The 144,179-nt window shown below is 40.4% G+C and overlaps 4 protein-coding genes and 2 long non-coding RNA genes across 40 annotated transcripts; 1 reads left to right on the forward strand and 5 right to left on the reverse strand.

Moving 5' to 3' along the window:
- Window positions 1-10,550: 10,550 nt before the first annotated feature.
- Window positions 10,551-15,179, reverse strand: LOC133782261 (uncharacterized). 29 transcript variants are annotated; one of them, XR_009870437.1, is made up of 9 exons: window positions 14,932-15,179; window positions 14,743-14,819; window positions 14,293-14,417; window positions 13,790-13,876; window positions 13,085-13,160; window positions 12,516-12,620; window positions 11,765-12,082; window positions 11,062-11,515; window positions 10,551-10,994 (listed from the first exon to the last, which is right to left on the reverse strand). It is a non-coding gene; the product is annotated as an uncharacterized LOC133782261 (long non-coding RNA). The 29 variants fall into 29 exon arrangements; XR_009870431.1 differs by having other exon boundaries at window positions 12,516-12,743; XR_009870440.1 differs by adding an exon at window positions 12,692-12,743 and having other exon boundaries at window positions 12,516-12,590; window positions 13,085-13,876.
- A 12,115-nt stretch (window positions 15,180-27,294) lies between these two features.
- Window positions 27,295-105,591, reverse strand: LOC133782263 (beta-glucosidase 17-like). Of its 7 annotated transcripts, none has more exons than XM_062221503.1 (13): window positions 105,303-105,591; window positions 105,149-105,218; window positions 86,772-86,830; window positions 86,571-86,646; window positions 54,198-54,275; window positions 53,848-53,935; window positions 52,199-52,451; window positions 51,918-52,033; window positions 29,243-29,463; window positions 29,124-29,155; window positions 28,089-28,158; window positions 27,772-27,880; window positions 27,295-27,667 (listed from the first exon to the last, which is right to left on the reverse strand). In XM_062221503.1, exons 1-13 carry the CDS (start codon window positions 105,438-105,440, stop codon window positions 27,481-27,483), a joined length of 1,497 nt encoding a protein of 498 aa, XP_062077487.1. In that variant the 5' UTR covers window positions 105,441-105,591; the 3' UTR covers window positions 27,295-27,480. The 7 variants fall into 7 exon arrangements, with proteins under 7 accessions (XP_062077487.1, XP_062077490.1, XP_062077486.1 ...); XM_062221506.1 differs by having other exon boundaries at window positions 28,089-28,191; window positions 52,199-52,289; window positions 105,303-105,590; XM_062221502.1 differs by having other exon boundaries at window positions 28,089-28,191; window positions 105,303-105,589.
- LOC133782264 (uncharacterized) lies at window positions 43,753-51,906 on the reverse strand. Its single transcript, XR_009870443.1, has 3 exons — window positions 45,085-51,906; window positions 44,515-44,986; window positions 43,753-44,439 (listed from the first exon to the last, which is right to left on the reverse strand). It is a non-coding gene; the product is annotated as an uncharacterized LOC133782264 (long non-coding RNA).
- A 5,408-nt stretch (window positions 105,592-110,999) lies between the features above and the next one.
- On the forward strand, window positions 111,000-113,595 carry LOC133785196 (uncharacterized). The gene is made up of 5 exons (XM_062224450.1): window positions 111,000-111,162; window positions 111,357-111,722; window positions 112,069-112,448; window positions 112,903-113,289; window positions 113,566-113,595. The coding sequence occupies exons 1-5, from the start codon at window positions 111,000-111,002 to the stop codon at window positions 113,593-113,595; spliced, it is 1,326 nt and encodes a 441-aa protein (XP_062080434.1).
- Window positions 113,596-135,233: 21,638 nt separating this feature from the next.
- Window positions 135,234-136,046, reverse strand: LOC133785197 (uncharacterized). The gene has a single exon (XM_062224451.1). The coding sequence runs from the start codon at window positions 136,044-136,046 to the stop codon at window positions 135,234-135,236; it is 813 nt and encodes a 270-aa protein (XP_062080435.1).
- Window positions 136,047-136,069: 23 nt separating this feature from the next.
- On the reverse strand, window positions 136,070-137,056 carry LOC133785198 (uncharacterized). Its single transcript, XM_062224452.1, has one exon. The coding sequence runs from the start codon at window positions 137,054-137,056 to the stop codon at window positions 136,070-136,072; it is 987 nt and encodes a 328-aa protein (XP_062080436.1).
- Window positions 137,057-144,179: the final 7,123 nt, after the last annotated feature.

The following is a 144,179-nucleotide window of genomic DNA, read 5'->3' on the forward strand; positions in this document are numbered from 1 at the left end:
CGTTTGAACATAAATGTGTTTCTAAAGTCAACTGACAGGTTAGGGTTAAAATATTTTGATCATAAAATGGTTGACTTTCATTAAAATAAGAGGTTGATACATGGGATCCCACAAAATAATGTTTACAAGGCAGAGACAACCCTCAAAAGTTAATATAATTACAACTGGCCTAAATTGAAAAATACAAATTTTGGCTCTAGTCCCTATAAATCCCTCGGCCGTGGCGGTCGAGCAGCTGCAAATATACACACTGCCCCCCAAAGCTCTCCAACTCATGGCTGGTCCAGCTTTCCCTTGCATTTACCTGCACTACATAGTACCCGTGAACCAAGGCTCAACAAGAAAACTAAATTCAACAAGCATAGATAACAACAGAGTGCATAGTACACTTTAGATCCACCAGTTCAATTAACAACAGAAAACAAGACCTAAACTAGTCAACAATAATAATTTAACCCATACATATAAATCAATCATAATACAATTAATTAGAGGTCGACGCCCTTAGGCCGAGACCTCTAGTTATTTAGCTAACCCCAACTCGCTTAGGCCAAGCTGCGTTCAGTACGCATAACATCAGCTCCGGCTCCTTTAGGCTAGACTTTCACATCAAACATGGCATACATATAAGTTGCAAAGCACGCAACCGAAAGCGGCACATACTAACCTGTCTATCCAAACATTTCCAATCACAATACATTTATGATCTCACATATATTCATTTACATGGGATCTCGACCTCAATCACAACTCGAGTGCAATTTTCTTACCTCGGTTCCCGAGCTGAAGGTATAAAGCGGTCTCGAGCATGATCCTCAATTCTAAGCCTTAATGGTAACCCTAGTCATAAGCGCAAATGGATAACTATTAAAATCTAATCCAATTAAATGATTTGGAATAAAATACTAGCTTTCGGGAACTCGAATTCTACTAAACCGAGTAGTAAAATTTGTCCCGAGTGCTTAGGTTTAAGTCCACCAAGCCCAAATATCCATTTTGGCTAAGGTTGTCTAGGCGGGCCGCGACCTAGCCCTAAGGGTCGCAGCGCACCCCCAAGTCAGATGCGCCTTCCCTAACTCCTAAGGCATGCGGGCCGCAACTTTCCCCTTTAGGGTCACGGCGCGCTAACGAGACAACAAGCGCCCAAGGCTTCTAAGGTCACGTGGGTCGCGACGCCCATAAAGTGGGTCGCGGCGCGCCCCTGTGAACCCAAAAATCCTTGGGTTTTTTCCAGCATTTTCCCCCAAATCAAAGCCACAAAATTCCACTTAAACATATACCCAAGCCAATACTAAGTTCAGAACTCTCAATATCACTGTATAAACAATACATATAGCCTAAAACACTAGTTCAAACTTACTTAAATCTCAAATTCAGACACTCCCTCAAGATCCCTTAAGAATGCTCAAGTCCCAACCAGAAATTCAACAGATTAGAATATGAAATCTTACCTCAGTTAATGGCTTTAATCCTCAGCTATTCCTTTGCTTGCTCCTAACTTAACTTCCCAAATTCCAAGCTTTCCCTTTCAAAGCTCCAAAACTCTCTAGGCATAAGAGAGGGAGCGAGAGAACGCGAGAATAAGAGAGATAGTGTGTTGTGAAATGTTTCTAATGGGTTCTGGTTATTTTCTAGAGTCTCATCTTAGTAAATTGTTTTACCAAAAGACCAAAATACCCCTAAAGATAACTCAGCCCCTTTGTTTCCCTTAAGGGAAAAATGGTCATTTGCCTCGTTTCCCCACAAATTTCTCAAGTCGTCCTACAAATTCCCAACTAATCCCAACATGCCTAACTAATTACCACATACTTACCCATTACAAGATAAATCCCCAAATATTCACTAAGTTCCCAGAATAACCCTAGGCTCACCTTGAGCCGGGTATTAAACCCCGCTGTGAATATTCCGCTAATCCGCTCACTAGGATAGTCTCGAGCCGTATACTGCAGATATGTATCCACATAATAATGTGGTCTCAGTCATTTAAGACATATAATCACATTTATGCCCACAATGGACCAAAATTACAAATATTCCCTTATAAACACGAACGGGCGCACATGCATATTTAGTACTCATAAACCTGCATATAGATATACTCATATTATCATATAAATCATGTGTACCAAATAGTCACACGTTTAATCAATTAATCACACACATATCCAATTATGTCCTTCCGGCACGCTAATCAAGGCACAAACCTTATTAGCATTTTATGGACGTTACATGTAAGAATTGAGAGACGTGATGGATGTTCACGTGATTTTACTGTATTTACCTGTCATAAAAGATTATGTACATTGGTATAATCTGATACATGTGAATAATAGTTGTTTGCGATTGTGTAAAATAAATGAAACACGTAACTACTGCTCTAAAAGGAATTTGTCTTATTAACTTTCAAATCATAGTACAATTGAATCAACAATAGTAATGTTTTAAAGACATAGAGTTCCCGGTACGTGGTACTTTATGGCCAGAGCATATGTCATTTAGCGTGTAAGAGCCACGTCCTAGTGCTTCTTTTATCTCGACAGGTCCCTCCTAGTTTGGTTCCAGCTTTTTCTGATTACCAGTGACTCGTCAGATGACCCATTCTCCTTTTTTGAAGGACATTAATTAACCCTCTTGTCATAGTAACGCTCGACAACACTCTGATATTTCTCATGCCTGTTTATGCGACCATGCGAAATTTGTCTAGAAGGTCGAGGTTGTGTGACAGTTGTTCATTATTAAGGGTTTGATTAGAGGCTATCTCAGTACGGAGGGTGGGAAGTCCCACTTCTGTTGGAATGATAGCCTCCATTCCATATACCATAGAGAAAGACAATTTACCTGCAGAGGTTCGCTTCGTGGTTCTGTATGCCTATAGAACTTTAGGCAGCTCTTCCAACCAAGCACCTTTTTTGTCCTCCAAGTTGTTTTTTATATTGGCAAATATAACTTTATTAGAGGCTCCTACCTGTCCGTTGCCCCGCGAATATGTGATAGAGGAGAAACTCGGCTTAACACGCATTATATCGCAGGGTTCTTGTACTTTTGCGTTCTGAAAGGGCATTCCGTTATCGATGACTATTTCCCGAGGAATGCCGAACTAGCAGATAATATGCTTCCATATAAAGCTCATGGTGTCCATCTTACTTACTGCTGTGTAAGCCTCTGGTACCACCCATTTGGTGAATTAGTCAGTTGCTAATAGAGCGTAACTCTTTCCTCCTACTACCCTGGGCAGTTCTTCTACTACGTCCATTCCCCACTTAGCAAAAGGCCACGGGGAAACAACTGAATGTAGAACCTGTGCATACTGATGAATGGTTTGGGGAAATTTCAGGCACTTATTGCATTTCATGGTATAATCACATGCCTCTGTCATCATGTAAGGCCAATAATACCCTGTCGTCAATGCCTTGTGGGCCAAACTGGGTCCTCCAGCATGATTGCCACATGTGCCCTCGTGGATCTCTTCTAATAACTTTCCCTCCTCTGTTGGTCGAATGCATCACAAGTATGGTTCGTTGAAGGATCGCCTATAAAGGACGCCATTGATTATAGAGTAGCATTATGCTTTGAGATGAAGTAGCTTGGCCTCTTTCTTTTTAGTGGACAGTTTTGATGTGTCCAGGTATCACATTATGGGGTCTATCCAACATTCAGGCTTTGTTGAAATCAATCAAGCTTGTGGGTGGCCATATATGTGAGTGACCGAAATCTCTGAATGTCGTGTGTACTCGCCCGTGGAGGCCTTTTTGGCTAAGGCATCTGCCTTCTGATTTAGTTCTTGAGGTACTTAGGAGAGTTCAAAGATTATGAATTGAGATTTAATTGTTGTTACTTTGTTTAAGAGGGTGGCCAGAGGAGGCGCTTTAGTGTCGAAATTGCCAGCCACCTATTCTGACATGAGCTTGGGGTCTCCCCTGACCCATATCCGCTTGACACTCATGTTCTGTTCTAATTCTATCCCATGTATTAAAGTTTCATACTTGGCTTTGTTATTGGTAGCATATTGCTCAAGCTACAGATCTTCTTCGACTTTCATTCTAGAGGAAGCTTCCAGAACAAGTCTAATTCCAGAACCACATGAGTTGGAAGCTCCGAGTGCTCATGTTCCATACCCATTATTCTTCAGAGTTCTGTAATTGTGGTGAAGTTTTGGGAGTAAATGACTATATCTCGACTAAGAATTTAGCTAACACTTGTCCCTCTTTTGCTTTCCCATACTGGAATCAAATATTGCATACACCAAGCTCGATCGCCTACTTGGATAACCTACCATAGTGGTTCGAGTTTCCTAATACTTGCTTAAGCGGGTAATCCGTAAACACTATGATGGTGTGTCCTTCAAAATATTGTTTCAGCTTCTTCTTGGCTTTTACTAATGCTAGCACCAGCTTCTCCATCATACTGTATCGATTTTTTGCATCTAGCAACATCTTGTTGCAATAGAACACTGGCTTCTGTTTGCCTTCTTCTTCTCGAAACAAGACAAAACTGACGGCAATGTCGGAGACTGCTAAGAATAAGAACAAGTCTTCATAAGGGATCAGAAAGCTCAATATAGGTGGAGTGCTAAGATAAGTCTTCAATTCATTAAATGTTTGCCTATGTTCTTTACCCCATATTGCATTAGCAGACTTCTTTATGCTTTGGAAGAAGCGCTGGCAGCGATCGGACATACGTGATATAAATCTACTTAGAGTTGCTATCTTGCCAGTTACGGTTTGGACATCACAGACAGTTTTTGGATCTTTAACTTCTGATAACGAGGCAATTTGAATAGGGTTGGCCTCGATGCCTCTTTTACTAACTATATATCCCAAGAATTGTTAAGCTTTCTGAAGCGACTCTGAAAGCACATTTTGCGAGGTTAAGTTTCATTTGATACTTTTCAAGTATGTTGAAGCATTCATTAGATCCTCAACATGTGTGGTGCTAAGCTTGGATTTAACTACCATGTCATCAATGTATACCTCCATATTGTTGCCCAACTGTGCAGATAACAACTTGTTCATCAATTGTTGATATGTAGCTCTTGCATTTTTGAGACCAAAGGGCATGACTTTGTAACAGTACAACCCTCGCTCCATGGTGAATGCGATATGGATTCGCTCTTCTTGTTTCATCATGCTTTTTTTGTATCCATAGTAAGCATTGAGGAAGCTCATTTTTTCATAACCTGTGGTCGCATCAATCATCTAGTCTATCTTTGGGAGTGGATAGCTATCCTTCAGGCAAGCTTTGTTAATATTGGTGTAGTCAATGCATACTCGCTTCTTCCTATTCTCCTTTGGGACCACCATCGGATTGGCAAGCCAACTGAGTATAAACACTCCTCGATCGCGCCTATACTTAATAAGTGTTCCACCTCTTCTTGGATTGCTTTATTTACTTTAGGATCGAACTGCCTTTGCTTCTGCTTGACTGCTGGGAAATATTTGGAGATGTTAAGGCTATAGCACATGACATCGGGGTCAATGCCTGGCATGTCATGCAGAACCCAGGCAAAGGTTTTCATTCGTGTTGCGAAAAAGTCAACCAGCTTCTGTTTCTCTACCTTTGGTAGTTGGGCATTTACCAACAATTTCTTGGATGGATCACTCGGATCTATGCAAACCTCTTCTGGCTCATCGAGTGTCGATTGCGGCTTATCATTCTCCTCTTCATCTTTTTCCTTCTTGAGGTATGCTGGTAACTTTCCCTTTGATTGCTATTTGGTATCAATGTTGTCAGAAAAGGGGATGTCAACATTGTTGATCTCTTTTAAGGTCAAATAGCATTTCTTTGCCTACTTCTGGCATCCTTTGATGTTGATGGTATCCATCGGGAGACTGTCATCACATCACTTAATATGCAAGGTAGAGACAACACCTTACATTACGTGAATCCAACACTGTCCCATTATCACATTATAGCTTATGATAGAATCAATGAATAAGAAGTCAACTTCCAAGCTACATTCTTCGGCAAACACATTTTGCTTGATTGCTCCCTTTGGGTAGACCCTTAGGCTTTTGAACCCCAGAACCGATGGTGTAGAGGGTCTGATGAGACTTTCCTCGAGACCAATCTTTTGAAAAGCCTCCTAAAAGAGGATGTCGATGCCGCTACCTACATCGAATAGATCTCTACCCAGTTGGCATCAGTCCACCTAGAGTTTAATGACTAGGGGGTCATCATGAGGCAGGTGAATCCCACGTAGATCCGTCTCGGTGAAAGTGATTGGAGCCGCGGGATAACATTGCTCCTCTACAGGAATAAAATTGATCGTGTGTCCTAGTGATCGATATCGCTTCACTCTTTCTTCCATTCATTTATGACATTTAGTATTTCTCTCATCCTCTACAAAAGGCTCTGCGGTTCCATGTATCATGGGGACATGTTTTAATAGTTCATGCGCACTTGTGGAACCCATGGTTGTTGGAGCAGGGGCTATAGATGTTACTGGGGCTGATGTGGTGGAAGCAAATTGAATGGTAGAAGTTTCAGCAAAACCCTTGATGTACTGGGTTAATCATCTGTTTCTCATCAGAGCATGGATCTAATTGTGGAGATTGTGGCATTCCAAAATTGTGTGCCCATGGTCCTTATGGAAAATGTAGAATATGTTATTTTCTCTTCGCTCAGGAGGCATGGTGATCTTGTATGTTCTCGCCATATTGGATGATATTTGTTCTCTTCATAAATGACTTCTTATCTCGAAAGAAGTGAATCTTGAAGATTCATAGCTGCCTCTAGGTTTATTGCTTCCCTTCTAAGGAGTTAGCTCGCTTCCCTTCCGTTTGTCCCCTCTTATGGACGAAGGTGAGGGGTTGTCTAGTGGTTGTTTGGAGATGAGTGTTGTCTTCTTTTAGGCACGCTCTAGCATTCTAGTACTCGAAAGACACCTTCTATGCGAAGTTGGATCTCTGCCATGTCATAAGGGGGAGTCAAGGTGAGATTCTCGTGCAGGAGAGTTCCCACAAATTCTTAACAAATAAATTGGCTGCAATTGTAGGGTCTACATCATGGAATTGATGGACCAAGTCAATAAAGTGTTGCAAGTATGGCTTTCAGATGTTCATTCTCTCCATGCTCAATCTGATAAAGATTCACCATGGTTCTTGGAGCTTCGCGATTGGCGTTGTATTGTTGCAAGAAAGCTTTGCTAAAATCACTAAAGTTTTTAATTGATCCTAGTTTAAGTTGTTGGAACCATAATAAGGCTAGCCCAAAGAACGTGGTAGAGAACACTTTGTAATGAATCACCTCGTTGTTGACCTCCAATGCAATTTTCTATTGAAATCGGAATAGGTGACTAGGTGGGTCCTCTTTGCCGTTGAAGGCAGGAAAATAAGGGATAATGAAGTCTTTTGGCGTTGGCTCGTTTAGAATTCATTCAGTGAGTGGAGACTTGTCTATGCCTTTGGTTACCAACTCATTCAAATCTGAGTCGTGCTGGGGTCCTGCCTCAAAGAATTTTTGCATCACTTCACGCATCACTTCCTCCTTCCAAATTTCCAAGAATCTGGTAGAGGGAGTCGGGTTATTAATCGTTGCTCCAGGCTCGGCCCAAGTATTGGATCGCGAGCACCCACGCTCAGTGAGGGTGGGATTGGTTTGTGGTATCTCCATATCTGAATATTTATGAGTATCTTGAGGTTTTGCATGACGATCAGTAGCTTTTTGTTGGTGGCCAATGGGCGACAGTGGCCTTGGGGCCTAGGGTCCTGTCTTGGTACATAGAGTATCATCCTCAGAGGGGCCGATCTGGACAACTGCGATTTCAGACTCGCCTGCATTGGGTTCATTCTTATCATGATTTTTATAAAGCTTGGCGTTCTCCATCCTTAACTCAACGATTTCAGCTTCCATTTTTTCCTTTGCTTCTTTCAACGTTTTGTTGGCTTCATCAGACTGTTGTTGGCTAGCCTCCATCAACTGACACATCTTAACCACTTGTTCGCTAATGTTGACCATTGTCGCAACTATAATAGTCGTCATCGTTGTTCTGTTGGTCTTTGGTGGCATGGCTTTTTCGTTTGTTCAAATTTTGATCTCACGTAACTTTGCGAGGTACACAAATCAATTATTTTTCCACAAAAGGTGCCAAATTGTTGATGCAACAATCTTGATCTTTCTATTTCTGCAAGTACCCTCCTATAATTTGTCGACTCTCCGATCTTCTCCGACCAAGCTGGGATCTCCGATGATCTCTAATGGAACGACAGTTGTAAGAGGTACTCCCTAATTGGTCGTTGGAGTAACCAAATTTCCCACCAGGATGCCCTCATTTACACCCGAACTGTAGAGGCCAGATGAGCGATTTACTTCTGTCCTTTTGCTTCTGATCAGGTGAAATGCTCTGTTTCGCTAAGCCTGAAAAGGGAAAGACTTTTGGGCTGAATATTTTCAGCCCAACAATAAGTATACTCGGTGAGCTCAAACTCCCAAACCCAAAGTTAAGGCCTAAAGATAGAGGAGTTGCACATGAGGAATATGAAACTTAAGACCACCGTAGATGATATGTAAGAAATCATCAAATGCATACTTCAAGAAAAAAGTGAGGCTTCTCATGCCTGCAAGGAAGCTAGCACAATGACTAGTCACTTAATCCAAGGAAGGTAACTCCACCAGAAAAACCACTAAATGAGTAAATCCCAGAAGTACGCAATTGTCGATGAGTGGAAGTCTACGAGCAATGAGATCAGGAAGCTCGTAACCCACAGTCTGTTCCAACGGTGGGGGATGAGCCCTCAAGAAGATCTGATCAGAGGGTCACCCACTAAGGCCAGTGAGCATAGACCCAGTCAATTTGAATACTCGAGCTTAAAAAGAAAGGATCACCTTACACCGGGATGCAAAATCTCCCTTTAGGAAAATTTTTAAAAGGGTGACACTAGAGCTTCTAAAGACCTTCATGACTCCTTGAACAAGAGAAAAGTCAAGTCTCTCACGTTGAGTGCAGCTCGTGAAAAAGAGCTACAAGCATAGATAAGAGTGCTAAAGGCTAAATAGCCAGAGAAAAAGTCCTTGATGAATTTGACGATGAATCACACTTCTCCTATGGCATTCAGGTTGCACCAATGCCTTTGAATTTTAAATAGCTTGAGATAATACTATATGATGGGACCACATATTCTAAGTATCACATTGATGCATTTAATGAATTGATGAAGAGGTTAAGAAAAAAAATCTCTTTACTAATGTTTTATTGTTACCTTGGTTGAGGTGGTGTATCACTACTACAAAATAGGCCATTTATGTTACTTCTTAACTGTCACAAATGATTTTTTGTGTTCGTTTTAAAAAGTGATGTGAAATCTAGTGACGTAAAGCTTGCTAGCATTTGTGACAGTTCACAGTTGACACAAATTTATGATAGTTGGCAATTGATGCAAATGCTAACATTTGTAACAGTTAGCAACTGACGCAAACGTTAACGTTTGTGACAGTTCACAGCTGACACCAACCACCTTAATTTTTTTTAAAAATTAAAATAAAAATCAAATCTCAAAACCAAGATTTAACAACATCATCAACAATTTACAAGTCATAAACACACACACACAAAAAAAACTTTATACAATGAACAACAATTCCCTTACAATTTTTTATAAACTTAGCAATAAAAGCTTAGAACAAAATTATACAACAGAACTCAAAACAAAAAATCTGAGACCCAATATGCCCGAGCCACTGCCTTGCTATCCGATGAACCACCACCACCACCAAGAACCTCTTGCAAAACGAAACCCAAGCAGAGGCAAAAAAAAAAATGCCCAACTTTTAAACAACATTAGAAACCAAAAGAAAAAAGCATAAAAGTCAAGCAAATCACAGAAGAATATAACAATTGGAATGAGAGAGCTTACCCATTCCCGAAGATCCCCTCGATCTAAGATCCTCGAACCCCGACCTTCCCATTCATCCTGAGCCACAGCCTCGATGTTCGTCCTCGAGAGCTTGACCCTCTTGTTCCCCTAGCCTAAGCTCGACGTTTGTCCATGCGAAATAGAGAGAGAGAGAAAGAGAGTTGTTGCCTTGACCGCTGCAACCACAAGGACGACAATCCCACCACTATAAGAAAATGGAGTCTTTACCTACCAATTGTAAGTGTAGGTAAAACTAGCCTAATGGTGGGTAATATGGTTTACCTACCAATATTGAATTGGTAGAGATTGGTAAGTAAGAGTTAGTGGGGAAAGAGTCTTTACCTACACTTATTAACACTGGTAGGTAAAAGAATCAGTGGACCCCACTAAGTTATAAATCAATTGATGAGTCATCAGATGACGTGTTTGATGACATGGCATCCTACGTGTATGCTGACATGGTTTTTGTAGTTTTACGTGTCTGATGACGTGGCATCATACGTGGCATCCTACGTGGCTTTCTGTGTGACATCATATGTAGCATCCTATGCAGTGTCATTTTATTAGCCCACATAGCATTATTTTATTGGTTTGTTACACAATTTATATTTTGTTCAAATTTAATGGTTATGTGTAGGTAAAAGATAATAACAATTATTTATAAATGTTATATATTAGAAAAAAACTAGAAAAAAACCATTCAATAATAAAATGTTTAATGCTAAAATTCTTTATAATGTTCAATACTAAAATAAGTCATACAGTTATCATTTTAAGGTTACCCCTACCAAAATAAAAAAAACTTCATAAAGTTCATTCCTTAGTAAATTAATGTAAATAAACTAAGAATCATCTTGTGACTCCCGAATTGAAATAGATGACGACTCTCTTAAATTTGCATCTGAAGCTTGGTCTGTTGGAGGTGGTGGAGGCAGTGCCATCAAATTGTTATGACGAAGTATATCCACAACTACACTAAGTTGTTCGTTAGTAGCATTAAGGCGAGAAGTTGTATCATTAAGTCATTCAACTAACTCTTCATAAGTTGGTTGATTACCCACAATGACCCTTCCAAGCTTTTCTCATTTGTTCATCAATGCATTTTTTAGTTGTCTCATCATTCAAGTTGATGTCAAAATGTTCCTATAACATAAAACAATATTAATTATAAATATTACAAATATAAATGTAATATTGTAAAATGACTTACCAAAATATAGTGTCGCAATGAAGCTCTCACATCTTCTGGGACAATTCTCCACTCTTTGTAATATTGTGCTTGGGTCTAACAGGTTGATCCTATTCTAAGGAAAACCTATCAAGGTATGCTTCGAGCAAGCATCAGAATGTTAATTTTTTGGCCGTCCAAAACAAAGGCTGGACAGAAGCACAATATTGAATACTTCGGCAAATTTGATTCGGTAAGCCGAACTATCTATCTGAAAGCTAGTTTTATTGTCAGTTAGAAATTACATGTGACTAGTTCACTAAATTAGCTGTGGCAAGCATTTGTTGGGATATTGATGATCAGATGATAATGAACTGGCAGTGAAAAGGGAAAACGGGTACTACCTCACAACCCGTGCAAATTGCAGATTCACTTTCGCGTTGGGTTCTCTCTCACGCAAGATGGGAACTTCATCCAGCTTTGCACCAAACAAAAACTGGAAAAAGAAATAGAAGAACTCTACTCAGAAATCTGTCCCCACACAACCAATATTGGGTGAACAATGCATGGACAGGAAAAGCAATCACATCTTATAGGAAAATAATCAGACATCATGCTTAGTGCTTCAACCATCTTGAAATGACTATTGAATATTTCTGAATGAATTTTTTCTCTGCTCAACCCATGACATCATATTTTTTATGATAAACAGAGGTATTCAAAATAACAAGAATAATAATAGTACCATATTTTCTGCCCCAATTTCTTCAATAATTTCAACTGTTGAACCATCAGCTGTAGCTAAGAGTAGACATCAATTAATAAGAAATTTCATGCTACCAGTTCCTGAGGCCTCATGCCCTGCAGTGCTGCATAGAAACAGTCACGCTCACACAATGTGCATAGGTTCTTAGATAAAATAAAGTTCTGAATGGTCAAGCAATCAAAAACACTTAGTAAAGCATATGATCTCACTAAATGTCTTCAGAAACATATCTCTCATTCTTTCCATATGCCCAAATACACGCGGTACAACCTTCCTCCTGTCACTCTCATTCATATTCTGGAAAGGGAAGAACCAACTATTAGCTACTTACTGGAAAATACTTATACCCCAAAAAGGAAAAAGAAAAAAGAAAAAAAGAGAAGGGAATACATTAGTATACAGATCCAATTAATTGCACCACTTACACTTGTAATAATCATTTATGCAAGTGATCATTAACTGACACAAGATTTAATTATGCGAATTCCAAATGGTGTTAGAATAATGTATTCCCAACAATTAGCATGTAGTGAAAGAAGGAAAAAGAGAGATCCACGGTACTGCAAACAAATCATTTGATAGCTATAGAAAACTATGACCACTTCAATGACACTTAACAATGATAAGAAGAAAGAGGCTTGAAAAGTTGCAGGAAATAAGTATGCATGAGTAAAGGCAGTAACAGGACCTTGTAACTCTAGTATATTGTGTCAAAGTTAAATGATGTCACCTTGATACAATCATATCGATGGATAATGCCGAGGATATTAAGCAACTGTCTTTTGTACTCATGTATTCGCTTGATCTGTACATCAAACATTGCGTCTAAACTGACCTGCATTAAAAATTATATGCATTCAAAATTGTAAAATATTGAAAATTAAAAAAAAATCAAATACAACATACCTCTTGCAATTAGCTACCAATCCAATGTTTTAAGACCAATCAAAATATTAACCTAAACATTATTATTAACATTATAAAAAATAAAAAAGTTAGATGTATATTCCATATCATGTTATTACCCCAAGTCATGTTATTTAAAATTCTATAATCAACTTAATTATTAATTATTTAAAACTTTGGAATGTTGCCTTGTAGGCAACTTATTGGGATAATGAGTTTGCTCACCAATAACTTGACAAAAATTGTATTATGGTTGATAGGGATAATGATATACTACTTCACCAAGCATCAATAGTTATTGGCTTTAGAAAATTCAAACTGAGTAGTGTTGCGAGAAAAGAAGGCTTCAAAGTCCCCAAGCATCAATAGTTATTGGCTTTAAGAAAAGCAAACCTGAGTAGTGTTACGAGAAAAGACGACTTCAAAGTCCTAGCTGGTGTCTCAGGTCCCTCATTCTTTTCTACGTTTTCTGGAATAATTTAGATATTTAAGTCTTTTGGAGTAAAATAGGTGCTTGAGGAAACATTAAAGGCTCCTATATAACATATATACCACCTAAGTTCCCTATGTACTTCTAAAGTGCAGCAACACCCATATTTAACAAAATTAAAAACTCTAGTAAGTTTAGTGTTTAAGATCAGTTTTCCACTAACAAATGAGATCATAAATGTTTATAGAGATTCTTTTGCAACAATTTATGTACAGAAAATGTAAATCATAATATATAGTGGGCTAAATATTTTAGCAGTTATTGCAATTGGGTGTAGATAAATATACAATCAACTAATTTTTATCAAATCAAGTCTTGCTTGTTGAATTAAAGCCATTATAGCATATAAACACAAACTTTGAACCAACTACCACACATCAAGGTGTGTAACCCAATCAGCATATAAACAAAATAGATATGCCAATGTCATACAAAATGATCGCATTTGCTTGAATAGGGCTGAGTTCCCAAATAAAATACAATCTACAGTCCTTTATTAGGGAAGATGCAGACATAATAACTCAAAAAGCTAGATCCCAAACGGAAAAAAAAAAAACAAGAAATCAGACATATAAAAAAAAGAACAATATACATTTGAATGAACTTACAGAGTTGCTGACATAAATGAGATTATGGATAGTCCAAGAGGTCTAAAGAAAAATCCTAACTAGCAACCCCATCACATTCGTATGAACCTACAGAGTTACCTCAATAAATAATGAAGTTATATATAAAAGTGAAGCTAATTCAAATACCCATTGCAGAGATTCCATATTCAAAGTGCTAGGCACATGATTTAATACCCATGGCACACAAATTTGTAGCTGTAAATACCAAAATGAAATTAAAAAATTCGTACACCCATTGCACATATTTGTCTCTGTGAGCCCAGCCTTATTTTCAGATTCTACTATGGGTACAAATATGATCAAACACCATAAACCCATACATAAAAGAAAAATAAAATTTATCATCTTCTCTTGTAGCACTAATATTAAAATCAAATATAAGAAAGAAAGTGTGAGAAGAAATATACAGGTCTTTGATTGGAAAGAAACAAAGAGTCTAAATGCAAAAAGGGAGAGAGGGCTCGACATAGAGTTGCTCTTACCTGAAGACAGTGAGCCACAACACGAGGTGTCTAGGCTTCATCACAGTCATCTAGTAAAGGGCGAGAGACAAAGAGAATGTGTGATGCAACATCATCTCCCTTATATTTTTAAACAATTCGACTATCTGTTTCAAATGCAACATCACAAATCAATGGTAAAGATTTAAAATTAGCAAATAAAAAACTGAGATTGATTAATTATGAACCTTGAATGTAGCAAATCAAATTCAGTCGTGCAAGTGCAGAGGGATTGCGATTGCGATTAAAATAAAAATTGTGCTAGTAAATTAAGAGAGTGGAATTAGTGACATTTTCACAGCGAAGAACCCAAGCCCACCACCACCAATACCAGCCAAAAACTGTGCTTGTATACATATATGCATATATTTATAAATAAATTAAGTTAACAATATTAATAATAAATCAAACTAAATATATATATATATATACCTTAATAGTCAGTCGTGTAAGTGTAGAGGGAGATGGGAGGAGCCGTATCCGATGGAGCTCGGAAGAACCGCAGATGGCTGAACCAGATGACCCAGCAGCCCAAGAAAAAAAAACAGATGATTGAGGAAGAAGAAGAAGAAGTAGCTGAGAAAAATAATTAAAAACAAGAGGTGAGGGAGGGAGAAATACCTCTACCGTGGGTTTGGGTCTCTCCGTTTGGGGTTTCGACGCTAACTGAGGTTTGAGTTTGGGTCTCTCCGTTGGGGTTTCTGCCTTTGGGGTTTGGGGGTTTCCGAGTATGGGTCTCTCCATTGGGGTTTCTGTGTTTGGGGTTTGGGGGGTTTTCGAGTATGGGTCTGAAAATGAAGGAAACAAAATATATTCATGGCACAGAGAGGGAAATGAAATTTTTTTGGCATTTTGTTTTCGCGCGAAACAAAATATATTCATGGCACTTTGTTTTGTATTTTGATATAGAAGCATACACTATGTACTCATACATTAAGGACTCCCAAAGCAAAGCAAGTACTTAAAAATTGTTAATTAAAACACTCATTTTTTTTTAGCCCAAATTTTTTTAGGACTCGCATATTATTTTAGGACACTCATTGCGAGTCCTAAATTGTATTTTTTCAGGACTCTCAATGAGTGTCCTAAAAACTCCATAAATATTTTTAAGGACTTGCATTTATGTGTGTCCTAAAAAATGTCCTGTAAAGGGTATTTTGTAGTAGTGTTATGATTTTGTTTTTACTGGTAGTTAGAATTAATTTAATTTTAATTTTTGTTTTTGTAATGTTTATTTGTTTTTAAGATTTGTACCCTTTGTTAAAAATAATATGACATGTTAAAAATAAGTAAGATGACATGTAGGATATTTTTAACACATCATCACACAACTCAGCATCATTTTTATTAAAAATTAAAATAATAAGAGGGAAACATTGGCGCCAAATGCAAAAAAAATTCCCTCCAGTATATGTGTAGGGTAACACTCTTTACTTACCCATATTATTAGTAGATAATCATCCTTCTAAAATATTATAATATTGGCAATATTTACCTACTAATAAATCTTACGAATAAATATTGGTGGGTAAAGGTTCCCTTTACCTACTAATATATATTGGTAGGTAAAGATCAGATTTCTTGTAGTGCACCGTTAGAACAACGACAATGACGAGCCCACCGCTAGTTCAAAGAGAGAGTCGGAGAGATCGAGAGATGGAGTAGTGTGAGAGAAGGAAGGAAATCGAGAAGAGGGAGAGAAAGAGAAAGAGACAACTGAGAAGAATGAGGGAAAGAAAGAGGGAAAAAAGGGTTTAGGGTTACAGAAAATGGGCTTCGGCCCATGTTATAATGTTTTTTTGATATGCACATTTGTGTGAGTGGGTTTGTGATAGTGCAAAAGTGACGCAAATGGTATAGTTTGTGACAGTTCTCAACTAACGCAAATTGTGTAGACAAACAACATCAGTGTGATGTTTGACGTCGTTACCACTTTTTTTTTTGTCACCTCCCAACTGATGCAAATGTCGATATATAGGGTCAATGACTACAAAATGGGGTTTTTTCTAGTAGTGTTTAAGGAGGTGTTTGGTATGGGGGTTGGGTTGGGTGGGAGTAGAGTTAGAGTGAGATTAGATTAAGGGAATGTGAAACTCAAGTATTTAAATGATCAAAATTATCATTAAATCAAGTTAAAAAGTGGAACTCACTTGGAAATACAAACTCTTAAGCCATTAAAATAAATTTGTGGAACACGGTTAGACACTACAAAAAATAGGGCCTATACCGAGAACAAATGTCCTCGGTATAACCCCAAATGTCCTCGGTATAACCTATACCGAGACAATGTCGTCGGTAGAAAGTTATCGGTACATCCGCGTCGGTAAAATAAAACTTATACCGACGACATTAAAAATGTTCTCGGTGTACGCTTTACCGAGGACATTGTCCTCGGTAGAAAGTGACAAAAGTCCTCGGTACAACCACCCCCAATTTGTCATCGTACTGGTATATACCGACATCTTAGTGGTATATACCGAGGACAATGTCCTCGGTATAGACTTTTCCCCAATTTTTTTTTATATTTATTTATTTATTTATTTATTTATTTTGAATTAAATATAAAAAAATAGAATAAAATTAAAACACTTATATTAAAGATATAAATAAAAACATAAGAGTATGTTCGCTGAATCAAAATAAAGAATTGTCTTAAACATGATAATGTAATAGTCAATTGTAATAAAATTCATACATAAGTCCTACTGAGTCGGTGCTCCAACATCGGGATCATCGGGTGGTGGTGGGGCAGATTGAGATCCCGGGGTGATACAATGAGTCCGGACATGCTCCTCTAACTGTCGAAGACGCTCTCTCATCTCAGACAACTCTTCATCTCTAGTTTGTGAAGGACGAAAATCAAATGGAGTTCGGTCCCTTATGTTAAGGATACGTCCATATCCTTTCTGGTGGCCCCATCGTTTTCCGAAGACAGTTTGTACCAAAGATATGTCTTCATCTTCAGGCGCACTCGAAACTGGTGTGGAACTCTCAGTATCAGTTGCCTGTGTCTGCTGTGTGTCGCGGTATGCACGCAATTCCTCCTGTGATACAATGTATAATGTAATTAAAATTTTGAAACAATTAAAATTTTGAAAAATGTTTAAAAAAACTTAACGTACCCAAGTATTTTTGGCTATCTCTGTCACCCACCCTGTGCCTGATTTATGGTGAGTATCCATCCAGCTATCCGGGATGGACTCAAGTTGCCCAGTCTCTAAATTGCGCTGTCACGTACATATATTTTTATAAAATTAATAATTAAACGTAAATAAGAAAAATAAACTAAAAAATAATTAATTAACTAACCTTTTTATAGCGTAGGGCTGGGATTGACTGAGAACCTCCATAGCTAAGCTCTTTCAGTTTCCTTCTATTTTCCTTGCTGACCACATAACGTTTCTGCAAAAAGTTATCGTTAGTAATATATTTAATTAAGATAGTTAAGTTTAGCAAGAAATTAATACCGTAATTTCTGGGCGTCGGAAAAATTCAATTGCTTTTTGCCACTGCGTATCCATGCAACCACCATAACGATTTTGTGGCCCATTAATCGTTAAATGCTCTTTAATATCGTACTTCCAGTCAGAATACTTTTTAGCACACGAAGTATCAATGCCTCTCAAGATCCCAGGCATATGCCCTTCTCCATATCTAGCACGCCCAATATCAAACAAATCATCCTAATTTACAAACATTTATTAGTAAATATGATATATAACATAAAATGAGAATTAACATAACAATACATAAACTACTTACTTCCAAATGTGCAAGTATTCTTTCTTTCGAGACATTTGGTACTTTTGACCATTGAGGACAGTCCGGATCTGTGTACTGTCGAACAAGTAATCCGAGCTCTCTTGAGAAATTTGAGCTGTACTCTCCGATCTCTTTATATGTTCTCCCCCGCACATCCCACTCGAGAGGGAGAGGACGCCCCAACTGTTCCCTCTTTTCCCGCGTGTTCAATCCTTTATGGCGTCCACGTTTACTTGGAGGCGCTATTGTATGCAAATTCAATATTTTTAAATTAATATGGATTAATTGTTAAATTTTAAGGAGTATATCAATGTGTAAAGTATTACCTCGTTCACAATCAGCTGGGATATCTGACGGTCCACGTGGAGGATCGCATCCTCCACCATCACCCCCGTGAGATTGAGCAATAACATCAGCCATATCTGTCAAATTAATCGATATTAAAATTACATTTATCAGTTAAAAATGACAATATAAAATTATTTATTGTTAAAAATAATTACTTCAACATATTATAAAATTACCACTTAATTATCACTATAATAATCTTCACTATCATCATTGGTTTCTATGTGTTCATCTTCCTCTTCATCATCTTCATATTCAACCTCCTCCTCCTCCTCCACTTCCTCTTCCTCCTCCTCCTCTTCTTCTTCCATTTCCTCCTCCCTCTCCTCCTCAATTGCAACATTATCTATCTCAACAAATTGTAATGGAGCCCCCGTACGTTCAAAGCTGATTTGTGGCAACGGTCCAAGATCAACGAATAATTGGAAATTAGAGGAACTAGTGTCGTGCATAACATCTACTTCTACATCCTCCGCTTGTTCTTCAACTAGTGGGATGTCCCACACATTTCTGTGATGCACTTCTTGGACGACTTTCCAATGAGATTTATTTTTAAGGTCTTCAATGTAGAAAACTTGGTTAGCCTGAGTTGCTAAGATAAATTTATCATCTTTGAAGGCCTCCGAACTGGTTTTGATACTCGTTATGTTTTGCTCAAACTTTAATCCTGAAGACCGATTAGTGTCAAACCATTTGCACTTAAATAATACAACAGAACAACCAGAAAGATAAGACATCACTAAAACTTCTTCCAACTGGTCGTAATAAGTACTATTTTCGACACCCGCTACAGAGACTCCACTATTTTGAGTTTTGCGATTCTTGTCCCTGTCATAACACAAAAATCTTACTCCATTTACAACACACCCAGGGTACGACGCAACACGAGTTGAAGAACCGTCTGCTAAAGAGATTAATTCTTCATCTACTTCCAAGGATCCTGTTTGTCGAAGATGATAAATCTTATTATAAAACCAATTAGGAAATTCCTCTCTATGTAATTGGTCTAGGTTTTCAACACCTCTAGTCTGTAGAATTTCCCTGTGCTCTCTGCAAAAAACAAAAACAACTAATTTAAGAGCTACTAATAAGTGTTATAATAATGATGTGACAATCATGCGATTTCAAACCAGTTATCTTATTGTCATTATCAATCACATTTTTCCTTAGGTTAGATCCAAAACAATTTGGAAACTTCACTGATTTAAGAAATCGACAAAACTTTTGGCGATCTTCAACAGTGAAAGTGAATTTGGCCGCAGGCTTTTGTATCCGACCATTCAACTTCCTCAGCTGTAACTCTGGTCTCATCTTCATCTTCTCCAAGTCTACTCTGGCACTAACTGTGTCTTTGGTCTTATTCTCCAGCCCAACTATTGTGCCTACTAAACTGTCGCACACATTTTTCTCAACATGCATAACATCTTGATTGTGTCGCAACATTATGTTGGCCCAATATGGGAGCTCAAAAAATATACTTTTTTTCCGCCAACCAACTTGCTCTTTTGTACGCTTTCTTTTTTGGCCGCCATAACTGACATGCTTACCAGGAAGAGAATCAGGTATAAAACTCATTTGTGTGAACATTTCTTGCATGGTTAATGGCTTTGGTGGTAATCTTTTTTCAACGACACCATATGTCTTCTTGTCCCTTCTAATGACATGTTTGATTGGTAAAAAATGTCTATGACCATAAAAAGCAACCTTCTTTTGTAAACGAATAGATGGTGTTGCCACATTGCAAGTAGAGCAAGCATGATAACCTTGGGCAGTCCATCCAGAAAGGCTACTCCTTGCTGGGTAATCGTTTATAGTCCACATCAAAGCTGCCCGAAGAGTGAAGAAACTGCCATCGACTACATCTCGAGTCTGTACACCAGTCACCCATAAATCTTTTAACTCATCAATCAATGGTCTTAAGAAAACATCAAAATCTTTTCCTGGCGAATGAGGTCCCGGAATTAATAAACTCAACATGAAATTAGTTTCTCTCATGCACAACCATGGTGGCAAGTTATATGTCGTCAACACTACCGGCCACATACTATAAGACAGACTCATATTACCAAAGGGATTGAATCCATCTGCAGCCAATCCAAGCCGCACATTCCTGGGTTCCATTGCAAATGTTGGATTATTTCGGTCAAAGTCCTTCCAAGCTTTCCCATCAGCAGGATGACGCAATACACCATCTTCTTTTATACGTTGCTCGTGATGCCATCTCATATGTTGAGCAATGTGCCTCGATGCATATTTTCGCATTAACCTAGGGGTTAAAGGAAAATAACGCATCACTTTATGAGGCACTTTCTTTCCCTTGGTGTTCTTGTCCACCCATCGATTCTCCCCACAAACAGGACATTTTCTTTTTCCAGCATGTTCTTTCCAAAACAGTGCGCAATCATGCTTGCAGACATGGATTGACTCGTAGCCCAATCCAAGTTTCCGCAACAACCTTTTCGCTGCATAATGCGATTTTGGAAGCTTATTTGGGGCTGGAAATGCATCATGTAACAACTCCAGCATTCCATCAAATATTTTGTTGGGAATTTTTCCCAACACTTTGAAATGCATTAACTTCACTAGGAAATTCAATGATGTGTAATTTTGACACCCGGGGAATAATGGAGCCTCGATCTCAGCAAACAAATTGTTATAATGTTGACCACTCCTGTAGTCTGTTGTAGGTATCTCTTGACCGCGCTCATTCTCCGCTTGTTCGTCATTGTCATTTTGCATAAGATCAGTGAGAACATCCATCATTTCATCTTCATCATTTTGATCTATCCGAGCTCTCGTTGGTATTATTTCATCCTCTCCATGCCAATGCCAATTGGTATATTTCCGTAGAAAACCATTTACAAAAAGATGATTTTCTAATACATCAATCGTCTGAAATTCAACGTTGACACACCTCCTACACGGACATTTCACCAATCCCCTTGAGTCAACGCACTGCCGAGCTCTCTGGAGAAAATCCATCACACCAACCTCATACTCATCGGATAATCGATCTGTCAAATTAATCCAACTCTTGTCGATCGACATTGTATGAATGTAGCACTGCACGGAACACTAATCATCAAACTTACAATCAATTTGTGTGTGTCCTAATTCAGAGAGAGGCAAATGTAAGAGTCTTCAATGACTCACCCTCTCTAAACGGGTCTAAGGCTTCTTGTAATGAACACAAAAAAAATATAATATTATCACTAGGTGATAATAACACTATTATATCTTTGGTAATAATTTCTTATTACCAAATAAAAAAGCAAATATAATTAAATATGTTTTTTTAATGTCTTATGCTCTTTGAAGTTAATTATGTTGTTTTATGATATCTAACTATAATATATTTCAGTGTAAATATTATTAAAATTATTTAAATTTGTCATATTAATTTAGTATTTATTAAATTACATATTTTACTTATGCTTTATTGAATAGTTTTATTAATTTAAACAAAATTTCTAAGATTTGTTTAAAATTTATTTAATTACTTTAGGATTTAATTATTACTTAAATTATTTAATTCATTTTTATTTTTATTAAAATTTAGTTGCATAATGTTAATGTTAATTTTTTTTAATCTTAATTTTAAAATATATTATTTATATAAAAAAATAAATTATTCAAAAATTGAATTTTTTTTTAAAAAAAATACAGAAAAATTAAAAACAACTAACAAATATTATTAAAAACATATTTTTAAATTTTTATTTTAATAATGATTAAAACTAACAAATATTAAATTTAATTTTTTTAATTTTAATTTTAATAATGGTTTTCTAATAATATATTTGTTAATTTTATTTAATCAGAACTAACACATATTATTTTATTACATATTAATTTAGTATTTATTAAATTACATATTTTACTTATGCTTTATTGAATAGTTTGATTAATTTAAATAAAATTTCTAAGATTTGTTTAAAATTTATTTATTTACTTTAGGATTTAATTATTAATTAAATTATTTAATTAATGTTTATTTTTATTAAAATTTAGTTGCATAATGTTAATGTTAATTTTAAAATATATTATTTTACTTATCAATTCACTATTTATTAAATTAGAAATTTTATTGAGTACTTCTACTAATATTCACAATATCTCTAAATTTTACAATTCTAAAAAAATATTAAATATGTTTACTAATATGTTTAATACACATAAAATTCACCAAAACAACATAGAATTTATTTAAAAAAAAATACTAATTAATCATATAACAATTTCTAATTCCTAATATCATTTTTACTAATACTTATTTTGAAAACCTAAAAATAAATACATTCTATCTAATATAATAATTTCAGAATTTTATTAAAATTAATATTATATTATTTATATAAAAAAACATAAATTATTCAAAAATTGAAAAAAAATACAGAAAAATTAAAAAAAACTTACCAATGCCTTCAATATCTTGCTAGCAATCTCTTTAGTCCAACAAAAACCGAATACCCAACCTTCAAACAAAAATTACAAAATATCATTATACAATTTCATAAATATATATATATATATAAAATGAATAAATCATTAGAATTACTTTAAGATTTATTACTTATTTAAATAAAATTTCAGGATTAATGTTTATTTTTATTAAAATTTGGTTGCATAATGTTATTGTTAATTTGATTTAATCATGATTAAAAATATATTATACAACTTATCAATTCACTATTTCTTAAATTATAAATTTTATTGAGTATTTTTAATTCTAAAAAAAATTTGGGCAGCATAACGGCTGTATTTTCATATATCCCAAAATTTAAAAACCTGCAAATAACACATAAAAAAATATCCAGTCGCAGAACATACACAAAGCAATACAAATACATTGTAAATGACTATATAATTTATAATTATTACTCTAAATTTTATTAATTATTCAATTTTCTATTTAAAATATCATAATTCTACTAAAAATTAACAACAAAAACAAAGCATCAATATTCATCAACACTAAGAATAAAAAAATTAACAACAACAACAACAAAATTCAAATTAAATAAACAAAACTCACTCTAATAATCAAAATTTATTAACCAAATCTAATAATCTAAAACTAAAATTATTTAACCCAATCTAAAAAACAAACAATCAAATATTAAATTTTCATATAAACATATTTTTATAACTAAAAGTCAAATTATATACCTAAAAAATAAATTATTAAATTAATAAATTTTCATACTAATAAATTAATTATTTATCATATGATTAAACTAACTAAATCCTAAAACTATATATGTATTTTACTAAAATACTACACAATATATTATTTCCTCTAAATTGGATATCACTAAATTTTTAACTAATTTTCATCACAAATTGTTATTCTTACCTATTTTAATTACATAATCAGAAATTATATATATAATATAACAAATAACAATATATTAACAATATTAAACAAATTATAAATAAAACCCTAAATATATTTATGCAAAAAATATAAATAAAACCAAAAAATTACAAAGAAAATATGAAATACCTCTAAAACCGCTGGTAAACAATGCAAAACCTGAAAATAATACCACAAAAATCTCATTACAAAAGACCAAAACTGAAAAAAAAATTGAAAAATTTATACAAAAAAAAACTGAAATATATGTAAATAATTACCTTAATAGACCTTATAGCCACTTAAATCTTGTTTGGAAGGGAAGCTTTGACCAAAACCAAAGCTTGTGGGGGCCGAAATCCAGAAAAATAGAAAAGGGGGCGGAGAAAACGGAGCTCTGATTTTTCCGTTTAAGAGAGAATGAGCTCTCTGTTTGGGGAAGATAAAGATTATAAAGACCCTATACCGAGAACATGTTCTCGGTATAGGATCTTCGGTACAGAAACTAAAATGAAAAAACCGCGAAAAAAAGGCGGGAGTCTAAATTATCTATACCGACTACACGTTCTCGGTAAAGACCCTATACTAAGAATAAGTTCTCGGTATAAGGTCCTCGGTACACAAACTAAAATGAAAAAAAACCGCGTAAAGAAGGCGGGTGTCTAGATGATATATACCGAGAACTTGTATTCGGTAAAATGTTCTCGGTATAGAACGTTTTTTTTGTAGTGAGATTTGATATTCCTATTCTCACCAAACCTAACCCCATAACAAATACCCCTAAGTGGTTCACGAAGTTGGCTCAGGGTCCGCAAACTTGTAGAAGTAGTTATAGATAAGTTCCTACTAAATTAATTAATTATTTATTTATTTATTTAATTATTTATCTATTATCTAATTTTTCCTTTATTTAAAATAAATTATTTAATTAATACTTAATTATTTATTTATTAATATTCATTTAATTATTTATTTATCATATTATTAATTTAAATCTTTCCTAATTATTTAATTAATTAGTTAATTATTATCTAATTTTTCCTTTATTTAAATAAATTATTATTATCTAATGTTTACTAATTATTTAATTTATACTTAATTAATAATAATTAAATTAATTAATTACTAAATTAATTAATTAATTATTTATTTATTTAATTATTTATCTATTATCTAATTTTTCCTTTATTTAAAATAAATTATTTAATTAATACTTAATTATTTATTTATTAATATTCATTTAATTATTTATTTATCATATTATTAATTTAAATCTTTCCAATTATTTAATTAATTATAATTAAATTAATTAATTACTAAATTAATTATAATTAATTAATTATTTATTTATTTAATTATTTATCTATTATCTAATTTTTCCTTTATTTAAAATAAATTATTTAATTAATACTTAATTATTTATTTATTTAATATTCATTTAATTATTTATTTATCATATTATTAATTTAAATATTTCCTAATTATTTAATTAATTATTATTTAATTATAATTAAATTAATTAATTATTTAATTATTTATCTATTATCTAATTTTTCCTTTATTTAAAATAAATTATTTAATTAATACTTAATTATTTATTTATTTAATATTCATTTAATTATTTATTTATCATATTATTAATTTAAATATTTCCTAATTATTTAATTTATACTTAATTAATTAATTATTTATTTATTTAATTAGTTATCTATTATATAATTTTTCCGTAAATTAAATAACTTATTATTATCTAATGTTTACTAATTATTTAATTTATACTTAATTAATTAATTAATTATTTATTTAATTAATTAATTATCTATTATCTAATTTTTCATTTACTAAAAATTTATTTATTTAATTAATACTTAATTATTTATTTATTTAATATTCATTTAATTAATAATAAAAAAATTAATCATTTATTTATTTATTTATTCCACATATTTAATTATAACTATTTTAAAAGCTGAATAATTAATATGTAATTAATTGAAATTATTTTTATTTAATTAATTATATAACTACTCTTTTATATAATTACTTAATAATTGTTTACATATATTATTTAATACTTACTTTTTAATAAATACATTTTTAATTATTTAATTTTTATTATTCTCATATCAATTCCTTTCTAAGTTATTAAAATAACTTTTTTCTATAATTTAATATTTATTATATTATTTATTAATATTTTATTTATGTACCATTAAACTATTTTTTTAATAATAACAATTTATTAATAACAAATTTATTAAAATCTAAACTTCATAATATTAAAATAATTTTAATTAAACTATAACAAAAATACATTATAACATTCTAACATTATAATAATAATTTAACAATAATAAAAAATTATCCATGTCCTAATATCTAACAATATTTTCATATACTTTAAAACTAAATAAACAAAATAAAAATGTATGAAATACAAAATTACTTACCTGTAGTCAAACAATAACAAGATTCAGTACTCCCAATGAAGCTCTGAAATATGAACATATATATATATATTAGTTGTAAGTTAATGGAATATTTAAATTCACTATATATAATTAAGAAAATTGTTCATAACCAAATATTAACCCAAACTTTTTATTATATATGTATTTGATTAAAAATACAATCAGCCAAAACAAATATGAAAAGATATACATGATATTAGAAGAAAAATATAACTCAACTCAAAAATATAACTCAAACAACATCAGAAAAATATAATAGATTACAATAAAAAATATATAACTACATACCCAGACAGATGTGATGAAATAATGTTGAATACAATCCAAAAAACTTTTGAAAATGGTGGATATTGACTCGGACGAACGGAGGCAAATGAGAGTTTTTTTGAGAGATTTCTGAGATTTTTTGGCACTTGGACGAACGGAGCCGAAGGAGACGGATGGCCAGAATATATAGAATATTATTGCCGGCGGAGGTCCGCCGGCAATAATAGTTCCGCCGGTAATAGTATTTAACGGTAATATTTTTATTATTATTACCGGCGGAGCCCGCCGGCAATAATCCGCCGGTAATAAGTGAAAATTAAATTGGGCGGCAGGTTGACCGCGTGAATGAAATTTGATTATTGCCGGCGGATTGTCCGCCGGTAATAATCGATTTTCTGCCGGTAATAATTAAATAATTTAAAAAATAAAAACAAAATTAAAAAACATGATTAATACCGGCGGATTCAGTTTTCCGCCGGTAAAGATAGTATTATTACCGGCAGATTGACTCCGCCGGTAATAGTTCCGCCGGTATACCTGATTTTTGTTGTAGTGTACATACTGTCCGGTTTCAAGTTTTGTACATTTAAATCTGATTATACCAACTAAAATTTACTACCAAATCACTTCAAGTATCCTACGTTCTAATTCAGGAGCAAATCGTTGATGTCATAAGAAAGCCTTTGATTAAAACTCACTTTGTCTCTCTTCATCACAAACTCGATGTTGAGTCCCCTCCGCATCTAGCTTGATGGATATTGGAGATAATAACTCAACTCATAAGTCGCCAGAAAAAAATTAGTTATTAATCTAATTTGTTATAAATTACACAACTGTTATAAGTTTGTTATGTGTCGATTATGAAGTTTCTACTACAAGTTCACACAGCTGAATGTATGAAATGTTCTCTCATAATTAAGGCATGCATATATAATTGCATAGCTCTGTACATTCGTAATAATCACATCAAATAATATTTATTGGATTCTTATGGAGGAACATTTTTAACCAGTATGCTGAGTATTTAAGATATCTTTGAAGATTATTCTTGAAGTCAATAAAAATAAGGCCAAAGCGAAGAGTGTAACCATTACTCCATTCAAAGTCATCCATGTAACTCCAGATATAGTATCCCTTCACATTGACTCCATCCCTGTAAAAATTTAACATGTGTACGTAAGCTTTAATTAGAATAATCATGCAATAATGGATCATGTATTATTATTATTATAGGTTTAATTTTTGTTAAAGGCTCACTTGATAGCTTCTAAAAGATTCGAGAGATGGTCCTGATGGTATCTTATTCTCATGATGTCCTTTAATGCTTCTTTAATCGACAAAGAGCTGTTGTTTGCATCTGGCATTCCTGTTATATATAGCAGACATTAATTAGTCAGTTTGAATATAAATGTTATATGTATCTAGTTATAAATGTAAGCACATGTATATCATTTCCTATGTATTCATATGGATACATTATGTATATATATATACATATTGCTAATTTATACTAAGTATCAAACTTCCAACTTTGAAGTAAAAAAGATAAGAAACTCGTGCAAAAATCAACATACCATTTTCTGTGATGTATATCGGTGGGTTGTTATATTTCTCTTTTATGTAGAATAAAATATCTCGGATTCCCTTTGGACAAATAAAAAGCCAACTTGAAGCAGTCTGTACATGATCAATAAGTTTTATTGAAAGAAAAGAGAAGGAAAAAAGATCAAGACATATATTCCATATAAAAATAAATGTATATATAGCAGTCATTTATACATAGATGTACATATATACTTAGGACTTTTTTCTTGTACTTATATTTTCCAAAACAAGGAAACAGTACACATGCGATGCCATACAGAACTTTGCAGTTGATTACCTTATATTTTAGGACCCAAAAATGTTCAGTTGCATCATTTCGAGAAAATATATATTAGGACTCATTCATTTGGACCGTATTTATTTGCTATAGTTCAAGCTTCCTCAAAATATTTTAATGGTTCAGTAGTAGATAATGTCTGCTTTGGTCATGCAAGTCTAAGAAAGAAAGGATAAAAAAACCTTCTCCCCAAGCAATGTGTTACTACGTTATATATATATATATATATAAAATATATTATTACAAGAAAAGTTACCATTTATAAGCGACAACATAAATTTTTTGTCACTAAAGAACATTTTAATCCCATAAAAAAAAAACATTTATGACTAAAAAATAATATTTAGTCTTAAGTTTTGTCTTTAATATAAAATTTTACAGTGGTCAAATTTATTATAATTAAAAACACATTTATTTATAATAAATTGCAACCCTCTTGTGAGTAATATTTTTAGTCACATACTTTATAGTTACGACACAAGTATAATGATATTTTTTTTAGTCACATTTTGTAATGTTTATATGTATATATATTTTTCCAGCAAAAAAATATATATATTTATATTTGTTTACATTCAGATCATGTTCTACACCAGTATAGTGCAATATATAGAGAGATTTATCGAAGTATAATAGATGTAAATTGGTATATATATTCAAATATAATATGCATATGCTTGTCGTAATATATACAAAATATAATGTATATATATATATAGAAAAATACCGGAGTGCCAATTGGAGTTTTGTTCTTGTAACCTGATTTTGGCAATAAAGTACTTACGTGAGTATATAATAAAAGCGCAATAATTATACGTGAGGGCAGTGCTTGATGAATAAACATACTTGTGAAAATTGCTTGAATATCTGCATCATAACTCTGTTCAACGCTATAGTTAGAGAACGTAACATCTTCCGCATAAAAAGAAGTATAATAGTTCAACCCCAGGAAATCCAAAGATCCAGTAAGCAATTTTGATTGTGCTTTAGTGAACTTTGGAAGTCTTTCTCCAACAGTTGATTTAATTATTTGTGAGTAGTCACCGTATGTTATTGGGTGTGCAAACCTGTGCAAATATAAAATAAATAATAGGAAGAAACATTTAAGATATATGCAGAAAGATATAAAATGAAATATAATACGGAGAATCGAATCATTCAGTACTTTATAACACTTTTTCTTCAAAATAAAATAACAAAAAGTAGATAACTTTAACTTTTTAGATAGTTCTTATCAAGGAAAGGTTGTGATAGACCACCAACACGATATCTTTATGCTAGGTGAGATTGTGTAATTCAGATTTGGGATTAGTTATTTACGAGACTTTATGATTTTAGATAAATTGGTGAGAATTACTTATTTTTTCGAAAGTGATTTTGCATTTTAGTCTACTTTTAATCATTTTTTTTTAAGTAAAATGACATCTGTCTAAATATTTGACTAGTTGTCTAAATTTTATGACCAACTATATATCTAAATACTACTATAAAATACTATTTACGGGTCACATTTTTAGGACACGCACATAAATGTAAGTCCTTAAAAAAATTAATAGAGTTTTTAGGAATCTCATTGAGAGTTCTTAAAAACTACATTTTAGAACACACACTCAATGATTGTCCTAAAAAAATATGCGGGTCCTAAAAAAAACTAGAGGAAGGAATTTCAAATGGTAACTTGTAATAAGGGCACTTTAGATGTCCTAAAAAAACATTAAGGGCACACTGGTGGTAAAATTATTATATTAAAACATACAAATTAAATTAAACTACTCACTTAAACTCTTATATAATTGCAATAAAACTAAATTGATTTAGTTTCATGGATTTAAAGAACAAAATATAATTAAAACAAATGAGATTATTATATTAAATTTTCTAATTATTTAAAAAAAAACTTTACAATTTTGTTAGTGGTAAATTTTTATTAAATTTAAAAGAAAATACTATAACGTATATATACATTCAAAAACAAATTTATTTATAAATTTATTAATTATAATTAAAAAAATATTAATTATATTATTAGAAAAAAAATAGTAACTAACATTCTATCTCTCTCTCTCACTTTCAAGCAATTGTTTGGTCGCTTGAAGAATGTCATCCGTCATCAAGTCAAGCAATTGTTTGGTTTATATATATATATATATACTTTTCTTTTTTGCTAGAATCATGTATATATAATATATGTTATGACTTGTGTTTTAGTCCGGGCTTTAAGTTCTTTGCAGTTTTTTTTTTCCATCAGAATATAAGTTCTTTGACGTGATTTTATTCTAGACTATATAATGGGAGGAATTATAGTTCCGGATCTTGTTGGGATACATACTTTGTCGTAGTTGCAAGTCATTATTATGCTATATAACAATGGACATCTGTTCATTTGTTTACATTTTTTTTTCTATTTTGAACTCCTTTATTAGTTGTTGAATTGTGGTGTGCTTCTTAGAGCATCTTATTAATTTAAGTATTGCTAAAATTTTGAATAGTTGCTGAAATTTTTATGATTATTAGGATATTGATGGAGATATAGTTTTGCAAACCATGGGTAGAAACTAGAATGTTCGTGGTGATATTTTAAATAGGATGGGTTTTTGGATGGTAAGATAATTATTAATAAGAATATATTTAAAGGAAACTTCTTGTGCTGACTTTTAATTTCTTGTTGGTTGTATTTCTTGCATGAGTAAGCTCCCTTAAAAGTTGCTATTGATTTTCATACATAATTGATTGTTACACCCAAATTTCGAGACCCGAGATTGTGATCTCGAAAGCTGGACTCGTCAATTGTGAGCTCGAGATATCTAAAACGCATGTGCATGGCCCAGATGTCGGACCCTCGAATCAAGATGGTAACCTCGAAGTTCTAACTGAGCTCGAAAGAACTTAGCATCGGGGTATATTCGTTGTTGGGTGTCTTCGGATCAAGTAGCTCGAGCTTGGCAGGAGTATAAGCTCGAAGTGTAACGGCCTCGATGGTATTTACCCCCTCCGAGCTGGTCTTGGGGTAAGGGGGCTAGCTCATAACTTATCTATAGACCTGGACTGACATGATGCTGATTGCCGACCTCGAATGATTTAATGGGTCATCTGATAAGATGCGTTCCATGCATTTAAAGATATTTATTGTTGTAACATCCCAACATTAAAGGGATATTAACAAGTCTATTATACGCTCCCTGGTCTTCAGGGGACGTTTCTGTAACGCCCCAAACTCCAAGGACCGTTACGGTGTACCTTGTAAACAGTGCTAAACTCGCTAATCGAGTCATTTGGCCAAAATCGTGAACTAAGTATGATTAGCGGTTTAGGGATTAAAAACTTTGGTTATGATATAACGTTTCACTAGAACGTTTAATTTATACATTGGGATCCCGAAAATAAAGTTTCAGAGTTTATTATAAAAATATATTTACAACAGGCCGTTCTAAATGGCAAAACAGGGTTCAACCCTAGTTCCACTTTAAAACCTCGGCCGTGGCGGACGAGCAGCTGCATATGTACACGTCATCACCTAAGCTCTTCAACTCAAGGATGGTCCAGCTTCCTTTTGCCTTTACCTGCACCACGTAGCACCCGTGAGCCGAAGCCCAGCAAGAAAACACAGAATAACATGATATAATATCAACATTAACCATAGTAACCATTCAGGACTATCAGTCCATGCAAATAGGTGACAATAGCCAAAAGTCACAATAATGAGCATCGCTCCTTCTAGCCATGTGACGATAGGGTCACCAGGGCTTAACTGATAAGTGATCTTTTCATAAGTTTGATTAGGACAGGTGCATGGTGATTAGTCACCAACATAACCTTCCTCACGACTCTAGAGTCGAAACTATGGACAACGTCCCTTAGCCATGTGACAAACGGTCACCGGGGTCATATACCTTGGCTATAGTCATCTGGTCGTAGACCAGACAAGCGCTTATAGTTCTCATTGACCTTCCGGTCGGTCCAGCATTAATACCCCATATGAGTCATTCAATGCTGACCTTGATTGGATCCAATCTTTATTTGGCCCGGCGTTCACAACGCACTGCCACTTCTGACCCTTGGGTCGGTGAAACACGACCAGTGCTCAGCCCATGGTGAACTTAACTAATAAGTCACAGCTTCACAGACGGATCTGACACCATTGTCGATTCTGACTAATAAGTCAGCGCCATACACAGGTAAGCCATGCCACCAAACATATATCACATGTCTATTATCCATAAACAAGGTATTCAGCATGCTTACTTAACAGGTATTAGTACCATTAGGACTATGCATAAACACAGAGGTTCAAGCTCTGAACAATATCATACCCGGTATACAAAGCATGTCCTAATCACATGTTTCTCATGCATCATATGCAATATATCCTGCAATCAACGTGCATCAATACCAGCCATGCATGCCACGCTTAATAACCAACCAACATGCATCAAGAATAGCCATGCATGTCATACTCAATAATCAACCAATCATGCATCATAATAGCCATGCATGTCATACTCAATAATCAACCAACATGCATCATAATAGCCATGCATGTCACACATACACAGGGTGCAGTTTTCTTACCTCAAAGTCGAGCTAGAACGATCAAAAGAATGACCCTTGAGAACGATCAACTTCTAGTCCATTAGCGGTCACCTAGTCATAACCAAATATAAAACCTCATCAAAATGAGTAATTAAATACTTCCAAACCCAACCCAAGCCTCCGGAACATCAAATCCCACTCAACTAGGTAGTAGGATCGATCCTAGGCCCTTAGAGTTAAGTTCCCATCACAAAAACCACCATTTAGTATTTTTTTTCCCTCAAGGGCTGCGGCCCTACATGGACCATGCCGCGGCGCGCCCCCCAGACAGAGCCTCCACCACCTTCTTCAAGCTAGGGCCGCGGCGCCCAAGAACAGGGCCGCGGCCCAACTTCGCACCAGCCATTTTTCTTCGTTTTTCCACTTCTAAAACCTTCCAAAACCCCATCTAAACATCTCCAAATCATCAAATAAATATTACCAAACTTCTCAATGGTCCAAAACCACCAAAACCTGAAGCTCAAACCAACCAAAAACTCAAAAATTTACAAAGTCCAATCCTAAGCTTAAAAACTTAAGAAACTCAAAACTTAACTAAAAAAAAACAGAGCACACCTTAAATTCATAACTAGAACTCACCTCAAACACAGTTTTGAGGCCCCTTTAATGGCTGTGACAAGTTCCCTAGCTTCCCCCTTTGATCTCCAAGCTTAACTCCTCAAGGTGGCTCTCAAAATTCAAAGAAAAGGATGAAGGAAAGTTTGTACGGGAGAGAAAGGATGAAAGGATGAGGTTAGGCTCTGTTTTGCTCTGTTTCTACAGCCTTCCAAACCCCCAAAATCTGATATAAATCCTTAAGGTCAAAAGACCATAATGCCCCTAGACCAATTTAAAAGCTTCTAAACACTCCCAAGGGTAAATTCGTCATTTCCAACCTATACCGTTAATTATAATTAACGCTCACCAATTCCCGCTAATCTCAACATTCCCAAATACCAATAAATCATATCCCATTACCCTTTAATTCCCGGTAATGCTCTAATCATTAAATTCACCCCGAGACTCACCCCGAGCCCCGAACTTAAACCCGTTATGACTAGACCGAACACTTACATCTCATGATCGTCTCATGTCGATAGCTCGAACCAATCCACCTTATAGTGTGGCTATATTAATTAATCACAATCATGCACCCAAAATATACAATTACGCCCACAGTGGCCAAATTACCAAATTACCCACATAATTAACATATGTGCCCATATGCATGCATTCACCATCATATAACAATATAATTCACGTAATCATGCATATAATCATTAAATACTATAATAAATCAATTATGGCCCTCCCGGCCTCCTAATCAAGGTCCTAAACCTTATTATGAAATTTGGGGCATTACAGTTTCCTTGTATATAGGAGTTACATAATTTAATATCATTATTTTCATTAATAAATAGGAGTATCTTCCTGAAATATGTGGGAATGAACTCTGAGAACCCTCTATAAATAGAGAGGTCATGAACATTTGTAAAGGATGGATCTTTTGATATTTTGAGAGAAATTTTGGAGAATTCATCCCTGAAAGATTTCCTGAAAACTCCAAAGTCTTAATAAAATAGACTCGTGGACTAGGCAGAGTTAACTGCTGAACCACATAAAATTCTTGCTATTCTACTGTATTATTCATCTGCGTCATAGTTCTTATTGTTTAATTGCTCTACATTTTAAGTTGACGAAAAATGGCATCAACAATTTGGTGCTTTCATTGAGAGCTTTAAGCAGTACAACCCCTGATTAGCTATGGCCACGAATGATTAGAATAATCCTGAAGAAAACTATCCACGACGCCCTGGGAAGCAACCAATGACAAATCCAGAACCTGAAGAGAGAAGTGAGTCCTCCGATTCTCGAGGACTGATAACTCTACAAAATAGAGTTATTTTACCACTTTTTATGTGCTAATTGTTGCTTAATTCTTGAGTTTTTAATTGATTTATTAAGTTTTTAAGTAGTTTTGAATTTATTAGTCTTATTGTGATTTTATATATTTTTGTGTGTTTTTATAGTTATTTTATTGTAATATATTGTAGTTTAATTATTTGAATTATTGTTGTGTTTAGTGGTAAAAAAATGTTGTATTATTGAACTTAAATGTAAAATATAATTAAGTTATAATTAATATTTTCAAACAATTAAATTGATCTATTTTATAATTGAAAATATTGTATTATGATTTATTTTATATTTATTTTGTAGAGAATTTATGCTCTTGAAAAGCAAGAAAAATGATGAAAAAATGGCATTTTTTCAAGAAAGAAAGAAAAAGTGGCACTCTTGAAATGCCATAAGCAAGGCCCAAGGAAGCCCATAAGCTCTCCAACCATCAGCAACTTGCATAATGGTCTCACATGACCATTTCAACTCCACCTCACGTGTGACTTCTCCCAGCCACAAGGTCACACTTCCAGCAAGTTACTTCCTTCAGCATCAGCCTTCCTCCTTGCTTCAGCAAGCCACGTGAGGACCATTTATTTCCCTCAACATCTATTTTGGGCCTGCCAGCCTCATTTGGGCCCAAGACCAACTTCCTTCATCTTCACCATCACGTGCAGCCACTCTCATTGAAGCCAAGTCCTCTGCCCCCGTACACCACGCCTGCCTCCAGCCCAACAACATCTTTGCAAAGCTGCCATTTTTAATTTTGAGCCCAACAAAATGCAATTTGTCCCCTTGTCCCATTTGTTAAAAATACAACAAATTTACCCTATTTTCTACACATTTTACCCCAAAACATCATTATTACACCCTATAATTTACCCCTATTTACCATATTATAATTAATTAAATTAATTTAATCAATTTAATTAATTTAAATTGATTATTTTAATCATCATTTTTTGCTATAAATAAGGGATTTGTGGTGTCCAATTCTTAGAAGGGAGGTTACTATACCAAAAACTCTACACATTTCAAAACCTCTCCATTCTCTTCTTCTTCTTCTTCTTCTTCTTTTTATTATTTTCTATGTATTTTTAGAGGAAATTTGGGGGTTTTTCCTCCAAATTTTCCTATTTATGTTTGTAATTTTTAGTTTGTATTTGCTATTCTAGTTATGTGTTTCTAATCTTTTTAAGATTATTAAGGTGATGATGAAACATTATGTAACTAGATAGTATTTATGTTGTATGTTGATTTCCCTTGTAATGCAACAAAGTCTATGGATTTTTCTTCTTCATATATTTCTTTCATCTTAAATATCTTGTATTTTAGATTGTTAGAATATATTTACACTTTGTTCTTCATTAGTGCATAAACATAATATTCTTTGTGTAAGATGTGTCATTAAATTGTACACATCCATGCTTAGAACAAAAATATTATGTTTTGCCTTATAAATAATGTTCATTGATTTATTTGTTATTTCATTAGATTGATTTACACTAAATGCTTTGAAGTTATAATTTTGAAAAGTGAAGAAAAATCCTATCTTTTTATAAGAAAATTGTGCTTAAAATTATAAATATATTTGGAAAATGATAGCTTGATTTATTTTATCTATCACTAAAACTTGAGAATCAATGTACTTATAAATATTATTGAACTTATATTTTGTGGATTCTAATCCTTAATAATCTTATTTTACTATCTTGATTTTTACTTTTATTAATTTATGTTTATATATTGTCTTTAATTTCTTTATTATTGTCTTTTATTTTTATTTTCATTATTCAAAAATCTCTTCAATCTTTGGAACTAGGTTAGAATTTGTTAATTTTGGTTTAAATTAGTTTCCTTTTCGATTTTAGACAACTCCTTTGGGTTCGACCTCGTGCTTACACGAACACTATTCTATAAATACGATTCGTGCGCTTGCGAGTATAAATATTTAAAACATACCCGTTTTGGGTCCATCAAGGACCTCCAGCACCTCCGGCTCCTAGGGACGATGAGGACATGTATTATAATCCCGAACGGTACATCCCTGTTGTGGAACTTGAAAACTGACAGTTAAGAAAACATTTGGCTGAGGCCAAGAAGCGGAACGAGGAGTTGGCTAGGTTAGCTGCGGAAGCGCAGGCGGCTCAGCCTCAACCTCCGCATGAGAACCAAGCCCCACCTCCGCGGGACGTTCATGTTCCTCCCCGCAGGCCTCGTGGGCGACCTCGAAAAAATGCTTCCACAAGAAGAACGGAGCAACCTCCGCCACCGGCAGAACAACCTGCTCCCTCGAGGCCCTGAAGAAACACTCGAGCTAGGGTTCCGGTTAACTCAACTGCAGAGTTACCAGCAGAAACTGGGAATAACCAAGCCCCTGCAAAGGCTCGGACTCAAACTCCTGGTAACACGCAAAATGTTACCGAGCTGGCCAGGGCGAACTCAGGACCATCCAGACCTCGAAATGGGTGGCAGCCACCATCACCCATACGGTTCCCTCCATCGCCAATAAGATATCCCTCACCACCTCAAAGGAACACACAACCGACTCAGGGTGATGAGGAAAGGCGGGCAGGACGGAAACAGGGGAATAGAGAAGCTACTAGGGAATGGAGAGGCGCCCAGCCTACGAGAAGCCAAATGTCTCGGTCTCGCACTACAGAGACGAGGCAGCATGAAAGAAATCCATCTCGGAACAATCATGCGACAAGCCTCGCCAGCGACGACTCAGGGGACACCAAATTAGTCAGCATGTATGATCAAGGACATAGAAATACTGGGAACCAAAGGAACCAACCCGACCTGCGGGAGCACCTGAATCAGAATCGGGGTAGTGGTAATCCCTCGAACCCGGACCTGAGAGAACGCCTAAATGAGCGCAAAGATCCCCTACGAAACGCGAGCTTGGAATTGTGATCAATGATAGCCAATTTCAGACGAGACCCCCTGTGGACCCAGTTTAGGATAGAATTGATCAACTGCAAAGAGCATTTAGGCTCTTACAGAATGAGCGAGGTCGGAGTCGGGACGAGGATTCTGATGAGGAGCTCGAACCATTCGCTCCCCATATTTCCAACACTCCATTTCCTCAAGGGTTTCGGATTCCTCATGTCCCGCCTTTTGAGGGGAAATCCGACCCGTACAGTCATTTGAGCACATTTAACACCATAATGAGAGCAAGTAATGTGGGTTACGAGCTCAGATGTATGTTATTTCCGGCATCACTTACAGGACCAACAAAAAACTGGTTCAAAAAATATATGAGACATTCAATCACTTCTTGGGATCAGCTATCGAAAGATTTCAAGAAGCAGTTTAGAGCCATGATCGGGGTAACACCCGAGGCTGAAGAGCTACCTTACAAGGTTCAATCTAGAAGTTGCCCGAGCTCGGGATGTAGACGACAGCGGTCATTTAATGGTCGTCCAAGCTAGGGTAATGCCGGGAAGTCCCCTCTGAGAAGATATGCAGAGGAAGCCTGTGAGGTCCTTAACCGAGTTTAATCGACGAGCTCAGAGGTTTGTCAATGTAGAAGAGGCGAGGTCAACGCTGAATATGACCACTCAGCCCATAACTACAACGATAAACGTAAACTCTACCTCGACCTCAGCAGACCCATCAGCCTCGAAGCCCCTGCAGAAAACCCTTCCAAAAGGAAGAAGAATGAAGGAAGTAACCCCGAGGCGGAAGGGGGAAAGAAGAAGAAAGGGGAGAGGTATTTCTCCGTGTACAAGGTGTACACCGAGCTCAACGAGTCTCGGGAGAATATTTACCTGGCTAATGAAAACTAGGTCCCTTTCAGGCGTCCAGACCCCATGAGAAATCAAAAGTCCAAGAGAAACTCCAGTAAATACTGTCGATTTCACAGAGACACTGGACACACTACTGATGAATGCAGGAAACTGAAGGACGAGATCGAAGGGCTGATCTCGAGAGGATACTTCAGGCAGTATGTCAGGAACCAGAACAATAACCAGGCTTCTACCAGCCAGAGGACAGCTGCACTGTCGCCTGCCCAAAACAACAATTCTCGGGCTAGGGAAGAAGAGAGACCCCCTCCGATTGATGGAGAAGATGTGATAACCATCTCGGGCGAGCCTCACCTCGCAGGATCAAGCAAGAATTCCCAAAAGCGATACGTGAACGAGTTAAAAACTGGGAACGGGTCCCCTTATGAACCCGAACCTAGAGCCCCAAAGTATCAAAAGATTGAATCTCAGCCGATAACCTTTACTGAGGACGATGTGTCCCATGTTCAGTTTCCTCACAATGACCCACTGGTCATCACTCTCCAGCTCACGAATAAGAGAGTTCACCGAGTTCTCATTGATAATGGGAGCTCGGTGAACATTCTCTATAAGACCACCTTAGAAAAGATGGGACTCGCGCTTCGAGACCTAAAAGCTTGTGCAACGACACTGTACAGTTTTTCAGGAGAGGGGATTTCCTGTATGGGGTCCATTGAACTCCCTGTGACCTTGGGAGACTACCCAGTCTCATCAACCAAGATGATGGAGCTTGTAGTAGTGGAGCTGCCATCGGCCTACAACGTGCTGCTCGAGAGACCCGCCCTAGTAGGGCTGGGGAGAGTCTCGTCTGTAAGGAATTTGTCCATCAAGTTCCTGACTTCCAGTGGCATCGGGACGCTGAAGGGAGACCAGTTAGCCGGGAGGGAATGCTATAGCATTTCCATAAGAGGAACGAAGCAGGTGAGCGCACAAGCGCTCGTCGTTATTCAGAATAAGGACGGGACAGTCCTGGAAATAGATGAAGAAATCGACCCAAGAGTGGAGGAAAGAGCTGATCTCGAACCATTAGAAGAGCTCAAAGAAGTCAGGCTCGAAGAATCAGACCCCCCGAAAATGGTAAAGGTCAGCAAAATCCTCCACGAAGAAACCAAATAGAAATTAATTTGCTTTTTGAAGAAGAACCAGGATGTCTTCGCATGGTCACATTCGGACATGATAGGAATAAGTCCAAATGTAGTGAGCCACGCGCTAAATATCGATAAAAGCTTCCCGCCGAAGCAGTAAAAGCGAAGACTACTGGATGATGATAGGAAGAAGGCCCTTAAAGAGGAGGTCGACAGGTTAAAAGTAAATTGATTCATCAAGGATGCTTTTTACCCTGATTGGGTAGCCAACCCGCTGCTAGTCTCAAAGCCTAACGGGACGTGGCAAACTTGCATTGACTACTCGGACCTCAATAAGGCCTGTCCTAAGGACTGTTTTCCTTTACCACGGATCGACCAGCTCGTGGACGCCACGGCAGGGTATGGACTCATGTCGTTCATGGATGCCTATTCTGGATATAACCAAATTGCCATGCATGCCCCTGGCCAAGAGCATACGAGCTTCATAACAGACAAAGGGTTATATTGTTATAACGTCATGCCATTCGGGCTCAAAAATGTTGGAGCCACTTACCAGCGGCTCGTGAACATGATGTTCTCCGAACAAATAGGGAATAACATGGAAGTTTATGTTGACGATATGTTAGTCAAATCTCAACTTAACAATAACCATGTTGATGACCTCGAAGAATGCTTTGCTGTGTTACGGAAATATAACATGAAACTTAACCCTCATAAGTGCTCTTTCGGAGTATCTTCAGGAAAATTCCTGGGTTACATTGTAAATGCTCGGGGGATAGAAGCTAATCCAGACAAGATCCAGGCTCTGATCGATATGCCTTCACCTCGAAAACACAAAGATGTCCAGAGTTTGACTGGCAGGATGGCGGCACTAAGTAGGTTTATCTCAAAATCTACAGACCGTTGTCTTCCGTTTTTCAACCTGTTGAGGGGAGGCAAGAAATTCGAATGGACAGAAGAATGCAAGTTGGCTTTTCAAGAACTCAAGAAACACCTCGCAGAACCTCCCATCTTGTCAAAACCCATTACGGGAGAAGTTCTGTACTTGTACCTTGCTACGACCGAGCACGCCATAAGCGCGGTACTCATGCCGGAAGAGGGAAAAGTGCAAAGGCCCGTGTATTACGTCAGTAAAAGATTACTAGGGGCAGAATCAAGATATCCCTTGATGGAGAAGTTAGCTCTCAGCCTAATTCACTCATATCGAAAGCTTCGACCCTATTTTCTAGCGCACCCCATCCATGTACTAACTGATCAACCACTAAGACAAGTCTTGTCCAAGCCAAAAGCTTCAGGTCGACTGCTTAAATGGGCCGTTGAACTCGGACAATTCGAGATCACTTATCACCCAAGGACGACCATAAGGGGCAAGCCTTGGCAGACTTCAAAGTGGAATGTACGGGTATGGCCAACGATGAAGTTATAACCCCGGCCCGCGAGCTGTGGAAACTTTATGTTGACGGATCTTCTAATGAGAATGGATCGGGGGCAGGAGTAATTTTGATCACCCCTGCAGGAAGCCGATTTCACTCTGCCTTAAGATTTGACTTCGATGCGTCGAATAACGAGGCCGAGTACGAGGCTCTACTGGTAGAACTTCGCATAGCCAAGGAGCTCAAAGCCAAAGCAATACATTTCTACAGCGACTCTTAGCTGGTGGTTAACCAAATTTTAGGAGAGCACCAGGCTCGTGGTACGAGGATGGCAACATACTTAGAAAAAGTGAAGTCGGCACTAGAGCAGTTCGAGTTCTATGCGATAGAATAGGTCCCCCGAGAACAGAACTCGAATGCGGATGCCTTAGCCAGGCTTGCTACTTCTACCGAGAGTGATGAACTGAACGTCGTGCCTATCGAACATCTTGCGACGCCCAGTATTGACGAGCCAGAAGAAGAGGATGTGTGTATGATCAACTCTGAGCCAACCTGGATGACTCCGATAATTGAATACCTTGAGACCGATGTTCTCCCGGAAGAACGGACCAAGGCTCGAAAGTTGATGTATCAAATCCCTCGTTATACCATTGTAGATGGAAGGCTGTATAGGAAGAGGATAATCCATGCCACTACTTCGGTGTGTGACTCCACCCGAAGCTAAGAAAATCATAGAAGAAATTCATGAAGGGTTCTGTGGAGACCATACTGGGGGGCATAGCCTGTCCAAGAAAACCATACGCCATGGATACTTCTTGCCTACCATCAAATCAAACTCGTTCGACTACGTCAAAAGGTATGATAAGTGCCAATGATTCACCACAATTCCTCGAGCTCCACCATCCGAGCTAACTATGATGACCTCCCCGTGGCCATTTGTGGTATGGGGAATGGACCTCATAGGCTCCCTTCCGACTGGCAAGGGCGGAGTAAAATACGTAGTAATCGTCGTAGATTACTTTACGAAGTGGGCTGAAGCTGAACCTTTGGCGACAATAACCTCAAAGAAAGTCCTTGACTTTATGGTGAAAAACATCATATGTCGTTATGGGATGCCGAGGAAGATTGTGTCCGATAATGGTACCCAGTTCGACAGTGATCTGTTTACCAACTTTTGCGGAAAAAAAATGGGATAATAAAGAGCTTCTCGTCAGTGGCCCATCCCCAGGCGAATGGCCAGGTCGAAGCTGTAAACAAAACCCTAAAAAGTACGCTAAAGAAAAAGTTGGAAGAAGCTAAAGGAAGATGGCCCGAAGAGTTGCCCCAAGTTTTGTGGGCGTATAGGACCACGGCCCGTACATCACCAGGACATACCCCATTCTCTCTGGCGTACGGTTGTGAGGCTATGTTGCCAATCGAGGTCAAAATTCCCACAATTTGAGCCCTCGCTTATAATCAAACCTCGAACCACTCTCAGCTCGAAGAAACTCTGGACCTGATCGAAGAAAGAAGGAACGAAGCTCAATTAAAAAATGATGCATACCAACAGCGAGCTACCCGGTACTTCAACAAAAGAGTTTGAGATCGAAAATTTGGCGTAGGAGATTTGGTGCTAAGGCGGGTATTCTTGGCGACACAGGATCCAGCAACTGGTGTGCTCGGGCCAAATTGGGAAGGACCTTATCAGATAGAATCAGTCGTCCGACCCGGCGTGTACAAGTTAGCAAGATTGGATGGAAGTCTGGTACCACGAGCATGGAATGGAAGTTGGCAAGATTGGATGGAAGTCTGGTACCTATGACCTTACTATCAGTAGTGTTGGAAGGATGTTACCTATAACCATGCTTGTTTATCTGTACTGTTTTTCTATTTTTGGATTTTTTTCAAATAAAGTTTGATTTCGTTTAATATGCTGTATTTTTTGCAATTTCTCTTAATTTAATAACCTATGGTCACACTCATAGGATATAAAGGGGGCATTAGTGGTGCATATACCATCAGCTTGAAAAAATAAAATAGCATATACGAAATGCATATAAGTGTTTGGATATAACCAAATGTGCGAGCTAAGATAGTTTGGATATAACCAAACTATCAAAAAACATACAAGTGTTTGGACGTAACCAAATGCGCGAGCCAAGATAGTTTGAATATAACCAAATTATCAAAAGATAAAAATGTTTGGATGTAACAAAATATGCAAACTAGATTTAAAATATAAGTGTATGGATTACAAACCTAACACGACCTTAATAGGTTTGGAACAAACCAGCTAAAACTAATTGGCAGTAAGTTGGAACATAACCCACTTTGTGTTAAGTCAAGATCGAGGCTGGAGTATCTTGCAAAATAATAGTTTCAACCTCATAACTTCAGAGAGATAACCGAGGACGAGAAAAAGCAACTAAAAAAGTAAGATACAACTAAACCATTTGCATTACACACCATATAAGTACTTGCGGGTGCATGGTAAAAGTAATATCTGGCCTTGACAAATAACGAGATCGGAAGCGGATAATTCAAGCAAACTGTGCATGAATGCATTGAATCTCGAGCTTAAATCCAAATTATGTTTGTATGAATAAACAGGCATATATGACACTTTAATTTAAATTGTGCAAAATATTTCGACCCAAGAAATGTAAAGCAAAGTGTATTAAAGTAAATTCAAAAAAGTAATATCATAAAGGACAGCTCTTTCACGAGCTGTAAAATTGTCTCGGCCCTATGGGCATAAATAAAAAAAATAATAAAAAGGGCTATTACAAAAGATTCAAAGGGACACAGCCTCGAGGCAAGAATTAAGAAGGAGGAACATTCTCCTTGGCCTTCTCAGCATCAGCGTCCCCTTCGGCTCTCTCTGCCTCCTCTCGAGTAGTCTCCTCATCATCCAGCCGAGCCTGCCATTGGGCCATGAGCTTCGCTTCAAGAGGGCCTAAGAAGCTGGTGTCGAGGTCGACATTGTTGGCCTAGATTCTATACATGGCCATGTCGACTGCCCGATCCTTCTTCTCCTTAAACTCCTCGAGAAGACGACTCTTTTCACCTTCCATGATCTCGAAAGTGGCGGCCTTCTCTTCTTCAAGCTTGGCATTGGTCTCCTTGACCCGACCATTCTCTTGTTAAAGCTCCGCGAGGTAGGCATTCAGCTTTTCAAGCTCGGAAGATTTGGCCTTTAGCTCCTCAGCTCCTGCTTCCATCTTAGCTTTTGTTGCCTTGAGCTCGTCATTCAGTTTGAGCTGGAGATCCTTCGCCTCCTGAGCAAAGGACATGCTCGAGTGGATCTCGTTGTTCAGCTTATAATTAAGCTGGGCAGAGACAGCAAGAGCCTGACATACAAAGAAATCAAAATTAGTATATGGACTAACTGTAAATACAGCTGATAGCAAGAAAAGAAAGGTTACCGTAGCAGTAAGCTCGACACTCCTCTCGTAAAGTGTATTGCAGTCTCGGGTGTTGTTCAAAAACTGCCAATGTGGGGCGTCGAAGCCACTAAAGCTTTGACCCACTCGAGACAGGATGTCCGAGCCTAGTGTAGCCCCATGGGATCTGGCAGCATTGTCAATTACATACTCATCGACGTGAGTAGAAACCGACAACTTGCGTGTGTGGAAACTGAGGGTTTTTTTGGAGGGGGGCCGAGTGTTGAGTGAACCATGATTGGAGGGGGTTGGAGCTCGACCGTAGTGGACCCTTCGACTTGAGGATTCGGCTCCACAGACGAGCTCGTAGCAGCTGGAGCTGGTGGAGGAGGTGTCTTTTTAGTTCTCTTGAGGACCTTGGCGGGACGCTCAGACTTCCATGAACCTCTCAGGCGTTTGCTTCTTTTGGCCCCGCCACTCTCAAGGATGTTGTCAAGGTCGGAGTCCATCTCGCCTGCACATTTACACCACATTATGAGCTATCCAAAAAACAAAATAATTTAACATGATACGGACAAAAGGGATAAAAAGACAGGTGGAGAGAAACCTAACTGGAACTCTCCCCTGAGCTTGTGCTCGGCGACCACGAAATTCCCCCATCTTCAAAAGAGGCGGGGGGAGTACCTTCCCTTTAGGTGGACATCAACCTGGAAAGGTCCCTATAGTTGTTAGTCCCGTATTGGACGGTTATTCTGTTCCATACCTCGTTCAGGCTATACATGGTGTCGTATTTCCCAAGCCAGCTATCGAAGCTATGTATCCTCTCATCTACCCAAGACCATACATAAAAATGGTTCCTATCATCCTCACACAATATTAATCTATCGGGTCTATGTTTTAGTAGTGAGGGGGACCACATATTCAAGATAAGGATGATTGTACCTTGTTCATCCGAGCCCGAACTTGAGGCCTCATCGTTGGCCTCATTCCCCAATTATGGATTCCTATGACGAGCTAGAGATGGAGGCCTCACATCTCTCCTTGGGGGGAGGTTTCCGGTTGGCAGAGGCACGAGCTCCCACCAGTCGTATTTTTTATTGGACCAGTCTGATGTAGACTGATCCTCCCCTAAGAGCTCACATGCCCGGAGCTTGTCTTCATGCAGGACATAGGAAATGGATCTCCTGCCATAGGGAAGTAGGAGCAGAGTCTCTCTGTGCTCCCTCGTCTCCATGGTAGGGGTAGGGTGATGGTAGTTGGATGGAAAATGAAACGCATTTCAACTAAGTACGGGCCTAAAAACATAGTTCGAGCACAAAAAAGAAGGAGGTTGAGATACTTACGAATCCGTCTGAACGAATAGAATCGAGACGGGGCTAGACCATCTGTCCAGAAGAAGGCCTTCTTGAAGTCAAGAGGATGATTGGGAAGATCCTTGAACATCTTCTTCTCCTTCGGATAGCTCGAGAGGTAGTAGAAGTCGTCCCCTCCTCGATCTCGGGAGGGATTTCTTTTCAAGTAGAAGAGATATAAAATCTCCTCTGGTGAAGGTCCTATCCACTTCAACTCGTGATATAGCGACCTCAGGGCAGACAGTACCCTGTAAGAATTGGTGTTGAGCTGGAAAGGGGCCAGCCCAACAAAATCTGTGAAGTTCTTGAAAAAAGACTTCAAGGGCAGTACTGCCCCTGCCTTCATATGCTCATGGCTCCAAGCTGCGTATCTCAGCTTGCTGTCAGGATTTCCATCTCCTGAAGCGCGACAACACCGCTCGTGGGAGGTTGGGGCCCGACACCTTAGCGAGCCTGATAGTCCTATGCCATGAAAGGCCAGAATATGGGTTATCTAGCCTAGTGACGTAACCGAGCTCCAGTAATGCTCGGCCTCGAAAAATTCTCTCCTCGGCTGCGAGGTAGAGGGTTCCCCCATCAGTGAAAACTGAAGATCACCTGGCTTGAAGGCGATTGTAACTTTAAGCGTAGGATCGAGAGGAATCGGTCTAGGCTTGGTGTCCGGATCTGGATGAAGGGCGACCCTTAGTCTTTTACTTTTCCCTTCTTCGACCTCGTCTATCTGACGTCAGAAGTGGTCTCGAGTGTCCTCTTGCTCACGTCTCAGTTCGTGCTCCTGAATTAAGCGTTGGTTCCGAGTGAAAGGAGATTCCGGGCTCAAAGCTACTGGTGAGTAAGGAATTGCGAGCTTTGACCCCCACCACTTTCCCGAATTCTGCGGCATCTAACAAGAAAGAAAAAGGGTGAGGGCCAAGCGAACAAGAAATAAAGAGATAAATAGTACCTAAGCTCGAATGATCGAGGCTACAAGGCAAGCTCGATCCAAAGGGTGAGACCAATCTCAGAGCGTGTATTCTACCGAAAGGAAGGAAGGTGGATATGTTATGGTAAATCCCGAAGTATTAGGGAAAAAAGGTGGCGGTTGTCTAAAAGGTGATATTTTTTGGAATCGTGCATTCCTTAAAAAACCCTGATTTTGTACCCGATATCTTGGTGTGCAAGATATGGTTTCTAAAATTTGAAAACCCAAAAAAGGAACCATTTTTGGACCCTTTTTCGCAGAAACTGGGTTTGAGCCTAATGTCTATCAGTCGAAGCACCCTAATCCTAGTGCATTAAACTAGTGAATGGGTCGAGAATAAATCCTAGCACCCACGATGTAACAGAAGCATAAGCATACAAAAAAAAATGTATATATATAACGCAAAGAAGCCATAAACTGAAAACTTACACAATGTAATCGGTGGAAACAGAGAAATGGATGATTGAACGAGCGGTTGCAAGTAAGATCTCACTGAGTCAAAAAGTCCAACCGTGCTTTGTCTTCTCGGCTTGGAGAACATGCAAGAATTGGACAAGAACGATTCTGGTTTTCTCTCTCTAAAAGTTTGAACGTAAAGGAAAAATGGAGAAGACAACCAGAAACTTATTTATAGGCCCATGGGGATGATAAAAGTTGAACTAATCTGGGCCATTGGCCAGATCCCGTATCAGATCTAGCGGTCAGGGAATAATGAAATGATGGTACCCTAAAAGGAAGGCAGGCGGATAAACATGGGCAGAGTTTCAAGGCACTCAAGTACCTTAAATGAACAATACCCAACTGACGTGTGTCCATACTCGAGTGTGTGACGGAACAGTTCCCGAAGGAAGTAGTTCAAAAGTTTCCTTCTCATAGGATTCGAACTAATACTTTTGAGGGGGCAAAATGTTACACCCAGATTTTGAGACCCAAGATTGTGATCACGAAAGTTGGACTCGTCAATTGTGAGATCGAGATATCTAAAATGCATGTGCATGGCCCAGATGTCGAACCCTCGAATCAAGATGGCAACCTCGAAGGCATTTTAACCTCGAAGTTCTTTCTTTGCTCGAAAGAAATTAGCATCGGGGTATATTCGTTGTTGGTTGTCTTCGGATCAAGTAGCCCGAGCTTGGCAGGAGTATAAGCTCGGAGTGTAACGGCCTCCATGGTATTTACCCGCTCTGAGCTGGTCTTCGGGTAAAGGGGCTAGCTCATAACTTATCTATAGACCTGGACCAACATGATGCTGATTGCCGACCTCGAACGATTTAATGGGTCATCTGATAAGATGCGTTCCATGCATTTAAAGATATTTATTGTTGTAACATCCCAACATTAAAGGGATATTAACAAGTCTGTTATACGCCTCCTGGTCTTCAGGGGACGTTTCCTTGTATATAGGAGTTACATAATTTAATATCTTTATTTTCATTAATAAATAGGAGTATCTTCCCGAAATATGTGGGAATGAACTCTGAGAACCCTCTATAAATAGAGAGGTCATGAACATTTGTAAAGGACAGATCTTTTGATATCTTGAGAGAAATTTCGGAGAATTCATCCTTGAAAGATTTCCAAAAAACTCCAAAGTCTTAATAAAATAGACTCGTGGACTAGGCAGAGTTAACTGCTGAACCACGTAAAATTCTTGTTGTTCTACTGTATTATTTATCTGCGCCATAGTTCTTATTGTTTAATTGCTCTACATTTTAAGTTGACGAAAAACGGCGTCAACATTGATATATAGGGATGATATTCTAAATCATTATCCTTGTATCTCTCTTACTTCTGGTTAATTTGTTCTTGTTAATTATAGATGTGTTTTTGTAGTCTTATTCTTGTGTTACACATGTCTTTCTTGGTTTGCACATTATGTGTTTGTCTGAATGCCTAAAGAATAATATTGCACTCTTGTTCTAGTTTTTGCAATTCCATAATGTATCTCTATTTTTTGTAATACATGATGCCTTCTAGTTTTATGATATACTTGTCCCTTGTAAAAGTTGCAGCTGCCCTTTTTCTTTCCAATTGTAGAGGATAGTTGCTATGCCTAGAAAGAGCAATTTTGGGTCTAGTTTATTAGCTACGTGTAAAGGAATCTATACTTATTTGGACAGCCATCTTATTTATGTATGTAATTTTTTTACACTTTATAATCTTCCTAATTTCTTATTGATAAATTTTTAGGTTCCTCATAGAACCTCTAGAAAGTCAAAAATTTGCAAAAGGAAGAAGAAGTTGCTTGAAGAATCCGTCATCAAGCCAAGTAATGATATTATGGTTTCCATCTTTAACTCAATTTATTATTATTAGATTTCTTAGTTTTGTATTATAAATGCCACAAGATTGATTATTTATATTTGTTCCAAAATTATTATTTTTGATTTGTAATTATATATGTCATTGAATTTATAAGTTTTGTTATTTTAATCTACAAGTTTTTAGATTTGTATATAAATATTTCATTAAAATCATAATTTTTAATTTAAAATAAATATAAATTAATTTTTTAAAAATTAAAAATATAATTTTTAAGGGCATGCATTGCGTATCCTAAAAAATTTCTTTTAGGACATACGAAGAGAGCCCTAAAAGCTTTATTTAAAGACACTCAACGAGATATTTTAGGACACATAACGCAAGCCCTAAAAGCATTCATATAGGGCTCGTAATACGAGCCCTAAAAGGCCTTTTTTGTAGTAGTAAAATTTTCGACCAGACTGTCCGAATATTTTGATTAGTTGTCTAAAATTTTTGATTAGTTGTCTAAATTTTTAAAGATTATTTTGCATAGAATTATCAAAACTATGCTAGAATCCAAAATAGCTGTAAAAAAAATGTCATTTTGCACCCATGATTTTATTTACCATCTGGTTTTAATTTTTGGTTCTGTTTTGTTTAGTTACCTGTTCTGAATTCTGGGTTTGTTTAGGAAAGTTTAGGGGATTACATAGGGAGAGATGGGAAGGATTAGGGCATGCTTGGACTACTGTAATTGAGCCCTAGGCTGGAGAGAAACCAGGTTCATGAATATCCTAGATTTTTTTTTTGATATAGCAATAAAGTTTATCCCTAATCTCCTCAATTTTTCTATTGTCTTTTTATGTTTTGCTTTTGTTTCTTGGTGACATACAACTGTCGTGTATCAATATGCGTCGTCTGAGATCGAATCCCATGGTGACCAGGAGACTCGGGTAGAAGCGGTGGAAGAGATGGTGTCATGACAGAGCAATTGAAGAAGTTTCCTGCTTTGGAACAAGGGATTTCCACCTTGGTTACTCGCTTTGACATGTTCCTTCAATGACAAGAGGAACGCTGACTTGAGCTGATCTTGGAGGATCGTGACCAGTCCACTGCAACGGGTAAAAATGGAGGTGGGTGAAGGGGCACGGTTGCTCGCGTCGGGAAGTTGCTGATGTGGACGGTAGTAGTGCCAACTCTTGGGGGGTATTGTGTGACTCTCGCGACTCCCTGCTGGGACATCTGACCATGGAGAATTGAACTCTCCTCTTTTGATGGTGAAAATCCAGATCGTTGGCTCTTGAAAGCTGAGCGCTATTTTGAAATTCATCGCATGACTGGCAGCGATAGTTTGGAGACAACAGTTATTAGCTTGATTCTTGAACTGGTTCCAATGGGAGCATCGCTGACGTTCCTTTGTGACGTGGGAAGACTCGAAGACCCAGATGATTCGTCGGTTCCGGCCTCTCCCAACAGGCTCTATGTATCATGAGTTTCTAGCCTTGAAGCAGGATTGTATCGTTTGTGAATATAGAAAGCGATTCGAATTGCTCACTTCATTGCTAGAAGGAATATCAGAACAAGTTCTAGAATCCACGCTTATTAATGGGCTGCAAGCTGATTTAGGGTATGAGATTATTGTCCTTTGAACTAGTGGGCTTGAGCAAGTTATGGAGCTGGCCCAAAAGATTGAAGCCAATTTGATGGCCCAATGCCCTACCAGCTTTACTCGCAATATCGGGTTCTCCTCTGGGACTTCGACTTTCTCAACCCCAACCGAGTGTTCTCCACACACGACAATCACCAAAGATGAACCAACCTTTCGTCGACTATCTGAAGCAAAAATCCAGTAGAAGCGTGCACGTAGCTCGTGCTACAAGTGTGATGAGAGGTATTCTCCTAGTCATCGTTGCAAGATGAAAGAGTTACAAGTGATCTAGATGCAAGATATTGATCCTGGAGATGATGAGGAGGCCATTGATGGACCTACAGCCAATGAATCTGGCCCACTTGTTGCCACAGTTCCTTCTTTTCCACCTTGAGGGCAAGGTGAAATTTGGGCAGCGGGTAATGATAGACCACCAACACGATATCCTTATACTGGGAGATATTGTGTAATTAAGGAATAGATTTGGGATTAGTTATTTATGGGAGTTTATGATTTTATTTACTTGCTTCTTTTTATTTTCAGTTGTGTTTTGTTTAGTTACCTGATTTGAATTCTGGATTTGTTTAGGAAAGTTTAGGGGATTAATTAAAGAGAAATGAGAAGGGTTAAGGAATGCTTGGATTAATGTAATTTAGCCCTAGGCTGAATATTTTGGATTTTTCTTTCTAATATTTTAATAAAGTTTCTCCCTAATTTCCATAGTTTTGCTATTGTCTTCTTAAGTTTTGCTTCTGTTTCCTACTCACATACAACTGTTGTGTATCAAGTTGACATATAATCTTTCTATTCTAAGATTATCGATCGAACATATTTGTACTGTATTAGTTTATATTTAAGTATTAGTTTATATTTAAGGGTTTATATTAATTTGGGTCGATAGACATTTTATTATAAAAAATATATTTTTACACTATGTATTTTGTCAAATAGTTAAATACAGTTCCTAAATTCGAATTCAGTCAAAATGTGTTGACAGACATTGATCTTTATGGAGTTATGTTTAAAAATATTTTGTCTGAATTCGAGTTTAAAAAACTATTTTTAACCATTTCACAAATCACAAATTCTAAAAATAAATTATTTAAAATAGAGAATCCATCTTGAAATTAAACTAAAATACAAATAACCGAAATGGTAAAGTCCCTATAGTTAAATGCATTAAATATGACAAAGAATCAAATATTATAATCGTGATTTAGAAACTAGTAAATAATCTTACCATCCAAAGAAAAATTCAAGGGATCTATTTGCCGCTCTACGACTTGCTGGTGTGCTGTATTTTGGTATAAACCATGGAGATATTATAGTAATCCCTATTGTTCCCTTTTGATATGGCTGCAAAATATTGTTACCACATAACTTATATATATTAGTTGTATTATATAATTTTCATATAGAAAAAACAAGTTCAAACTATGCTTTCCAATTTTATTTGTCATATGTAATTATCTAGTCATGATTATGTACAATAAACATATGTATTTTCTTTTCTACACAAACCTGATATTTTACTCTATACAATCTCACAGTAGCTGCATGAGCTAAAAGCATATGGTGTGCTGCAATGTAGGGTTCAGTTGCTGAGTGACCACTAGAGCAGTTTCCAATATAGTTAGAGCAGCGACCAGGTGCCATGATACCATTATTGTACCCATTTATACATAATCCATTTGGCTCATTCATTGTAACCCAAAACTTGACTCGATCGCCAAATGTTTTGAAACAAAAGTTTGAATACTCTAGATAATCATTGCTATTCATAAAAATGATTGTGTTAAGTAGTAACTAATCAAAGTATATATATATATATATATACATATAAAGGGTATGGCTACGGTGGTATATACTTTTTATGCACTATTATTGCAAATTATACATTTTTTTCATACTTGGATAAGCTATGATCTTAATTTTTTTAAATGACAATATTCATTATAGTTACAACGAATCTCCTTTATGTTTCTGGAAAATTTTGAACAATTTAAAATGTCAAAAATAGAGTTTCAGATTTCCAGTACCACCACACATACAATATTATATTTGAACTCTATTTTTGACACCCCTAAATTATTCATAGAAATGTGTAGGAGGATTATGATAATTACAAAATACCATGGTGTAAAATAATAGAGCCACAAATTCTCTACGTGCTACAAACCATGCCCATACATACATATATATATATATATACTAGTGAGAGTGGCTCGTGCCAAAGGCACGAGCAACCCGGTATCAGTGTTACTTTTTTTCTTATGTTTTACTCTTTATAAAAATAATATATTTTTGTTTTGAATTCGTGAAAAAATTAAATAATAATATAAATAAATAGTTCACAGTTAATAATTTATTTTTTGTTTATAAAAAAAAGGATGACCGTATATGTGTGATCAACACACCAGCATAGTATGACTCGAGCAACAAGCCTATCAATACATGTAACTTTCACATGCATTAAACCACGTTGCATTCGTATGTATTAATATTCAATAAATGATGATAGCATTTTATTATATTACTATATAAATGCAATGGACTAAATACAATATAATCATACATATTAAATTTATATATATAGATATTGTATATTGTGCATATACAACTACAAATGAACATCATATAATTAGTGTATGTTATATATATTGGTTAATAGAAAAAATAAATTAAGAAAAAAACAAAAAAGAAAAATAACCTCGTATACTTAATATAATATAATGTATATTATGCATATACAATTACGAAAAACATAATATAAATTAGTTTACATTATATATATATATACTATTTAACATAAAAAAACAAATTAAGAAAAAAACAAAAAAGAAGAATGGCTTACCGCATCCACGCAAAAATGACCCCGTTTACTTAATACAATATAATGTATATTGTGCATATACAATTACAAATAATATATTATAATCAGTTTATATTATATATATATATTATTTAACAGAAAGAACAAATTAAAGAAAAAACAAAAAAGAAGAATGACTCAAAACACATATCCATGCTATATATATATATATATATATATATAGTATAGATATCAGGCTATTGATCAATTTGAATATGACTACAATGAAAAACTAAGTAAAAAAAAGTAAAAGGATGGAGAGAAATAATGCAAATATATATAAGAAATTTAGACTTACACTATCTTAGGGCTTAACCAACTAGTATACTCATCTTCAAGTGCTTGTGGTGTGTCGTAATGTAGTAATGTCACAAGTGGTTTGATTCCTATTTACACATTCATGAACAATAATTATAAATCTATAGCATGCTTAACTAGAGAAAATAGTTTTATTTATTATTAATCTATATGCATTTTAGTATATTGTTTTCAACGAATTAATGTTACTTTTCATAATTGATTATAAATATCATTCAGTTTAAAAATACGCACATAAAACAAATATGTTTAAGTTCATGAAAGATAATTAAACACACATATACAACTAGGTACGTAGCATATATGTACATAGTTGAAGATTAATATTACCATTTGAAAGAAGTTCATTGATGAGATTGTTGTAGAATTTGACCGCAATTGAGTTGACACCTCCACTAATTTTTCCATCTACATGAAAAGGAAAAAAAAAACATAAGAACATGGAATTAAAAAAGAGGAATTAGAAATTTCGCAATACTTCCGACTCAAAATATAAAAGTATATATCTTTGTTAGAATATATATATATATTTATATTGGATCACTTATATATGTATTTAGTGGAAATTGTTGTTGATTTAATATTTTTTTTATTATTTTCTAACTCCGTTAATCTTAAAGTCATTTAAATAAAATAAATAATTTTTTTTAAGAAAATAAAAATTAATAAAGTTATCTAACTAAGACAAATAAATTGAAAAAATTTAAAAATGAATAATAATTTATCATCACATATTTAAATTACTCTACAATTATATTTTTAAAAATATAACCGAAAAATATTTATGTACTTAAATTTAATATTTTCTTTCTTTTATTAATTATTTATTTTTTCACTTAACATATTTTGTTTATCCAAACATATATGTAATAATATAATAAGACACATATATATATCATATTTTGTAATTTTGTCATTTAGTTTTTTAATGAAAAATTACTTATTTTAATTCCTCTAGCCATTAATTAAATAATAAATATTTATATATGTACGCCCTAATTTTTCCACGGGCTATTAGCGAGCTGAGATACGGCCTAAATCATATCAACCACGTGGATCCCCCATGACCGGAGCTGCTGTCGTCAGGTCCTACCTCGTTAGCTCGGGTATCCAAAGGGTTCACCAAGATTATTTAAGGACTGAGTCTGGACTCTGAAGGCCACAGGTCGAGGGAAGCATCCAGCTCGTGGTACAAGCTAGAGTTGGAGGCTGTGACCTTTTGTAAAGTCAACCACGCAAGGTAAACGTGCATATATCAGACATCATGTGTCTGATATATCCCTGACTTCTCGGACACGCAGCATGAACGTGCGTATTCAGGCGCCCACGATTGGGTTGGGCCGTGCAGCCCATTATCCCTCTTACCTATTGATTAGATCACACTTCATGTGTCAGGTTTTAGGAATTAATCATGAATGTCACAAAAGTGACATGATAGGTAAGAAGGTCACGGGATGACCTTCTTACCAACTCCCAGGTGCCCTCTCCTATAAATATGGGGACCCTGGGAGTTGCAAGGGGTTGGATTCTATTATATAAGGAAATATCCTGTAAAAGAATACCAAGCATATAGCAATAATATTGACTGGTGGAGTAGAAGGATTTTAACCTTTGAACCACCTAAAACACGTAATTGTGTCACCAGTCCATTTCCAAAAGATCACTGATCTATTTCGGTTCATCGTTAAGCACTAATCCCTTCCTCTTATTTTCTTAATTACTTGTTGCCGAAGAACCGCGTCAACAGTTTGGTGCTTTCATTGAGAGCTAGTTAGATTGGTGCTATCGCAAACATCCAACTATGGTGACCACTCGATCAAGACACGGTAACGAGGCGGAACAACATGATGGGCAGGAGGCTCATCATGCCGCCATCTCCGGTGAACAAATTCCTGAGGTCCAGCAGCGGCCGGGCAAACAGCCGGTGGGCCAAGATGACACTGGAAGTTCGGCGCCCCGGCCACCTAATCCAAACCCAGATTTTTACACTGCGGTAGAAATGGAAAACGCTCAACTGAGGAGCCAACTAGCAAAAGCTAATCAGCAGATTAAGGAGGTGTTGGCCCGATTACCCCCTCTTACAATCGACGCTAACGTCGGAAAGAGGCAAGGCGAGACTCATAAGTCCCGCCGGGGTAATCGGTCCAGGCCTAGCCGCTCGGACAGACCGCCGGCATCCAACTATGTTCCCTCATCGCATCGTCGAGAGGAAAACTTCGAAGGAATGCCTAGAGCCGAGCAACAGTATAGCCGCTCGGTCCGAACTTCAACTCCCAGTTCACAGCCAGCCTCGAGCGCGCCCAGGAGGGCTCGAGGGAATTCCAGAAGGAGATCCGGGGAGGGCTCATAGCACCAGCCCGTCCCCACCAGCCGTCCTGCGCCTCTCCCAGATCGCATCTCCAGTCAGGCATCCTCCGTCTGGACCCGTAGGTTGGCAGGGCTGAAAGGCCCCCACCTAACTTGGTCCGCCCTGATGGAACCAGGATCGCATCTCCAGTCAGGCATCCTCCGTCTCCAATAAGATATCCGTCTCCTCCTCGGCCCATCCGAGATATTCCAGCTTATGGAAGCAGCAGGAGAAACCCGCCGTCCGCAGGACCTTCTCGACATAGCAGGGCGCCGAGAGAGAGCCCGGACCCCACCCCCAAAGGCGGACTCCGAGCTTCTCTAACAGGAGCTACTGGACCGGTAGTCGCCGGAGTGACCTTTCTGGCGGAGACCTGCGTCAACGTTTAAGCTCGGCACAAAGTCCTCAAACCACCCAGGGGGGCGACCTGCGAGATCGCCTAAACTCTCATAGGGGGAACCAGTAGGAGGTGGCAACCATGCTCGCTCAGGGGGAGACCTGTCCGAGGTGCGTAACGGTGGGAACGTCCCAAATAACTTATCTCAAGATAGGAGGGGCAATAACCCACCAAACGTATACAATGGATCCGGAGCTGCCGAGCAGCCCCGGAATAACCAAGGAAATCAGGACAAAACCCTTGAGCGCCTGGCTCATATGGAGGAGCTAATGAGGAAGCTCCTGTCGGAGAAAGAGAAAGACGAGTATGATTCGGGGGACGAGCTTGAACTCTTCGCCCCCAGCATAGCAGCAACGGCTTACCCACTCGGTTTTCGTATGCCGCACCTGTCCAAATTCAACGGAGATGGAGACCCGTCGGATCATCTGGGGATGTTCAACACCCTGATGATGGCCCACAACATTGGCCCTGAGCTGAGGTGTCTGATATTTCCCTCCACACTGACTGGACCAGCCAGGCAGTGGTTCAAACAAAGCAAAAGACAATCAATCAGCTCCTAGAAAACTTTCTCTGCTGACTTCAAAAGGGCATTCCGAGCCTCCTAGGCTGCCCGCGTCAAGGCCGATTCTCTGGCTAACGTGAGGCAGCAGCCCAACGAGCCTCTGAAGGCTTACCTGAGCAGGTTCGCGAACGTCGCTGCTCGGGCTAGAGACGCAGATGACAGCTCCAAGCTCATGGCCTTGAGGACTGGAATCCTCGTCGGAGGGGGACTCTGGAAAGAAATACAAATGAAGGGAGTTAGCTCAGTGAACGAGTTCCTAAATAGGGCTCAGGAATGGATCAACTTGGAGGAGGCCGAAGCCTCAGCTGCAGGGACTAGCCAGGTCCCTGAGCAGCCCGCTGGAGTAGGAACGAAGGTTGTGACTGCGACCCAGAACGTTACACAGAATAACCAGTTCGGCGGAGGCAAAAAAAGGGGAGCGGCGAGGGCAGCCAGCACGGCCCAAAGAAGAATAAGTCCGTAGACAAATTTAAGTCGGTCTACGCGACTTATACAGAGCTCATCCACTCTAGGGAGAACATCTTCCTGGCGAATTCTGCTCGCCTCCCCTGGAAGAAGCCGGAGCCGTTAAAGCACCAGAAGGGGAAGAGAGACACCTTCAAGTTTTGTCGTTTCCACAACGACGTTGGCCACAATACCGATGATTGTAGGCATTTGAAAGATGAGATCGAAACTCTCATCAGAGCCGGCCCCCTTGGCTTAGTACGCGCAGAATAGGGTTCCAGCAAGCCGACCTGCTCCGGAAGCCCCGATCAGCCAGCCTGGGTCTCGGGTGGATCAAGACGTCCCTCCTCCAGTGATAGGAGGAGAGATATCCACAATCTCGGGAGGTCCGCATTTAGCTGGCACGAGCAGGGGTGCCCAAAAGAGGTACGTAAATGAACTCAAAGCGCATAACGGGGTAGAGTTCATCCCAGAGCAGCGTCTTCCAAAACAACAGCGATTGGAGAAGCAACCAATCATTTTTACAGAAGAAGATGCTGGCCATGTCCAGTTCCCTCATAACGACCCTCTGGTCATAGCAGTGCAGCTCGCTAATCGGAGGGTTAGGAGGGTGCTGATTGATAATGGGAGCTCGGTAAACCTTCTATTCCGGTCCACGCTGAAGAAGATGGGTTTAACTGTCGCTGAGCTGAAGCCGACCTCCATAATGCTGTATGGTTTTTCGGGAGAAGGATCAGCGGCCATAGGGACGATCGAGCTGGTGATCACCCTAGGAGAAGGACCTCAGACAGTCTCCAAACTCCTCGAGTTTGTGGTCATCGACTGCTTCGCTGCATACAATGCTATTTTGGGTCGACCCACACTCATAGCTTTTGAGGCCATCACCTCCGTTCGCCACCTCGCGCTGAAATTCCCTTCTTCCGCGGGGATATGCACGGTCTATGGTGATCAGCTCGCTGCCAGGGAATGCTACAACATTTCCATGAAGGGAAAATCGAAACCCGGGCAGCTAGCAATGGCCATCCAAGGTGGAGGAGAGGAATCTCAGGAACCTTTAGCAGATCCTGAGATTGAAAAACCTCAGAGTGCCGAAGGGGAAAATATCGTCTTAAGTGAGGATATTGACCCTCGAATAGGCGAGGATAAGTCCGAGCTCCAGGCCATTGAAGAGCTCAAGGAAGTAAGCATCGATCCACAAAACCCTTCACGGATGGTCAAGCTCGGGAAAGGCCTCTGTAACAAGAGGAAAGTGGAACTGATTAAGTTTCTACAGGATAACCTGGATGTGTTTGCGTGGTCACATGAGGACATGGTGGGAATCAATCCAAATGTCATCATTCACACCCTTCATCTGGACATGAGCGTTCCTGCGAAGTCCCAGAAGCAGAGGCGCCAGGGAACAACCCGGGCTGAGGCCTTAGAGGAAGAAGTAGCCCGGCTCAAGAAATGTGGCTTTATCCGTGAAGCCAAGTTTCCGATTTGGGTCGCCAACCCCGTTCTGGTCCTAAAGCTCAACGGGAAGTGGCGGACCTGCATTGACTTCTCCGACCTGAATAAAGCCTGGCCCAAAGATTGTTTCCCCTTGCCAAGGATTGACCAATTGGTGGATGCCACAGCGGGGCACAAGCTCATGTCCTTTATGGACGCGTCAGGCTACAACCAAATCGCCATGAATTTGGCGGACCAGGAGCACACCAGCTTCATGACCCCGACTGACGTCTATTGTTACAAGGTCATGCCATTCTGGCTAAAGAACGCCGGTGCTACGTACCAGAGGTTAGTAAATAGAATGTTCGCCAACCAGATCGGGAAGAACATGGAAGTGTACGCTGATGACATGCTGGTTAAGTCAAAGACTGCCGATAACCATGTTTCCGACCTGGAGGAGTGCTTCAAAATACTACGGGAGTATGGCATGAGGCTTAATCCACAGAAATGCACTTTTGGAGTCGCATCTGGAAAATTCCTGGGTTTCATCGTCAATACCCGAGGAATCGAGGCAAACCCCGACAAGATCAGGTCATTACTTGAGCTTCCCTCACCCAGGTCGCGCAAAGACGTCCAAGGCCTGACAGGAAGGGTGGCAGCCCTCTATCGATTTATTTCAAAATCCACCGATAAGTGCCTGCCATTCTACAACCTGCTCCGAGGAAATAAGAAGTTCGAATGGACAGAAGAGTGCGAAAGTGCTTTCCTCGACCTGAAGGCACATCTGGCCGAGTCACCCGTGTTATCCAAACCAAAGGCAAGAGAGCCCCTTTTTCTCTACCTAGCTATCATAGAGGATGCAGCTAGTGCCGTATTGGTCCGAGAAGAAGACCGGGTTTCAGAAACCTATCTATTACATCAGTAAAAGACTCCTCGGAGCTGAATCCCGCTACCCGTTGATGGAAAATTTGGCGTTCTACCTTATCACGGCCTCCCGAAAGCTCAGGCCGTACTTCCAGTCCCACACAATACACGTCATAACCGATCAACCTTTAAGGCAGGTTTTGCAAAAACCTGAAGCATCGGGACGCCTATTAAAGTGGGCTATCGAACTCAGTCAGTTCGAGATTTTATACACCCCACGAACTGCTATAAAAAGCCAGGCCCTGGCCAATTTTGTAGCAGAGTGCACAGGATTCCGGGAGGATCCTGTAGAAGACTCACCCCAGCTCACCTCAGCCCAGGCGTCATGGAAGATCTTTGTGGATGGCTCATCCAATGAGAACGGCTCCGGGGCGGGTATCATTCTGATATCCCCTGAGGGACATAGATTCCACTCGGGGCTGAGATTCGGATTCAAGGCCTCCAACAACGAGGCCGAATACGAAGCTTTGCTGGCCGGGTTAAGAATAGCCCAGGAGCTGAAGGCGAGCTCCGTCCAGTGCTTTAGTGACTCCCAGCTCGTGGTAAACCAGGTTCTGGGCGAATATCAAGCACGAGGACCCAAGATGGCTGCCTACCTGGCAAAGGTAAAAGTTAAGTTGTCTGCATTTGGGCGAGGCTCAATCGAGCAGATACCTCGGGAGCAGAACGCTAACGCAAACGCTCTTGCCAAGCTCGCCACCTCCGAGGAGACAGAGGCTTTGGGGTTAGTGCCGGTAGAATTCTTGGAGAAGCCAACTATAGAAGAAGTCAGGGCGAAGGTCGAGATGATCGACGCCAGGCCGACCTGGATGACCCCCATTCTTGAATATCTCGTCGAGGGGAAGCTACCTGAAGGGCATAATGATGCGCGACGGGTACTGTACCAGGCCCCAAGGTATACGGTTGTAGACGGGGTGCTATACCGGCGTGGGCACTCCCTACCTCACCTACGATGTGTTCTTCTAGGCGAAGCAAAGGCCATCCTGCAGGAAGTACATGAGGGCTTTTGCGGGGATCACACTGGGGGGCAAAGCTTGGCCCTAAAGGTCTTAAGGCAAGGGTATTACTGGCCCACTATGTCCAAGGACTCGATCTCGTATGTCAAGAAATGTGACAAGTGCCAGCGGTTCGCCACAGTTGCCCGAGCTCCCCCAGTCGAGCTGAAGATGATCTCTTCCCCGTGGCCATTTGCGGTCTGGGGAATCGACTTGCTTGGCGCCCTCCCTACTGGAAAGGGCGGGGTCCGATACGCTGTGGTGGCCATCGACTACTTCACGAAGTGGGCTGAGGCAGAACCTTTGGCAACAATAACTTCCAAAAAAGTCCTCGACTTCGTGGTTAAGAGCATTATTTTCCGATTTGGGCTACCCAAGAAAATCGTTTCCGACAATGGGACTCAGTTTGACAGCGACCTATTCACCGAATTTTGTGAAAGGTACAGGATCGTGAAAAGCTTCTCGTCCGTGGCCTATCCTCAGGCAAATGGCCAGGTCGAGGCCGTTAATAAGACCTTAACGGTGAGCCTCAAGAAGAGACTAGACGAAGCCAAGGGGTCTGGCCAGAACAGCTCCCCCAGGTCCTGTGGGCATACTGGACCTCGCATCGGACTCCTACGGGTCATACTCCTTTCTCCCTGGCTTTTGGGAGTGAGGCGGTCCTCCCTGTGGAGATTAAGGTACCTTCGCATAGAGTCCAGGCATATGACCAGGACCGCAACCACGAGCTACTTTGCGCTTCCCTTGACTTGGTTGATGAAAGACGAGAAGATTCGCAACTCCAGCTCGCACATTACCAGCAAAAAATCACTCGTTATTTCAACTCAAAAGTCAAAAAGCGCGCCTTTAGCATTGGCGACCTGGTCCTCAGGAGGGTTTTCTTAGCCGGTAAAGATCCCAAAGATGGAGTACTGGGACCGAACTGGGAAGGGCCATATCAAATCATCGAGGTCATTAAAGAAGGAACTTACAAATTAGCTCGGCTCGATGGAGGGGCAGTCCCACGAACTTGGAATGCCATCCATTTGAAGAGATATTATCAATGACACCCTTGTAAGGCCTAAAAGGCCATTTTTTATGTATTAAGCAATGAGAATTAACTTTTCGTTTATGATTGTACATGTTTACAAGTGTAATCTAAAGTAACCACGAAAGACCCTTTCCTAGTTACTTGGGGGGCATATGGTGCCTGGATATAACCAGGTCGCCTTAAAGACTTAGAAGTTAATTCAAATCGATTGATCGTTATTTTTCTTAAAAAACGCGAGATATTGATAAAGGATTAACGCGAACTAAGCTCTACCCTGGATGCAACCAGGTTCTAAAACTTAGAAGTTGGTTTAAATCAATTGATCGTTGTTTTTCTTAAAGAGAACGAGATATTGATAAAAATTAACGCGAACTAAGTTTTCAAACTAAGTTCCTGGACATAACCAGGTCATAAAACTTAGAAGTTCATTTAAATTGATTGATCGTTGTTTTTTTTGAAAGAGAACGAGATATTGATAAAAATTAACGCGAACTAAGTTTTCAAACTAAGTTCCTGGACATAACCAGGTCATAAAACTTAGAAGTTAATTTAAATCGATTGATCGTTGTTTTTTTTAAAAGAGCACGAGATATTGATAAAAATTAACGCGAACTAAGTTTTTCAAACTAAGTCCCTGGACATAACCAGGTCATAAAACTTAGAAGTTAATTTAAATTGATTAATCAGTGTTTTTTCTTAAAAAGCACAGGATATTAGTAAAAAATTAACATGAACTAAGTTTTTCAAAGTAGTGATTAAAATGCGTAGAGGCAAAGGGAAATAAACCAATTAAAAGAAAAAATTGATAAAACCAATTGTCTCGAGGTGGAAAAACCTCAAGCAAAGTTACAAAAAAAAATGAGAACATTAAAGGAATGGGTACGAAAAGGAAAGGCCCTAAGCTCCATCAGGCTGCCCTGTGGAGGTCGCTGTCTCGCCCTCCTGCTTGGCTACGACGGGTGCCTCCCCGGTCTTAGAAGGTGCCTCCTGCTGGAGGCGAGCTTTGAACCCCTCCAGGAAGACCTCCCCGTCCGCTCCTAAGAAGGAGAAGTCGTCGTCCGGGTTATAGGCCCAGCAATGGTAGAGCATGTCCTCCATGGCGGTGCTGGAAGCTGCCTTCTTCGTTTCCAAGGCGGCCTTAGCCTCCTCGGCCCCAGTCTTCGCAGAGTCTAGCTCGACCAGCGCGGCAACGAGGGCGGCTTTGGTAGCCTCGGCCTCTTGAAGCTTGGGACGGGCTTCTTCCAGCTCGACCTGTACGGCCGCCAGAGCATCCTTGGCTTCCTTTTCCTTCTGTTGGGCCATCTGCAAGGAAGTATGATGGGCGGCCAAAGCCGCCTAATGCTGGCCCCTCATATCCTCGAGCTGGGCCTTGGACCTGGCTATGCTCCGGTGAAGGGCCAAGACGCTCTGCAAAAACAGAGGCAACAACCTTAGAAAAAAAAAAGAGGAAAAACAGGGCAAGGCATGATAATCAAAAATAAGGGTAAAGTCAGCTTACCATTAGGGCCATGCCCAATGAAGATTCCATTACGCCCATCGGGCTCCTTGTTTCGATGGCCCGCAGCTCCCTCTCATTGAAGCGGTAGAAGTGGTCGACGACGTAGCTCGCCGTCTCATACACCGTCCCCCGAAAGACGTCTGGAATCTTCTCCAGGGCCTGGGGGTCCACCGGGATACGCACCTTGGGGGCCGCGGTTGCCGAGGCTCCGCTCCTGTGTCCCGGACAAAGGCCGGAGCTCGCGGAGGGGGTGGGGGCATGTTCCCCACAACAGCAAGAGGTGCAGTTTCCTTGGCCTGGGCAGCTGGGGTCTGCTCTTTCCCCTTTGCAGGGGACTTGGTTGGGGTCCCAGCGGCTTTCTTCGCCACTTGGAGCTTCTTCATTTTGGGCCCAGAGGCCCCAGCTGAGGAGTTCCCTTCGGTGAACATAGCTCGCAGATTTTTTCCCTCGGGCTGAGACATCTCCTCTAGCAAAACAAAGAAAACATAATATTTCAGTAAGCAGTCATGCAAGAACAAAAACAAGGGGGAAAAAAGCGAAACTCAAGTATATATATATACTAAAAGGAATCCTACCCCCTGAGCTAGAAGAGGAATCTATGGTCACGACCATCGGCCCCGGAGCTTCTGCGGGGGAATCTAAGACAATTACTTCTCGAACTGGCGCGAGTTCAGGATCCGAGGCTGGCTCAGGACTAGACTCTTCTACGTATTGCCTAAGACCCGGAGCTACGACACCCTCCCGGAGTGATGGCCATGACCGAAGGTTGGTCCCATACTCCTTGAATAGGACCGACCTAAAGGCTAGGGTGTTGTCTACAACTATGGTACCCCTAGGGCGGCTACTTTCGTAATCCAGCACGAGCCGGTCGACACAATGGAGCAGGGTTACATCAAAGTCTGGATCACTTCGATGGCGTTGGACGAGCTGTGTGGGATTGAACCTAGCTAGCCGGGGATTTGCAGTGGCCCTATCTAAGTTCCTAAACATATATGGGTTACCTTGGCCGGAGGGACCTGCAGCTGCTCCGGACCGGATCCTCTCCTCGTCCGTTCTTTGGGCGACCTCCAGCGCCCGCTTCCTCGTCCTCACGAGGGGCACCTCGTCCTCCTCATCCCCATCCCCCACGGCCTCCTCCTCAGGGATAGGCCTCATCTCGCGAGCTGGGGGAGGCACCCGGGCCCTCCTCAGGTTCAGAGTCTGGCCTGGGGAGATCAGCTTGTAGGCCAGCATCGTCTCGTCTGTCACGAGCTGGCGATAGTCCTTTTCACTGGGGGGCAAGCCCGCCAGTGTCTCGTACTGACTCCCGAGGATCACGGACTTCTCCGTCCTTGCGAAAATGGCTGTAGAATTGTTCCAAGTCAGAAGTTAATAAAAGAAAAAGGAGGGGGGGGGGGGGGGAGCTAATCGATACTTAACTAATGATCTAAGGATAACAGGTACTTACGTGGACGGTTAAAGTAGTGCAGCTCGCAGTTGCGAAACCCCGTGGACATGAAGAACTGGTCTTTGAAGTCGTTGGGGTGGCTAGGTAGCTCGATGACCGCAGCCGTATTTGGGAACCGGGTCAAGTAATAGAACCCGTCGCCTCGCCCCCGCTGCTCCGGGCTGGCCTTGAGGCAGAAAAAGTACAAAATGTCTGCCGGAGTGGGGACCTCCCACTCCTGTTTCAGAAAAAGGTATCTCAACTCCGCCAACAGGCGGTAAGAGTTGGGGGGGAGCTGGAAAGGCGCCAACCTCACATAATTGAGGAAGTCAGCGAAGTACTAGTCCAGTGGGAGGAAAGCCCCCGCCTTGAAATGCTCGTCGCTCCACGCCGAGAACACCTCGTCGAGCGGCGCGCAGCTCCGCTCACCTTCCGCGGGAGGTTGGGCAATTAGGGCGCCTCTCCCCAGTTCGATGTTGTGGGAGAGGAATATTTTATTCACTCTCCCCTGGTCGGTGATCTTTGAGACGATCCTCTCCGCCTCGAAGAAAGCATCGGGCGCCACCTCGAGCTCCCGCTCCACTGCTGGCCCAAATGTGGGGATTGGGGAATCGGCCATCACCTCCTTTCCCTTGTGTTGTTGGGAAGACAAGCTGCCTACGTTCTTCTTGGGAGCGTTTTTCTTGGGTCCCATCTGGTCGCCTAGCGAGCAAAAGAATAATTTTTAGAAAAGGCGACCTAAAAATGGAGAAGAATCTGAAGGTGTTTCCTTTGCACGAGCTGAGGTAAGCTCAGCCCGGGGAGAGTGAGACCACACGGTTCTATGAACACGCGCCTGTACTCCCAACGGATCCCCATTTGCTTGGGATTCGTGTGACAGGAGGGTCAGGATGAAAAATTGCCTTGGAGGGAAAGTTTCAGTAGGCAGGGGGTACAAAACCGCCTATGAAGCGTGCCTCCTAAGCTACCCGGTTTTGCACCCAAAAGTACTGGATATTTTAAACAACCATACCGAATATCCTACCCAGAAAATTTCCCCAGAAAGTGCATCCTATAAACCGTGTTCCTAAATGATTTTCTACTACAAGCGATACCCTAACCTAAAAGGGATTTCACCCTTCATGCCCACAAAAAACCAACAAAACCTTGCATGCGGCTACAGTAAATATTTGCCTAGGCTACAGTGAAAAATAATTTCAAAACATGCACAGTCAGGGGACTTACGGAGTATTCTGGTTGAGAAGAGGATGAAGGGATCGTCTGGGTTGGGGCTTCGTCGGGGTAGCTGATTCCAATGCTTCAAGGGAACCCTTACACCTGAACTTCTTGAGTGCTGGGAATGGCGGCCGGAAAGAAGAGGGTTTTTCTTTCGAAGATGAAGAAAAGAGAAGAAGAAGGAAAATTCTGAAAAATTTCAAATGAACGGGTGGCCCATGCGTAAGGTGGCCACCCCTTTTATATACGTGAAAGGCCACGTGAGGAGGACTGTTGGATTGCCCTGATGTGGGATCCAAGGCTCTCCACTCGAAAGGCAGAACGACGGCTGAGTGTAGGCTAGGCCATTTAATGCGGTTCTCGGAAGACGTACCGTCACCAACCACGATGTTCCACGTATTCGGCGCCTGCATAAAATGTGGAATATGAAGAGTTCGTGGGGAAGCCTAAAAGCCCCTACTATGGCCCTACACGACGTTGTGTACCACGAGCAGGGGCTTGGGGGGAAAATGCACGCCCTAATTTTCCCACGGGCTATTAGCGAGCTGAGATACGGCCTAAATCATATCAACCACGTGGATCCCCCATGACCGGAGCTGCTGTCGTCAGGTCCTACCTCGTTAGCTCGGGTATCCAAAGGGTTCACCAAGATTACTTAAGGACTGAGTCTGGACTCTGAAGGCCACAGGTCGAGGGAAGCATCCAGCTCGTGGTACAAGCTAGAGTTGGAGGCTGTGACCTTTTGTAAAGTCAACCACGCAAGGTAAACGTGCATATATCAGACATCACATGTCTGATATATCCCTGACTTCTCGGACACGCAGCATGAACGTGCGTATTCAGGCGCCCACGACTGGGTTGGGCCGTGCGGCCCATTATCCCCCTTACCTATTGATTAGACCACACTTCATGTGTCAGGTTTTAGGAATTAATCATGAATGTCACAAAAGTGACATGATAGGTAAGAAGGTCACGGGATGACCTTCTTACCAACTCCCAGGTGCCCTCTCCTATAAATATGGGGACCCTGGGAGTTGCAAGGGGTTGGATTCTACTATATAAGGAAATACCCTGTAAAAGAATACCAAGCATATATCAATAATATTGACTGGTAGAGTAGAAGGATTTTAACCTTTGAACCACCTAAAAAATGTAATTGTGTCACCAGTCCATTTCCAAAAGATCACTGATCTATTTCGGTTCATCGTTAAGCACTAATCCCTTCCTCTTATTTTCTTAATTACTTGTTGGTGAAGAACCGCGTCAACAATATATAACTTTGTATTGGTTTTAAAATATTTTAAATGAAATAATTAAAATTTCATTCAATCAACTTTTTCAATTCATGGTTTTAATTTAGATTTTTTTAAATATTTTATTATATTGAAATTTTTAGGTATTTTTTCTAAAAGAAAATTAGAAAAAAGTATTTAATTTAAAAATTAGAATGTACCTAAACTTTATATATAAAAAGTGAGTATTTTGGATTTTTCGTTTAACGATTTTTTATTTTTTTTAAAAATTATCTTATTTTTTATTTTTATTTTAAACTATAGATAATGTGTTGGTATAAATTTTTTTTTTTTAAATTGTGTCTTTATCATTCTTTTATAACATATAACATTGTTTATTTATTTAAAATTTATATGATAATTATAAAAATACAATAAAAATAAATTAATATATATTTTAAATAAAACTAAATAAATTGTATGTAGCTTTTATCTAGTATAAATATATATATATATATATATAATAGATACAAGCAACGTGCAATATGCACGTTTGTTTAATTTTATTTGTATAATTTATTAATTATTTTTATTGAATTTATATTAATGTCATATAAATTTTGAAATAAATATCTTATTTTAATTAAATAATTTATTTTATATTTGTTTAAGTTTATATTTGTTCTAGTTTTTGAATTTAGGAGTGACAATAAGAGATTATATATTATATGTTTAATGTAATATTAAATATTATACGTGAATTTTAAATTTAAGTTTATTGCTAGTTTTTTTTTTTTAAATAATTTGTTGCTAATTCACGGTAGATTATATTATATGTTTAATATGATATTATTTTAATAAGTGAATTTAAGTTTAATTAAATTTTATTTAAGTTATAAAACGTTTAATTTTATTATTTTTAAATAATTATCATTGTAAAATATCTAAATAATATTCTACTTTAATTTGTTTAATTATTTATTATTTTTAAATAATTATCATTGTAAAATATCTCAAAAATATCCTATTTTAATTTTTTAATTATTTATTTTATTTTAAGTGTTTACAAACTACCGTTAAATATAAGAATATTTAGTTAAATATAATAATATTCCATTATAGTTAACATTAAAAAAATAAAAAACCGTTAAAACCAAGAATTTTCGTTATCTACGCACTTATTATATAGATGATGATATATATATATATATATATAACTTAGTCTCTCTCTCTCTCCGAAGCCACCCTGTCCCCCCTCTCTTCCGTGGTCTCTCTCTCTCTCTCTCCCTGAGGTCGCCTACCCCGTCGCTGCACCACCCCATCCTGGAGCCACCTCGTCGCCGCGCCACCCCCGAGGCACCCCGTAGCCACCACCCGCCACCTTGGAGCCACCCATGCTATATAAATATAAGTATATATATGTTTGTTTTTTTTTTCAGTTTATATATATACATATATGTTTTTATAAATTTATATATATATTTTTAATTATATACATTGTTGATCCTCGAATTGGTCAACGACACGGAGTCAAGTAAAACAACAGAAATGAGATGAAATCAAGACGAAAAGATAAATGACACACAAGATTTATAGTGGTTCGGCCCCAATAAATGGTAACAACCTACATCCACTTAGTGTTCTTATTGATGTAGAATTCCAAGAACTGTGATCAATGAACTAAGGTTCACGAGTTTCACAAGCTTTCGGATGAATACAATTATGGTGGATAAAAACACTATATTTCTCTCTTTAATTCCCCAGTTCAAAAGTCCCCTCTCTTGAGCCATTTTATTCTTATTTATAGGCTCAAGGAGTTCTACATGGGCCGATGGGCCTTAATTACATTTAATACAAGTGTATCTAAATGATAATGGAAATCGCAATTAATACATAATTATAAGATTACATATCTAAAGGAAATAAATGAAAAGTTACGATCAGATTGGTCGCCCATAAATATGATGTCTGATGAGCCAATTCTTTTATGGTCGATGGTCGACCAAATCATACTCACTTAAACAGTCACATGTATCCCACGTGTAGGCTAATTCTGCCACGTCATAAGGTAGTCATTTTTTGGGTAAACATTTGCCCCCCAAGTTTATTTTACTGCGACTAGCATATAATAAACTTACTCAATCGACCTTCCGTATGACCTGCCACATCTGTCGGGGCCTTTTTGAAAAAGTAACTAATTATGGCCGTTGTAGTTTCCCAAAAGTGTTTTGACTAACACAATTCCCCACGTTTCGAAAACTCACCCCCATCATTATCTTTTTAACCGTGCCACGATCAATATAAATAACCCACACTTTTCACTTTTTACCTTTTACCACTCTTCTTCTTCTCAAGAACTCAGAAGAAAAAAGCAAGAAAAACTCAGAAAATTTTGGTGATCTGAGGCGTGTCCCTCTAGCCGCAAGCTTCAACGCTCGTGACTTCGCTGCAATCTTCCATTCAAGTAAGTTTCTTGACTGATTCATCTCTGCTATATCGTACAACGTTTATTTCTCTAGTTTTCTGATATGCGGGCTTTGAGTTTTTGAATGTTCTTGAGGAAAAACGATTTCGGGGTAATCAAGCTCATGGGTATTAACATGATTGGATTGGGGTTTTAATTAGCAAAAACACTAAGTGAGGCTTAGAAATTGGCGTGGCAAGTAGGAATATTGATTTAGGGCTCAAAATCGAAGTAAAAATTAGATTTTTATGCTTTCGGAAAAATCTGGGTTTTTCTCGCCTGTTTTCGGAGCCAAAAAGTTTCCCTAAAAAAATCTTTTCACTTTCGCTTTTTGATTTGTTTTTCCAAACTGTTCGCATGTTTTTAGTATTTACGTTAGAATGCTGCTGGTCGTATAAAATCTTAAATTTTATACACGAGCAACGTTATCCCAACGTTTCCACTTCTTCTATTTGTTGGTCGTAGATTCTCATCTCCCATTTTCTGTTCCCAGATTTTCATGCACGATCCTTGGGGAGGTGAGAGGCTGATTGATGACGATCAGCTCGCGCTGCTATTTGAGGATCAAGAACAACTGTCACTGACATTTTCAGAAGTTCCATTTTCTTAACACAACCTAGCGACCAAAACTCTGACAAGTCCACCAAACATGGGCCGTGTGAAATATACTGCCTGTAGAAAGAAGAAGACAGCCAACCCTTCTTTTAACCAGCCTACCCCTTGCACTGAGGACCCTTCTACAAATCCCCAGCCTATAAATATTGCACCCCCAGAAATCCAAACTAAAGCCCGACCTCGCGACGGCCTTAGGCCAGAGGTCGAATGGTACGTAGCGCCTCCTAGCATCATATTAGCTTGGATGGTAAACAACTATCTCAAGAAGTACGGTCTTCCTGGGATAACCTTAACCAAACCTTCACCCGACTAGAGGCCAAACGTGCCTGGGGGCACCTTCAGTGCCTGGGGGCACCTTCAGTGCCTGGTCGAGGTACCATATCGAGGCAAGGGCTATCTTGCCTCTGCACAAATTCCTCCAAGGGGTGTCCAATTATTTTGAGGTCGCCCCCTTTCAAATTACCCCCAATGGATATAAAGTACTCTCTGCACTCTATATCCATTATAACCATAAGAAGTGGCCTGTGCCTACACCACACGAGATCAACTACCTGTTCGATCTCAAATCCAACCCCAACCACAACAACACGGGGTTCTTCCAATTCTACCACCGAGAGTCCACTCATACCTTCCTAAGCGACATCACCTACAAATCTAATGTAGGGAAGTACTCCCAGAGTACTTTCTTACAACGGACCTGTCGCTAATAACTTGGCATTCACCCGAGGAGGTAAATATTTTACTCACTAGTCGCTTAATTTCTTCTAGCTTTTCTATACCGTCTTTAGAAATTTGGTGTTTTTTTAGGTCCATGGTACCGACCAGACCCTACTCCAGAGATGGAGATAAGGGTAGCAGCCTTGGCTAGCATGACGAACATCGAGAAGAGCGTCAAAGAGCTGGTTATTGAGAGCAACTTAGGGCTGGTCAGCCTTCTGGCACCTCACCAGGATGTAAGGGAGTCTACAGCAGGGAGTGCCACTGGAGGAGAGATCCCCGAGCAACAACAAGATGTGTCACAGCCCCCGAGACGGGGGAAATAAGAGTGACCATCAGGGAACCCTCCAGCATCCCACGAGCTGCTGCTGCCCCGACCCAACACGTGAAGGGCAAGCAAAACTTCAAAATACCCCAAGCCCATACTCGAGTCTTTTGATGAGAATGGTACTGACTTCTCACTTTTAGACAATTTGCCATTCCGTGTCATCTATTCGACAAGGACGACAACTTTAAATATATGATCAATAGTTTAAATTCAGACTTCTTTGAGGCAGAGAGTGAGTGTAGCAGTAGTACCATAAATAATGTATCGACCAGTAATAATAGCTCGGGTATATTACTTAGAATTTTTCTTGTGTCCTATTCCCTTTCTTTTTTCAAGTAACTTAATTTATATTGTCTGATTGTTTGTTTCCATCTTGCAGTTATGCCTATCGGTGAAGCGTTCGACTTGTACAACAACGCTACTACCGCGGCTCCTGCAAGAAGAAAGAAAGCGAGCAGGCGGCACCCTGGGGAAAGCAGTAGCGACCCTTCCAAGAAAAGGGCTCGAACAAAGCATCCTCCTGCACCAGTACCTTCCAAGGAAACGACTCCTCCTCCAACTCCTGTCGACCCTACTCCTCCAGCTCCCGTCAACCAGACTCCTCCAGCTCCTCGTAACTGAATCCTCTTGCTCAGCCAGGGAAGACTCAGGCCAAGGCTGTCCTGAGCATGGCTTGCAACTCAGCCAACGACAGGCTGAAGAAAATGTTGAAACACCGGCGCAGTCAGGAAGCCTTCAACAACATCTCCTCCATGAAGGTTGAAAAAATTCTCAACCGCACGTTGAACGAAGTACTCAGTGTAAGTTGCCATTTTTGTTGTTCTTTAGTTGCCCATCTTGCCATTTTATTCATACTAATAGCTTTACTTTTTCTCTGATCGCAAGGAGTTTTGACCCTGAGTACCGGGTGGCGTCGCTCAGAGGGGATGTTACACAGCATGATGAAGAGATTAAGACTCGGCGAGTAGCTCAAGGTGGCTGAGGCTAAACATGCTGAGCAACTTGCCAAGCTGGGTGAGGAGCTAAAGCAGAACAAGGAGGCCTTGGTCAAAGTCACTAAGACCAAAGAGAGGTACAATGAGGCTTCGGTGTTGAACTTTAGAGAGGCCTCCAAACACCAAGATGAAATGGAAATCAGCAGGAAATAAACTACTGAGCTGGAGGAGCGAGTCACATTGCTTCAAAAAACCAACACTAGTGATCTGGAGAGGTTCAAGGGAGCAGCGTTCAACTGCTTCTATATGTTTTGGAAAAGTAACATCGAGGCAAACTTTGATTATCTGCCCGAACATATGAAGCAGGCTGAGTTGGCTAAGTGCATTGCTCCCTTGGAGGAAGAGGAGAAGGCTCAGGGATCTCCTGAGATCTTTTTGGCGACAGGTATTGAAGGCATCGAAGAGGATGTTGAGGCCACAGTCGACCAACAACCCATGCAAGATCCTCCTTCTGCTCCTGCCACTCAGTAACTTTCTTTACTTTGTTTATTTATTTGTAACTAAGACATATGAACCATGGTTTGTAATGTCAATACAATTTTTCGTTGCATAGGGCACCTTTTCTTTTAATTAGTAGTTACATCCGAGCAGCAAATGCTCGTGGTGTAACACATTTAAATTTTGATATTATAATATTTGCAATCTATTATATCATTTGTTCGCATGACCGGACTTAGCATAGCACTTTGTTTGGATTTGACAAAATTTAAACAAAATTTTGAAAAATACTCTAAGTACCATAGTATGCTTTCCGTCATTTTGCTCGTGTGTTTACATATGTCTATTGATATGCTTTGCTTGCTTAGTACCTTATATGCCCCCAAAGTGATTGAGGATCTTAGGGTCCTCGGTCACTTGCCATGACCAAGACCTGTTCGAACATTACTGCTCGTAATAAATACTTATAAAAATGATAATATAGTAAAACAACTCACGTAATGAGCAAATACTTGTAATAAATACAATAAGGGGCAAGAGTAACTGGCTGCGCATAATTCCTTTTATTTCTCGTAATAAATGGACAATCGTGTCTATACGAGTGATCAAAAATTGATCTTACACTTATAAGCGACTAGTCATATGACTGACTAACCCTTGTTCATAAACTTGTAAAAAGTATTACAAGCCAATTCTTTAAAAAGAACTGTTTTATTGATAATACTTGTGCAAGTGTTCTCCATTCCAATAGCAAGGAATGAGATCTCCATTCAAGCGAGCAAGTTTATAAGTGCCTTGCTGGAGGACTTCTTCAATTTGATATGGACCCTCCCAGTTAGGTCTAAGCACTCCGGCAGATTGATCGCAGGTGTTAAGAAAGACTCTTCTAAGTACCAAATCTCCCACGTTAAATTTTCTTTCACGTACTTTAGAGTTGAAATACCGAGTGAGCTTTTTCTGGTAAGCTGCTACTCGGAGTTGAGCTTGTTCGTGCCTTTCATCGACCAAATCCAAAGATTCCATCAATAACTGACTATTAACACTCTGATCGTATGCCAACCTTCTATGTGATGGTGGGTCTAATTCGACAGGCAACATGGCTTCATATCCATAGGCCAAAGAGAATGGAGTATGGCCCTTTGTTGTTCGATGGGACATTCTATACAACTAAAGGACTTCTGGTAACTATTCTAGCCAAGCCCCCTTTGCTTCTTCAAGCCTTTTCTTTAGGGTATCTTTCAAGGTCTTGTTGACAGCTTCAACCTGCCCATTTGCTTGCAGATGAGCTACTGAAGAAAAACTCTTGATAATCCCGTGCCTTTCGCAAAAATCTGTGAATAGATCACTGTCAAGTTGTGTGCCATTATCTGAGATAATCTTTCTTGGCAACCCATAGCGACACACGATATTTTTTACCACAAAATCTAGCACCTTCTTGGTCATTATTGTTGCAAATGTTTCAGCTTCGGGCCATTTTGTAAAGTAGTCAACAACAACTACTGCATACTTGACATTGCCTTTTCCTGTGGGTAAAGACTCGATCAAATCTATCCCCCACTCAGTGAAGGGCCACGGGCTTTGCATCTGTTTGAGCCCATTAGGAGCTGCTCGTGGTAACTTGGAGAACCTTTGGCACTTGTCGCATTTTCGAACAAAATCCACAGATTCCTCATTCATGGTAGGCCAGAAGTATCCTTGCCTTATGACCTTTTTTGATAAACTCTGCCCCCCAGCATGATCTCCGCAGAAACATTCACGAACTTCTTGCATTAGTTCCTTGGTCTTTTCCTTTGAAACACACCTTAAAAGTGGCATCGAGTACCCTCTCCTGTACAAAACTCCATCGACCAGAATGAATCGAGCTGACTGCCTCTAGAGGACTCTTGCTTTGTTTCTGTCCGCCGGCAGCACTCCTTGCTCTAGGTATTCAATGAAGGGCGTCATCCATGTGTCTGTTGCTTGAATTACCAGGGAAGACTCTTCTACTTGAATGCTTGGTGCGAACAAATGCTCAACTGGTACTATGTTTAAGGTGTCAGCATCTTTCGTGCTAGCTAACTTGGCCAAAGCATTAACATTCGAGTTCTGGTTGCGAGGTACCTGGTGGAGAGTATACTTTTCAAACTGTGCCAATAAGTCCTTTGCTTTGTTCACATAAGCAACCATCTTAAGACCATGGGCTTGATATTCTCCAATAATTTTATTAACCACTAACTGGGAGTCACTGTAGATCTCAAGCGACTTTATATCCATGTCCTTGGCTAACCTTAATCATGCGAGTAGAGCTTTATATTTGGCTTCGTTATTGGATGCTGCGAAGTCAAATCTGATTGCACAATGGAATCGATGTCCTTCCCGCGTGACTAAAATCAAACCTGCTCCAGCATTGTGCTCGTTGGACGAGCCATCTACGAAGAACTTCCAGGAAGGAGCTTGACTTTGAAGCTTAGGCTCTTCTATCGGTTTGGTATCCTGGATCCCAATAAATTTTACCACAACGTTTCCTAGAGCTTGTCCCTTCACAGCGGCTCGTGGCGAATAGGAAATATCGAACTGCCCAAGTTCGACTTCCCATTTCAATAATCGACCGGAGGCTTCTGGTTTTTGCAAAACTTGCCGTAGTGGCTGGTCGGTGAGTACCATGATGGGGTGAGCTTGAAAGTATGGTCGCAACTTTCTGGAGGGCAAAATCAAGCAATAGGCTAATTTCTCAATGGGCGGATACCGTAACTCTGCTCCTACTAGCCTCTTGCTTATATAATACACGACTTTTTGAACATGTTCTTCCTTTCTGATCAGGGTAGTACTAGCAGCATACTCGGTGACTACTAAATAGATGAACAAAGTTTCTTCCTCGACCGGCTTGGATAAAATTGGTGGTTGAGACATATGAGACTTTAGGGCCTGGAAAGCCTGCTCGCACTCTTTCGTCCACTCGAACTTCTTGTTGCCCCTGAGTAGATTAAAAAATGGAACGCACTTGTCCGTTGATTTAGAAATGAATCTACTCAAAACGGCAATCCTTTCGGTTAGACTTTGAACATCTTTAATTTTGGCAGGTGACTTCATCTCGATCAAGGCCTTGATTTTTTCGTGATTAGCTTCGATACCTCGCGAGTTTACTATGAATCCCAAAAATTTTCCCAATCCAACACCGAATGAACACTTGAGGGGACTCAGCTTCATCTAATATTTGTTCAAGATGTTGAAGCATTCTCGCAGGTCCCCGATGTGCTCTCTTGCCTTATTCGACTTGACCAGCATATCATCGACATATACCTCCATGTTAACACCGATTAGCTCTTTGTACATGTGGTTGACCAGTCGCTGGTAAGTTGCACCAACGTTTTTCAAACCGAAAGGCATTTCTTTGTAATAGTAAAACCCTGTATCAGTTCAAAAGCTAGTATGATCCTCATCAGGTGGGTGCATACTGATCTGATTGTATCCTGAGTATGCATCTATGAATGACAAGATCTCATGCCCTGATGTGGCATCGACCAGCTGGTCGATCCTTGGGAGTGGGAAACAATCCTTTGGGCAGGCTTTATTGAGGTCTGTGAAATCCACGCACATCCTCCACTTGCCATTCGGCTTGGGAACCAGTACAGGATTAGAGACCGAGGATGGATAAAACGCTAACCTGATGAATCCATTCTCCTTTAGCTTCTCAACTTCCTCTTTTAACGCCTTTAATCTATCTTTGTCGAGTAGCCTCCTCTTTTGTTGTACTGGTGGAAAATTTTTATCTATATTCAAGACATGGCTGATAACTGCTGGGTCAATCCCAATCATATCTTTATGCGACCAGGTAAATACCTCCTGGTTCTCTTTCAAAAATTCCACCAGCTTTTGCTTTGTTGTTGTCTCTAAGTTTTTACCGACTTTCACAACCCTGGTCGGATCTGCCTCATCAAGTTGGACCTCCTCGAGGTCCTCCACTAGTCCTACATCTTCTTCAAAATCCCCAAAGTGAGGATCTAAATCCCTATCCTCATTTTGGGCAACACCCTATTTGGTGACTTGTTCACCTGATTGGGCTTGTGCTTCGTCTACGAACAACAATCTTTTCTCGACTTTTTTCCTTGATCCACCCCTTTTTACCTTGGTGATTGAGGAATTGTAACATTCCCGCGCTTCTCGTTGGTTTCCTAATGCGCATCCTACCCCTGCATTGGTTGGGAATTTCATGGCTAGGTGCCAGAATGAGGTGACGGCTCGCAGGTCGACTAAGATAGGCCTCCCAATCACAGCATCATATGCAGAAGGAGAATCAACTACTATAAAAGTAGTGAGTAATGTCCTGTTTGCTGGTGCAGTTCCTGTTGTGACTGGAAGCCTGATCGACCCTGTTGGCACGAGCCCTTCGCCGGAAAAACCATAAGTGGTTTGGTTGCACGGCTCCAAATCTTGCACTAATAACTTCATTCTTTCCAGCGAAGATTTGTTCAGAATGTTCACTGAGCTCCCTATATCCACCAATACTCACTTGACCATCATATTAACGATCTGGACATCTACGACTAGAGGATCCGAATGGGGGAATCGGACATGCTGAGCGTCAAGCTCAGAGAAAGTTATCGGTTCTTCCTCTGTTCGAGCTTTTTTGGGAGTTCGCTCCTCTACGTTTAGCATTTCAATGTCTTGTTCGTGACGTAAGGTTTGAGCATATCTCTCCCTCGCCTTCCCACTATCTCCTGCCAGGTGTGGGCCATTGCAAATGGTCAGCAATGTACCAGTAACTGGAGCTGGCTGTAAAGGGGGCGAGCGTTGGCGTACAGGTGCCTACTTGTTGCCTCCTTGAGCCTCTCGCTGAGAACCTCCAGGGGATCGTACATATATTCTCAGGTTTCCTTGTCTGATAAGGAACTCAATCTCATCTTTAAGATGGTTGCACTAATTGGTGTCATGACCATAGTCGTTATGAAAACGACAGAACTTGGTTATATCTCTCTTGGAGATATCTTTTCTAATTGGGGCTGGTCGCTTGAAGGGAACAGTGGTGTTAGTGGCCTGGTACACTTCTGCTCTACTATTGACTAGGGTCGTGTAATTGCTGAACCTCAGTTCGTATCTGTTACTTTTGGGGCGCTTGTTCTCAGATGTTGACGGCTTGTGGTTCGCCCTTTTCCTCCATTTTTCCCATTATTTTTGTCGTTGCCATTGGGTTTCCCAGACCCACTGGCGGCTTTGGTGGGATCTTCTTTCAGCCCCTGGTCATCTGCAGGCGCCTTCCCTTCGTTAGCAATGGCCTCTTCGAGCTTGATGTACCGGTCTGCTCGATCCAGAAATTCTTAGGTGCTCTTTACCCCATTCTTCTGCAAACTGTTCCAGAGGGATGAATGGCGTCGTACTCCAGCAGTAAGTGCCATCATCTTCCCTTCATCACCAACTGTCTTAGCCCTAGCAGCGGCTCGCATAAAACGTTGGACATACCTCTTCAGGGTTTCTCCCTCCTTCTGGCGTATCACGACCAGTTGGTTAGCCTCAGTAGGATGTACATGATCAACGTAAAACTGTCCTTAAAATTGCTTCACGAACATTTCCCAAGACACTATGCTGGCAGGAGAGAATTTGAAAAACCATTCCTGAGCAGTATCGGACAAGGTGGCTGGGAAGATTCTGCATCGAGTGTCATCTGACACCTTCTGGATGTCCATTTGTATCTCAAACTTATTTATGTGAGATATTGGGTCTTCTAATTCGGTAAAGTTGGGAAAGACTGGCATCTTAAACTTATTTACGTGAGATATCGGCCATCGCTATTCTTTGTACAAACAAAGTGCCTATTCTCCGATCGTATTCAATGTGGGATGTCCAGCTCCCTACTAGTTGTTGGATGACCTGATTCAATGCATCGAGCTGGACCTGTACAACGTCTGGTATTGTTGGGGCGACGGTGCTGGAGGGGCATACTCGTCGTGTCTTTCTCGTCTATCATTGAGAACATCCCTCAAATCCTCATCCCTACGCCTTTGCTCGCTAGCGCCCAGCTGATCAAAGACGTTGGGTTGTCTAGGTTGCCCCCCAGCATTCTGACTTGTTGATCGGTTCTCTCTTGGTGGAGGGTTCTGCTCCCTTCCCCTCTGTTCTTGCCTTTGACCAACATTTCCCCTGCCGAAATTTGCCTCATTATAGTCATGGTCATCCCTAAAGTGCGACCGACTATGGTGCGACTTGGTGATCACACTGTTTCCCCCTCCCCTTGCTGGCCTGTCTCGACCGTCAGGTTGAGGCCTGTGTTGGTTGGCAGGTCCCCAGGCATTATTATGCCGTGGGGGGCCCCTGACCACAGACCCTGTTCAACTTGTCTTCTGCTAGTAGAAGGACGTTGTCATCTGCTTGGTGGGTTTGGTCCCACAGCAGTCTGCCATCTAGGGCTTCGGGGAGGCTCCCCAGCCTAATTCTACCTTTGCTGCTAGGGATTGCCTCGACCAACACGAGAATGTGGCTGCTGCTTAGGATCCTGAAATGGAATATATTGTTGAGTAGCAGGGGGTTGCTCCGGCCTCCAAGGACTTGTCGTTTGAGGCGGCATGTGGTGATGTTATGGATGACCTGAATGTGGATCTTGTTGTGATGGTACACTGGGTGGCTGATCCGGTTGGGAGGCTAGTGCAGGCTGTCCTTGGGCCAACTGAATGGCTGCCTCCAGAGCGGCAGTGGCGTCCCTTTGCTGGCGGTCCATATCGGTATGCCGCTCATTCAATTCTTGGCGTTGCTTATCAATTTCTCTCTGTTGCAATGCCATCGTTTCAGCCACATTTTCCTGATTAGCCATCAGATTGGCTAATTCCTCTTGCAACACAATCAGTGTTGTCCTCAAGGTTTTAGAATCCATTTCCTCCTCTTCAAACTCCACTTGTGGCTCATCCTCAACCACATTTTGCGGAAGAGGTTGGGTTGGTGCAGCACCAGAGATTTGTTCAATCTTTCTAGCCATTTTCACCATTTGATCAATTTGGAGGTCTTGAGTTTCGCTCTCAATGAAAGCACCAAAATATTGACCCTAAAATTGGTAAATGACACGGAGTCAAGTAAAACAACAGAAATAAGATGAAATCAAGACAAAAAGATAAACGACACACAAGATTTATAGTGGTTCGGCCCCAACAAATGGTAACAACCTACGTTCACTTAGTATTCTCATTGATGTAGAATTCCAAGAACTGTGGTCAATGATCTAAGGTTCACAAGTTTCACAAGCTTTCGGATCAATATAATTATGGTGGATAAAAACACTATATTTCTCTCTTTGAATTCCCCAGTTCAAAGGTCCCCTCTCTTGAGCCATTTGATTCTTATTTATAGGCTTAATGAGTTCTACATGGGCCGATGGGCCTTAATTACATTTAATACAGGTGTATCTAAATGATAGTAGAAATCGCAATTAATACATAATTATAAGATTACATATCTGAAGGAAATAAATGAAAAGTTACGATCAGATTGGTCGCCCATAAATATGATGTCTGATGAGCCAATTCTTTTCTGGTCGATGGTCGACCAAATCATACTCACTTAAATAGTCACGTGTATCCCACGTGTAGGCTAATTCTGCCACGTCATAAGGTAGTCCTTTTTTGGGTAAACATATGTGTATATATATGTATATATATGTATATGTTTATATGTGTGTATAAATATATATATGTTTATGTGTATGAATAAATGTATATTTGTCTATATATAAATATTTATGTATAAATATATATATATTTATATGTTTGTGTATGTTTATATATATTTTGTTTATGTTTGTACATATATATATGTATGTGTGTATATATATGTGTATATGTGTATGTGTGTGTGTATATATAAGTATATAAATATATATATGTGTGCGCGTGTGTATAAGTATATAAATATGTGTGTGTGTGTGATGTATTTGTATATGTTATATGTGTTATAATTTTTTTGTTTAACTAACTTTGTTCTCTTTTTTGGGTAAATATTGGAGTCTTTTCATTTGGAATGTTTTCTTGTGGATCCTTTTATTAATTGGTATGTGTCTCTTATTTATTTATTTATTATTATTATTATTATTTACTATTGTTAGAGGAGCTTGAATATCCTAAATATTCCTCCATAATAAAGTAGGTTCTGAGATACGTATTATGTGTTGCGGTGATATCGGAAGGTTATGAATTTATATGTATTAGTGAAGTAGGTTCTGTGAAATTTTTGTGTGATGTGGAGATATAAGGAAGAAACTTATTGTGTGTTGTTTGAATTGTATTTTTTTTACTGTTTACAGATGGCTAGGTCATTAGTATAAGGTAGATGCTGCCCAATTTTTTTGTAGATTTATAAGGTCAAGATAGGGTCGAGGTCGGGATAAAGTGTTTTATAGGGTCGGGGGTCAAGATAAAGTCTTTATAGGGTAGGGGTCGGGATAGAGTCTTTATAGGGTCGAGGTCGGGATAGGGTCTTTATATGGCCGGGGGTCGAAATAGGGTCTTTATAGGGACGAGGGTCGAGATAAGCTCTTATAGGGTTAGGATAGGATCTTTATAGGGTCGGGGGTCGGGATAAGGTCTTTATAGGGTCGGGGTCGGGATAAGGTCTTTCTAGGGTTGGGGGTCGGGATAGGGTCTTTATAGAGTCGGGGGACGGGACAGAGTCTTTATAAGGTCGAGAGTCGGGATAGAGTCGAGGTCGGGATAGGGTCTTCATAAGGTTGGGGGTCGGGATACGGTCTTTATAGGGTTGAGGGTCGGGATAAGGTCTTTATAGGGTCTGGGGTTGGGATAGGGTCTTTATAGGGTCGGGGTCGGGATATGGTCTTTATAGGGTCAGGATAGGGTCTTTATAGGGTTAGGATGTAGTGGTCAGGGTTACAAGGCTTGTTCTACATGCAACGAAGACACATCCTCTATCTGATTGATTGCTAAGACATCTTATGTTGGTCATAGACGATTCTTGGCCAGTAATTGTCGGTGGAGAAAGGATACTCAATTCGACAAAAAAGTTGAGAGCAGATGTCCTCCAAGAAAGTTTACTTGTTAATATATCTTAGATCAAGTTAATTCCCTACCACCTCAACTCCTGGGGAAACACAAGAGGTTTGGAGGTTTGAAACGAAAAAGAGGTGTGGAGGATAGTAACTGGAGGACAAAAAGCATCTTTTATGAACTTGACTACAAGAGTACTAATGAGTTAAAACACAACATAGATGTCATGCATGTTGAGAAGAATGTATGTAACAGTGTCCTTGGTATGATCTTCAATAACGATAAGTCCAAAGACACTACTAATGCAAGACATGATCTGAAGAATATGGGAGTTAGGGACGCATTGTGGATATATGAAGATCAGAATAAAAAGTTAATGAAACCACATGCTCCTTACGTGTTGACTCCTAAAGATAGGTGAGAATTTCTTCAATTTCTAAAAGGTGTTAAACTGCCAGATGGTTTTTGTTCGAACTTGAAGAAGAAAGTGACTGATAATGACTCAAATATCATTGGGTTGAAGTCACACGACTGTCATGTGATAATGCAAGGATTACTTCCAGTGGGTATATGGAAGTTTCTACCAGAATCTATATCAGGCACCATAATGAAAATATGCAATTTCTTCAGAAAATTATGTTCCCAGACCTTGAATGTAAATGATATGGAGAAAGCTCAAAAGGAGGTCATTCACATCTTATGCAAAATGGAGTTGATTTTTCTTCCTGTTTTTTTTTTGACATAATGATACATTTGGTCTTACATTTTCCAGAAGAGGCTTTATTGGGTGGGTCGATATTTATACCTACAACATTCTTTGTTGTTAGATTGAAATATAAGTTTCTTATTATAATATGTTTTGCTATATTTAGATACATGACTTGCACCAGCTCGGGTTATTAGAGAATGGGGATGAGTTGCTAGCTTTAGCATCTGGGTCTGATCTTTTGGCATACTCCTATCAAGCATGTATAGTGAATCAGGTTTGATATGTTACACATAATCGAGATCAAAATCATATTACACAAAATAGTGGAGTGTGTGTTGCTGGGACAGAAGATTTTAACTATTACGAACAACTTAAAGAGATATTGGAGGTATCTTATACTAGTGTATATTCACTGGTATTGTTTCGATGTAAATGGTTCAATGCAGACCCGACAAAAAAAACAATTACTGAAAATAATGTCACCAGTATAAATGTGAGCGGTGAATGGTATAAAGATGAACCGTACATACTTGCTAGCCAATCTAAACATGTTTTCTATCTCGATGATCTACTTAGAGGTCGAGCTTGGAAAGTTGTTGAAGAAGTGAATCATAGGCAAGTTTGGGATATTCCGAACAGTTCTGATCAAATTGTTGATATTGATGTTGTACATGACACAAACTCATTCAATTTCGTATTGACTGTTGAGCTCGGGGAGTTGGTTGTTCAACAATCTATTCAACCAACAACATTCATAGGCACCGTCACTCGACCTTATTCGACTGCTCAAGATACCGATGATTTTATTAATGATGATGAAGAAGAAGTCGAAGACATAGAAGAAGTCGATGACGAGGATAATTTACTTGTTGACCTTAGTGATGCTGATAACACCAATCATGTTTCACCAATAGATGTTAATTTGATAAGTGATGAGATGACAGTGACTATTGTACTTAGTTCTTGTATCTATGTAAGAAAAACTTTATATTTAAATAATTATATATGAGAAATGTTGAACGAATTATGGATTTATGGATTTGTTATGTTGTGGATTTGTAATCAGAAATGTTAAATAATAATTATCTGGTCATTACAACTACATATTCATAAATAATATATATATGATATTCACACTAACAAACAAATTCGGTCATATTTAGTTTAAAAATGTCAGTAGATGTAGCTTCATACCATGGGGGAGATGGTGGTGGTCAAGATCCACCGGATCCTACTACGATCCCATCAAATCGCGAGTCAGGTATTTTAAAATTTATTCTTTATTTATTTCTAATTAGACCTTATTATACAACATACTAAATTATATGATGCACTTATTTAAAACAATACAATAGCTCCACCAAAGAGAAAAGGTCGTGGGTCTGCCGCTGGGAAAAATTTAGACGATAGAAGGCAAGAAGCTGGACATCCACTCCCCATAATGGTTGACCCTATCACGTACAAGGTGGTGGGAACAAAACATGCTGCTTTTGCCTGTCTTTTGGGCACCCAAGTCACATCAGCAGTTCCAGGATATTACAAGGATTGGACTAGTGTCCCAAAACGGTATAAGAACAATGTCATAAGTAAAGTGAAGGTAATTCTTTTAGAATTTACTTTAATAATAATTGTATTATAATTCCAGCACGATTAACATGTTTTCTCTTGATTGTAGCACATATATAAAATAGATGGGCGACCAGATTATACCACCCTCATTGACAATATTGATGCTGAGATGGTTGAGAGATACCGAGATAGGAAAACTAAACGGCACACCCACTTCAAAAAGTTCTATAAACGACTAGATGATTGGGACAAGGTCCTAAGAATCCACCCAAAGATGTCAATGCCGATGAGTGGAAACAAATTTGTTAGTTTTTCAGGAGTCCAGAGTTTATTGCGCGCTCCGTGAAGAACAAAATAAACTGAGACCAAATGAAGTACTCTACAACACAAGGCATGAAATTATTAGCGGCTACTCGTCACGAAAAATTAAGTGAAAATATTAACTTAATTAAGCTGTATGAATTTATAAGTTCTCTAACATTCTCATTTTAGAAATTGAAGGAGTATCACTAGACAAAAAAAAAAAAAAAAAGAATTTTGTCAACGAGGATGTTAAATAAGATTATGTAAGTTTAACTTTATTATCAATTCAAATAATTATATTTTTCTTTTGTATTATAATTTTTAAAAAAAAATAAGTTATGTTGAAGTCAACTCTTGAAGCTGAGACTCAGCAGACAGTTGAATCTGGTACCAATGATTCTTCCTCGGTCGATCAAATGAAGATACTAAGTCAGGTTCTTGGTGAAAGGCGGGGCCACCAGCGAGGAGTTGGCCGCAAATTAAAGGGAAAAGCATTAACCCATCCCCCTCAAAACACTCATTCTTAGGCACCACCTCAACAGTCGACTGAGGAAATATGTGAATTGGTTGACATTGTGAAGGTCATGAATGAACAACTTCAATATGTGTATCAACAACTTCCACCTGAAAAACGTCCAGCAACAAACGTGGAGATGCATAATACATATCAATGGTTTTTCGAGAAGTATGTAGGCTCGTCTTCTGAAACTCAGACATAGTACATGTCTCAAGCTTCAACTTCTCAGCCTTCACCAGGCCATCCTGACACACCTGCACCAACTTTTCCATCTTAACCTTCGGCCCAGCCATATATGTATCAATGGTCGATGCCTCCGTACCCTCAGGCTTATCATCCTCATATGAGCGAACCTTCGTCCCAACCCCCGCCTCCTCATATGAGTGGGTCGTTGCCTCAACCTCCACCCTATCTGTATCCATATATGTATGGACCTAGAGGATCATCGTTTCCTCCACAATATCCATGGGTGATGCCTCCGCACACACCACAGGCACCGCAGCCACTGCAGACACTAGAAGAAGTGGACAATATGGAGGACGCCGAGGGCTCAGATGTATTTATATATTATTGTATTAAACAATAAATTTTAATTAATATATTATTGTATGGATATTTAATTTGGATAATATTGTATTAGTTGTGTAATTTGAATAAATTATTAATTTTATGCATATTTAATTTTGATATTATAAATTAAAAAAAAATATTATTAAAATATTTTATTTTAATAATTTTTTTATTATTATTAAGTCGTCCCTAATAATATAAAAGTCGCTACTAATATTATATTATTAGGGGCCACTTTTTGTTATCAGGGGTGAAATATGATCTAGGAATCACAATTATTAGGGGCGACGTTTAATTTATTAGGGGCGAAACTGTCGCCGCTAATACTAATTATATACAGTCGCCACTAATAATCGACATTAGCATCGAAATATTAGCGGTGACACATCAGCGGCGACTTCAGGTATAATTAGGGGCAACGGATGTCGCCCCTAAAGACTCTTTTAGTTGTAATGGATTGTGTAATTTAGTATCAGATCCTACATATTTTAATTTAAATAAAAAATTTTGAGATTCGATATTAAATTACACTAATATAATGGTATTCCATATAAGATTGAATCATATATTATTGGTGTCACCTAACAATAGTCACAATATCTATATCACCGGAAAAGATCTAACCTCAGAAAATATGCATCTCTTTTATTATGCAAACCCTAATTTGTTTTAAAATATTATATATCTAATTTTCAACACATGTGTTTATGAAAGGATATATATATATATATTTTGACAACAAAAGATATATAATCTTTTAATATCTTATGTTTTCCTTAAATACTTATTAATTTATATTTTTGTAGTTTTAGTAATACTAAAACACACACGTTTTACAATCAATAATAATACACCATTGAACTTAATTTCAGTCAAAATTAAGCTTAATAATATTATTTTTATTTATTGCCAAATTATGGTTAGTATAAAGTCAATTATTATTAACTCGTGTAACACTTGGAAAATAAAGTAATTTGTCCGTAAATGAATGAAAGCAGTTGATTTGAGTATGTAGTAACTTACTAGGTAATATTCTCGACCATGAGATGGAAAATCTGAACGAATCTAGGCCAATTTTCTTCATCATCTGTATGTCTTCCTAAAATAAATGCATGTAATTGTATATTAGATATTAAAATAATAAAAAGATTGTGGTTCTGATTGTTTAATTTGCTTTTTCTAAAAAAGAAAGAGATAAAGTACATCAATTGATCTAAATGACACCTTATAGCGATGATAAAAATCATTAGCTACATCTCCGTTGCTTTGATCGGAAATCTTATCTGTCATCAATTCATCAAACTTAGAAAATAACCCCAAGTTCCAGTAAATAAACTTTTTAATTTATTTGATATAAATATATATATATATTGCAGTGAAAAAGAATATTGAAATTATTTTTACTCCCAACCAAAAATAGCTTAAGTTCATAAAAAATAAAAATAAACATTTGTTATAGGAGAAACCGAGGGTTATAAACGAAAATATACATCCATGACCATTTAGAGGCATCGGTAAAATGAAATTTACAGAGTAGTGTAAAGGACGATTCTGGCAAATGCATATATATATATATATATATATATATATATATATAGAAAAGATGGAATATATGGGGAAAAAAAAAGAAGACATTTTAAAAAAAAATTAGGATTGTGTAAAATTTTGTGCTCTGTACTATGGACAAGTAACGGGTGAAACTCTAAGCATTGATTGCTGTTATGCTTGAATATTAGACTCTGCCCTCAGGTACGGTAGGAGCCCAAGGATTAGCAGACATTTCTTCCATTACGAAAACATAAAAAGGGAGTCTTAGGATGGTATTTTGTCGTGCTTTTACCATCTCGTGCCTTCAGACTATTCCGTTCATTCTTCCAGGTTATATCATGCATTTGTGCTTGATATCAATGCCTGACATGACCCACAACTTCATGTTGTGTCTGGTCTAGACCCATATTTTTCGTGTTGTATCGTGCCTTCTGGACATGTGTCAAACTCATGTCCTACCAAAAGTTCGATCCACATTTACAACTCTAGTACAACCTTAGCACCATCGCCACCCTCCATTGCTTAGTCTCGCAATCCTCTATTGCTCACTCGATCATCGTCATCACCATTGGTCTAGAGTTTATAAGTGATGATATTATAAGTGAAATTTTGAAAGCATCTCACATCTTATATCACTATTCAGATGACATGATAAGACGAAGTTAACAAGTGTAATTGTAGTAGTGTTGAAAAATGATATATGTATATATGGGTCTTTTGGCAAAATGACTTATTTTTTAAAATTATTTTGCATACTTGCTTAGTTTTTTATCATTTTTTGTAAAATGACATTAAAAATTTTAGACTCCTAATCGAAAATGTTAAATAGCTGGTCGAAAAATTTAAACAACTGGTCGAATTTTAGACAGAAGTCATTTTGTAAAAAAATATCAAAAGTAGGTCAAAGTACAAAACCACTTAAAAAAAATATATATATATTATTTTCACAAATTTCTAATATACTTTGCAAGTTTCTACGGAATGATGTATCTTTGATAAATGGTTGGTTTAAGTTTAAAATCTTTTGTTGCAACTATTAAGGAAATGGTATGTATTTAGCATATGTTATAGAAATTTGGGTTCTAGCTAGTTACTAAAAAAATTGTATAAATATATATATTCTAGAAACTATATTTTAAAATAAATCTTTGAAAATTAGATTTTTGAAGAAAAAAAATATAAAATTGTAAATTTTTTTAAACTTTCCATTATTATTATTAAAAGTATAACATAGACATAAGGAACTAAAAGTAATATTACAATTTTGTAAATAATAATAGTCATCTTCTTCTGGATTTTTTATTGGTTATAAATCAAGTCTTGAAATTAACAATTGGACAATTAAGAACGTGCGAGATTAATCTAAAAAGTAATAAAGTTATAGCCCAACAACTATTAATGAAGTTCCGACCATAGAAGATATAGAAGAAAAGAAAATGAAAACAAATAGTTTTTTTTTATGAGGTTAGCTCTTGAATTTGTTAGGATTAGTAAAGTTGTTACACCTAGATTTCGAGACCTGAGGGTGTGACCTCGAAAGTTGGACTCGTCAGGTGTAAGCTTGTGATGTCTAAAGTACATGTTCGTGATCCAGGTGTCAAACCCTCGAAGCAATGTGGCAACCTCGAAGATATGTAACCTCGGAATGATGTCTAAGCTCGAAAGACATAGTGTCGGAGCACATTCATTATCGGGTGTCTCTGGATCAAGTAGCCCGAGCTCGGCAAGGGTATAAGATCAGAATATAATGGCCTTGGTGGTATTCACCCACTCCGAGCTGGTCTTGGGATAAATTGACTAGCTCATAATTTACCTAAGGACCTGGTCCGGCATGATATTGATTACCGATCTCGAACAACGTAATGGGTCATCTGATGAGACGCAGTCCATGCGTTTAAAAGATATTTATTGTTGTAACTCCCCCACATTAAAGTGATATTAACTAGTCTGTTATATGCCCCATGGTCTTCAGGTGACGTTTCCTTGTATATGGGAGTTACAAACTTTAAAGTAATTAAATTTATTAATTTACAGAATAACTTCCCGAAATGTGTGGGATTGGATTCTGAGATCTCCTCTATAAATAGAGATGTCATGTACCTTTGAAAGGGATCGAATTTTTGTAATCTAAGAAGAAATTATGGAGAATTCATCACGGAAGGATTTCCAGAAAATTCCAAAGTCCTAATAAAATTGACTCGTGGACTAGGCAGAGTTAACTGCTGAACCACGTAAAAAACTTTCATTATTCTACTGTATTATTCTTCTTTGCCATAGTTTTCACTGTTTACGTGCTCTACATTTTAAGTTGACGAAAAACGGCATCAACAGTTTGGTGCTTTCATTGAGAGCCTTAAGCGGTACAATCCCTGAACAGCTATGGCCGCGAATGATCAGAATATTCCTGAAGAAAACTATCCACGACGCCCTGGGAAGCAGCCAATGGTAAATCCAGAAACTGAAGAGAGAAGTGAGTCCTCCGATTCTCAGGGACCTCCAGTACCTTCGGCCCCAAAGGATGATGAGGACATGTACTATAATCCTGAATAGTACGTCTCCATTGTGGAACTTGAAAACCGACAGTTGAGAAAACAGTTGGCTGAGGCCAATAAGCGGAACCGTTTGGGAAAATAATGTGAAATGGCTGTTAGAGAAATGATTTTAACCCCAATAATGTGTTTTGGGAGTTACAAAATCATTTGGGAGGGTTTGGAACCGTTTGGAAAAATAGCACATTTTTAAGTGCTGAAAAATGGTCAGTGGCCGCAGCCAGTGGGACAGAGAGTAGTGGCCGCAGCCACTAATGTCTCTGGCCGCGGCCACAGGCCAAAACTGACCATTTTTTTTCTTCAGTTTTTTCAATATTTGTTGAACGGCTCAAAAAACTCAAATAACTCTCAAATCTCATTTTTAATTCCATATTAATCCAATTAAACATTGGTAACAACCATGGGGGTTGGTGGAATTTAAAATTCAAATGGTGTCTCTAAACTCTATAAATAAGAGCCTATAGCTCACTTGAAAGACACAACATTTCTATCCATTAGAGCACTTGGCTAGAAACACCTTGAGACTTGATAATTCCATAAAGCATTTCCAAAATCTGAGAGAGATCCATTAGTGCTTGAGTTAGGGGGAAATAAGTTTTTGGACAAATGTTTCAAACCTTGTTCAAGTTGGTGATCCCCAACACTCTTCACTTTGGTTGTGTGAGTGAGAGTATCTTATTATTTTGTTCTTGTTCTTATTTTCTTCTATTGTTTTTCTTCTTATCATTCTTGTTATATTTACTTGTATCTTTGCTTAAGAGTTGTAATCTCGTCTACATCTTTCTTTTTACTACCTCAATTTTATTTGTATCTTTTTGTTAAAAGTTGTATTTTCTATTTCAATCATCTTCTTCTTCTTTCTCTATATTTATTTGTATTTTCAGTTATAGAGTTGTAACACTCTTTTTAATCAATCATTATTTATTTGTAATATATTGCCTAGAGTTGTAATATTCTTACTTATTTCCATTGAGGCAATCTATTTTTTCCTAACATTATCTTCGGTTACTTCTCATCATTTTATTTAAAAAAAAATATATTATTTATCTATATTATGTTTTTTTATTATATAAATTTTAAATAAATAAACAATATCATATATTATAAAATAATGACATAAACATATTAAAAAAAATTAAGCAAACATATTATCTATAGTTTAAAAAAATAAAAATAAAAGATCATTTTTATTTTTTGTTTTTTGTTTAAAAAATAAAAAATTGTTAAACTAAGAATCCGTTAGATACACACTTTTTATATATAAAAGATATGGTGCATTTCCAATTGTTGACGCCGTTTTTCGTCAACAGATAAAAGAAGAGAGCACGTAAACAATTAAAGACAATAGCTAAAACAAACAAACGAATCAGACACACAGTTTTTACGTGGTTCAGCAGTTAAATCTGCCTAGTCCACGAGTCTCTGTTATTAATCTCAAGATTATCTCTGAACAATTCTTTAGCATGAATTCTCCAGAGTTTTCTCTCAAGGATCAGAATTTCGGTCCTCTACAATGGTGCATGACTTCTCTATTTATAGAGAAGGATGCAGAATACTATCCCACATATTTTGGGTAGTTACTCTTTTGTGAATAAAAATAAATGGCTTTAAATGCCAACAATCAGATATAAAAGGAAACGTTCCCCAAAGATCAGGAAACGCATAACTGACTAAATAATATCCCACGATTTTTGGGGATTTACATCAATAAATGAGGATTATATCCCATATCTACAATACTTGTAGATATTCAAGGTAATCATAGCGTATCTCCAAGGCTTCAGCATCTAAGGTTTCACGTCATTGTGCGAGCCACTAACATTTCCCGAGCTGACATTGCTTTCGAGATAGCATATCGAGCTCGAGATCCCTGCTCCGAAGTTGTTCCTGAAGATGAGGGGCTCACAGAGCTATCCTTCGAGATCGAGATCATTTCGAGGTCACCATATTCGAGGTCTGTATCATACTTTGCAGGCTCCGATTTACAATCGTAGAGCATACCCTAACCCTCACGAGACCATTTAATGCGAACTCAGCTTTCGAGGTCATATTTGCTATGGCTCGAAATCTGGGTATAACATTTTGCCCCCTCAAAAGTATTTGTTCGAATCCTAAGAGAAGGAAACTTTTGAACTACTCTTTTCGGGAACCATACCGTCACACTCTTAAAAACGGACACGTGCCAGATGGGTATTGCTCACTTTAGGTACTTGAGTACCTTGGGAACATGCCCACGATCGTTCGTCTGACAGCTTTTCGGCGCCATCTTATCATCGACTCCCCTCCATTCGATCTGTTGAGGATTTTAATCGACGCTCCTGATTAATTCGGTTTTCCCACCTATTTATACAAGACCCCCTCTTCGTCTTCTTCACATTTGCTCATCACAGACCAGAAAAAAGAAAAACACTCCCTAAACCTCTTACCACAGTTTATGCTCATTGCATGTTTTCTAGGCCGAAGAAACAAAAGAATCCTGGTTTGTACGAGTCAGTGAGTTCTTTCCTGCAACCTCTTCTCCACTCGACGATTTCGCTGCACTCCCCATCACTGTGTAAGTACGCCATTTTTGTTGTTCCTTTTATACTGTGCTTGCTGTGTATGTTAGTTTACGTTCTTAGCATGATGCGATAGGAGGGTTTGAACCGATAGGTTTTTAAGCTTTCTGGATTTTCACTCTGGAAGTTCGTCTCTGGTTTATATCCAGATTCGACGTTTGAATGTGGTTTCAACTTTCTGGGTTTTGATTCAACTTTCTGGGTTTTGAAAATTTTAGGCTATGTTTCTTGTACACCAAGTTTTCGGGTAAAAACCCTTATTCTTGACAATTACACGAAACCCGAAAAAACCCTTTCCTGGCTAACCGCCACCTTTCTTTCCCTTGAACTTTGGGATTTTCAAAAAATCATCCACGTTCTTTTTCTTCCCTGTGGAATACGCGCTCTGACTCTTTAGCGAGGGTCTTAATATTTAGTTTCTTGCCCTTAGATGTCCGAGCTCATCCTATCGAGTTCGTGATCCTTGCATGCATGGCCCTCACCATTTTTTCTTTCTCGTTAGATGTCACAGAATCTGGAAAGACGGTGGGGGTCATTACGAGCAATCCCTTACGAGCCCAAATCTCCGAGCCCGGAATCGATCTTTGTTCGGAACCAGTGTTGGATTAAAGAGTACGAGATCGCACGCGAGCAAGAAGACATTCGAGCCCACTATCGCCGCCAGATTGACGAGGTCATCGAAAAGAAGAGAAGGGTTCTTCGAGAAGCCATCTATCCGGAGCCTAACCCAGGACCTAGGCCAGTTCCCCTCGACCCTGCGTTAAAAGTCACAGTAGCATACCACCCGGGGGAACTCCAGTTTTCCCTAATGGCGGAGCCTTCGTCTTCGCAGCCTAGGAGGGAGATGTTTGAAGCTGAATTCTACCAGAGCTCGGTTACCACCTCCGACCAGATAACTGACATCCTGGCCATTCATGGCCTTAGCTCGCTAGAAACACTGAAGTGTCGAGCTCCGACAAGGCATGAACGGAGCTGCTTCGCTCCTGGGGGCCGCGATTCCAGTGTGAAATACGCAGCCTGGAGCCAGGAACACCTAAAGGCAGGAGCTTTGCTGCCCCGGAAGTCCTTTTTCAGAGATTTCACCGATTTCGTTGGGTTGGCTCCATTCCAACTCAACACCAACTCATACAGGGTGCTGTCTGCCCTGAGGTCCTTATTCCGCGAGCTGGGGTGGATAGGACCTTCACCCCAAGAGATTTTATATCTCTTTTGTTTGAAGAGTAATCCCTCCCGAGCTCGGGGAGGAGATGGTTTCTACTATCTTTCGAGCTACCCCAAAGAGACAAAAATCTTTGAAGACCTTCCGAACCATCCCCCTGACTTCAAGAGGGCTTTTTTCTGGACAGACGGTCTGTTCCCGTCTCGACATCATTCATTTAGGCGGATTCGTAAGTATTCTCGTTACTTTCTATTTTTGAGCTCGAATCTTTAGCCCTTGAATCCATGTTTAGTTGAAGTGTATCTCGCCTTTCAGCTAACTTTCAGCGTCCCACCCCTGACGAGACAATGAAGGAGCACAGAGAGAGCCTGCTCCGACTCCCTTATGGCAGGAGGTCTCTCTCATTTCTGCTACATGAGGACAAGCTACGAGCTTGTGGGTTGTTAGGACAGGGCCAGTCAACCTCTAACTGGTCCAGTAACAAATATGAACGCTGGGAGGAAGTGCCTCTGCCCACAGGCATCCTTCCTCCGAGGAGGGAAAGGAAAGCATCTCTCCCAATTCGCTCGAGAAGTCCGCGGTCGGGGAACGAGGCAAATGATGAAGCCTCGGGTTCGGACTCCGATGGAGGTAAAACCCTTCCTACTTCGCGAATGTGGTCTCCCACTTTATTAAAACACAGGCCCAATAGACTAGTCTCGTGCCCACAGGATAGATACCACTTCTACATATGGAGTTGGGTAGATGACTGTGTCCATAGGTTTGATAGTGGGCTCGGGAAATACGACACTATGTATACCACGGACGAGATGTGGAATGGGATAGCTGTGCAGTATGGGACCAATGATTATAGGGACCTTTCGAGGTTATCACCAACTTATAGGGAAGGCCCTCCCCCCGCCTCTTCTGAAGACGGGGGAATTTCATGGTCCCCAAGCTCAAGTTCGGGGGAAAGTTCCAGTTAGGTTTTTTCTTTCACCACTCTATATAGTGTTGAAGTAACTTGTATTTCTTTTACTGACTCACTGTGATGACTTGTGCAGGCAATATGGACTCCGACCTCGACGCCCTCATCGACAATGCGGGTGCCAAGAGGAGCAAGCGCCCCAGGGCAAGGGGACTGAAAACCAGTCAGCCTGGGAAAAGCTCCAAGAGATCTAGGAAAACGCCTCCTCCTCCCCCGCCGGCTTCGAGCTCTGCTGCTGCGTCGGCTGGCCAGACTAACGCCCCCACGACGATACCACCCTCGCAGGCCGTCGTTTCTGTGGTGGCGCCGGCCTCGCAGGCTGGTGTCGCTGCCGTGGTCGAATCCCATCCTCCTGTTGCGGGTCAAATGCCTTCTACTCAGCTCGCCAAAAGACCTTCTGCTTCCCGAGCTCAGAAGCTAACCATTTCCACCCATATGGATTCGTATGTGGTGGATAATGCTGCCGGTCCTCACGGATCTACGCTGATCTCGGACGTAATGTCCCGGATCGGCCAGAGCTACGGCAATTTTGAGGCTCCTCAGTGGCAGTGTCTAACTAGCACTCGGGACCGCACTGTCCTGTTCGAGAAGAGTATCGAGCACACTGCCGCGGTGAGTATCCTATATTCCCTTTGCTTACATTCATACTGTCTCGAGGCTAATGATGGTTTCTTCCTTTTTTCAGGCTCTTGCTTTCACTGCCCAGCTCAATTACGAGCTGAACAACGAGGTCCATTCGAGCAGGTCCCTCGCCCAAGAGGAGAGGGACCTCCACCTTAAAGCGAATGATGACCTGAAGGCAGCGAACATTAAGCTCGAGGCAGTGGTTAAGGAGCGTGAGGAAATGGCCAAGGAGCTTGGGAAGCTGAAAAATGAGCTCGAGGAGCAAAAGAGAGATAACATCCAGCTTCGGGAGACCAATAAGAAGCTCGAGGAAGACAAGGCCGTCACCCTCGACCTCATGGAGGATATCAAAACCCGCCTTACTGCCGAGTTCAAAGAAAAGAAGGAAACGGCGGTCGATTCAGCCATGTACCGGATGTGGGCCTATAACGAAGAACTGGACACCAGTTTTTTGGGTCCCCTCGAGGCGTCCTTCCTCGAACGATGGAATGCTCGGCTCGAGAAGGAAGAGGCTGAGCAGCTCGAGAAGGATAAAGCTGCTCCGAGTACCGTTTCGGAGGGAGCTCAGGAGGATAGTCATGCTATTCGTCCTGAGGGGTCCGGTGCCACTGATGCTGAGAAGGCCAAGGAGACTCCTCTTCTTTGAATCTGACTTCGGGGAGATCAGTTTTCGGGGCTGCGTCCCATTATTTCTGTAATTATTTTAACTTATGCCCACGGGGCTGATACAATTCCCGTTACTATTTTTTTATATGCTTACATTTCTTGGTTCGAAATATTTTGCATATTTTTATAATTGATGGACCGGTTATGTTTATTTATGCATACAAACATAGTTTGGATTTAGGCTCGAAATTCGATGCATTCATGCATAGTTTATTCGAATTATCCGTTTCCAACCTCGTTATTTATCAAGGTCGTACATTACTTTAACCAAGAACTGAAAAGTACTTATATGGCATGTAATATGAATGATTTGGTTAATCTTTTAGTCACTTTTCCTCATCCTTAGTATCTTAGCTCCGAGGTTATGAGTTCGAAACTATTTAAAGATGTTCCAGCCTCGATCTCGACATATTTCGTGATGGGTTTAGGCTCCCATTTATCATTGATCGATAATTTGGCTGGTTTGTTCCAAACCTGTTATGCTTGCACATCTGGTTAACTCCAAACGTTTTTGGTTTTTGGTAGTTCGGTAATGTCCGAACTATCTAAGCCCGTGTACTTGGTTATTTCCAAATACTTAATGTTTTTGATAACTCGGTTAAGTCCGAACTATCTAAGCTCGCTCGGTTAAGTCCGAACTATCTAAGCTCGCGTATTTGGTTATATCCAAATACTTTTTTGTTTTTTTTTATTTTTTTTATTTTTAAGCTGGAGGTATGTATACCAATGATGCCCCCTTAATATCCTATGAGTGTGACCATAGGTTATTAAATTAAGAGAGATTGCAAAAATAAAAATAAATTACATGTGAAACAAAGTAGACCCTTTATTTGAAATTCGAAAACAAACTAAGTACAAAAAATCATGGTTACGGGCGACACTTCCTACACTATTGATAATATGGTCTAAGGTGTTCGCCATTCCATGCTCGTGGTATGAGGCTCCCATCTAATCTCGCAAGTTTGTATACGCCAGGGCGGATGACTGATTCTATCTGGTATGGTCCTTCCCAGTTTGGCCCGAGTACTCCTGCTGCTGAATCTCGGGTTGCTAAGAATACGCGTCTCAATACCAGATCTCCTACTCCGAACTTTCGACTTCGAACCCTTTTATTGAAATATCTTGTTGTTCGTTGCTGGTAAGCAGCATTTCTTAGCTGAGCCTCCTCCCTTTTTTCTTCGATCAAGTCTAGGGTTTCTTCGAGCTGAGTATGATTGGAACTTTGGTCGTAAATCTGAGTTCGAATCGTTGGAATTTCGACCTCAATGGGCAACATTGCCTCGCAGCCGTATGCTAGAGAAAATGGGGTATGTCCAGTTGATGTCCGAGCTGTAGTTCTATATCCCCAAAGGACTTGGGGTAATTCCTCAGGCCATCGTCCCTTTGCTTCTTCCAACTTTTTCTTCAAGGAACTCTTGAGAGTTTTATTAACGGCTTCGACCTGACCGTTCGCCTGAGGGTGAGCCACTGACGAAAAGCTCTTGATTATACCGTTCTTGTTACAAAAGTTGGTAAATAAGTCGCAGTCAAACTGGGTTCCGTTGTCAGACACAATCTTTCTTGGCACTCCATATCGGCATACGATGTTTTTTACCACGAAATCTAGGATCTTCTTTGAAGTTATGGTCGCTAGTGGTTCAGCCTCTGTCCATTTTGTGAAGTAATCAACCGCGACCACAACATACTTTACTCCTCCTTTGCCAGTTGGGAGTGAGCCTATGAGGTCGATGCCCCATACCGCAAAAGGCCATGGGGACATCAACATGGTTAGTTCGGAAGGTGGAGCTCGGGGTATCGTGGCGAATCTCTGGCACTTGTCGCACTTTTTCACGAACTCGAAAGAATCCGTTTTAATGGTTGGCCAGAAATATCCTTGGCGTATAATCTTCTTGGATAGGCTATGCCCCCCGGTATGATCTCCGCAGAACCCTTCATGAACTTCTCTAATAATCTTCTTTGCCTTGGGGGGAGTCACACATCTGAGCAATGGCATGGAATACCCTCTTCTGTATAGCCTTCCATCCAGGATGGTGTAACGAGGAAGTTGATACATTAGTTTCCGAGCCTGACTTCGATCTTTCGGAAGAATTCCATTTTCGAGGTATTCAACGATCGGGCTCATCCAGGTCGGTTCTGTCTCGATCATGCACACATCTTCCTTGTCTGACTCAGTAATGCTGGGTGCTGACAAGTGTTCTACGGGTACAACATTCAGCTCCTCATTTTCAGTGGAAGTGGCGAGCCGAGCTAAGGCATCTGCATTTGAGTTTTGTTCTCGGGGAACCTGTTCGATCGCATAAAACTCGAAAAACTCCAATGCGGATTTTGCCTTCTCCAGATAAGCTGCCATTTTTGTGCCTCGAGCTTGGTATTCTCCCAAGATTTGATTAACTACGAGCTGGGAGTCGCTGTAGCAATGTATAGCTTTGGCCTTGAGTTCCTTTGCTATTCGTAGTCCCGCAAGTAATGCTTCATACTCAGCTTCATTATTAGATGCTTTAAAGCCGAACTTTAAAGCGGAGTGAAATCTGCTCCCTGTAGGAGTGATCAGAATAACTCCTGCCCCCGCTCCATTTTCATTTGACGACCCGTCGACGTAAAGTTTCCACAGCTCGTGGGCCGTGGTTGTTACCTCGTCATCAGCGATGCCGGTGCACTCCACTATGAAATTCGCCAACGCTTGTGCCTTGATGGTCGTCCTCGGATGGTAGGTGATCTCGAATTATCCGAGTTCAACAGCCCACTTTAGGAGTCGACCAGACGCCTCTGGTTTAGACAAGACTTGCCTTAGTGGTTGATCTGTTAATACATGGATAGGATGTTCCTGAAAGTAAGGGCGGAGCTTTCAAGATGAGTGGATCAGACTGAGGGCGAGCTTCTCCATCAGTGGATACCTTGACTCTGCCCCCAGTAATCTTTTACTGATATAGTAGACGGGTTTCTGTATTCTCTCTTCCTCTCGGACGAGCACCGCGCTTATCGCGTGTTCGGTAGTTGAGAGGTACAGGAACAGTACTTCTCCCGTCTCAGGCTTTGATAGGATGGGCGGTTCGGCTAGGTGCTTTTTGAGCTCCTGAAAGGCTAGCTCGCACTCATCTGTCCATTCGAACTTCTTACTTCCTTTCAATAAGTTGAAGAATGGGAGACCGCGGTCTGTTGACTTCGAGATGAACCTGCTCAGAGCTGCCATCCTGCCAGTCAGGCTTTGAACATCTTTATGCTTCCGAGGCGAAGGCATATCGATGAGGGCCTTTATCTTGTTGGGATTAGCCTCGATCCCACGAGAATTGACAATGAAACCCAGAAATTTTCCTGAAGACACCCCAAAAGTGCACTTCTAAGGATTCAACTTAATGTTGTACTTTCTGAGCACGCCAAAGCACTCTTCGAGGTCATCAACATGGTTCTTGTTAAGTTGAGACTTTACAAGCATGTCGTCAACATAAACTTCCATGTTGTTCCCTATTTGCTCTGAGAACATCATGTTTACGAGCCGCTGGTACGTGGCTCCGGCATTCTTGAGTCCGAATGACATGACATTGTAGCAGTAGAGCCCTTTATCTGTAATGAAGCTCGTATGCTCTTGGTCGGGGGCATGCATGGGAATCTGGTTATATCCAGAATAGGCATCCATGAACGACATCTGACCATGCCCCGCCGTGGCATCCACGAGCTGATCAATTCTCGGCAGGGGAAAACAGTCTTTCGGGTATGCCTTGTTGAGGTCCGAGTAGTCAATGCACGTCCTCCATGTCCCATTGGGTTTCGGGACCAACACTGGATTGGCCACCCAATCAGGGTAAAAAGCGTCCCTTATAAAATTATTTGCTTTCAGCTTGTCCACCTCCTCCTTTAGTGCTTTCTTTCTGTCTTCATCCAGCTGCCTTCGCTTTTGCTGCTTCGGGGGAAAGCTTTTGTCTATATTCAATGCGTGGCTCGCTACATTAGGGCTTATTCCCACCATGTCAGAGTGGGACCACGCGAAGACATCCTGGTTTTTCTTCAGAAAGCAAATTAATTGCTATTTTGATTCGTCTTGGAGGTGTTTCCCGACCTTCACCTTTTTTGAGGGATCAGATTCATCGAGCTGAACCTCTTCGAGCTCCTCCAAAGGTTGGAGGTCAACCTTCTCTCCAATCCTTGGATCGATCTCCTCATCAATTTCTAAAACTGTCCCATCTTTATTCTGTATGACAACAAGTGCTTGCGCGCTTGTTTGTTTCTTTCCCCTTAAGGAAATGCTGTAGCACTCCCTTCCTGCCAATTGATCTCCTTTCAATGTTCCGACCCTGCTTGGAGTTGGGAACTTAAGGGCTAGATGCCTTACAGATGAAACTGCCCCCAGCCCGACCAGGGCGGGTCTCCCGAGCAATACATTGTAGGCAGATGGTAACTCTACTACCACGAACTCCATCATCTTGGTCACCGAGACTGGATAGTCTCCCAAGGTCACAGGGAGTTCAATGGACCCCATACAGGCGGTTCCTTCTCCAGAAAAGCCGTACAAAGTGGTTGCACAAGCCTTCAGGTCGCGAAGGGAGAGTCCCATTTTTTCTAGGGCTGCTTTATAAAGAATGTTAACTGAGCTCCCATTGTCTATGAGAACTCGGCGCACTCTTTTGTTGGCAAGCTGTAGGGTGATGACGAGTGGATCATGATGAGGGAACTGGACGTGGGAGGCATCCTCCTCGGTGAAGGTTATAGGCTGAGTCTCAACCCTTTGGCTTTTTGGTGCCCTTGGTTCGGGTTCATATGGAGACCCGTCCCCTGTCTTCAGCTCATTCACATATCGTTTTTGAGCATTTCTGCCCCCTCCTGCGAGATGAGGACCTCCCGAGATGGTTATTACGTCCTCTCCATCTATCGGCGGAGGCCTGTCCTCATCCCGAGATCGGGAGTTATTATTCTGTGCTGCCGGAAGCGCGGCTACTCTCTGGCTAGCAGCAGCCTGTCCAGTATTCTGGTTTTTGACGTACTGCCGGAAATAACCTCTCGAGATCAACCCTTCGATCTCGTCCTTCAGCTGTCGGCACTCATCAGTTGTATGGCCGGTGTCCCTATGAAAATCGACAGTATTTGCTGGAATCCCTCTTGGATTTTTGATTCCTCATAGGGTCCGGACGCCTGAAGGGGACCTGGTTTTCATTAGCCAGGTATATGTTTTCCCGAGACTCGTTGAGCTCGGTGTGCACTTTATATACGGAGAAATACCTTTCTCCTTTTTTCTTCTTTCCTCCATCAACCTCGGGATTATTTCCCTCGCTCTTTTTCCTCTTGGAGGGATTCTCCGAGGTAGGCTGTGTAGCTGCTGGGTCAACCGAGGTTGAGGCGGAGTTAATGTTTATCGTTGTAGTTTCGGTCTGCGAGGTCGCCTTGAGTGTTGACCTTGCCTCCTCTACATTGACAAATCTCTGCGCCCGTCTGTTAAACTCGGTTATCGACCTCACCGGTTTCCCTTGCATGTCATCCCAAAGGGCACTCCCGGGTAAAACACCAGCTCGAATGGCCATCAAATGCCCACTGTCATCCACGTCTCGAGCTCGGGCGACCTCTAGATTAAATCTTGTCAGGTAGTTCTTTAGTGTTTCGCCCGGTTGTTGTCGGACGTTAGTCAAAGTGGATGCTTCGGGTCTGACTCCCATCATAGCTCGGAACTGCTTCTTGAAGTCTCTAGACAATTGATCCCATGAAGTTATAGAATGTCTCTTGTACTTCTCGAACTAACTCTTGGCAGGCCCGGCCAATGATGTCGGAAACAACATACATCTGAGCTCGTAACCCACGTTACTAGCTCTCATGATAGTGTTGAATGTACTCAGATGGCTGCATGGGTCGGTTTTTCCCTTCAAACGCTGGGACGTGAGGAATCCGGAACCCTTGGGGGAACTGAGTGTTAGAAATATTGGGAGCAAATGGCTCGAGCTCCTCATCAGAGTCCTCATATCGACCGTTCCCTCGTTCATTCTTCAAAAGCCTAAAGGCTTTTTCGAGCTGATCGATCCTTTCTTGTACTGGGTCTTTAGGCGGTGTTTGGAATTGATAGTCATTAGTCGCGATCCCAGGCTCGCGTCTCCGTGAGGGATCTCTACGCCCATTCAGATGATTCCTAAGATCCGGGTTTGTCTGATCTCCCTTTCCCCTGCTCTGATTCAGGTGATTGCGCAGGTCGGGATGGCTCTTGTGATTTCCAGTATTTTTACGACCCCGGTCGTGTTTACTGACAGACCTAGTTTCTCCGGACTCATCACTAGTGAAACTCATCGATCGGTCATTTCGTGGTGGATCCTTTCTACGTCGCCTTGTCCCTGCAGTGCGAGATCGGGACGTCTGACTTCTCTCGGATGGCGCGCCTTTCCGCCCCTGGAACGTCTCCCTGTTTTCTTGTCTTTCCCCTGTACGCCCTTGATCCTGATCTCGATCAGGTTGAGCGTTCCTGTGGGGAGGTGAAGGATATCTTATGGGAGACGGAGGAAACCGTATAGGTGACGGTGGTTGCCGTCCTTGCCTCGGCCTGGAGGGTCCAGAATTTGCCCGAGATGGGCCAGTTGCGTTTGGTGCACTACCAGGAACCTGAGTCCGAGCCTCGGCAGGAGCCCGGTTGTTCTCAGTTCCTGCAGGCACTTCCACAGGTGGATTAGGCGGGACCCGAGCTCGGGTACTCCTCTGAGGCCTAGAAGGAGCAGATGGCTCTGTTGGTGCTGGAGGTTGCGCTGGCCTCCTTGTGGTAGCATTTTTTCGTGGACGCCCACGGGGCCTCCGAGGAGGAACGTGCACGTCCCTTGGAGGAGGGACTTGGTCTTCGCGCGGAAGCGGGGGCTGAGCCACCTGCGCCTCCGCGGCTATCCTAGTCAACTCCTTGTTACGTTTGTTGGCATCTGCCAGCAGTTGTTTCAGCTGCTGATTCTCCAATTCTACAATAGGGACATAACGCTTAGGGTTATAATACATGTCCTCATCCCTTGGTTGTGGAGGTGGTCCCCGGGAATCGGAGGACCCACTCCTTTCTTCAGCGTCCGGGTTCTCCATCGGTTGTTTTCCAGGACGCCTTGGGTAATTTTCTTCAGGAGTGTTCTGATTGTTTGCAGCCATGAATCTCTCTGGGATGGATGCTTGAGGCTCTCAATGAAAGCACCAAACTGTTGACGCCGTTTTTCGTCAACAGATAAAAGAAGAGAGCACGTAAACAATTAAAGACAATAGCTAAAACAAACAAACGAATCAGACACACGGTTTTTACGTGGTTCAGCAGTTAAATCTGCCTAGTCCACGAGTCTCTGTTATTAATCTCAAGATTATCTCTGAACAATTCTTTAGCATGAATTCTCCAGAGTTTTCTCTCAAGGATCAGAATTTCGGTCCTCTACAATGGTGCATGACTTCTCTATTTATAGAGAAGGATGCAGAATACTATCCCACATATTTTGGGTAGTTACTCTTTTGTGAATAAAAATAAATGGCTTTAAATGCCAACAATCAGATATAAAAGGAAACGTTCCCCAAAGATCAAGAAACGCATAACTGACTAAATAATATCCCACGATTTTTGGGGATTTACATCAATAAATGAGGATTATATCCCATATCTACAATACTTGTAGATATTCAAGGTAATCATAGCGTATCTCCAAGGCTTCAGCATCTAAGGTTTCACGTCATTGTGCGAGCCACTGACATTTCCCGAGCTGACATTGCTTTCGAGATAGCATATCGAGCTCGAGATCCCTGCTCCGAAGTTGTTCCTGAAGATGAGGGGCTCACAGAGCTATCCTTCGAGATCGAGATCATTTCGAGGTCACCATATTCGAGGTCTGTATCATACTTTGCAGGCTCCGATTTACAATCGTAGAGCATACCCTAACCCTCACGAGACCATTTAATGCGAACTCAGCTTTCGAGGTCATATTTGCTATGGCTCGAAATCTGGGTATAACACCAATTGTAAGATTAAATATTTTTTTTTTTCAAAATTTTCTTTTAGAAAAAATACTTATGAATCTAAATGTAATAAAATATTTTAAAATTCTAAATTAAAATTATGAATTTAAAAGATATATTTAATATAAAAAAAATTAAAGCCAACAAAAAGTTATATATATTATTTAATTAATGGCTAGAACAATTAAAATAAGTAATTTCTCATTCAAAAAAAGTAAATGGAAAAATAAGAAACTAAATATTTTTATGTCTTATTTCATTATTACATATATGTTTGGATAAGCAAAATACGTGACAAAATAAATAATAAAGAAACTAAATAAAATAATAAATTTAAGCACATTAATATTTTTCGGTTATACTTTTGAAAACATAATTGATAGAGTAATTTAAATATTTTAATATAAAATTTTAAAATATGCGATGAGAAATTATTATGGCTCATTTTTTACTTTTTATTTTATTTTTTAATTGTCATGTAAATTTTAAATAAATAAACAATGTCATATACTATATAAAGAATGACATAAACATATTAAAAAATAAACCAAAATATTGTATATAGTTTTAATATATGATAAAAAGTTAAAAAAATAAAATAAAAAATTGTTAAATAAAGAATATGTTAGATACACACTTTGTATATATAAAGATATGGTGAAGTATAGTTTTAAATTAAATATATTTTTTTTTGAAAAAATACCTATGAATTTTAATATATTAAAATATTAAAAAATCTAAATTAAAACTATGAATTTAAAAAATTTATTTGATTAATTATTTAATTTAATTTTTTTTAAAGCCAACAAAAAATTATATGTAAATATATATTACTTGATTAATGTCTACAGTAATTAAAATAAGTAATTTTAAAAAAATTAAAACAAAATAAGAAATATATGTATTTCTATCTTACTTTATTATTGAATATATATTTGGATAAACAAAATATGTTAAATAAAATAAATAAATATTTAATAAAAGAAAATAAATAAATTTAAACAAATAAAGATTTTTCATCTAAGAAATTATTATGTCATATTTATTATTATTTTTTTAATTTATTTTTTAAAGAAACTAATTGTTTTAAAAAAAAAAGTAATTTAACATCACTTGGCCAATTGGCAAAAAATTCACGAGAGAAGCTAAAAAATGATTCTTTCTATACTTATGCTTAATTTAAGTCAAGGACCTCAACATTCTCGTCATCAACACCACTCACATTCATCATCATTTTCATCGTCTTCTATGCTGAAACATAGACTAGTTTTTCTATTGAAAAAATAAATAAATAAAACCCATGGGCATTGATGTATAGATCTTCCATTCATTTTTTCTTTTGTTGATACCCAGAAGATAGTAGTTATTAGGTGGAGCAAGGTGCAAAATAATCACTGTGCTCCGTGTTTTATATCCAATAAAAATCATTTAAAAACATCCCAAAATTATTAGATCAGGGGAAAAAGCGAGTTTCCTCACCTCCTAATTGAAATTAATTAAGAGTGAAAATCAAAATCAAACAAGCCAGGAGAAGATTAAACCAAAGAAAAAGGGTAATTTAGTAATTTAAGATAAGAGAAAGAGAAGAGAGAGACCTGGATTTATATGAGTGAAAGTATCCCACACACTTGGTCCTCTTCCATCTGCTAGCGATGCCCCTTCAGACTGAGGAAAAGAAAATTAAATTAAAAGGGAAATTAGATAGACAATATTAATTATAAATTAAAAGAAGAAATATATAAATGGAACCTGATAAGCAGAAGAACCTGCTCCGAATATGAAATCTTCAGGAAAGCTACTCCGGCTTATGTCGGCTAAAGCCGCCGAGAAGCTTATTACAATTAAGAGCATTACAGTCCTGAGGAGGAGACTACCTAACTTTGCCATCGTCCAAAACTCACTTCTTAATTTCAATATAAATATAATTATGAAAAGTAATAATAGATTTCAAGTTCAACAATAGAATAAAAATATATAGAAAGAGAATAGTTAACGCACTATATTTTAATAGAAAAATTGATTTAATATAGTGTGAAAAGGATTTCTCTCATGACCAATAAACATATTTGGACCACATATACAGGGGATGAGCAAGTGGCAGATATACCTGTTTCTTTTGTCTCTTATCTGGCTGATTTAGAGATAAATATTTTGAGTATGCCTAAGTGGCACTCATGGTGTCCAACATATGTAGCGAAATTAATTAGTGTGTTGAAGTGTACATAATTGTGAAATAAGTAATAAAGTGATAAATATGAGTATCGTCTCCCCAAGAATTATGTTAGCAATAAATTGTAAAATCAACATTTAACAACTTTGAAAAGAAAATAAATAAAGAGATTTGATTAACTAACTTTGAGAAATAAGTAAAAAGAAATAAAAATAGACAACAAAATTAGGTCAAGGAAGCAAACAAGTAATGAATAAAATGATGGTGATAAGTTAGAGTTTCTAAATCCCCCTATAATGCAACTCTTAGCAAAATGCTACACAGAAATGTTATAGCAAAACTGACTTTGTCAACTAGGAATCCAATTAGTTCATGTCTTTTTCCAAAGTTTTTATAAACTGATTCTCCAAATTAATTAACATATTCTTATGCCAATTCTCAATCAAGCACAATTCTTTTTTTGCTTTTTTTAGGTGATTATATTTTCGTATATCATCACAATTCAAACTCTAAAGAGATTAAAACATGCATTATCCAAATCCTATATCCAATGATATCAACTTTTCTATAATTAATACCAAATCATTCACTCACATTTAGTGGCCAAACATAAGCAAGAATAAACAAGATAACCATTTGGATAAATAAAGTCTAGATTTGTAATAGCATTCTTTGCATAATTATCCACATCTACATATTAGGGGTTCATGAGCACTCTAACTAAAATAGCTTAGCTCATGTTCAAAGTAAAAATAAAAACCACCATAATAATCATATCAACCATTAAACCCATGGTAATCAAAATTAATGTTCTAAATACAAGAGAGAAAAGGGGAAAGAAATCAAGCCAAATAATGATGTCCACTTGTAGACTTGATTCATCTTCTTCTTCTTCCTTTGATTCTCCTCCACGAGCTTGGATTCTCTTCCTCTTCTTTTTCTTTTGGTGTTCTTCTATCTACAATGGCAGCTCCCCCCTCAAATGGTGGCTGGGTTCTCTCTCTCTCTCTCTCTCTCTCTATAACGACCCAAATTCACTAATAAGGCTTAAGGGCCCTGATTAGTGTGCCGGGAGGGCATAACTGGATTATATGTGAATTAAATGATTAAAAGCATGTTATATGATTAATTGAATATCCATGATGCATGACTATGTGTATTAGTATGCATGTAGGCCCTGACTAGGTTAGAATGCCATATTTGTAATTTTGGCCCGTTGAGGGCATAACTGTATATATTTGTGATAAATTGTTGAGACCACATTATTATGTTGATATATTTGTAATCTGTGACTCGAGGCGATCCTAGTGAGCGGTTTAGCGAAAAAGTCACGGCGGGGATTTATACCCGGTTCGGGGTGAGCCTGAGGGTATTTCTGGGAATTTAGAGAATATATTGGAGTCTATTTTGATATTGAGGAATATACTTGGTGATTAGTTAGGTGCCGGTAAGTAAGTGGAAAATATTAGAGACATTCGGGGAATTAGCAGGAATTTGGTGTAATGACCAAAATGCCCCTAGGAGGTTTAAAAGCTTAGTTATAAAGGGGAGGGTAAATTGGTCATTTGGCTTATAAGGGATGAGTATTACTAGACTTTATACCTTAGTGGAATGTGTAGAAGGCAGTAGAGGTATGAAGAAAAGAAAAGAAAGAAAAGAAAGAGAAAATAAGGAAGGGAAAAGCAGGGGTTTTCTCTCAACGGTTTAGGCTTCTCATCACCAATTCTTGAGGTTTCTTGGAGCTAAAACTCAGAGAGAGTTTGGGCAGGAGCTTGAGGCTAGGATTCCTGGTTTGGTCATGAGGAATTGGCAGGAGATACTCATCATTTGAGGTAAGGTCTTGAGGTTGTAACTCGGTTTCTAGTTCATAGTGTTGATATGGATTTTGAGCTGAGTTTTGATGGGGAATTATAGGGAGTTGAGGATGAAGCTTTGAGGAGGTGAAGGCTAAGCTAGTGTGGAGGATAACCTAGGTTGAGCTCATCCATCAAAGGTAAGAAACTCTGGTTTAAGTTCTGTGATTTCAATTGATTTCTGTTGAGTTTTGAGCTCTAGGTTCAGCCATGGTGAATTTTGTGTTTTGGGGTGCATGTGACTGAATTTCTTGTGGTTAGGTCATTTGGGGTGAGTTGGAGATGTTAGTAGGCTTGTTTTTATGTTGGGTTGAAGTTTGGAAGAGTTTTAGAAAGGTTTGGCTTGGGAAAATCGAAGGAAGAAAATGTAGGGTTTGCTGTGCTGTGACTAGCGCTGTAGCGCTAGCCTTTGGGCGTTACAACGCTAGGCTTTGTGGTCTGGGGCGTTTTAGGCTCTGTTTGTAGCGCTGTAGCACCCACTTTACGGCGAAGTAGTGCTATCTTGTTCTCAAAAAGGGGTTTTAGGTTATTTCTTAGGGTTTTTGCCCGGGGGCTCGGGGTTTGATTCCACCACCCCGTTTGGTGGAATTTGGGCTTCCCGAGGGCTCGGGATTGGTCCCGAGGCTAGGTTTTGGATTCGAGGTTTGGTGATGATTTTGATCTATGGCTGTGACTAGGTGTACGCTAGGGCTCGGACGAGATCGTGCTTGAGGATCAAATTGAACAAAGCTAGCGAAATCTAAAGGTAAGAAAACTGCGTTCGATTATGTGTTTGTGATGGGACTAAGAGCTCCCTATATCTGTATGATGTCATAGATGGTATTATGCGATGAGACATGTGATAAATGTCCTAAGGGTGCCGTAAATAATACTTGCGCACAGGGCGCGGCTCGGCCACTTGTAGCTGAGGACAGCTTAATATTCACTGAGCTCGGTTTAAGCGGGTCGGAGTCAGTGGGATAAATAGAGGGTGCGACCTAAGGGCGTTAACCCTGGTTATCATATGTGAAATGATTATTGATATGAAATGATGTACTTGGTATGCTGAATACTTGAGTAACATTAATAATTGGACTTGTTTATCGAGATTTTCGGAAACCACACTAATAGATATTAGCTAAGAATAAAGATATAGAATGTAGGAGATTAATATAGGATTTTTACGTGGTTGGGGCGTTAATAAGCCTTAGTCCACGAGTCAGTTGTATTAGAGCTTGGAAAGTCTTTTATAATGGAGTTTTTCTCTATATTTTGACAGAGTAACTGTATATCAGTCGAAAAGAGATCCTTTTTCCAGTGTTCTATAGCCTGTATTTATAGACTCATGGGAACACTGGGTCTGGGCCGGGTATAACTCGGGCCCATCAGAGATATGGATACTCTTGGCTTCTCTGGTGGAAGCCCAATATAAAAGATAAAACATACATAAATTCAAGACTAATTAAGGCCCAATAAGGTGGCCCAAGAGCTATACTTCGCCCGACAAAACGGTGCTTTTGGTTTGGGCACTTCGAGTTACGAGGTAGATTCAGGGGACAAGATCAGTCAGAGTACTTGGCAGTGCAGACCTGAAACAGCGCCGTGCAATCCCGAGGTGGCCTTTTCCGCAGGTGAAAAGTAAGGACAACCCCCACGTGAAATGGGGCGGCTTCAGGATCCCAGACGCTTTTCCCTACCAACCAGGGACGACCTAATCCAGGTTCGTTTACCGCAGGCCCGAATCGTTTAATACTTCGACGTGATCCTGAGCTCTGTACGTCTCCCGAACAACTATCTTGGTATGCCGCCCCGGACACCGTCCGGGCCCAGGATCGCACTAGGGCCATGCCCCATGGACATTCCTATATCCAGCGGGCTTGGGCCGGGCCCACACTTGAACGCTCAGTCCATGGGCCCCGACCGCCGTCCCGGGCCTACGTCAAGAAATAGGGATAACATTTACCCCCCAAGCCTTCGCCTGGAGCCTCCAGGTGGAGACTTGCCTTGTTCCCGGACGACCCACGGTCGCCTTCCCAGTTCCTGCTTGGAGTCGTGGGTTCGTGACAGAGGGCAATGACGTTGGCTGTAAGCTGGGCCCAGTCCATTTACCGGTGTCCGGGTACGTTTACCTTTGTCCCATTTCGTGATAGGGGTACACGTGTCACCAGGCGAGTGCTGTTTGGATGGGTCTCGACCATGAAGGGTCGCCTAGCCATCCCAAGGGTCACTAGGCCTAGGCTAGGGTGTCAGCACAGATCACGAAGCGTCCCATCCGCACGGGAGTCCATCATTATGACTTTTGGGTTGAGGTGGACCATAGGATGGGGTGACCTTTGGCATCTACCCCTCCTGGGCCGTTAGATCTGAGATGGCGAGGATCCAGCCTGAGAGGGCTCATAAATCCTCCTGCACGATTCTGGACCGTCCGATGGGGAGACACCTGTCCGTTGGATTAGGGGCCATGATTTGGGCCTTTATAAATACCCCGCAGATGCTCATTTGCCATTTTTACACTCTCGAGCCATCTTAAGAATTGATCAGCTTTGCCTAAGCTTTGCATGTCCGATATCACCGACGACATCCACCACCGTCTGTTACTTCTACGCCGTCGCCTATTTCCAATGCCCCCAGCGTCTGTCTATCTGCCTGAGAGCACGCCCTGGAAGTGTCCTATCGACGAGCTACTGAACCGGCTTCACCACTTCAAAAACGAAGTTTTGCCGTTCTTATCGTCGGACAACCACCATCTTCTACGGCCATCAACTCCCAATAAGTCCTTCTGACCCTCTTGATGAATATACGACCTTGGGCAGTTATTTTAATTTGCTTGTTTAGGCCGCTAGAATGTGAGTATATTTAGGAGTTGTTAGGAAGGCTGCCTGGTTCGGGCTGCTCCGTATCTGGATGCTTCCTGGACATATGGCGGAGCCTTAGTAGCTTTTCTTCCTTTCCCGATTGGGGTCTCGTGGTTCCTTGGTGATCCCAGACCCGATCTGCAGGGGCTCCAAGCAGTCCTTAGGAGATCCTTCGTACCTTAACCGACTTCCTTGGGTTTAGGTACTGACTGCTTGGCTTTCTTTCTTTGTTCCCAGATCATCAAGTATGGCCACGGGCGTCACTCTCCATTTCGAGGAAGAAGTCAACAGGGCCCCGATCGTCATCTCTGAGTCCTAAACACCCAAGGGCAATAGGTGGGAAATGGACGTGGCGCCCAACCTGTTCCGGAACTACCAGATGATGTACCTCCTGGAGAAGCATTTGGGCATAGAATCCACCCCCAGACTCTTCGACAACCGCATGGCCATGATTGAGGAGCGGGCGCACACGTCCGTAGAGGGATTCGGGGCCTGGAGTGCCGGCCACATCAGTGCGGGAGCCACGCTCCCGCTCCATGACTACTTCGTGCGATTCTTGATGTATGTGGGGATCGCGCCGTTCCAAATCATGCCGCAAGTGTACCAGCTACTTGCTGGATGGCAGGTGTTCTGCATCGCGAAGGAGGTCGCGGAGCTGACCCTTGCAGAAGTCTTATACTTCTACAAGTTGGAGCCGCAGGTCAACGTGAAGGACAAGACCTTGGACGGCTTCTACAGACTAAAGTCGCGAAGTAGCTACCCCGCCCCCACTAGCTCCTAGAAGCATCCCCCGGACGTCCGTCATTACTGGTTTATGACATCCGGGTTCCTCGTGGAGAAGAACCCTACATTGCTGTTGGATTTCCAGCGAGTGGGTAAGTGCTTCCCCGATTTTTTTTTTGGTTCTCTTTTTCTCTGTTTCTCATCATGCTGCTTTGGGTGGCAGGACCTTTCGCTCAAACTCCCGTCACCCAGTTCATCATGGAATGGAGGAAGTTCTACTCCAGGTTGAGCGCGGAGGACCTGGACGTAGGCGGCTACGTCAACACAGACAACCTTCGATTGGTCGGGATGCTCACGACCACCCAAACCATCATCATCTTGAACCTTCTGGGCATCGCCTGCGAGAAGAACGTCGTCATCTGGGAGCAATTGGCCTTGGATCACATTGCAGAAGTGGAGAAAGCGTGGCGAGCTGACGCGGCCCAGCGCAAGAAGGACCAGGGCCGGACGAAGGCGGCCACTTCGGAGGAGCTCTTTGAGGATGCCCTACCGAACACTGGGGCTCCCGGGACTAGCGTATCGGGGCGAGGTAACTCCCCTTTAATCTTGACTTACGCTCCCCAAGTCGGGGACTTAGCTAGGGATAGGCTAGTACCCCAAGGCCCCGCGTTTAGGGCTGATGGGGAGACGAGACCTTCGACTCCCGTCCCCGTAGGTTCGGAGGTCCTCATGTTCTTATCTGGGTTCCTTCAGTACGGGAATTTCCTGAACCTGGATGACATGGGGGATCGATTCCATTCCTTTGCTTTAGAGGAGTTGAGTCGCGCCCGGGGCATAGATGAGGGTTCGTCCCGGGTCATTATTAGTTATGATTATTTCCCCCCCTTTTTTTTGTTTGTTTTGCCATATTAACTCCCTTTTCTGTGCTTTTATAGGAGACTCCGGTATGTCTACTCCTGCCAGCGAAATGAGGCGACTCCTCAAGGATAGGGCGGCTAGGAAAGCTGCCAGGAAAGCAAGCGAGGCGACAGGCCCAGAACCCAGCCCCAACAAAGAAGTACCCGGGACAGAACTTCTTCCCGGTGGGGGAGCCCTTGCCGCAATCCCCATTCAAGCCGTAGAGCCAGCTGTAGTCTCCGGCCCCGCCCAAAACCCTGTGATAGACTTGGAGGCAGGTGCACCGGCTAGCCAAAGTTCCGGAAAAAGGGGCCTGGAAGCCGGAGCTAAGGAGGCCGACACCGGGAAGAGGCCCCGAACTAGGCGGGCTTGCTCGGCCGAGGAGTCGCACGGCGAGAGTCGACTCGCCACAAAAGAGGTCCTCGCCCTGCCTGTTCTCCCCATACGACCGACTCTTCTCGAGGAGGGGGAGTCCACTACGCGGGATGAGCAGTCCCGGCTGATCAATCGGACCTAGGAACACGGTCGAAGTTGGAGGGACGACACGTACAGGGCCCTGACGATCTGTCGTCAGGTAGAATTCGCAGAGAGTCTGGCAGCGTTCCTCAGCCGATCGTGGATCGGCTAGTCGCCGAGACGGGCTTCCGTCCTAAGCTCGGGCAGGACACAGCCCCCCTGGCGGCTGACCTGTTGGACCAGGTGGGGAACACCATGTCCAATCTCCAACTCAAACGGTACGCCACGATTGCCGACCCAGACGTGATATTCATTTCCCAGGCGCTTCGCCACCAGGCCACTACGGTAAGTTCTACTCATCTCTTTCTTTCCCCTTCTTGTTAATAAGGATTTTCCCTAACTTTTCCTTGCTCCAGGTTGATCTGATGTCCCATCGGAGTGCCGACCTGGTGGACGAGTTGGCCGTGAAGATGGAGACGGCCAAGCTGGAGCTGGAGGTGGCCGTCAATCAGAGGGAGGCCGCCAAGGGGGCCCTTGGCCAGGAGATGGCCCGTGCCCAGGCGGAGCGTGAGGAGTTCGACCGTGCTAAGGTCGGACTGGAAGAGGCTTTGTCCCGGAAGACAAAGGAGGCCGATGAGCGGGCAACACTCTTGGAGGCGGTCGCGGCTCAGTCTGTCCTGGACAAGGAGGAGATCCAGACCCTGAAGGCCCGGGTCTGCGAACTCGGCGATTCTCTTCTCGAGGAGAAGGCAGCGCACGAAGCATCCTGCCGCGAGAAGGAGGAGGCCAAGGGCATGCTGGAGGTCACCTTCGAGGAGGCCATTTACATGGTCTGGTGCAAGGACAAGAGTATGAACCTCCTTGTCTTCCCCGATCCGAAGTCAAAGCGGGCCGAGTTCGAGGCCAAGGAGAAGGAGGACGTGGAGCTCCGGGTGGATGAAGTCTAGGCCCGAATCCTGGCCTTGTCCTTTTTTTGTTGTTGTTGTTGTAATTTTGACCTGTTCGGACGCGTCCGCGTTCAAAACACTGTTATTTTCTCCGGTTTTTATATAAGTATTTCTTTTCGTTATTCCGAGTAGAAATTTCATTTTATTGCCGCTCCTAATTGATTCTGAGGGTTTGATCCCGGTTCCAACGGCCCAGACTAGACCTACTGACTAACTTGCCGAGTTTTCAAACCTGACCGCTAAGTTTTTAATCCTGGCTCCAAAGGCCAGGGCCAACGGGGCTAAGTTTATTTTGGAACCTTGTTCTCCCTTTATCAGCTATAAGCCATGGCTTTGCTATGGGGCATACCGGATGCTTCTCTCTCCTAAACATCACTCGTCTGGAGCGGGACGAGCCTTGGGCTCGGTCCTTTCTAATTTATATTTACTGGACATTGTTAGTCCGGGGCGGGACCAGTCTTGGACTTGGTCCTCTTTAATCTGTACCCCCGGACGTCGCTCGTCTGGGGTGGGACTGGCCTCGGGCTCAGTCCTCTTTAATTTATGCCCCCGGACATCGTTCGTTCAGGGTGGACCGGCCTTGGGCTCGGTCCTGTCACTTATATCCCCCAGACATTGTTAGTCCGGGACAGGACCAGCCTTGGGCTTGGTCCTCTTTAATTTTTACCCCCGGACGTCGCTCGTCTGGGGTGGGACCGGCCTCGGGCTTGGTCCTCTTTAATTTATGCCCCCGGACATCGTTCGTCCGGGGTGGATCGGCCTTGGGCACGGTCCTGTCACTTGTATCCCCCAGACATCGTTAGTTTAGGGTGGGACCAGACTTGGGCTTGGTCCTCTTTAATTTGTACCCCCAGACGTCGCTCGTCCGGGGTGGGACCAGCCTCGGGCTCGATCCTCTTTAATTTATGCCCCCGGACATCGTTCGTCCGGGGTGGACCGGCCTTGGGCACGGTCCTGTCACTTATATCCCCCGGACATTGTTAGTCCGGGGTGGGACCAGCCTTGGGCTTGGTCCACTTTAATTTGTACCCCCGGACGTCGGTCGTCCGGGGTGGGACCGGCCTTGGGTTCGGTCCTCTTTAATTTATACCCCCGGACGTCGGTCGTCCAGGGTGGGACCGGCCTTGGGCTCGGTCCTCTTTAATTTATGCCCCCGGACATCGTTCGTCCGGGGTGGACTGGCCTTGGGCTCGGTCCTCTGTAACTTATATCCCCCGAACATCGTTAGTCCGGGGCGGGATTGGTCCTCTTTAATTTGAACCCCCGGACGTCTCTTGTTCGGGGTGAGATCGGCCTTGGGCTCGGTCCTCTTTAATTTATGCCCCCGGACATCGTTCGTCCGGGGTGGACCAGCCTTGGGCTCGGTCCTCTGTAACTTATATCCCCCGGACATCGTTAGTCCGGGGCGGGACCAACCTTGGGCTTGGTCCTCTTTAATTTGAACCCCCGGACGTCGCTCGTCCGGGGTGGGACCAGCCCTGGGCTCGGTCCTCTATAATTTATGCCCCTGGACATCGTTCGTCCGGGGTGGACCGGCCTTGGGCTCGGTCCTCTGTAACTTATATCCCCCGGACATCGTTAGTCCGGGGCGGGACCAGCCTTGGGCTTGGTCCTCTTTAATTTGAACCCCTGGACGTCGCTCGTCCGGGGTGGGACCGGCCTTGGGCTCGGTCCTCTTTAATTTATGCCCCCGGACATCGTTCATCCGGGGTGGACCGGCCTTGGGCTCGGTCCTCTGTAACTTATATCCCTCGGACATCGTTATCCCAGGGTGGGACCAGCCTTGGGCTTGGTCCTCTTTAATTTGTACCCCCGGACGTTGCTCTTCCGGGGTGGGACCGGCCTTGGGTTCGGTCCTCTTTAATTTATACCCCCGGACGTCACTCGTTTGGGGTGGGACCGGCCTTGGGCTCGGTCCTCTTTAATTTATGCCCCCGGACATCGTTCGTCCGGGGTGGACCGGCCTTGGGATTGCGGGGTTCGTGTCACTCGGACCTCGTTGGTCCGAACCGGGACTAGCCTGAGCTTGCGCCCCGCCCGGTATTCGCTTATACCCGGGATACCCCCCGCAAGTGAGCAGAGACTGGTGTGGGGTCACTTGGGAAAGATTCTCATTGTTTTACAAAATTTCTTTATGACGTTTTGTACACGCCATTTTTATTATTAGAAAAAGGGTCGCTCTGAGGCGTACATCGTTTGCAATGAAAATATTAAATTGGGACATGTTTTCCCGACTACTGATAGTATTTACGGAGATGCTCCGCATTCCATGCTCGCAGGACTTCCGAGCCATCGAGTCACTTTAAGCAGTATGTCCCGGGGAACACTTCGTGTTGGATTTCGTACAGCCCCTCCCAATTCGGGCCCAGAACCCCCACTCTCGGATCTTGAGTAGCAGGGAAGACTCCGCAAGACTAAGTCGCCGGCTCTGAACTTTCGGCTCTTGACTTTCGAGTTGAAGTGTCACGCGATCTTTCCTTGGTACATCTTCAGCTGTACCTGGGATTCCTCCCAGATCTCCTCAATGAGATCTAGTGACTCTTGGAGCAAGGCGTGGTTCTGGGTGGGGTCATACGTGTCTCGTCAGTGAGATGGGATGGTCGTTTCGATGGGGATGACGGCTTCGCATCCATAAACCATGGAGTAAGGAGTGTGGCCGGTTGATGTCCTCTCGGTTGTCCGGTAAGCCCATAGTACGCGGGGCAGTTCCTCGGGCCATTTGCTCTTGCAGGCCTGGAGCTTTTTCTTCAGCATCCCCTTTAGGAATTTTTTCACGGCTTCTGCCTGCCCATTTGCTTGGGGCCTGGCGACCGCGGAGAAGCTCTTGACGACACCGTGCCTTTCGCAAAAATCCGTGAAGTGGGAGTTGTCGAACTGCTTCCCATTGTCAGATACAATTTTGTAAGGGAGGCCATAACAACACACTATGTTGTTGACGACAAAATCCAATGCCTTCTTGGAAGTGATGGTGTTCATGGGCTCCGCCTCAACCCACTTGGTGTAGTAGTCCACGGCCACGATGGCATACTTCACCCCTCCATTCCCGGTTGGGAGCGATCCTACGAGATCAATCCCCCACACCGCGAAGGGCCAGGGGCTAGTCATCAAGGTTATTTCTGTCTAGGGGGCCCGCGAAACCTTTGCGTACCTCTAGCACTGTTCGTACTTATGGACGTATTCAACACAATCTTTCTTCATGGTCGGCCAGAAGTATCCTTGGCGCAGGATCTTCTTGCAAAGACTAGGCCCGGCTGTGTGATCTCCGTAAAAGCCTTCGTGCATTTCATGCATGATGGCGCTTAGTTCAGTCCCGGACACACATCTGAGATAGGGCATGGACAATCCCCGACGATAGAGTTTTTCGTCAATCATGACATATCGGTGGACTTGGTAGTGGAGCTTCTTGGCTGCGGCCCTGTCAGCTGGAACCTCCCCGGCTGTCAGGTAGCGGATAAGCGGTCCCATCCAAGACGTGGAGTGATCGACGGTGTGGACCGCGGGGGCCTTGATCCTTAGGATGGGAAGATTGTTGATGGGGACCAGCCCGGCCAGCTCTGCCTCGGCGTCGGTGGCCAGCTTCGCTAGTGTGTCCGCGAAGACATTTTGCTCTCGGGGGATCTGGCGGATGGAGTGCTTTGTGAATGCCTGTAGCATCTCTCTCGTCTGGGTCACATAGGCCGCCATTCGCTCTCCTTTAGTTTGATATTCCCCCGAGATTTTCCTGACAACTAACTGGGAATCACTGTAGATTTCCAGGTTCGCTGCCCCGACCTCCCAGGCCAAACGCAGCCTGGCTAGGATAGCTTCATGCTCCGCTTCGTTATTCGACGCCTTGAACTGGAAACGAAGAGCATTTTTTAACTGGTGCCCCTGCGGTGACACCAAGATGATCTCGGCCCCGGCCCCGTTCTCGTTCGAGGCTCTGTCCACGAAGACTTTCCATACGGGTGCCGCAGGGGCCCCGGGGTCATTGTCTTCCTGAGATACCCCGAAACACTCAACGATGAAATCGGTCAAGGCTTGCCCCTTGATAGATACCCTATGGACGTAGGATATGTCAAACTGACTCAGCTCCATGGCCCACTTCAAGAGCCTTCTCGATGACTCGGGCTTCTGTAACACTTGCCGCAGGGGCTGGTTGGTCAGGACCTTTATGGTGTGGGCTTGGAAGTACGGCCGGAGCTTCCAGGATGCCATTAGAAGGCAAAAGGTCAGCTTCTCGATCAATGGATACCGAGAATTAGCGTCCAACAATCGCTTACTTACATAATACACCGGGAGCTGCGTCCTCTCCTCTTCCCGCACCAGCGCTGATCGCGTGTTCTGTCACTGCCAGATAGAGGTACAGAGGTTCCCCATCCACCGGTTTCGCCAGAATCGGAGCTTGGGCCAGGTGTTCTTTCAGTTTACGAAAATCTTCTTCGCACTCAACTGACCATTCGAAACGCTGGCTTCCCCTAAGGACGTTGAAGAACGGGATGCACTTGTCCGTGGCTTTGGAAACGAAACGGCTCAAGGTGGCTATCCGCCCTGTTAGGCTTTGTACGTCCTTATGCTTCCGGGGGGAGGCCATATCAACCAGTGCCTTGATCTTATCTGAATTGGCCTTTATTCCATGGAAACTCACTATGAAGCCCAGGAACTTCCCGGAGGCCACGCCGAAAGTGCACTTTTTGGGATTCAACTTCATCCCGTACTTCCGAATGACTGCGAAAGCTTCGGCCAGATCGTCTGCATGCTTCCCGGAAGTCTTGGACTTGACCAGCATGTCATCGATGTAGACTTCCATGTTTTGCCCTAGCTGGGCCTGAAACATCCGATTGACAAGCCTTTGGTAGGTTGCCCCGGCGTTTTTCAATCCGAAAGGCATGACTATGTAGCAGTATATTCCCTTGTCGGTCTGGAAATTGGTGTGCTCCTGATCTGCCACATTCATAGAGATCTGATTGTAGCCGGAGTAAGCATCCATGAAGCTCAAGGTCTCGTATATGGACGTAGCATCCACCATTTGGTCGATCCGGGGCAGCGGGAAATAGTCCTTCAGACATGCTTTGTTGAGATCCGTGAAGTCGATGTACATTCTCCATGTCCTGTTTGGTTTCAGCACCAAGACGGGATTGGCCAGCCACACGGGGTACACAGCCTCGCGTATGAAGTTGATAGAAGACAGCTTCTCAACTTCCAGCTTAAGGGCCTCGGCCCTCTCCGTCCCCAAAGGCCTGTGTTTCTGGCGGACTGGGGTCGCGTTTGGGTCAATACTTAACGCGTGGCAGATGATGTTGCGGTCGATCCCAGTCATGTCTGAGTGAGACCATGCCAGGATATCCTGGTTTTCCTTAACTTGGGCGATGATGGCGGCCCGAACATCCGCCGGCAGACTTTTTCCGACTTGGATGATCCGAGTTAGATCGGTGTCACTGATACATACCTCCTCTATCTCGTCCATTGGTTCCAGGATGCGGTCGTCCCCTATCCTTGGGTCTAGTCATCTTCTTCACGGACGACCCTCCCAACTGGCGGGGGGGGGGGGGGGGAATCTGGTCGACGAAGTCCTCAACGGGTTCTTCCCGAACCATATATATTGGCTGGGTCGGCACGTGGTAGCACTTCCGGGCGCTCTTCTGGTCTCCCCGGACAGTCCCCGCCCCTCCGTTGTCGCATGGGAACTTCATGCAAAGATGACGGATGGAGGTGATGGCCCCGAACTCGACTAATGCGGGCCGGCCAAAAATGACGTTGTAAGCGGTGGGGCAATCCACCACAACAAAGGTGCAGAACTTGAACGAGTGCTGCAATTCATTGCCCATCATAATGGGTAGCTGGATCATTCCCATGGGGAGAAGTGCATCTCCGTTGAAGCCATAAATCTGGGTAGGGCATGATGCCAGATCCGCTTCAGTCAAGCCAATGGCGATGAAAGCGGGTTTGAACAAGAGGTTGACGGAGCTCTCGTCATCCACTAACACGCGGGACACCAACTTGTTGGCGATTTGAGCATCTATGACTAGCGGGTCGTGGTGCGGAAAATGGACATTGCGGGCGTCGTCCTCCATGAAGGTGATGGGGAGGTTCATCAACTTAGGGCGCTGAGCTGGGGCCTGGACAAGGGCGTATACCTCTTGATCGTGGTCTAGCTTGCTTAGGTAGCGCTTTTGGTCGTTCCTGGACGGTCCTCCCAGGTGAGGTCCGCCCGAGATGGTGGCCACATGTTCGTCAACTCGAAGGGGTGCGGCCCCTGAGGGGTAAGGCATGCCAGGGTCTGGAACCTGTGCGACGGGGGCCCCCTAAGAGGCCGGCGCCATGGGTCCTTGTTCATACCCTCCCTGAGGCGGGTACGCCCGGGGCATTCCCGGGACCGTGGGCTGTCCGGGGCCCGCTAACAGGCCCGGGACTCCCACGGGCATCCTAACCCACTGGTGGAGGTGCCCCAGCTTGATGAGATTTTCGATCTCATCCTTGAGTTGCTGGCATTCTTCGGTGGTGTGGCCCACATCCTTATGATAAGCGCACCTTTTGCTGGTATTCCTTGGATTCCTTCCCCCTTTGAACATGGGGTTGGGCTTCCGGTAGTGAACTGCCCTTTCTGTGGCCAGGTAGATGTTCTCCCTGGTGTCCACCAGATTGGTGTATTTTGAATATTGGGGCTCGTAGCCCCTCTTTCCCTTTTTGACCGCGCCGGTTCTGGCCTTTGCCAAATCGCTTCCCTCGGGAAGGGTTCACGCTCGCTTCAGTCACTCCTGCCTGTGAGTGCTGGGCCCCGACAGGGGCGACACTGTGCCCTGCCGGCGCGACTCCATATCCGGAGTAGTGGGTGGATTGGGCCGGGGCATACCCCGAAGTGGCAGGGCCATACACCGTAGGGGTGTAGCTGATTCCAGGCGCGACGACCGGTCTGGGGGCGACGGGGGGTGCGGTATAGGACTGCGCCGGGTACTGCGCCCCGTATCCCGGGAACGCCTGGGCACTGGGTTGTGGAGTCGAAGGCCACCCAAAAGCTTGAATCTGAGCTTCTTCCCAGTTGATGAATCCTTGGGCCCTCCTGATGAATTCTTCCAGGGTAGTGGCCTTGCTATGCTGCATGTCATCCCAGAGGGGGGACTCGACCCGGATCCCAGACTGTAGTGCCACCAGGCGCTGTCCGTCATCCACTTTCATCTTGGAGGCTTCTTCGGTGAAGCGCTGGATGTAGGCCCTCAAGGTCTCCGTGGGGAGCTGTTTGATATTTGCGAGGGCGCTGATCTGCATGTCCATCCTCATGGCGGCCACGAACTGCTTGCGAAACGAGGACTGCAGCCCGAACCAGGATTGGATGGATCCCGGCTTAAGTCTCTTCCACCACTCTTCGGCAGGACCACCCAAAGTGATCGAGAAACAGAGCCACTTGCCGTCGTCATTGACGTGGGCCACTGTCATGAGCCGGTTGTATCGGGATAGATGGTCCCTGGGGTCGGTGTTTCCAGTATAGGCGGTGAGGCTTGGAATCTTGAACCCCTTGGGGAGTACAGTGTCCAGGATGTGCCTCGCGCAGTGCTCTTTATCCTCCTCATCGGAGTCAGTGTCCGTGCCTTCCTGCTTGCGGACCAAGCGGTCTGTGACCTTTTTCAAAGCGGCCAGCTGCTCCATGAGGTTCCTGGCTGTGCTGTCTTCCAGGGGGATTCTTTCGTTCCTCCTGTCGTTGATGTTGTTTCTGAGGTCGCCACCTCGGGGGAGGATCTTTTCCTTAAGGGGCCGCTCTTTCCGAGCATTCAGTCCGTCGTATAAGTCTATCCGGGACGTATCGTCCCCTGAACTAAGGGCACGCTCCTCGCTGCGAGGCCGCTCTCGACGGTTCTTGTTAATCGAGGCACTTGGGTGCAAAGATCTATCCCGCCCGTCTCGCCCTGGGGCGTGTCGGGGTTGTGCGTTCCGCGGCCGCGTCCCCTGCAGATCGATCGGGTGGCCTCGTCCTGGGACGGGGCGCACCTTCTCTTTCCTAGGGAGCGGCCGGGAACAGGTCCCAGCCTTTGCGACGGGGGTGGTCTTTTCTCGGGTCTTTCCATCGGCCTTCTTTTTCTCCCTGTCCGGGTTTCCTGGAGCTGGCTCAGGAAACGGCACCAGGGGAGGGGGTGAGCTTGCTCCTTCGGGGACCTCGGCTTGCGCTTGTGGAGCGGGCTGCTACGCTCCTAGAAGTGGGCCAGTCGCGGGATTGGCTGTGGGACCCTGCCCGGCTATGAATGCCTGTAGGGCTTGGAGAGACTCTTGCATCCATCGATGCGCCTCCGCTTGCTCAACGATCCTGGCCTCCTGGTCCAGGACTTGTTGCCTCAGTCTGGTCACCTCCAGGTCCTACTGGTTGGGCTCTCCTTTGGGGATCTTGGGATCTGCAGCTTCGTCGTGGTATTCCCCCTCATTTTCCTCTTCATAATATTCCTCCTTGTATTCTGTCCCACCCTCGTAGTCTTGTGACTCGTCATGGTGAGATGTTTGAGGAGGCGCGTTTTCGGGCAGATCCTGAGGGAGATGTTGTGAAGGCAGCGGGTCTCCCTTGCCCTGTTCTGGATTGCTAGGGTCGAAGGTTGTGTGTCGTGCGTTCACCATTGTAGTAAAGGCTTGACGTTAGCACTAGCTTCCTTCAGCTCTCAATGAAAGCACCAAAATGTTTACCGAGATTTTCGGAAACCACACTAATAGATATTAGCTAAGAATAAAGATATAGAATGTAGGAGATTAATACAGGATTTTTACGTGGTTGGGGCGTTAATAAGCCTTAGTCCACGAGTTAGTTGTATTAGATCTTGGAAAGTCTTTTACAATGGAGTTTTTCTCTATATTTTGACAGAGTAACTGTATATCAGTCGAAAAGAGATCCTTTTTCCAGTGTTCTATAGCCTGTATTTATAGACTTATGGGAACACTGGGTCTGGGCCGGGTATAACCCGGGCCCATTAGAGATATGGATACTCTTGGCTTCTCTGGTGGAAGCCCAATATAAAAGATAAAACATACATAAATTCAAGACTAATTAAGGCCCAATAAGGTGGCCCAAGAGCTATACTTCGCCCGACAAAACGGTGCTTTTGGTCTGGGCACTTCGAGTTACGAGGTAGATTCAAGGGACAAGATTAGTCAGAGTACTTGGCAGTGCAGGCCTGAAACAGCGCGCGTGCAATCCTGAGGTGGCCTTTTCCGCAGGTTAAAAATAAGGACAACCCGCATGCGAAATGGGGCGGCTTCAGGATCCTGGACGCTTTTCCCTACCAACCGGGGACGACCTAATTTGGGTTCGTTTACCGCAGGCTCGGACCATTTACCAGTGTCCAGGACCGTTTATGTATACTTCGACGCGATCCTGAGCTCTGTACGTCTCCCGGACAACTGTCCTAGTATGCCGCCCCGGATCCAGCGGGCCTGGGCCGGGCCCACACTCGAATGCTCAGTCCATGGGCCCCGACCGCCGTCCCGGGCCTACGTCAGGAAACAGGGATAACAGGACTATTGAGTGCATGTTTATACTGTATGAGTTATCCAATTATTTTCTTAATGATTATGCTCGGTTATTGTGTTTTCTTGCTGGGCCTTGGCTCACGGGTGCTACGTGGTGCAGGTAAAGGCAAAGGCAAGTTAGACCAATCCTGAGATGGAGAGCTGCGGGGCTGAATGTATATAGTCAGCTGATCGGTCGCCACGGCCGAGGAGTGATACAGAACGGGAAAAGCTTAATTTTCGGTTTTTCCTTAGAGTGGAAAATAACTGTATTTTAATCCTAAAATTTTGTAGGTTGTCTTTTAACTTTACTACTTTTGGGATCCCATGTAAAGAAATCTTTGTTTATAAGAAAAGTAGCTTTTGAGACCAAAATCTTTAACCCTAGTTCAACTGTAGTTTCAGTAACACATTTCAAATTAAATAACTTGATTAGCAAGTCTTGCACTTTTATAAACACACAGTGTAATGGTCTTGGCTATCCAGGGCGTTACACACACACACACTCTCACTCTCTCTGTGTTTTTTTTTTATAAAACTAGGGCACCTCAAATTAGGGAAACTGCCATATTTTTGCTCAACTTCTTTTGTTATCAAGTGCAAGGCTATTCCCCTCATTTGGACCACTTAAAACAAGCCCAAATCAATCCTTATGAATCTCTCCATGCCACATTTAGATTATAGCTCATTAAGTTATTAATATGGTGTTCACATTATCTTTTTCAAAGTCTTTGCTGTGTATTTTGCTATAGAAAATGCTGCAACATTCCTGAAATCCAAGCACCAAAAATTAGCATTTGAAATCAATTTAGCTATCTTTAAAAATTACACATAATTGAGGTGAATTAATTTCTTAATGGGAAGCTAAATAAAAATAATCTAAATATTAATTAAAACTAATATATAAATATTAAAATAAATATTTATTCAAGAAAAAATTAAAACTAATTAAAAGTCACTAAAATAAACTAAAAATGCTTGAGAACAAAACTAATTCAATGCGCAAAAAGAGCTAAATAACTTTATTTTCATAGAGTTATCACACCCCCAAACTTAAGATTTTGCTTGTCCTCAAGCAAAAGAAAAGAAAAGAGACAATAAGGTACTAAAATTGGTGATCTCCACAATTTTCCTCAAAGATTGTCCAATGATCACAGCTTAAAGAAAAAATACAAAGATTGTCCAAAGATTGTAAAAAATTCAAGAGTATGTCTCATTCCAAATTTGATTACTTCATGTGTGTGTGTGATGTATTTTCTCAAATTATTGCATGCAATCTAGATCAATTTATGCAAATATCAATTAAGCACAAAATCTCTACAATGACAAAGTCTCATAGGTTTGTTTTGCATCTCTCTCCACTAATGTAGACAAATACACAACCAAAGATTAATAAGACTTTTAAGCTTGTAATGTTAGACTTAGGTGAATGTAGGATAAATGATACATTTTTGGCTCAAATCACTCTAAGCACATTAATCTTCCTAAGACCATCAAAGAGCACACAATACTCCTAGAAAAATACCTCTAAACAATTGTCACTTCTCTTTTCACATACTATTTATTGAACTTTTTTTTGAGATGCTATACCCCCAAACTTATTTATTTGTAATGAAAAAACATAAGTATATCACAATTTTTTTTGGCAATACAATATGAAATATATACAATGAGAGACATATAACTCACCCTAAACTTAAAATCAAAATTGTCCTCAATATTGAAACGCAAGAAAGAGAAGATAATGCAATTTCTCAACAAATTGTCCCTCTATTTTTTTTAAGTTTGTTTTTGCCAAAAATACATAACAACTTTTCCAAACTCCTCCCATCCTCCCCTAAATGGCACCACTCAACATATGTCTCATAAAGATCAAAGTGCTTATACATGAAGGTAAAGGTAAAAAAGTAGGAAAATTATTTTGAAAGCTAGGCTGATACGTGGCTAACAAGAAAATGATTGTTTCACCCAAAACTAGCATGAGACAAGGAATTATGACACATGGTGATTCAAACGATAGCCTAGTCAGCAAGAATCTCGTCAACCCTCGACTAGGAGACAAGTAGATATATATGGACTTATTTCGTCACTGATACAGAATCAGTCAAATGTTTTTTAGGAAAATGCTAACCAAGCTAGTCGGTGCATACACGACTAGAGCTGGTCGGATAGTACACAAAGAGTTCTCAGAGTTTGTTATAACAAGATATTTATTTGATATTCAGTTGTCTTGCATTACAAGAAAATGGGTTCAATTGTAGGTAAAGATCCATTAAATATAGGTAAACAACTTTACCTACCAATAAACAAATAATTTATATTGGTAGGTAAAAGATTGTGGAGAAAGGTCTTTACCTACACTAATCCATATCTATAGGTAAAAGATATGGTGGACCCCACTTATTTGAGTAGATGAAGATGAATAAGCAAGTAATGTGGATGATGACATGTCATCCTATGTGGCATTTGACATGGATTTCCACATAGGATGAAATGTGGCATATGAAGAATGAGCCAGATGTCACCCTTCTATTAGGCCACGTGGCGCGCTCTGTAGGCCACATGGCATGCTTTGGTGAAGGCACGTGGCACACTCTGGTAGGGCCACATGGAACACACTTGTAAGGTCATGTGGCACATCTTGGTACGACCACATGTCATGCTACGGTAAGGCCACATGGTGCACACTAGTAAGGCCATGTGGCACGCGCTTATAAGGCCACATGGCACACTATTAAAGAACCGTGTGGCACAATTTTATGAGGCCATGTGGCATCATCAAATGGTACCTTGTTCGCATGTTATATGTTGGTAAAGCCTTCAAAAGTGTAGGTAAAATATTTTTATTTTATTTTTATTTTTTTTATAAATAATTAAATAAAAACACTAATAATAAAAAAAAAATTCATGTATTCATTCATTAGGAAATATTCCTAAATAGATAATAACAATAGTCATGATAAATACATTTGACAAAGATAAAAGCAATGAAATACAACATAACAAAACTAACTATCATCTTATTCCTCTTGAATTTAAGGCATTGGTGAATCTCTATTATATGCACCTGAAGCTTGATCTGATGGAGGCACGGAAGGTGGAGGCATGAGATTGTTATGTTGAAGCATGTCTACAACAAAGCTAAGCCGTTCATTAATATAATTAAGACGGTTATTTGCTTCGTTAAGTCATTGAACTAACTCCTCATAGGTTGGACGATTAGACTGAGTAGTTTCGCACTCTGAAGTTCCACTTGTACCACTAAAAGACCACCCCCACCCTTGCAAGTGTACAGAGCGACGTCCAAGGATACGTTCCATAATCTCTTTATCAGACTATTCTTTATGAGAGTGTTGATCCCTTACAGCTTTCGTTTCATAATGGTTTCATATTTTTATTAATTAGTATTCAAAAATTATAAAAATGATTGAAATTGTAACTTAATAAATAAATTACTTACATGTAATTCCTGAAGATCTGGTCCAGTCCATCCTTCCTCCATATCATAATGCTTCAGATGCCGTATCTCAATTTGACCTATGGAAGAAGTTAACTTCATTCCACTTTGAATGTGATGTCGTGGTGTAGAGAGTGATCAATTTCTTGACACTCACCTCCTCTTAGATTGACTGTTAGTGTTCTTCACATATTTAGAATGGAACAAAATTCAATAGACATATAGTCATTCCTATAACTAATGTCAACCATAAACCCAAGCAATAATGGCAAAATTTAAATAAACCAGACCTTTATTACTCAATTATCTTCCTCATAGATGTATGCTAATTGGAGAAGAAATAATGAGTGACGAAATTTTTTTAGAAAACCATATCAATATCAATAAGAAACAACGCGGGACAACAATTCATAATTTTCTAACATTGAAAAATCATAAATACCAATGTCAATGTATTTTATATATATATTTGTGGAGATAAATAAACTTTACCAAAGTAGGATCTGTTGTCTGTATTTTCACCTTTTAACACGTGTTAGTTAATAGTGATTAGTGATGGGGTAAGTCATGAGATGCTCGGAAGGCAACCTTTATAGGAAGACTAGTTCAGATGAGCTGCGGACATCCCCGAGGTAGGTCACGCCCGAGGTATGCCTTTGGGGGGAGGGTTCCTCCAGGTGATGCCACCTTCTGGGCTAGCTGGTAAGCCGTGAATGTCTCTGAGCGAGGTCCCCCCTCCGAGGTCCGTCCTCAGGGTCAAGGGCTCTCCAGGTGAGGCTACGTCTAGAGTTCTCTCCCCTCACTCGTCCTCCAGGTCTATGATTCCTATTCTCGGACCTAGGATAGCCACTAGATGCCAGTCACTGCAATTGTGGGCTGCCAGGCGATCGTATGAAAACTTTTGGTGATCCTCCATTAGTGGTGTCGAGTTCGTACACTCGACAATCAGTATTTCCCAGAGCACTGCCTGACATGGGAAAACATGCGTCGTACCCTGACAGTCACATATATGTTCCCCATAAAGTTTGTGTGTGACTTTCTGCAATGGGCCCAATAGGATCTGCATGGGCCATAGTCTTTATTGTAACACAACCCTTTGTGTATTAACTTAACATTAATACCCAGGTATTAATGAGAGATGATTAGCATTAATGATCCAAACCTCTATAAATAGGGCTGGGGTATCTCCTTGAAAGGGGTTGGATTTTTTAGAGAGATAAACTCTATACTCAGTGCAATATATATGCTGCTTGAGAATCACCATTGAAGCTTGCTACCTCAAGCTTCAAGCTCACTAAATAATAGAGACTCGTGGACTAGGGATCTTTTATAACCAGAACCACGTAAAACCTTGTGTCTTTCGTTGTTTATCCTTTAATATCTCATATTAGGTTGGCAGCGAAAAATGCAGTCAACAACATCGATATCAACTATTTTCACATTAATGTCATTACTCATGACTCAATCTTTCCTTATCATTACTCATTCTGACGAAGTAATGATATAGATATGATAAATAATAGTTACCTTGAATTTAGGGGAGCACCAACGATCACACAATATCTCCCAATCTTCTTGGTGGTCATCCTTTAGATTTGGATGTCGTTTTTCTCTTGGCCATTTCAACATCCTCTTCTCCTCCAGTTTCTTTGAAATATAAATGCTACTTATACTTGTGACTCCTCCAGGCTTTTCTCATTTGATTATCAATGCACTTTATGGTCGTTTCATCAAGCAAGTTGGTATTGAATATTTCCTATAAATATGAAGTAACCTTAGGGGGAGTTTGGAATAAGGTAAAGTGAAGGTGGGAATGAGAATCTAAAACACTTCCCATGTTTGGTTCAAAATTTTAGGGGGTAAAGTTAATAATTTTTGTGGGACCACATGTATTTTAAGGTTAAAGTGAACCATTTTATGCACTTGAGTTTAATGTTACCTCCATCCTAAGCCCCTCTATACTTTCCAAGGTCACTCAAATACTCAAAATGAACACCCTCTTAATGTTATATTTAAACATGATATCTACATTTATATAAAATATACTCATGATTAATAGTACAAAATAACCTACCAAAAGATAATATCGCAGTGGGGCTCTGACTTCCTCTGGGACCAGTCTCCATTCCTTGTAATGAAATGCACCATGATTGCGAACAATAACTCCAATCTCATTATTAAATCTCTCAGCATTGATGCAAATTGGTTAACGACACTCTGCATCAAAAGTGACAAGAAACTTTCCATTAGAAGATGCCTTAGAAATACGCATAAGATGGAAAATCATTAATTGTCCACAAGAGTGCAACTCGAAGTCTAAACAGACATCCCCCATATGAATCATACTTCTCGAATCCATCCCATAGATCTTTAAGATCTTCAATTAATGGCTTGAAGAATACATCATAATCTTTTCCAGGTGATTTCAGACATGGTATTAACAAAGACATGAGATAGTTTGTTCCATTCTTGGTAACCCAAGGGGGCATGTTATATGGAATTAATATCACTGACCACAAACTATAGATTGATGTAATGTTGGAGAAAGGATTAAGCCCATCAGATGCCAAACTCATTCGTACACTCCTCGAATCTGCTGCAAACTCGGGGTATACTTCATCAAAATGCTTCCAAGCCAAGCCACCAACATGATTGGGAACCATCTTTGTGCCATCACATATCTTTAGAAGTATGCTTAGAATAAACAATCGCTTAATTCGAGCCTTGGTTGGGAACCATCTTAAAGTTTTATGAGAGATTTTATTTTGTACATAACGATTAGAATTGCAGATAGGACATGTAACGCCCTACTAATCCAAGACCGCTATGACGTGTGTTTTAAATAGTGCTTAATTCGCTAAACGAGTCATTTGGACTTAAAAAGTGCAATTAAGACTACTTCAAGAATCAAGTATTAAAATTTTTGGTCAAACAGTAATCATTTCATTAAAAAGGTTGAAGTCTATATATGGGATCCCAAAAAAAGTTTATAGATTGATACAAATACGAAATCAATACAAAAGTGGCCGACCTAGGCGACAAAACAGGGTTCAACCCTAGTTCCTCAAAGGCAATCCTGACTGTGGCGATCGAGCAGGCTACATATGTACACACCGCCCCCGAAGCTCTCCAACTCATGACTAGCCCAACTTCTCATTGCCCTTACCTGCACCATATAGCATCCGTGAGCCAAGATTCATCAAGAAAACTTAAATACACAGATACAACTAGTCAACAAAATATAAACAACATGCTTAGTAGTAATAACCATAGTCAAGTAGGAATTTAACTCAATTATGCGACCATAGAGTCACACAAATGCGTATCGCACTTCATTTATTCAAGAAACTTCAGAGCCAGACAAATGCATATCGTACTTCCATAGTGGTCCAACCATAACAGCCTTCATTCCACATCCTTACGCCGAAAATGACTTATAAGCCAAGCTTTTCAACTAGATTCAATCAAGTATGCAATTCATGCATAATATAGTCATTCACATTTAAAAAAATATTCAAGGAAAAAATTATAATCATGTTCAATAACTGGGGCCCAAGCCCTAATCACAACCCGGGTGTCGTTTTCTTACCACAAGTCCTATGCGAATAATGGTACGACCTTGAGCACGATCCTTCCCCGAGCCTTGCAGTATACCTAGTCACAACCACAAATGGTACTCTTGTTAAGAACAAAATCAAATTATTGAATTTGGAACCAATCCCATGCTCTCGGGACACCAAATTCCACCAAACAGGGTGGTGGAATCATCCCCCGAACCTCCAAGCTTTTCCCAAGCCCTAACAAATGACATAAGTTGAAATGGTTATAGAGCAAGGGTGCCCAAAACAAGGGCAAGGGCGCCCAAATAAGTAGAGACACCCTAAACTCTCCTCTACATAGCGTAGGGGCGCTACAACGCGAACCCATAATTCTGGGTGTCATTTTCTGCGATTTGCACAATTGCCACAAATTGACCCAAGACCCTCAAGAGTCATCAATCCAAGTTTTCTGACTCAATTCTAGTGAATCCTTGACCCCAAATAGGTTACCCAAGTGCCCAAGAACTCATAAACAACCTCAAAGCACTAGGAAAACCAGAGCTAAAAAATCACACTTTGAGTTCTTAAAACTCAAACTTTTCTCTAATTCATGAATTCAAAGCCCAAACCCAGAACCCAGACCTAATACAAGTTTCTAAATCAGTTTATAAACCAATTTCTAACATCAAAACACCTAACACAAAACCCTTAGAACTCAAAAATTAAAAAAATTAACCCATGACCCCAAACTTTCCCAAGAACATAAAAGAGTACAAGAACACCAATTTTTCAGAAATATGTACCTCAGAAAATCTGAATTTCCCTTAGCTTGATGGTGACCTTAGCTGCTCCTAAACCCACTTGACAGCAAAAACACTTCAAGAATTCTTTTTGATCTTGCTTCAAAAAGCTTTGGAAGTTACTTGGTCTTTCAAGAGGACTTCAAGACAAACTGGGAAAATGCTAGAACATACAAGGAAGTGCTTCAACACTTACTCTCAACTTTGTCTAATTTCATGGTCAAAATGTAGGATCTCATTTATATAAGTCTATATACATGCTCCCTATATATATATATATTAAAAATAATGTACATAGTAGAAAGCACAAAATCACACAAGCATGTGAATGTTATACAGAGACACATAAATACAATAATATAACCACTAGAGTACTTACGAGATGCATAGTCGAATAATGACTACACCCTTTGAATTCCACAACATTTTGTCCTTGTTGAATGCTAGGTATTGCAAGGAATCCAAACCACTTTGAAACAAGACCACAGTCTTCCAAGTCTTTCTCTAAAACAACCTAGTGTTTATGTGGGCAAGTCTCAACACATGAGAAGAGAATTCCTAGAGAGAAAATTAAGATAGAGTAGGCGGCTAGGTATAGAATATTAGGAGTGAATTTTTACCTTGTCAAATTCATCTGACCTAATGCATTCTATAACACTAGTATATATAGGCAATTAACTAGGACATAAAATAGGTTTTAGTTTCCCATTTTTAATTTTAATTATTTAACAATTATAATTAATTAAATACTTGTCAAAATTAACCAATTATAATTTTGACCTTTATTTAATTCATTTTATTAATATTAATACAAACTATCAATATTAACAAAATTGTCCCAATTGACTATAATACTCTCTTTTTGAGACTTTGCAATAAAATCCTCAAAGTTTCTTCTATTTATTTTCTCACAAAAAATCAATAAATGATTTAACATTATTTATTTTCATTGACCTAGTTAATATGATATTTTTATAACTAATAATTAAATTAATTATTCAAGACTACTAGGTTCATTTTTATAAGAGATGACATGGGGACCATGTATCCATGAGCTCAAGCTCCAATAAGTTACCGTGAGTTTATTTATAACAAATAAATTCACCACCTTATTAATGTTGAGATTTTATGCATAATTAAAACCCAATTTCTTTGTAATCTTATTTTATTTTCAATAAAAGAATAGAAATCATTTTTGACTTGCTCAATCACTTTGCTCACATGTTTTATTTTCATGATTATTTGTTTAATATAAACTTCTATTAAATCCCGAGTATATAGCTAATCATATTTATAGTGATGTAATCACAGTGGAATATAAATGTGATTATATGTTCTACGATATGATCTACTTACATATTGTAGTGTTATGTTCTTTCTAGAACATTAGCAAAGTAGAAAAGATCGGCTGTATTTGTTATATTGGGCTGGACCAATATTGACTTTAGATAGATAAGTAAATGCTTTTATGCTTTCAATTTAAAAATAGAAAAATCCCAAGGCTTGGAAAAATATCTAATATTCAGCCATATAGAGAATTTTAAGCTATTATGTTAATTATTTAATTAAATTAAATTAACCCTAAAATATTGCTATAATTAGGGACTTATGTCTAGGGTTGTAAAAAAAAAGTGTGATTAAGAAAAAACCTAGACTAAAAAGAGACCTATTGTGGCCGCCCATCACTACTCTCTTCTTCTCCATAATTTTTCCATCTCATGTGTTGAGAATTGCCTACCCTAGTCTAGGTGATCAAAGGAAATTGTGGAAGACTAGGTAGTTTAAAGATCTAGTTCACTCTCTTGTTATTACTCTACGACATAAATGAACAAGGGTTAGAGAGAGTGAATGAAGGAGTTTTAATATCTGTTGTGTAAAAGTAAGATTCTTAAACTCTTCTATTTTATTTACTTTATGAAATTCATTAGAAACGTGTTTGTACATTGTTTTATATGTTAATTTGTTTAATATATGAAACATACATTAAAATATTTATGATCCTATAAAATATATGCCCAACATCTGGCCTCAGAGCCTTAGTAATCAATATTTTCATGCATGGATATGTTTAACAAAGTTGTTTGGATTTTATTTTAGTATGAAACATATTGTGTATATGTGTATTTTTTGCAAGTTTTTTTGTTGGTTTTAGGATTGAAAAATTGCACAGAATTTTAATTTTTTTTTGGGACTAATTGGGAAGTTTGTCTGCCAGAAACACGGTAAAAAGTCGTCGGGGACCCCGTGGCCATACGACGTCGTAGGGCGGCCCCGTGCAAGACCCACGGTGGGCTTTTTTCACCAATTTTTGTTTTTTTTGCCAAAAATATCTTCATTTTAAGTATAATCTTTTTATTAATTTAATTTGTTAAATTAATTCAAATTGTCAAAATATCTTCTTTTATAACCATGTTAATAAAATTGATTATTTTTTTCCTAAAATTAGATATTGATTTTTAAAGTTATGGTAATATCTAGATATTTTGGTTGAATTTGAATTTTTTTTTTTAAAGGAATATGATATTTTGGTTGAATTTGAAATTTTTTTTATGGTATTGTGGTAATCATAATAATAAAATTAATTATTTTTTCATAAAAATATAAATTAATTTTATTAATATCTATTATATTTTTTGTGCAATTTCCCATAGATATTAAAATTAATTTTATTAATTTAATATATTTCCTAAAATAACATAATTGAGTTAATTGTTGATAAATTAAATCCAAATTAACTTAGTTAATTGTTGATAGATTTTATTTAAATTGACTTAATTATTTTTTGTAAAATTGTAATTAATTATGAATTTTGTGTAGATACATTCTAGATTAATTAATTATGGTATTTATACAAATGTGATAAATTATGGAATTTTAGCATAAACACATAATTTTTTTTTTATCAAGAAAGGAATATTATATTGATCAACCAACAAATACAAACAAAGGCCAGAGTAAATAACTCCCCCTCAAAAACAAACTAGAGAAAAAAATGTATCATCATTTTCTCCCTCAAGTTCAGATTTTTACATCTATGGCTAAGGTTATGGACTCTAGCTTTAACCGAATCTCTAATAAGACCATCAATATAGGCCATAGAAAAACAACTACTCTCCAGCAAACATTTGTTTCTGTTTATCCAGATAAAATACACTGAAGCAGCCAAGGTTGCTGAAACAACCTGAGACAAGACATCCTTTCTAGGTTCATTTAGCCAGCAACACCAGTTCTGGTAGTTCTCAGGCCAAACTAGATCACCCAGCCAATTAGAAACCGCTTGAAGAACTTTCCTTGAAAACCAGCAGTCAAAAAATAGGTGAGCATGATTCTCCATAGCTGACTCACAAACCGGACAGCACTGGGTGAGAACAGGGATATGGCAATGATGTAGTAAATCTCTGGTAAGGAGTTTCTGATGAACAGCCTGCCAAAGTATGAATCGATGCTTGGGCTGAGAGAGTTTACACCAGATTGTCTTCATTCCTGAGCTAGGGGAACCAGAAATGAATAGAAGATACAGTTTACTCAGCTTGAGTTTCCCCTTACATACAACTGCATTCATAATCGAATCAGACAAACACTTGCTCATCTTAACTAGCATTTTCCAGTACCAGCTAGTATCTTGCTGCAATACATAATCCCGAATCCGGACACCTTTCAAACAAATGCAATTCACCCATTTTACCCAAAGACTATCATGTTTTGAAGAGATAGCCCAAATGTACCTTGCTAGATTAATCTTATTCCAGAGAACACCCTCTTTAAAACCTAATCCACCATAGGACTTAGGTCTGCAAACATGGTCCCAAGAAGCAAGATGAAATTTACTTCTAGTGCCATTACCACCCCATAAGAAAGTTCTGCACAAGTAGTCAATTTCTTTGATTACTTTTTGAGGAAGAAGAAAAATGCTCATCCAAAAATTTCTTATCCCCAATAAAATAGATTGAATAAGTTGCACACGCCCAGCATAAGACAAATTACGGCTGGCCCAACTATGAAGTCTTTGCCTAATTTTCGAAATTATGAGATCACAATCCATAGCTTTCCATTTTGTAGGCCGTAGAGGAATACCAAGATACACTAAGGGAAACTGCCCTTCTGTCATATTAGTAATACTCAGAAGTTTCTCCTTCTCAGCTATAGAAATACCCCCAATGTATATGCGAGACTTGGCTTGATTTATATTCAGACCAGAAGCTGTTGAAAAAGACCTGAAAATCTGATGCATAATCTGAATAGAATTGTCATGGGCTTTACACACTAGCAGAAAATCATTCGCAAAGCATAGGTTAGTTATATTCAAAGACTTACAAAGCGGGTGGAACTTGAATTTCTTATCTTTAGCAGCCCCATGTAAAGCTCGTGTGAGGTATTCCATAACAAGAACAAAGAGAAGGGGGGAAATAGGGTCCCCTTGCTGTAGCCCCTTACCACCCTTAAAGTTACCATACAGTTGGCCATTCATTAGAATGCAGTAGGAAGAACCTCTCAAACAAACCATAATCCATTTAATGAATCTGCCAGGGAACTTGTAAGCATTCAGCAGATTCTCAAGAAAATCCCAATCATAGAATCGTAGGCTTTGCTGAGGTCTATTTTCATTAAGCACCGAGGAGAAACTCGCTTCCGTTTATAGCCTTTAAGAAGGTCTTGAAGAATAAGAACATTATGAGCAATAGTTCTATTCTTAACAAAAGCTCCTTGATTTTGATTAATCAACTTAGGAAGGATAGGAATCAACCTGTTACAGAGCATTTTAGATATACATTTGTAAAGGGTATTGCAGCAAGCTATAGGACGATATTCTGAGGCATTTGAAGGATGGCTGACTTTAGGAATAAGAGCTAATATGGTACTATTCAAAGCCTTCGGAATGCATCCTATGTCAAAGAATTCAATCATTGCTGTAGCCACTTCTTTTCCAATGACAGACCAAAGACTCTTGTAAAAACCAACACCAAATCCATCCAGACCAAGGCTCTTTACTGCCTTAATGCTAAACATGGCTGTTTTGACTTCTTGGTAAGTGAATGGTTTTATAAGGAAAGTTTGGTCATCAAGGCTAAGAATAGGACCTGAATGCACAACTGAGGGCTCAATAAGACCAGAAGCTACACTAGATCCACCTAAGAATGAATGAAAATGTTGAGTAAAATGACTAATTACCTTTGGGTAATCCACTTCTACTCTGCCATTTTCATCAACAAAAGACACAATTCTGTTAACAACTTTCCTTTTCTTCATACTGGCATAGAACATGGAAGAGTTCTCATCACCAAATCGGATCCAATCAACCTTACTCTTCTGATACAAATAACTCACATAAGCTGCCTCTTGTTTTTTGTACTCCATATGAGAAGCTCTCTCAATTTCTCTCAGATTCTGATTATATTCGGATCAGTGAACAGTTTACTTTTAGCTTGCTGGTACATCAGCTTACTTTCCTCATAATTCTTGACTATATCACCAACAGTCCTCCAATTGAATCTCTTCAAGATAAATTTTAGACGATGCAATTTCCTTGAGATCTGCTGTAAACCATACCCCTCCAAAGCTAAAGAATCATTCCAGCTAGCCAGAACTGTAGATTTGAATTTCGGATGACTAGTCCACATGTTGAAAAAACGAAATGGACATAAACCAATCTTTTGGACAAATATATGCTTCAAAATTATGGCACAGTGATCAGAAACGACCTCCCAATTAGCTATGGCATTGACATTAGGGAAAGTATCAAGCCAATCCTCATTTATAATCACTCTATCTAACTTGGAAAAAATGCGATTAGTCCCATCTTGATTGTTCGACCAAGTGTAATATGAACCCAACAGCTTCATTTCTTCCACATGCCCGAGATCAAGCCATTTTCGAGCATCCTCAAATTCGTTAGGAGAGATTGTCTTACCCCCCATTCGGTCTGCTGAATCAAATACAGAATTAAAATCACCTATTATTAACCACGGTTTGACAGGGAGGGAAACTGCAGACAACTCAGACCACAGATCTCTCCTAATCTCCAACTGATTAGAGCCATAAACCACTGATAAGCAAAATGACTGGCCTGTTGCCCATTTCTGGACTTTACAATGAATAAACTGAGCATGATCATTTAGAACTTCAACCTTGACCCAGCTGGCCTTCCAAGTTAGTAGGATTCTCCCTTCCAGGCTCCTACTACTGTAATAATCCCAGCCCATAAAACTAGAGTTCATAACATCCTTTACTCGATCACCTTTTATTTTGGTTTCCAAAAGAGCCCCAATTCCTATCTTATTTATCTTGCATATATCAACAACATATATCTGCTTATTCCTCTTGTTTAACCCTCTAACATTCCAACTCATTATATTGAAATTGTCCATTCAAATTCAATAAAACTGAAGGGTCATTAAGATATTGCTTTTGTTCTTGGAGAACACTGAATGCATTTTTTGAACTCTGATCAGTTACAGGGGATTTCGACTTCATAGTACCTGGTTTTTTCGGAGTGGCCCATCCTTGCTCCTTGGGAAGAACCTCAAGCTGGGATTTCGGTTCCATTTCATTTGCTATCTAAGGTGAGCTAACCTGTCCTTGTTTAAGATGACTACCTGAAGCTTCTTGATTAGTGTTATTGTCTGTAGGAGCTATTGGGACCTCCTTCTTTCTCCAGACCAAATTATCTGCAAACTTGCAAGAAGAAGCTGTATGCCCTAATTTTTTGCAATTAGAGCATTTGGAAGGCAGCCACTCATAGTCAATCATCTGATCCATAATCTGGCCTCTCTCATTGATGTAGCTAATGAATTTTGGAAGAGAATCAGATATTTCCATATCAACTAGAATTCGAGCAAACTTAATCATCGACCTGTCTTTAGTGATCTTGTCTATCATTATTGGCTTCCCAATAGTACTAACCAATGCACTCAAACAATTGGTACCCCAGTATTGTAAACCAAGGTCAGGAAGACGGATCCAAACCAGAACTGATTTGATCGATTTCAGAGACTCAATATCAATTGTCCAAGGTCTTAGGATAACAGGCTTCCTATCAAAATGAACTACCCCTGATTCTAGCACCAAATCACGTGTAGCCTCATTTCTGAATTTAACCATCGTAAATCCAGAATTCATCCTTGCTACTCGATCTATCCCAAGTTTCCCCCAAATCTGGTTGATAAAACCTTCAAACACTTGTAATGGTGGGTTTGCACCAATGACTACACAGATCAAAGCCGATTTCCAGTATGAAGCTTCAACTTCTATTTCCTCAATGTCCAGCTGGGCAATCTTTTGTCCATCTTTTTGAAGAGGCTCTTTAAACTCTAGTTTCGTACCCGCCTGAAGAGGAAGGGAATCCTTGAAACGTGACCAGGTAGCCTTCCCAGCTTCTTGGAATGTATGATTCTCTACCTCTTCCGCCCATGAGGCGGACCCAACCATTGGCGATGACGGAACAACCGGAGAGGGAACAGATTCCACTTTATCTGGAATCTCAGTGACGTCTGAGGGCACGATCTCTTCTGCTATTTCCTCGCACACCAGCTCAGCCGCTGGAACGACTGACGGAATATCTATGGATGAAGGGAGTTCCTATCTTGAATCTGCCTGAGCAAGCTTCTGCACCACCTTTCGTCGCCGCGCCATGGCAGAGAGAAGGAGGAGCTCATGCTTTTTTTGAATTTCCTAATTCTTATTAAAACACATAAATATTGCGTATTTAGTAATATGATTAGGATATTCAATTATGTGACATATCTTGCACTATATGTGATTTTTCGCAATTGAGCTTAGATGCATATAGTGACCCATATGCTTGTATATATATATGTGTGTGTGTGTTGTTTTGGTTGCCAAATAAAATATTCATAAATTAATAGGTTTTATTTGTGCCCATTAGAAAATGTAAAGTTTAAATTCCTCTCCAGTGGGTGATTTCACTTGTGAATGTCCATTTGTTTTGCATGATTATAATGAGCCTAATCAATTAATAAAATGAAGGTTTAAATTCTTGTCTTTTGGGCCTTGTGTGGAAGTTAGGGGGCCTTAGCAGTGGGTACGACATATTGAATTCAACCCTCCTCCATGCAAACTCTGTTATTAAGGCCCATTTACCTGAGTTGGACTTAATTGTCTTAAGTTTATTTTTTTCTAGATAGTTGAACATAATAATTGATTAGCAACAGATTAATTCTAATTTAATCTAATTTGTTTCAATGTGACTGATGTACCCAAAACGGGTATGTTTTAAAAATTTATACTTGCAAGCGTGTGAATCGTATATGAAATATAATGTTCGTGTAAGCACGAGATCGAACCCAAATGAGTTGTCTAAAATAAAAAAGAAAACTATTTTGAACCAAAATTAATAAATTCTAACCTAGCTCCAAAAATTGATGAGATTTTTGTACAATGAAAATAAAATAAAAGATAATAGTAAAGAAATTAAAGACAATATATAAACATAAATTAATAATAGAAATCAAGATGGTAAAAGAAATATTATTAAGATAATAGAATCCACAAAATATAAGTTCAATAATATTTAAAAGTACATTGATTCCCAAGTTTTAGTAATAGTAGAAATTAATCAAACCATCACTTATTCAAATTAGATATTCTATTTAAGCACAAGTTTTTATAAAAATATAGGATCTATCTTCACTTTTAAAAATTATAATTTCAAAGCATTTAGTGTAAATCAATCTAATGAAATAACAAATAAATCAATGAACATTATTTATAAGGCAAAACATAATATTTTTGTTCTAAGCATTGGATGTGTACAATTTAATGACACATCTTACAAAAAGAATATTATGTTTTTGCACTAATGAAGAACAAAGTGTAAATATGTGCTAACAATAAAAAATACATGATATTTAAGATGAAAGAAAATATTTGAAGAAGAAAATCCATAAACTTTATTGCACAAAATGAGAAATCAACATACGAAATAAATACTATCTAGTTATATATTGTTTCATCATCACCTTAATAATCTTAAAAAGATTAGAAACTCATAACTAGAATAGCAAATACAAACTAAAAATTACAAACATAAATAGGAAAATTTGGAGGATGAACCCCCAAATTTTTCCTCTAGAAACTCATAGGAAAAATGACCAAAAAGAAGAAAAAGATGAAGAGAATTGAGAGGTCTTGAAAGTGTAGAACTTGTGGTATGGTAACCCCCCCCCAAAAAAAACACTAAACTCCCTTATTTATAACAAAAAAAAATGTATTAAAATAATCAATTTAAATTAATTAAATTGATTAAATTAATAATAATATGGAAAATAGGGGTAAATTATAGGGTGTACTGATGATATTTTGGGGTAAAATGTGTAGAAAAATTTGGGTAAAAAAATTGGTATTTTTGGCAAAGGAGACAAGGAGACAATTGGTGTATTTGATGAGCTCAAGAAATGGGAAAATGACAGCTTTGTGGCAGCTGGCCAGATTGGGTCGGCTTGGAGGCTGGAGGGAGAGTTGGGCCTGGGGCATTGTTGGGCCTGGGGCAAGTGGGCCTGGTGGGTTGAAGACTGCTTGGAGGCAGGGGGGTCTTCGGGTGGTGCAGGGAGCCAGGCGTGACTTGAGGGGCTCCTGGAGAGGTGCAGCAGGAAGCTTCAGTTGGGCCTTGGTGGTGAGCCTTTTCCAAGGCTTTTTAATAATGCCAATTTCTTTGTTTTTCTCACAAAATTACCAGTTTCCTTCTTCTTTCTTTTCTTTATTTTTCTGCTTCAAGCACCAAAAATGCAATAATTTTATGTTACACCCAGATTTCGAGACCCGAGATTGTGATCTCGAAAGCTGGACTCGTCAATTGCGAGCTCGAAATATCTGAAACCCATATGCATGACTCAAGTGTCGAACCCTCGAATAAAGATGGCAACCTCGAAGACAATTTTTAACCTCGAAGTTCTTTTTTGAGCTCGAAAGAACTTGGCTTCAGGATATACCCGATATCGGGTGTCTGTAGATCAAGTAACCCAAGCTTGGCATAAGTATAAGCTCAGAGTGTGACAGCCTCGGTGGTATTTACCCGCTCCAAGCTGGTCTTGGGGAAAGGTGCCTAGCTCATAACTTATCTATAGACCTGGACTTGCATGATGCTGATTGCCAACCTCGAACGGCTTAGTGGGTCATCTGATGAGACGCAGTTCATGCATTCAAAAGATATTTATTGTTGTAACTTCCCTACATTAAAGGGATATTAACTAGTCTGTTATATGCCCCTGGTCTTCAGGAGAGGTTTCCTTGTATATAGGAGTTACAGAATTTAATATCATTATTTCCATTAAAAGATAGGAGTATCTTCCCGAAATATGTGGGAACGAACTTTGAGAACCCTATGTAAATAGATAGATCATGAACACTTGGGGAGGATGGATTTTTGATATCTTGAGGAAATTTCTGGAGAATTCATCCCTGAAGGATTTCCTGAAATTTCCAACGTCTTAATAAAATTGACTCGTGGACTAGGCAGAGTTAACTGCTGAACCACGTAAAATTCTTGTTGTTTTACTGTATTATCCATCTGCACCATACTTCCTGTTGTTTATTCGCTCATTTTAAGTTGACGAAAAATGGTGTCAATAGTTTGGTGCTTTCATTGAGAGCCTTAAGCAATACAATCCCTAATTAGCTATGGCCGCGAATGATCAGAATATTCATGAAGAAAACTATCCACGACGCCCTGGGAAGCAGCCGATGACGAATCCTGAACCTGAAGAGAGAAGTGAGTCCTCCGATTCTCAAGGACCTCCAGCACCTCCGGCTCCCAGGGACGATGAGGACATGTACTATAATCCCAAACGGTACGTCCCCATTGTGGAACTTGAAAACCGACAGTTAAGAAAACAGTTGGCTAAGGCCAAGAAGCGGAACGAAGAGTTGGCTAGGTTAGCTGCGGATGCGCAGGCGGCTAAGCCTCAACCTCCACAGGAGAACAAAGACCCACCTCTATGGGACATTCATGTTCCTCCCCGCAGACCTCATGGGCGACCTCGAAAAAACGCTGCCACAAGAAGAACAGAGCAACCTCTACCACCGGCAAAGCGACCTGCCCCCTCGAGATCCTGAAGAAACACTCGAGCTAGGGCTCCAGTCAACTCAACTGCAGAGTTACCAGCAGAAACTGGGAATAACCGAGTCCCTGCAGAGGCTCGGACTCAGATTCCTGGTAACACACAGAATGTTATTGAGTTAGCACGGGCGAACTCGGGACCATCCAGGCCCCGAAATGGTTGGCAGCCACCGTCACCCATACGGTTCCCTCCGTCACCAATAAGATACCCCTCACCACCTCGGAGGAATGCACAACCAAATCAGGGTGATGAGGCAAGGCAGGCAGGACGGAAATAGGGGAATGGAGAGGCTACTAGGGAACGGAGAGGTGCCCAGCCTGCGAGAAGCCAAATGTCTCGATCTCGCACTGCAGAGACGAGGAAGCATGAAAGAAATCCATCTCGGAACAATCATGCGACAAGCCTCGCCAGTGATGACTCAGGGGACGCCAGATCAGTCAGCATGTATGATCAAGGACGTAGAAATACTGGAAACCATAGGAACCGCTCTGACCTGCGGCAGCACCTGAATTAGAATGGGGGTAGTGGTAATCCATCGAACCTAGACCTTAGAGATCACCTAAATGGGCGCAAAGATCCCCTGCGAAGACGCGAACCTGGAATTGTGATCAATGATAGCCAATTTTAGGCGAGACCCCCTGCGGACCCAATTCAAGAAAAAATTGATTAGCTGGAAAGGGAATTTAGACTCTTGCAGAATGAGTGAGGTCGGAGTCGGGACGAGGATTCTGATGAGGAGCTCGAACCATTCTATAATGCCCCGAATTCTCCGATGAGGTTTAGTGGCGGTTTAGTAGGCATGGAGGGCTGTAATTGTTTAATTACGCCATTAAATGAATATATGCATGTTTATGTGAATTATATTATGATATAATGATATATGCATGCATGTGAGTCCACATTTGATATATTATGATGTTTTGATAATTTGGCTCATTGAGGGTAATTTGTGTATTTGGGTGCATGATGTGATTTGTGAATGAGATTCCATTATTACGGAGATATATTCGAGCTATTTGGCATGAGACGGTCATTTTTAGTGGATTAGCGGTTTTGTCATAACGGGGTCAATTTTGGGGTAATAGGAATGTTTATTTGATGATAAATTGGGAATATTTGAGATCAGGGTGAAATTCTGGAGGTTTTGACTATAATGTCCCCGGGGGTGTTTTCGGGACCTCGAGCATTAAGTTTTATTTGAGGTTACTTAAGCTTGAAGTAGCTGTCAGATAGAACGTACGATTAGAAAACCTCTCGTTCTCCTTCGTTAGTTCATTTTTGTCACCCGAAGCATATTTGAAGAAATCTTGAGTTCTAGGAGTCGGAATCAAGCGAGGATCGAGGTATAGCGATCCTAGGAAAGATTAGAAGCTTCTTGACCGAAGGATTTGATGGAAAACCACCTAATTGAAGGTAATCTAAGTTTAAAGTTTTGAGTTTTTAGAGTTTCTAAGCTTTGAATTGGACTTTGTGAATTGTTGAGTTTTTGATTCATTTGAACCTTGGGTTTTGAGTGTTTTGATGCATTGGGAAGCTTGGGAATCTTGTTTTGATGATTGGGGAATGTTTAGGTATGTTTTTGGAGGCTTTGGAGTGTTAAAAACATGTTTGGGAATGGCCTAGAGTTGAGGGCCGCAACCCTGTTCTTGGGGTGCTGCGGCCCTGCCTTGAAGAAGCAGGTGGGGTTTTTGTGCCTGCTGGGCGTTGCGGCCCTTGATGGAGGGCGCCGCGGCCCTTGCCTCAGGGAACTCTGGGGGCCACGGCCCAAGGTGCTAGGGCCACAGCCCTTGGCCAGTTTTCGCCCCGTTTGCTCATTTTGACCCTGGGAACCTAGTTTTAGGCCTCGTGAGTGTCCCTACTACTTGGATTAGTTTGAATTGATCTCTTGGAGGCTAGATATTGGTTTGAGAACCTTTGATTATCATGTTATTGATGGTATCCTATAATGTGTTATGATTAGGTAACCGCTAAAGGACTAAAAGCTAAATCGTTCTCAAGGGTCGTTCTTTTGTTCATTCTAGCTCGAACCAGAGGTAAGAAAACTGCACCCCATCTGTGACATGCATGATTATTCATGCAGCATGTTGGTTGAGTAAATGTGGACATGGATTGAATATTGAATGCTTAGCAAATGTCGCTCACTTGTGCATGGTATTGACTCATTAGTCAGACTTGGCAAAGGTGCTAGTATCAACTGTGAAGCTGTGACTCATTAGTCAGGTTCGGCAGTGGTACTGGGCACTGGTCACATTGCGCTGACTCATTAGTCAGGACGGCCTTAGTGTGTTCAATGCAGACCAATAAAGATTAGATCTAATCGACTTTCTGCATTGAATGACTCAAAGAGCATTAATGTCAGACCGACCTCAAGGTCGATGAATAATATAAGCGCTTGAAGGCTAGTGGCTTACCTAGC

Source organism: Humulus lupulus, chromosome 6, assembly GCF_963169125.1.
Source record: "Humulus lupulus chromosome 6, drHumLupu1.1, whole genome shotgun sequence".
Taxonomy (NCBI): domain Eukaryota; kingdom Viridiplantae; phylum Streptophyta; class Magnoliopsida; order Rosales; family Cannabaceae; genus Humulus; species Humulus lupulus.

Excerpts from the sequence above, each read along its gene's own strand:
- LOC133782263 (XM_062221502.1), bottom strand. The coding sequence starts at position 105,440 with ATGGCAAAGTTAGGTAGTCTCCTCCTCAGGACTGTAATGCTCTTAATT. Across the intron at positions 52,452-53,847 it reads TGGTTAAGCCCTAAGATAGT|CAATGATTATCTAGAGTATT; the intron begins GTAAGTCTAAAT and ends TTTTATGAATAG. Across the intron at positions 29,156-29,242 it reads TATTCAAGCAATTTTCACAA|GTTACAAGAACAAAACTCCA; the intron begins GTATGTTTATTC and ends TGCCAAAATCAG.
- LOC133785196 (XM_062224450.1), top strand. The coding sequence starts at position 111,000 with ATGCCGCAAGTGTACCAGCTACTTGCTGGATGGCAGGTGTTCTGCATC. Across the intron at positions 112,449-112,902 it reads GTCGACTCGCCACAAAAGAG|GTTGATCTGATGTCCCATCG; the intron begins GTCCTCGCCCTG and ends TCCTTGCTCCAG. Across the intron at positions 113,290-113,565 it reads AGGCCAAGGGCATGCTGGAG|AAATTTCATTTTATTGCCGC; the intron begins GTCACCTTCGAG and ends TATTCCGAGTAG.
- LOC133785197 (XM_062224451.1), bottom strand. The coding sequence starts at position 136,046 with ATGGAGTACAAAAAACAAGAGGCAGCTTATGTGAGTTATTTGTATCAG.
- LOC133785198 (XM_062224452.1), bottom strand. The coding sequence starts at position 137,056 with ATGGACAATTTCAATATAATGAGTTGGAATGTTAGAGGGTTAAACAAG.